Source organism: Pteropus medius, unplaced genomic scaffold (genome assembly GCF_902729225.1).
Source record: "Pteropus medius unplaced genomic scaffold, Ma_sr-lr_union100, whole genome shotgun sequence".
Taxonomy (NCBI): Eukaryota; Metazoa; Chordata; class Mammalia; order Chiroptera; family Pteropodidae; genus Pteropus; species Pteropus medius.
Window position 1 is genome coordinate 1,467,434 of NW_024355205.1, and position 126,623 is coordinate 1,594,056.

Genomic DNA, 126,623 nt, shown 5'->3' on the forward strand with positions numbered 1-126,623 from the left:
TTATTTGGATTCTGATTCTGACATGACAACTAGACAAAAAATTTACAAGACAATCAAAAATTTGAATACTGATCAGAATTACTGTGCTGTTTTCTAGTGTGCAAATAATGTTGTAGTTATACTTTTTAAAAAGGAAATTCTCTTTATTGTTTTAAAGATACATACTGATGTATTCACAGATGAAATAATATGACATCTGGGCTTTGTTTAAAATAATCCAATGGGGAGGGGAACAGATAAATGAAGCAAGATTGGCCACATGTTGATCATTGTTAAGGCTGGCTGATTGGCAAAATGGGATTTATTCTACCATTTTTTCTACTTTTGAATATGTTTAACAGTTTTTCCATAATGCAAAGATAAAAATAAAAACCATTAGCAAAGCTTTCTGTCACAACTTTCCCACAATTGTTTTCATGGATGTTTTGTTTCTCCCCCTGCCCATCCACCATGTATATCTGTTCCTCAACCAAATATTTATTCAACACTTACTAAGTGCTAGAAATAATCTTACCTTCAAGGAATGTACAATCTAGAGGTGGAGCCAAGTAAGTAATTCAGCTATTATAGCACTTGATGATAAATGCTGCAAAAGAGGATGCTAAGGGAATGCAGAGAAGGAGAAGCTACACATTCCTGTGTTCCTTATTCCCACGTCTTAATATTCTTTTGTAGTATATTAATCTATCCTGATTTTCTACTTTTTCTCTCCTAAGCAATAGATGTCCTTTCTCTAAGTGGCCCTGACTTACCCCATCTTATAACCCAGAGGTTTCCTATTGACTAGTCCATGACTCGATGAAAGTGAGACACTGAATTCTGCTTCCACTCTGTTCCACACAGGTCCTTTACTTCTCGGTGACTTATTCCAACAGCCCTAAATTCCTACAGCGAAATAGCAGAATATCAGTAATCCCGTTAAAAAATGGGCTAAGGGCTTGAATAGGCATTTTACCAAAGACATACAGATGGCCAACAGGTAGATAAAAAAAGTTCAGTATCACTCATCATCAAGGAACTGCAAATCAAAACCACCATGAGATATCACTTCACATCTGTCAGGAGATGGCCACTGCCAAAAATATCAGAAAATATCAAGTGCTGTCAAAGATATGAAGAAACTGGAACCCCTCCACACTGTTGGCAGGAATGCAAAATGGTGCGGCCATTATGGAAAACATCATGAAAGTTCCTCCAAGAATTAAAAATAATACTACAATAAGATCCGGCAATCCTTTTTCTGGGTATTTATCCAAAAGAACTGAAATCAAGATCTCAAAGTGGTATTAGAAGTTCAAGTTCATTGCAGCACTATTCATAATAACCAAGATGTGGAAACAACCTAAATGTCCCTCCATGGATGAATAGATAAATAAAATGTGGTATATATACATAATGGAACATTATTCAGCCATAAAAAAGAGAGCAAATCCTGCCATTTTCGACAGTATGAACAAACGTGGAGGATATTATGCTAAGTGAAATAAGCCAGTCACAGAAAGATACTACATGATTCCACTTACATGAAATAGCTAAAGTAGTCAGATTCATAGAATCAAAATGGAATGGTGGTTGCCAGGGGAAGGTTGAGAGAGAAATGAGAGGTTACTAGTCAAGGGACATAAAGTTTCAGTTAAGCAACGTGAATAAACTCTAAAGATCTGCTTAACAACACTGAACCTATAGTCAATAAGGGACCATACACTTCAAACTTTGTTAAGAGGGTAAATCTCGTGTCAAGTGTTCTTACTACAATTTTTTAAATGGGTTATTTTATTACTTAAAAAAAAAAAACTGTCAACACAAAATTGAGGTATAGCGATACAGGAAAAAGAACAAGCGGGGAAAAACCTAGCTTATTGTTTAATACCCAAATCAGTTTAATAGGTTTTGACATAAGTAAGAGAAGTGGTATACATCAATCTTTAAAAATTTTTAAACATTGTTGTGATCACATTTAACCAAAACATTTTTAAAGGTTTGTTTATTATTTTAGATCTGAGTCGGTTGTTTTGTAGTTGTCATATTGCTGTTACTTTATTTCTGTCACCTTCCCTGTAGTATGGGAGTAACTCAAAAGAGGTTTATTTGGCAGATTCAGACAGACAACAGAGAACTCTACTAAATCACCTGTTGGGGCTACCAGGGACACTGCTGAGTCACTGTCATCACCACCTATGGGCAATTTTACCTTTTAAGGTTATTTTCTTTAAAAAAAAAAAATGCAATGGCAACACTGTGGTAGTTTGACATTTGATAAATATATTCTTTGATAACAACATCTAGAGGTAAACCCCCAAATTGGGCAAGAATCATTTTTGGTTAAACCAATCCCAGCTTTCTCTAATGAGTAGACTCTGGGATCTTGAGTAAATCACTTGGAGAAATTACTTAACCTTTCTGTATCATGGCTTTTCCATCTGAGAAATTAAGATTCTGAACTTGATGGCTAAAGACCTTCCTTGTTCCAACATTACAGGGACCCAAGATTAGGAGCAGATATTCTATATGCATTGGGGCATTAGCAGCAATTCAAAAGACAACTGGGAGGGTTTACATCCTAACAAAGCAAAGTACTAGTAACACTTATTTTCTCACTACTCAATGTTCACTAAACCTTGCTAAATTTTCTTCTTAGGATCTGGCACAGAGAAAAGCAGCCCACCTACATTAACTGTTATTAATGTAAATTAGTTCTAAGAAAATCAAATTGCTATACAACAATATTAAAATATATGCTGATGATCAGAGGATGGCACTTAGAAGTCAAAAAAGATCTGGGTTTAAATCGCAACTCCACCAGTCACTAACTATATTGATCATGTTATTTAAAATGTCTGAGCCTATCTCTTGATTTAATATGGACACAGTACTGACCTCACAGGGTTGTTAGAAGGGTTAAGTAAAAATAACAGATTGAATGTACCTGGATAAACAAATATTAGTTCCTTCTCCCTTATTCATGGACATTAAACTCTTCTAGGTATCCTTGATATCCACCCCATTTCTGGTTTCAGCCTGAATTTCCATTCATAGAACACCCTTGCTTGCCCTGTGTTATTAACAAACTCTCCCCTTGACTAAACTTTAGTCAGGCTCCTCTGAGACCTCAATCTTGGCCTATAAGAACTGCAACTTTCAACACAATCAAATTTCATCCATCTTCCACACTAAGAAACAGAAACATACACCAGCATAGTTTCTATTAGCCAAAGGCTGTGTTCCTAGAATGATGACCCAGCTCCCTAAAATGCCTGCCTGAGAAAGCTCAGTGCTGCCAGAAGAATTTACTGTTGTTCCAGCCAAAACCTGACTATAGACCACTGATCACCCTTTTCTTAGACCATTTACTTTTAAAACTTTACAATTACAAATCCTTTCCCTGCCCCTTTGAGACGTAAATCTTCTACCAATTAGGTTCTCCAAGAGGACCCAGAAGTTACCTCTTCAAAATACAAACATCCAGGGAGCACTCTCTCCTATCTCCCAGTTCTTGTGGGAGAGTAAGAGCATAATTCCAGAGGGCACCTTGCTCCAATTTGCAAAAGTACTTCCTATCCTAAATATATGAGAAGTTTGTTTCTCCTCCAGGTAAGTGCCAATGAAAAAACAGAGAATGCCTAACCACAAAGACAAACTTCCCTTAAGGACCATTAGTACTCTCCCTTTAGCACACCCGAGGATCTAAAAGGCCTTCTGCCTTTTGTTTCAGTGGTGTCGAGCTCAGTTTACACTTAAGTATCTCTCCTCTACTGCAGTAGTACTGAATAGAATCTGACTTGCCATTTTTAAATGTCTGGTGTAAAATTTTTCTTTAATATTATTCACTTAGCCAACATTTATTGAATACCTCCCATGTACCAGCTACCAGATCTCTAACAATGAGCAAGATGCTGTCACTTTCCTCACAGAACTCAAAATCTAACAGAGACAGGCATATATACAAAATATAGCAGTCATATGGCAGTGAGATAAGTGCTGGTGGTACATAGTTCTACTGGTATCTCAATATTCATTTGTCTTGTAATATAACTTATTTACTGTAAAAAGTCCTATTTCTATGTCTGTCTAAAAAAAAAAAAATCCAAACCATGGACTGCAACTGCAAGCTAAAACAAGCTCCATGGGCCTAATAATGATGCCTTACATTGTGTGGCATTTTCTAATTTTATCAAGGGTTCTGATATATATCTGTTATTTGATATTCATTCTTATTTGGATGAATGAAATTATATAGTGCTTTGTAATTTAAAAACAACTTTCACTATTTGGACATCTATGAGGTAGCCATTAGTGTCCCCTATGTGCAATTAAATATTCATAATTCTATTTATTAATGCTTATCTTGTATCTATTCTACCAAATGAAAATTTCAGAAAAAGACAAAGAACAGAAAAGTTTCCTTTCATATGTTCTTAGAAAGACACTGATGTTCCTCTTTTCACTTTTCAGTTTACTATAAATATTCATAAACTTACTATCTTGAACAACAACCAAAAATTTTATTTTAAAATGTTATAGACTCAACTTTTGAGCTTAAATCAATTCAAAATCAATGCGTATCAAAAACACACAAAGTCATTAGAGTTCATCATGATATTGGTTGTTTACCACAATGGTATATAGAAAAACAGCATCAAACATATTTAGGTTAACAATTTAGAGATAACAATTTTAAAATTTCTTTGACAGTGCATCAGGATAACACTGGTATATCAAAGTAGATCAGTATGATTTCTGTGGATCTAATAATTGAAGACTTAATTTTTTTAGAGCAGTTTAAGAATAACAGAAAAACTGATAGAAAGGTACAGAGATTTGTCATTTCTTTCCACTTCTTCTCCCCCTGTACTTTCTGTACTTCCCTACACATGCATAGCCCCCTACATTATCATCACTCACTAGAGTGGTACACTTGTTACAATTGATGAACATTACCTTATTAATTTTTTTGAACATTACCTTAATAATTTTTAAAAGCTATTTTTAAGACTGATTTTTGCTTCCTGTACTATAATGAAAGTATTAAATCCTAAAGAAATTAGCATAAAAAATTAAGCATTCTGTGAAATTTCACTAAAAAACTAAGAAAATAATTTCACATTAATGAATTGTTAAATATTTGTGATTTTTCTAATAATAAATGCCAATAAAGTTGTTCTTATTCTATAAATTACAATTAAAGATCTACACTAAAGTCATTATCAAATTTTTATAAAATTGCCTTATATATTTAATTGATTTCATTATAAGAAATAATAAAGAACTAAGTGGTTCAAAAAAAAGTATTCAAAAGATCAATAATATAACACTGCAGATCAGTTTATTCTTTTATACAAAAGTCTCTTAGTTACCAATACACACTGAGTAGAATTTCTCTAGTTCAAATTTTTCAGAATAAATTTTTAACTTTTCTGTCCAGTCATTACATCTTGAAGAATCCTTGATTATTCTAAGAAAAGGCCATAATTTAGAGGAAAAAAAAATTGCACTATCACACATATCTTTGTCAATTCAGGTCACATAAAGTAATGACACTAAAGAATGCTTTTGGGGTTCCACTCTCATAAAGAGTGAAATTTGTATCAGACCAACCCTTCCATGAAGAAAAGTTGGATACAATTTATAATAGCAAAAAATTGTTCAAAGCCTTAGACAGCAATCAAGGCAACCAAGACTAGAGAGACCAAGACCCAGGAGAAAAGGGAAAATGTACTGTAGTGAGCCTGACATTCTCGGCCACCTTGCTCGTCAAAGCATTTGCCAATTTCTGTGCTTACTCAAGGCAAGAGGCCAAGAAGAAAGCAGCAGCTCAAATTTTGGCTCACTGCACTATGTGCTCAAAAACTGGAGTTCAAGTTTACCAAAGCAGGAAGGATTGAAAGAGCCAAGAACCCAAAGAGCAGAGGAGTAGAGAAGCAAGACCAATATCCTACATAACAATTCTCTTCAAAATTCCTAAGTGGTATAACACCAGAAGCCAGGAAATCAAAGAGAAAGCGGCATATATGAGGTTAAAATATTAGGCAGAGCTTTTCGTAGGTTTGTAGAGCTGAGAAAAAAGAAAGTGGAGTTCAGACTCTCCAAAGAGGAAGGTCCCAGAAAACAGCTGAGTTGAGATCTCTCAAAGGCCATGCCCTAGGAATAAAGAAAAACCGAAAGTAAAATATTTCTCAAAAAGAATGAAAGTCAGAATCAAATTTTTTCAATCCTTGACTGAATCAAAATAGGCTACCCTTAGTTTGTCTTCCAGAGGAAAATTAAGTGGACTCTAAGGAAAGATAACATCGTTTAGAGCATCTACAATTTTTCGAATACACTGTCTGATATTCCATTAAAAAAACAAAAACAAAAACAAAAACCCACCTCACTCATGCTAGGGGACAAGACTAAATGACTAAAATCCAGGGAGGAGGGGTGAGAGATGGACAAGAGAAAGTGAACCACTGGTATTCAAATACTGAAGTTATTAGACATGAACATTAAAAGAACTATGATTAATATGTTCAAGGAAACAGATGACAAGTGAAAAATTTTACCAGAGAACTGGAATCTGTTTTAAAAAGGAAAATGTAAAAATCAAATAAAGATTGAAAATCTCAAAAATACAATAACTGGAACAGATTTACTTCAGTATGATGGAGTGAGGAGACTGGCAAATCTTCCCATAAAACAATTATAGAACTGGTCAAAACTGTCCAAATCAATTAATTCAGCACTTTGAAAATTACAGAATACAAGAAATTGAGAAGCATAGACTCGTGAAAATGACTGAATTTGGAGTGGGATTAATGTAAGTACTGTAGCACTATTGCCTGGGGCTTCTCCCATCAACCCTATGCCTTCCCTTCAGCATGGTAGGTCAACCAGGGCATAACCAACTGTGAGAAATAGCAGTTTCATTGCCACTGTCAAGGAAGCTCATTTGATATGAAACATTGTTTAAAGTGGTCATCTCAGTTACAGGTTAATATGGAGAGACAGAAGCTCCACTAGCCTAAGACAGCAATTCTGTTTAGGGGAGCCATAGACTGGCAGACTAGCCCGATATGTTGTTCCAGAAGGTAAGACAGAAAAAAGAGGTTTGAAAAATAGTCTGAGTTGACCAAAAGCTGAGCCCATATATACTAGAGACTAGAGTTTATCACACATACACATTCATGGCCAACAGAGCCTGAATACATGCATAGAGAATATGAAAGAGTGCCCAGTGGAAGTTAAAACAGGGGCAGACTTGAAAACACCCTGAACTTTGAATGAACTCCCCAGTCCAAATACAGATCCACCTATAGAGATTGAAAGCTTTACTGGCTTGAGATATTTGAGCGCAAGTTCTGACTAACCTTTAGCTGAATCTTCAGCTATACAGACATAGGAAAGATCCTGGGAGCCAGGTTTAAAAATTAAAAGATTAGAAAAAGAACTAAGCAGATATAACAGCTACACATTATGGGGAGACAGACTTCACAAATTGAAGCCTGTTAAGTTACTAATCACAAAATAAGTAAATAAGTAAGCAAACAACCACTACCAGTCTTGGGGAAAATAAATCATAATCTCCAGTTGCTATTAATGATATATTATCCAAAATGTCCAGTATTCGACAACAATGAAAAAACTAAGATATGCAAAGAAACAAGAGAAGGTGACCCATACTCAGGAAAAAAACAGCAGTCAATAATTAGGGTCTCTGAGTGACCCCATATGTTAGATTTAACAAAGACCTCAGGCTGTTATTACAACTACATTTACAAAATTTTTATAATAGGTTGAAAGAATTTTTTAAAAGTATGGTAACAATGACTCAACCAATAGAGAATCTTAATAAAGAGATTATTTTGAAAGAACCAAACAGAAACTTGAGACTTGAAAATTACAATAACTGAAATGAAAAACGCAACAGAGGCTCAATAGTACATTTGAGATGGAAAAAAAAAGAATCAGTAATGTTAAAATAAAGATATATTATCCAATCTGAAGAACAGAGAGCAAAACATTTAAAGAAAAATAGACAGAGTTCTAGAAACCCATGGGCCAATATTAAGTATACTAATATACGTGTAATGAGAAATGAATAGGAGATAAAGAAAAAGGCAGAAAAAATATGTGAAGATATACTAGTCAAAAAATTCTCAAATTTAATGTAAAAAAATAATCTACAAATCTAAAAGTTTAATGAACCCAACCAAAGTAAGATAAACACACAAAGACACATCACAATCTGTTGACAGACAAAAAGAAAAATAAAATCTTGAAAATAGCAAGAGAAAAACCAATCATCACATACCAAGAAAAAATGAGATTAACGACTGACTTCCCAACAGAGACAATGGAGGCCAGAAGTTGGTGGATGACATACTCACAAAGTGTTGGGGGAAAAAAACTGTCAACCAACTGAGCAAAACTTCAAAAATGAAGGTGGAAAAAGATATTCCCAGATAAATGAAGACTGGGGGAATTTGTTCCTAGCATACAAGCCTTACACGAAACACTAAAGGAAGTTCTTTGAACTAAAAAGAATGGCATCAGACATTAAATTGAATTAACAAGAAGAAATGAAAATGTTCCAAATGCTAAATATGTAGGTAAATACAAAATATTCTACAAATATATTTTTCTAACTTCTTTAAAACACATAAAATTGTATAAAGCAATAATTATAACATTGTTGGGTTTGAAATATTTAGAGATGCAATTGTTTAGTTTTTAATATATAGAGAGATGTGATATATACAACAAGAACTTAAAGGAAGGGGGAGTGTAAGAAGATTATATTTCACTGAAATTAAGTTACTATTAATCTGAAATACACTACTATAAATTAAGACACGTAATCCCTAAAGCAACCACTACTAAAGTAACAACAAAACAAGCATATTTAAAAATCAAAAAACAAATTTAAAAAAAAACTATTAAAAACCAGTTAACACAAAAGAAGGAAGTCAAGGAGGAAGAGAGATATAAAATATGAGATATATAGAACACACAGCAAATGGGCAGATATAAAACCATATCAATAATTATATTAAATGTGAACGGACTAAACATTTCATTCAAAAACCAGAGACTGTCTGATTGGATTTTTAAAAAGCACAGCTGAATTAGGTGTTATCTATAAGAGTCACACCTCAGGTTCTGACATACAAATAGACTGGAAGTCAAAGTAGAGGAAAAGTTATATCATGTTAACAGTAAACATAAGTGAGCTGAAATGGCTATATTAACATTAAATAAAACAGACTAACACAAGAAATATTACTAGAGACAAAAAGAAATGTCATAATGATAAACCTGTTAATAAATCAGGAAGATATAACAATTATAAATGTATATACAAATAATAAAAAGCAAAATCTAGAGTTATGAGAGGAGAAACAGATCAGTCAACAATAACAGTTGCTGATTTCAATAACCTACTCTCAATAATTGGTACAATATCTAGACCAAATATCAGCAATGACAGCAAACACTTAAATAAAACTATCAACCAATTTGACCTAACTGATATTAGTAAACTCTACTCAATGACTTTAGAATAAACAGTCTTTTCAAGCACACATGGAAGAGGAAATATTATAAACAATTATCTCCACAAATTAGACAATTCAGATGAAACTGATAAATTCTCCCAAAAAACAGACCCAAACTGCCAAAACAGACTCAACAAGGGGAAAAAATTGAATTGGTAAGTAAAAACTATCCCGTAAAGAAAAGCCCAAACCCAGATGGCTTCACTGGTGAATTCTATTAAAAATTTAAAGAACAAATAAAGCCAACTCTTCATAATCTCTTTCAGAAAATAAAGAAAAAACACTTGTCAACCCATTCCATGAGGCTAGAATTGCCTTAGTTCGAAAGCCGAGTAAAGGTATCACAAGAATACTACAAAGCAATGCTCTTCATGAATATAAACACAAAAATCCTCTTAAAATGTTCTAGCAGACTGAATTCAGTAATACAGGAAAACGATTATACAGCTGGAACAAGTGAGATTTAACTCTGGAAAACAAGGTTGGTTTAAAATTCAAAAATCAATAAATGTAATAAACTATATTAGTAAACATGATATTAATAGAAATAAAATTGATAAATGTTAATGAAAGGGGAAAACACAGGATCATCTCCATACATACAGAAAAATATTTAACAAAATCCAATACCCACTGATAATTTTTTAAAACTAAGTATTGAAAGGGTCTTTCTCAACCTAACAAAAGGGCATTAATGGAAGGAAAACTACAGCTAACATTATACATAATGCCGAAAGTCTGAATGCTTTTACCTCCAAATACAAGGACAAAGCAAGGGTGATTGTATTTGCCACAAAAAAATGCAAGGTTGTCCAGTTTTGCTACTTTTATCCAACCTTGCAGTGGAAGTTCTGGCTACTACAAAAAGAAGAAAGAAAGAAAAGAAAAAAGGAAGGAAACAGGGAAGAAAAGAATTTAGGAAGAAGGGAAAGAGAAAAGAAAGGTATCTAGATTCAAAAGGAAGAAACAGAACTTTAGAACTTTTCATTGGCAGAAACTGTATGTAGAATATAATATGGACTCCACAAACAACTCCTAGAACTAATAAATGAATTTAACAAGATTGCAAGACACAGGAACGAACACAAGAATCAACTGTATTACTTCATATCAGCTATAAACTAGCTAATATGCTACATACAAGCAACAATTTGAAGATAAAATTAACAAAGCAATTCCATTCATAATAGTATCAAAGAATAATGGGGCAGGTAGGGAAAATGAGTAAAGAGAGTCAAAAGGTGTAAACTACCAGTTATAAATAAGTCCTAGGGATGTAATATACAGCATGGCAACTATAGTTAATAAATCTGTATTGCATATTTGAAAGTCACTAAGAGAGTAGATCTTAAAAGTTCTCATCACAAAAAACATAATTCTGTAACTATGCATGGTGACAAATGTTAACTAGACTTACTGTGGTGATCATTTCACAATGTATACAAATATCAAATCATTATGCTGTATATCTGAAACTAAAATAATGTTGTATGCTAACTATACCTCACTAAAAAAAGATATTTAAGAATAAGCGTAACAAAATCAGTGCAAGATTTACACACTGAAAACCACAAAATATTACTAAAGGAAATTAAAGATCTAAATAATTGGAGACATTTCATATTCATGAATTGGAAGGCTCGATGTTGCTAAAATGATAATCCTCCCCAAATTGAGCTGTAAATTCAACACAATCTCTATCAAAATCACAACAGACTTCTTTCTGTAGAAATTGGCAAAATTACTTTAACATTGATAAGAGAATGTGTAGGACTTAGAATAACCAAAACAATTTTATAAAACAAGAACAAAATTGGAAGATTTACACTATTTTATTTTTTCAAAATTTAAAATAAAGCATAATAGAAAGTAAGGGTGGATAGATAGAAGACAGTCAGTCAGGCAGGCAAGTAGGCAGGCAGACAGACAGATAGATGGACAGATAGGTCAGGCAAACAACTGAAAGTCCAGAAATAAAGCCTTACATTTATGGCCAATTGATTTTTGACAAGGATGATAATTTAATGAGAAAACTATAGTCTCTTCAGCAAAAGTTCTGGTGATTGAATACCCATATGTAACTAAATAGATAAATAAACAGACTTTCATCGCACACCATATACAAAATTAATTCAAAATGGATCCTAGATCTAAATGTAATAGTGAAAATTATAAATTATAGGAAAAAATCACTATATTTTATGAAAATATAGGAAATCTCAGACTACATAACAAGTTCTTAGGTACAACAACAAAAGCATACCATAGAAAACTATATTAATAAATTGAACTTCATCAAAATTTAAATCTTTTGCACTTCAAAAGAAGATTTAAATTTTCTAGACACTATCTAGAAAAATTTAAATCTTTTGCACTTCAAAAGAAGATTTAAATTTTCTAGACACTATCTAGAAAACGAAAATACTAGTCACAGATTTGCATCTGACAAAGAGCCTGTATCCATAATACATAAATTACTCTTACAAATCAATAAGATAACCCAATTAAAAATGTGCAAGAGAAGCAAATAGACATTTCACCAAGAAAAATATGTGGTTAATAAGCACATAAAAAGGTGTTCATCAGCATTAAGTATTAGGAAAATGCAAATGAAATCATAAATTCAACTCTACATACACACTAGAATGGCTGTAATCAATAATTGAACAGTATGTGAAGAAACTGAAACCTTCATACATTGCTGGTGAGAATATAAAATGTTACAGCCAATTCGGAAAACAGTTTGGTAGTTTCTTTCTTAAAACTTTAAACATACATCCACCACATGACCCAGAAATCTTACTCCACTTCTCTTACCTAAAAAAACGAAAATATATGTATACAAGACTTACAAGAATTGTCATGGCACCATTATTCATAGTAGCCAATAACTGGAAACAATCCAAATTTCCATTAAGTAATGAACAGATAAAGAAACAGATATATATCTATACAATATAATACTATTCAGCAATAAAAATGAACAAAATGTATGCCACAATATGGACAATGTATGCCACAATATGGACAAGCCTTGTAAACTTCAAAAATATTATGCTGAGTGAAAGAAGCCAGATAAAAAGACTACATGTTGCATGATTCAATTTATATTATATGAGTAGAAAAGGCAAATTTATAGAAACAGTGGTTGCATGGGATTAGAGATGGAAAGAGATTGCGAATGGCCTCAAGAGAATCTTGGGGGTAGATAAATGTTCTAAAATTGGATTGTGGTAATGGTTACACAACTCTATAAATGTAACTAATATCATCAAAATGTATACTTACAATGGGTGAATCTTATGGCACGTAAATTATACCTCAATAAAGCTGCAACAAAATAGAAACTCAACAGACACTTTAAAGGCAGATTAAATACTAAGAGAGCATTAATGCACTTAAAGATAGATCATTAGACAATTTCAAACTAAAGCAAAGAGAAAAAAAAGATAATGGGATATACAAAGATTCTAGTCAAAATGATGGGATAGGTAAACATTGTGCTTGCCTCTTCCCATGACCACATTAAAGTACAAGTAAAATATAAAACAGTCAACCTGGAGAACCATCTGAAGACTAGATGAATAGAAGTCTTATAACTAAGGATATAAAGAAGAAGCCACCTTGAGACTGGTAGGAGGGGCACAGATACAAAACAGGCTGGCCCCGCACCCATGTGTGGTGGTTAAGCATCTGAAGGAATATCTCAGCTGCAGAGTACCCTCCTGAATAGTGAGGGGTCCCAGCCCCATGTGGACTGACAGCCTGGAGCACCAGCACCTGGAAGAGTAGCTCGTACAACAGCTGGCTATGAAAATCAGCTGGAATTCTGATCTGTCCAGGTGAGATGGAAGGTGGCTGAAAACCCGAGCATCCTCTTAAAGGGCCTGTGCACAAACTCCCTCACTCTCAGGCACTCATCCTGGGTTTCGGTAAAAAGAGAGAAGCTAGGGAGGTGCCAGAGACATAGAGAGAGAGACTGAGTTGTGTGGCTTCACAGTGAAGTCTGAAGAGAAAGCTGCCATTGTCCCTGTGGTTGGGCCCTACTCCAATGGAGCTGGGCAAATGTCATCTTGCCTGTGTCAAGCCCTCACCCCACAAAGCCAAATCTGAATTTTCGTTGGCCTCGTGACTCACACTCACTCCACCCTGGTGGCTCCATGGGATTCTACCCCACCAAACTTGTGCACTACCAGAGGCTTTTTCACAGGTGGCAGACAGTCGTTGTTACCCCACGCTGCGGTTTTTCACGAAAACGAAATAGAGTCTAAAACAAGACAAGACAGTACAAAAGATCAGTGAAACCAAGAGCTGGTTCTTTGAAAAGATAAAATTTAATAATCTTTAACCAGATTCATCAAGAGAAAAAGAGAGGACCCAAATAAATAAAATCAGAAATGAAAGATAGTGACAACTGACACCACAGAAATACAAAGGACTATAAGAAAATACTACAAGCAATTATATGCCAACAAATTCGGCAATCTGGAAAAAATGGATAAATTCCTGGGAACACAATCTTCCTAGACTGAATCAAGAAGAAACAAGAAATCTGAACCGACTGATTACTACTAATGAAATCGAATCAGTAATCAAAAAGCTTCCCGCAAACAAAAATCCTGGACTGGATGGCTTCCCGGGTGAATTTTACCAAACACTCAAAGAAGAATTAACACATATCTCTCTCAAATCATTCCAAAAAATTCAAGAGAATGGAAGGCTCCCAATCTCATTTTATAAGGCCACCATCACCATGATTCTAAAGCCAGACAAAGACATTACAAAAAAAGGAAAACTATAGGCCAATATCCCTGATGAACATAAATGCAAAAATCTTCAACAAAATATTAGCAAGTTGAATTCAGCAATACATTTAAAAAATCATACACCATGATCAAGTGGGATCTATTCCTGGGATGCAAGGTTGGTTCAATATCTGCAAATCAATTAACACAATATACCACATAAACAAAACAAAAAATAAAAATCATATGATCATATCAGTAGATGCGGAAAAAGCATTTGACAAAATCCAACACTGATTTATGATAAAAACTCTCAGCAAAGTGGGAATAGAGGGGACATACCTCAACATAATAAATGCCATATGTGACAAACCCACAGCTAACATCATACGCAACTGGAAAAAGCTAAAAGTGTTTTCCTTAAGATAGGAACAACACAGGATGTCATCTTTCACCTCTTCTATTCAACATGGTATTGAAAGTCCTAGCCACAGCAATCAGACAAGAAAAAGAAAGAAAAAGCATCCAAATTGGAAAGGAAGAAGTAAAACTGTCATTATTTGTAGATGACATGATGCTATATAGAAAGAACCCTAAAGATTCCACCAAAAAACTATTACAACTGATAAATGAATTCAGTAAAATATCAGGATATAAAATTAATATGCAGAAATCAGTTGTATTTTTATATACCAAAAATAAACTATCAGAAAGAGAAATTAATAAAAGTAATCCCATTTACGATCACATCAAAAAAATATAAACTACCTAGGAATAAATTTAATCAAAGAAGGAAAAGACCTGTACTCAGGAAATTATAAGACATTGAAGAAAGAAACTGAAGAAGACACAAAAAAATGGAAGCATATACAGTATTCATGGATAGGAAGAATTAACACTGTTAAGATGTCCATACCACCAAAAGCAATCTATATATTCAAGGAAATCCCTATCAAAATACCAATGGCATTTTTCACAGAACTCAAACAAATAATCCTAAAATTTATAGAGCCACGGAAGTCCCAAAATAGCCACAGCAATCTTGAGAAAAAAGAGTAAAGTTGGAGATATCACAATACCTGATATCAAGCTAGTACAAAGGTATGGTAATCAAAACAGAATGGTAGTGACATAAAAAAGGACACATAGATCAGTGGAACAGAATAGAGAGCCCAGAAATAAACCCACGCCTTATGGTCAATTAATCTCTGACAAAGGAGAAAAGAATAGACAATAGGGTAAAGACAATCTATTCAATAAGTGGTGTTGGAAAAACTGGACAGATATATGCAAAAAAATAAAACTAGACAACCTTCTTACACTACATACAAAAATAAACTCAAAATGGATTAAAGACTTATATGTAAGACCCAAAACCATAACAGTAAGTTCTCTGACATTGCTCTTAGTAATATATTTTTGATGTGCATGTAGCCTTGGCAAGGGAAACAAAAGAAAAAAATAAACAAATGAGACTACATCAAACTAAAAAGATTTTGCACAGCAAAGGAAACCATCAGGAGACAAAAAGATAGACTCCTGAATGGGAGAAGATATTTGCCAGTGATTCGTGTGATAAAGGCTAATACCCAAAATTTATAAAGAAGTCGCACAACTCAACACCAAAAAAAAAAATAACAATCCAATTAAAAAAATGAGCAGAGGACTTGAATTGACATTTATCCAAAGAAGATATACAGATGGCCAATAAACATATGAAAAGATGCTCAATGTCACTAGTCATCAGAGAAATGTATATTAAAACCATCACTTTGCACCTGTCAGAATGGTCATCATCAATAAATCAACAAACAAGTGTTGGCGAGGATGTGGAGAATAGCGAACCCTTGTGCATTACTGGTGGGATTGCAAATTGGTGCAGCCACTATGGAAAACAGGTATAAAATTCTTTTAAAAATTAAAAATAGAACTACCACATGACCCAGCAATTCTACTTCTGGATATTTATCTGAAGAAATCCAAAACACTAATTTGAAAAGATATATGCACCCCGACATTCACTGAAGCATTATTTACAATAGCTCAGATATAGAAGCAACCTAAGTGCCCACCAAGAGACAACTAGATAAAGAAGTTGTGGTACATATACACAATGGAATATTACTCGCCTACAAAAAAGAATGAAATCTTACCATTTGTGACAACATGGATGGACCTGGAAGGTATTATGCTGAGCAAAATTAATCAGATAGAGAAAGATAAAGACCGTATGATCTCACAAATACGTAGAATCTAAGGAACAAAATAAACAAACAAAAACAGATGCATGGATTCAGGGAATAAGTTGATGGTTGCCAGATAGAAAGGGGGCTGTGGGCAGGATGAAAGAGATGAAGGGAATAAGGAGTACAAAAGGGCAGTTACAAAATATTCATAGGGATGTAAAGTAAAGCATAGGAAATATAGTTAATAATATGGTAATTACTAGTACCCAGGTGGGTACTAGACTAGTCAAGGAGATGACTTCATAAATATATAAATGTCTAACCACTATGTTGTACACCTGAAACTAATATAATACTGAATGTCAACTGTAAATGAAAAATCAGAAAAGGAAGGTTAAGGGGAATAAGAGGTTCAAATTTCCAGGTATAAAACAAATAAGTCATGGGAATATGGTGTGCAGTATAGGGAATATAATCAATATTATTGTGATAGCACTGTAAGGTGTCAGATGATTGCTAGACTTATGGCGATCGCTTCTTTAGGTGTATAAATGTTGAATAACTATGGTGCACACGTGAACCTAATACAAAATTGAATGTTAGCTATATTTTAATAAAAAGCTTTTTAAAAACAAATAAGCCTCAGCAAACTACAAAGGAAAACGAAAATACAGAAAAGAGTTTGAGTCAAATAAGACATAGTGAAAAAGTCTAACATATACATAAAATTATACTTTCAAAAGATGAGAGAGACTAAATCAGAAGAAGTAATACCTGACGTAATAATTGCCAAGAATATGTTAAAACTGATTCAAGAATCTCTATGATCCCCAAGCAGGATAAATTGTAAGGAAAATATACCTGGGCACATTATAATAGAACTCCTCAATATCAAAGACAAAGAAAAACAATTTTTTAAGCAGAGAATAATAGCATATTATCTTCAAAGGACCAACAATGAGACTGAGAGCTGTTTTTTTAAAGAAAAATAAATTACAGAGTACGATGAAATTACATCTTAAAAGACACTAACAACCTAGAATTCTACATGTAGCAAAAATGCACTTCGAGAATTAAGGAAAAAAAAGAAAGAAAATTTCAAACAAACAAAAATACAAAGAAATACTAAAGGGAGTACTTCCAACACAAGGAAAATAACCCCACAGGGAAACACAGACTTACATGAAGGAATGAAGAGAAAGGCTAAATATAAATAAATACTAACTGTGTAAGACAGCAATAATAATACATTATGTGGTTTACTCATATGTGAAGTTAAAATAACAGCAACAGTACAAAAAGCAGCAGGGACTTTTACAGAGTTAAACTATTCTCAGAATCAAGTGTTGTGAGGAAAATAAAGTACTAATTTAAAATAAATTCATAAATGAAGGATGGATGTTGTAGGATAATGGCTAAAAGAAGAAAATTGAATGTTAAATACTTGATTCATAAAAAAAAAAGGCAAGAAAAGAAGGGGAATGAAGAACATATGGAATAATTAGAAACAAATAGTAAAATGGTACATTTAAATCCAGTGTATTATCAATTACTTTAACTGATTAATTACTTTAACTGTAAATGAACCATTAGATGCTCCAAAGATTATCAGGTGAAATAAAGAAGCAAAACCCAACTATATGCTGTTTATAAAAGTAACGACTCAAAAATAAGAGCCCAAGAAGTTAAAATATAGAAAAAGATATACCATACAAACATGAACCAAAGGAAAACTTGTATATACTAATATCAGATAAGTAGACTATAAGCCAAGAACCACTATTAGCACTAAAGAGAGGCATTTAATAATAAATTATTATTAAATAATTTACTTATCAGTTTTCAAAAAAATAGATTAATAAGAGACATTTAAAAATTTATTGTCACAGTGAGAAATTTAGCTTATTTTTCTCCATAACTGACAGAACAAGTAGACAATCTATAGATAGAAGTTTGATCAATACAATTAATAAATTTTATCCAATATACATTTAAAGAACACTGCACCAATAACTTCAGAATATACTGTGTAGCCTATTCAAGTATATTCGTATCATTTACCAAAAGTGATCATATTTGGGCCATAAAAAAAAATCTCAGAAATATCAAAAGACTAAAATCTTAACAACATGTTTGTTTGATAATAACAATTTAAGCTAGAAGTCATTACATTAAAAAAATCATTACAATATCCCAAATAATTGAAAATTAAGCAGTAAGTGTTTAATAACCTATAGGTCAAAGAAAAAAGTATGATAGCCTTTTTAAAATATCTTGAGTAGAAAAACTAAGATATGGCATCAAAACTTATAGGATGCTATTAAAACCATGGCTTAAAGGAAAATGTAGAACTTGTATATATTAAAAATCAAAAATCTAAGTACCATTCTCACAAAGTTAGAAAAAGAACAACTAATTAAAGCCAAAAAGTATTAGGAATAGAAAATAAACCAAGAGCAGAAATTAATGAATTAGAAAATAAAAAGCATACGATAGCAAAAAAAAAAGGTCAAAATAGACTCAGTGAAAGAATAATAAATTTGATAAACCCCAGGCAAGACTGAACAAGCAAACCAGAAAAGCACAAATCATCAACACCAGGAATGAAAAAGGGGACACTACTCATATCCTACAAACCCTAAAAAGAAGTTGAGGATCTCATTATCAACTTTTACTTGTAAATTTGAACATTTAGATGAAATAACCAAATTCCTTGAAAAACGCAACATAACAGAATTGATACAAGAAGAAATGGAAAGTCTCAATAGGTCTATACTTAATATAATTGTAGCCATAATTAAAAACTTTCCTACAAAGAAAACTCTTGATGAATTTTCTATCAAATGTTTAAGGAAGAACTAATACCAATCTCTCCTAGAGAGTTGAACAAAAAAGGAGAACACTTCCCAAGTGGTTTTATAAGACCAACATATCCTTAATACCAAAACAAGGCAAGTTCATTACACAAAAAAGAAAATTAGGAGCTAATCTCTTCCGTAAACATAGACATAAAATTCTTAAACAAAATTATCAAATTGAACTCAACAAAACACAAAAATGTTAGCATATCTGTTTGACTTATAATAGTAATACAAGACTGCTTTAACATTTTTTAAAATGTAATTACCACACTGACAAAATAAAGGATAAACAAATCATATGATAATTCCAACAGATGCCAAAAAGTATTTGATAGAACTCAACACATGTTCATGATTAAAATGCCTATCAAATTAGAAATAAGAGAATTTTTTTAACCAGACACAAAGGTTCCAGTAACACACTTAAGTAAGTAAATGGCATACTTTAAATATTGAAAGCTTTCCCCTTGAAACTGGGAATGAGAATGAGACGAACACATGCTATCATCATTACTATTCAAAATCATAACTGAGGTCCTAATTAGTGCAATGAGGCAATAAAAAAATATATGAAAGGTATAAGAATTGAACAAGAAAAATTAAAACTCTATCACATAAAATGATTATGCACATAGAAAATCTAAAAGTTTCTAGGACTAAACTATTAAAATTAAGAAGTAAATGCAGCAAAATCCTTGCAATCAAAGTCAATACACCAAAATCTATTGCATTTCTATACACAGGCAACAAAAAAATTAGAAGATAAAACTTTAAAAGATGTAATTTGCAATAATAACAAAAAGAATCAACCTAATGAAAATGCGAGAATGCTACAGAGGGAACTTGAACACTACTTAGAAAAACTAAAGACAATCTAATTAGATAGAAGCTATATTATGTTCATTGATTAGAAGACTTAATATTGTAAAGATGTCAATTTTCCCAAATTGGTCTACAAATTCAATGCAATCTCAATCAAAATCTCCGCCAGTTTGTGTGTGTGTGTGTAGAAATTAATAAGGTGATTCTACAATTTATATGGAAATGCTAAACACTAAGGAAATGTTAAGAAGAAAAACAAAATTGAAAGACTTACATTACCTGATATCAGGACTACATACATTTAAGGCATTTTATTAGACAAATAACCCAAAAGGAACATAATACAGAATCCAGAAACAGATTCACAAAAATACAATGACTTGAGTTATGAAAAAAGGTGCCATTGCAATTCAGTGGAGAAAAGATAATCTTTACAACAAGTAATGCTGGGTCAACAGAATATTTAAATAGATAAAAATCATCTTGATCTCTCTCTCACATGACACAACAAAATTCACTTCCAAGAAGGTTACAGATCTAAGTGTAAAATGTAAAACAATAAGACTTTTGTTAACACAGGAGAATATCTTCATGACTCCTGAGGCAAGCAAAAATTTCTTAAACAAGACAAACAGCACTAACCTAAAGAAGAGATTTATAAATTGAAATTCGTTCAAATTAAAAATTTCTATTCATCAAGGAAACAACATTACAAGATTAAAATGCAAGCCATAGCATAAGAAGATACCTGCAATGCATGTATCTAACAAAGAACTTGAATCTAGAAAATATAAAGAACTCCATAAAAACCAATAAGAACAAGGTTTTTTTAATGGGCAAAAGACTTCAACCAGCATCTCACAGAAAAGGCCTTTCAAATGGCCAATAAAACATATAAAAATTGCTCAATCTCACTTATTAGGAAAGTATAAATAAAAACCACAATGAGGTATTACTTTTCATTTACCACTATGACTGCCAATACCAAATGTGAGCAAGAATGAGGAGGAACTAGAACTTTCCTACACTGACGCTGGGAATGTAAAGTGGTACAGCCACTGGTCAATTGCTTGACAGTATCAAAGGTAAATCACACACACAACTAATCACCTATTCCACTCCTAGGTATACACTCAACAGAAATGCTCACATATATATAAGAATGTTCAGGGCAGCACTATTTGTAATAGAGAATAACTAGAAATGACCTAATGTCTATGAACTGTAAATGGATTTTAAAAAATGTGGTATATACAATAATGAAATAGCAAGATGTGGAGGAAGAAAAAACAAACCATTACTACACCCAGCAGCATGGATAAATGTCACAAAGAAATGGTTAGTGACCTAAAAAAATACACATTGTATGATTCCATTTGTTTAAAGTTTTAAAATAGGCAAACTAATAGTGATAAAATTCAGACTAGTAGTCACCTTTTGGGCACAGGTAATGACTGAAAGAAGGCAACAGACGAACACTGGGGCAATGATAATATTTTATTTTTCGATATTATAAAATATATTTTATTTTTATTTTTTAGTTACACAGGTTGGCTTACTTTGTGAAACCGCATATGTATACATAATACGTACAACATAAAACAGATAGAAGAATGTTGTGATTTGTTAAAGCCTACACAAAGCAACCAGATTTTCTAGAACCCAAATCTGATCCCTCCCTGCTGAAAATATTTTAATGTCTTCGTAATAGGGCCTCTGCCTTCCTTACCAGCAACATCTATTCCCATTCCCTCCTCCTCCCCAACCATACATCCCTACCCCAACTCTACCTACTCTCCAAATGCCACATTATCTATACAATAGATTCTGGGCTTTTAGTATGCAAATTTCCCTCTTCCTAGCTCTTTTACCTACTCTCTCACCACTCTAACCAGTCCTATATCTCCCCCTTGCCTGGGACATCATTCAGTGTAGGCATTAATCATTCCCAAACCTGGTTTGGACACCTCTCCTACATGCTTCCACATGCATCATGTGCCCCTCATATCACACTCTAGTGTAATGACCAGTCACTCCACTGTCAGCTCCAGGAGAGTGTTCACCTTCAGGTCATCAGTGCCTTGCACACAATGAGTATTTAATAAGTACTTACTGAATAAATAAAGTAATATTGAAATGCATTTACCTAAAAAATTTCCTCCTTTCTACAATGCAAGATTTTTACATGGGCTGTCTAAATTCTCTCTTTTTCTAAGCTGCTTTCTCTAGCAGAAAAATCAATCATTTATAGACCAATTGACCATGATCTAGAGGTTAATTATCAAGCCATTTAAGTTTACTGCAGACCAAAGAATAATTGAATCTCAGACCTGATACAATTTTGAGTTCTAAAATGCTTTAAGCCCCTCCTAATTATGTGTTCCACTATTGGGGTAAAATTGTTTAAAGGTTTCAAACTCTTCCATCACCGTCTATAAAGACAGGAAAAGGGAAAACATTAAATTTGTTATGTTGCTTGTTCCATGCCAAAACTGTATAAATCAATATCATGGTCTATCTCAAATACCCCTTATAGTAAGTGAGGTCTATCTTAAATGAATCACAGATGTCTTTTTTAAATTAAATGTTTTAAACCATCTTTTGCACATATTCAATGTAAGCTATGCTAACTTTTCTACCCATACATTACCATGATTAAGATATCATAACAATCTTAACAGTTTTAGCAACATCATACAGTTATAATTTACATGCTATCCTTTTTGAATATCAAGTGTTCTCATAGATTCCCCACGAAAATACCTTTCATTTATTAATATATAGCTTGTAGCAGTTCCACTGTCAAAATGAGCTTGGAGCACTTACAACTTGAACTAAAATATTTGAATAAAGACCTTGATATTATGACTTTATGAAATATTTCCTGCTAGCTATAATAATTTATTTGGCCATCATAGATGCATCTACCTTCTATGTGTGATATGAGGGAAACTGAATTGTGATGAAATCAACATAGAGTTATATCTTATTCATTGTTTCTCAAAATTCTTATCTAGTCACTCAAGTACTAGGTAACTGAGTGCCCATATGGTGCCAGGCTCTGGAATAACCCTTCGGAATAGAACTTTAAGCAAAAGAAAAGCCTTTGTCTCTGCCCTCAAGGAGTTTACAGTCCATCCATCTGTCGCTCATCCTCACACCACCCCTGCCAGGTGATGGCATTATTCCCCCTTTTACAATTCAGTGTCTATAGACTCCTGGTCTCTGGCTTATACATGTGCCATTTGTTATACCTGTGTAGATGTACTCCATAAATGAATATATTGTCTTATAAAACCAAAAAACTCATGAGCTAAGTACAGGATTGACATCTTCAGAGCTATACATATAAGAGCTTTAACAAAAAGAGTTGTTTGCCCTGCTCTGTAAAACATCATACCATCATCATTTGTCAGTATGAAGAACTTCCTACTTTAACCTAACAGATTCATTTGTTCCTAACATTCTCCTATTATTCAATCTCTATCCAGAGGTTGAACTAAATCTAATTACTTTTCACCTACAGACAGATACCAGTTGCAAGAACATGCACTTTAATTCTCATGCATCTTACTCCAAGAAGACTGCCATCACTTATGAGGGAACTAAATGACAAAAACACCTTTAAATCAACACAAATCAATTCCCACTGCTAGAAAAGTTTATGTCCAAGATGGTTATACCGTATTTCCATATAAAAATGTAATACTACTATCCATTTTTATTATAATCTCCCCAAGATAATAATATTGTAAAGTTAATAAGAAACAATAAATATACATGAGCTGATATTACCTCATTTAACCCTTTAACCCTCCAGATGACTCATCATGACAGATATCATTAGTATCTCATTTTGTAATGAGGTAAGTGAAGCTTGTTAGGGAAGTTAGGAATGTGCTCTAGGTCACATGGCTTACTAAGTGGCAAAGCCAGAATTCCAATCCACATGTGACTACTAGGAGGAAACCCATGCTCCTTACATCCATTCAATGTGTGCACAGTGAACCAGCAAGGCAGACTACATACTAATCAATAACTCTCAATTTCATTTCCATCTTTTAGTACCTAAGAGCTGATTTAATAACCTTCAATAAGTCTGTTCATTTTTTAGGAGACATGGACCTCAAAAAAAAAAGTTCACATGACACATGCACGTTAAATACTACAAAGAGTAATAATTTTTTTAATTCATAGTCTGGGAATGGGGATGTATTTTGTATTTTCTATACTCCTGTTCATATTTCAATGATTAAGAGATCATTAAAAAGCTTTGCTAAAGCACAACTTTGTAACTCTTCTCCCCAGCAAATATATTTACTTCAGTTACAAAAATATATAAATCAGAGAGCTATTGCACTTACTTGATTTTGCAGCCTCTCGCTCTTGAGACACCATGATTTTTACAGTGCTTATTATTATCATTAGTACTTGAATATGTGCAAGCAAACTGCTAATCCAGGCTTATAAAGGAGTAGGTTTCAGGTATTTTCCTTTTATTTCTTAGCCTTATAATTTCACATAAGAAATGCTATATCATTCTAATTAGCAAAGGTTCAAAATTATCTTCCAATGATTTATGTACATTTTTACAAAGCCTTGAGAAGAGAAGGGAACTATATAGTACCTTTTTTTAAGACTTCAACAAAACTATTAAAATATGTAGGTATTATTAAAAGCCTTCATCCAATTGAAAAAGTCTCTGCCATGGAAATTCTCATGTCTCAGTGATTATAGATGTTTCAAATTTTACCAAATAAATAATTCTGATCTGTTTACCAGAGTAGAGGATGGCATTTCTATGCTCTTCTCTGAGACCATTTAATGAGCTACAGAGACAACCACTTGACAACACTAAGCAGGCTGAGGCTTGACTACAGAAACCTGAAATTCTTTTATAATATTCTGGAGTTTTCTGAAGACTGATCTTCTGTGCTGGAAAAAGTTTTCACATAAAATTCTTTTATTAATGCCAGAAATATTTATTGAGCACTTACTATATTCCTGGCATTGTTCTAGAAGCTGAGAATAGTAAAAAAAAAAAAAAAAAAAAATAGAGCCTCTGTCTTGATGGATTTTTTACAAGAGGAAGACAGACAAATGTACACTTTTTATTTGTTTACATGACGTGCCAAGTGATAACAGTGCTATGGAAAAGAAGAGGTAAGAGGGGTAGAGAATACAGGAGACAAAAACATTACAATTGTTTATAGAGTGCTTAGGGAAGGCCACTCTGATAACATTTCAAGTACAGATCTGAAAGAAACAAAGGAGTGAACTTACAAATATTTGGAGAAACAGCAGTCCCAGCAAAGGGGACAGCATTGCTAAGGTCCAGAGGCCAGAGTAGGCTAGGTACGTTCAGAGAACACAGCAAGGCTGGAGTGAATGAGCAAAGGGGAGATGGAGTAGAGGCTAGCAGGGGCCAGAGCATGTAAGCCTTGTCGGCCTCTAAATTGGCTCTGTTATTTATTCTGAGCGAGGAGGAAACCAGAGCAGGGGGGTTTAGTTTTCTTTTGGTATCGGAGTCTTCTGAGCAGGGAAGTGATTTAAAGTACAAAAGGATTGTTCTTGCTGCTACATAGGAAATAAGACAGTATTCTGCCCTATGAGGGCAGAGGCTGGGAGACCGGTTAGAAGGTATCTTCAATAAAGCAAAAGGGAAACGGTAGTAGATTGTACTACAGTGGGAGAAACGGTCAAATTCGAAAGCAGAGTAAACAAATCTGCTAATAGACTCGATTTAAAGTATGAAGGGGAGTAAAGGGAAAAGTCAAGTTGTAAAGATGTCAAGTCCAAAGTTATGGCCAAAGCTCCTGAAAGAATGAAGATGCCATTTACTAAACTGGAAAAACTGTAGGAGAAGCAGATCAGAAGAGTTATTGGTACAGGGAATCAGGAGCTCATTTCTGGATATGTTGAGTTTGAAGTGCCTATTTAGACCATAAAGTGGAAATGTCGAGTGGATGTATAAATGGAAATTAAAAGAAGGAAAGTGGAAATATAACGTGGATGTATGAATGGAAATTAAAATATGAATTTGAAATATGAAAATATGAATTTGAGACTCAACAGAGGTAAATATATTAAAGCTATGAGACAAGATGAGCTATCTAGGAAATGGGGGTAGACCAAAAAAAAACAAAACAAAAGGAAAGAATCCAATCTGGACTTGAAGGCAATGAAATGTTTAGAGAGATCTACAGAAACCATCAAAGTACACTAAGCAGAAAAGCCAGTGAGATGGGCAGAGAATCAACAAAGAGAAGTGTCCTGAAGGCTACATGTTCTGGATTATTGTTCAGCAAATGTTCACTCCCCTACCCTTCCCAATTGCGGATGGAGTGTGCTTCCCTGCCCATTGATGTTAGGTCTGGCTATGTGAATTTCTTTGGCCAATGAAAATATTAGTTAGTGGGCAAGATGAAAAAAAAAAAAAGGCCTTCAGTATGCTTACGCAGCTTGACTTTACCCTTGGACACTAATAATGTGCCACAACAAGAGCATGCCCTGGGGAGCCCCTTAAACATAAGGCCCAAAACAAATACATGAATTACAGATCTAAACCCAATCCACAGCCTGGAGCAGGGCCACCCGACTCAGCCCATCCTAGATCAGCCTAAAATGCTGATAGGAGACGCATAAACAAAAGATTAAATGTGCGCTACTAAATTTTAGGGTGGTTTGTAATGCAGCATTACTAAAGCAACGACTAATGTAGACACCAAGTGAAGAAAGTCTTAAAAGAAGAAGGGACTGATCGACTGTCAAATGTCACTGATAGGTTGGGAAAGAGGAAGATTGAGAACTGATCTTGGATTTCCCAAGGTCATTCTAAAGCACCTTCGGCAGAGTAATTGGTATGAAGGCCTAACTGATAAATTCAAGAATGAGAGGGCAGAAATAGAATAATGTAAACACCTCTTTCAGGAAGTTTTGCTATAAAGGAAAGCAAAAAAATGGTGTAGAAGCTGAAGGAAAATGTAGGGGATAAGGAAGTATTCTGCTGTGTTTGTTTTTTTATAAAAATGTGCTTAAATTAATAGTTTGTAATATTATTACAGTATATAAACTAATGAAATGATGCAATAATGGGGAAAATTAACAATAGCAAAAGACCATTATCCATGAGTAGGAAAGAGGGGAAAATACACAATGCACAAGAAGAAAAGATGACTGCAGAGAGGAGCTCAGTCACTTTGGGTCCCATGAGAGATGGCAGTGTGTATGGGTTCAGAAGGAGGTGAGGCTGAAGATCTGGTGGTAGAAGCCTGTGGAAGTTCTCTAGAAACAAGGTCACCTGCAGAGGCTAAGGAGGGAGGAGGGGGTACAGGTTTGAGGTGAGAAAAGAGAAAAAATGGTTGTCTCAGCTAGCAGAATAATCAGCAGACTAGGGAAAAGGAAGAGGATTGCCAGACAGCACCTGAGCTCACACATAGATTATATTTAACGTTTTAGCATTCCCATCTAAATGGCAAACTACTTATGATGAAACAGAGTTGGCATAAGCTTACCCCTAAGGTACCCCTTTGAAACTACTACTGCTGTTTATAAAATCTGTAAACAAACAAAATTTTAATTGTCACAGAAACTACTCAAAAAACTGGAATATTTTAATTTAATGAAATAACATTAAAATGCCTGTCAAGCCAATCGTATGTCATTAAAATTAATGTGAGCTGGAGAAATGAAGAATCCAACTGAGTGAAAGAAGCTATCTGAAACAGTAGTGGGGTGCAACCTAACGCTGATCGAATAATTAGGCGAGAAATAAATCCAAACCCAGAGTCTTGGACTGCATTATCCAATACGGGAGCAACTGAGCACTTGAAATGCAGCTAGTGCAACTAAAGGACTAAAATTTTAATTTTATTTAATTTTTATTAATTTTAATTTAGAAACTAAAGAAATGTAAAATATTTTTCCATCAAATACAACTTGACCATTTTGGCAGGACTACATTTTATTGTAACTGCTGAAAATCTAGGATCCAAATTGAGATATTCTGTAAGTGTAAATACATACCAGATTTCAAAAATTTCATGTAAAAAAAATTTTTAATGTCAAAGATCTCATTAATAACTTTTATATTAATTACATGTTGTAATTATAATATTTTGGATATGTTGGGTTAAATAAAATCTATTATTAAAATTAATCACTTTTTGCTTTTTTAATATGGCTACCCAAAACTTAAAATCACATATTGAACAGCATTGGTCTAAGGATTAAAATACCAATACCGTCTAAAAAGCATGGTTTGGAGTCACTTGTTGTCATGGTGACTATAAAAGAAGGCCAAGTCTATCCATCAATGTCACAGGAAGAATTATCCAGGATGTATGCAGCTCAGGTGCAGTATCTAAGCCTTAAATCTCTGATCAATAAGAAAACATATTTTAATGAAAAATGGTCAAGCAATAACTTGAAATCAATATGGAATAGTATGATAACTAAAGTTCACCTGAAATGGTACTTCCAGCTTACCTGAGATAATAAACTTCCTTCTAGTGGGTAAGGGACTTTTCAATCTAGAGAAGGTCTAGTATTAAATACAGAGATAATGAATAAAATCAGATTTGTTAATACTTTTTAGAAAAGCTTAGAAATATGTTTTATATTAATTGAAGCAGCTTATGAATAATTTTGTTTTTAATGTTTAAAAGAATCTGACATAAACTGACAGATTAGCCTTCTGATTCTAGTTTAAAATGGGTGATAAATTTAGACATATGACTTATTTAGATTGAAATGTTCAAGAGGATTTGGCTACATCTATAAAATATTAATTTTATAAGGGATGGAATAGTCAAAGGAACTTTAAGTATTTGGAAAGGTTTTATCATTTGGGTCATAAATTTGCCCAATAAGCATCTGATTTGTTTAAACAGAAAAACAAATACATTAAATTTATATATGCAATTAAAAGTATTTAAGGGTTTAAATTTAGTTAAGTTTATAAATGAGGCTGATGGTTAAAGGAACTGAATCTGTTCAATTTGAACTAAAGTTTCATCAAAGTAAAAGTAATTGTTCACATTTGCTAGATTTATAAACAGAATAATAAGTTGAACTTAATGGCCTAAAAAAATCAGATTTTTATTTTTACCTGTAAAAAATATAAAATATTAGTTGTCTTTCTGTACACAAAACTTTCTCTTAATAGCTAATAATTAAGTAGTTATTAATTTGTTTAATCCTTAAAACAACCCAGAGAAGTAAGTAATATTAATTCTCCCCATTTTACAGGTAATGAAATAAAGGCAAAAACACGATGAAGTAGCGGCCCAGTGTCATACAGCAAGAAGGTAGCAGAGCCGGGATTCGACTCCAGGCTGTCTGGCTTCAGGATTGATGCTCTTAACCACAATGCTTTATTGACTTTCATATTGCCTTTGAATATGAAAAAAAGCTCACACTGACAAAAATAGTAACTAGCTATTCATAAAAGTGAGCTTTTAGATGCTAAGATTTTAACTAAAAGTCTCGGTTCCCCTTTTTTCTCAGTAGCTATCAAGAAAGGAATTCCAGGAAAAACTGATGATGTACAGAGGACCGAAATGAGAACAGTTTTCAAGGCTTCTAACTTCATCCTGACCCCAGACTCCAGACCTCTAGCATCCTAAGACAAGCAACTCTCCTGTAGTAACAAAGACTCTCAGAGCAGTCCAGTCTAAAGCATATGACATTCATTGAGTCACTTTTCATTTCATTTCTTTTCATCCTATATCATCTCTATGGTCCTTTTCTGTGTTAATTCCCAATTCAGGGCACGACAAAAAATTAAACAAAATAAATAGGAGAGAGAAGATAAGTTCATTTAATATTGTTTTTAATTCTAAAAAAAAAAAATAGATTTGAAGGAAAGAGTTCTCTCCCTCTTTCACCCCCAAGATCCCACCCGGAATCTGCAGCAATCAGTGTAAAGAAAAATTTGTTTTTCTTAGTTACCTCCTGAGAACCATATCCCCCATCTAAGTCGATCACACCTATCATTCTGAATCTGCCCCACCAGGTAGTCCTCAACTGCCATTCTAAATTTTTAAAGCATACATAATCAGAAAGCATCTTCACTGCAGCAGGAAGGCATTCTTTGTCTGCCAGCAATTAACAAAGCAATTATAGTCAACTTCAGATTCTGATTTATCAAGTTTTAAATTTACCGACTCTGTGCAACCTTGCGTAAGGTATTTATGAACATTTTATAGATGAGGAAACAAGAGTTATTGTGAAGATCAAAAGGTAGTTTGCTTAGCATACTTAAAGTACCTGATACCAAGTAAGTGCTCAACAAATGGTAGCTATTACAATATCTATTATTTAAAGAACCTGCAGAACTATGCTTCATTACTTGTTTTTATGGACACCTGTCTCTTATTCAATCTTACTTTTCATATAATTTAAATAAGAAAGGCTCCTTAAATTAAAATGCTTAATGACCCTTCTATGGAGACAGAACATGTGTTTAGAAGGAAGGCGAGAAAGGATGAAAGTAATATTTAGTATTATAATACTTTATAATACTAAAAGTATTATAAAGACAAATGTAAGTGATTTTCGAAGATCCACTTTTTGCTGTCTTTAAGTAGAATAATCAAAAGCTTATTCATAACTAGTATAAAATTAAGCTAGATAGTGTTTTTATGCTTTTTTATATATAACCTTTTAAGACAGGAACATCAGGAATCAAAATAACTGAAAACGGAATTTTGGTATTTGATTTCTGATGTATTTAAAATAACTATAAGCTCAAATTAATTTTATAGTGCCCTAAAAATACATTTTGAAACTTAGATAACTAAAGTAATATTACTACAAGAAAATTAAGTCCATTTCCTAAAGCCCTAAAATTGACTTTCTTAAGCTTCTCAATATTGGTTTTGGAACTAGATTAAAATAATAATTTTATATCACATAAAAAAATCTTTTAAGGATTAAATTAAGAAAAGCATACTTGTATCTACTTTATCTTTGGAAATGAGTAAGATATATAGTTCTTGTACTTGAGAAGCTGACGGTCCAGCACAAAAAACAGATATACGTATTTTCAAACAACATGCTAAATTTTTTTTAAGGTATACATAGAGTTCTCTTGGAAGAGAGGAACAAAGGAGTATCAGTTAGTCCTTAGGAAAGGTTAGCTAGCTATGAAAAGAATGGGTGACCTAGAACGATAACCCACATAAGGCAATGAAAAATAGAGAAACTTTTAGAAGATATATTTACATGTATGTAGTGAGGCTTACACCATAGAAAATACATATTTTTAATATATGAATACAAAATAAGTGAAAGAAGTATCTTCAGAAAGTATTTTTCTGTAAATTAGCCTATTCTAGCTTCCCCATACAGAAAATACTTGAACATGTCACAATATGCTATGAAGAAATGCTTCTTGTTTTATGACTTTAGTTTTGTTTCCTTTTATTAAAATAAGAAAAAAAGCCCAAGAGCCATAACAACTAGTGCTTTTATTTCTACTCTTAAAATAGATCAGTGAATTGAAAAGTAAAGCTTGCTACATTCCTTGACATTAAGGAGCCGGGATTCTGGTATATTTTGTGTACCTTTAGGTTAATATAACAGAAAAATCACATCAGTTTCCTCCTTAAATTTGGAGAGCATAATAGTACTTAATTCATAGGGTCCTTATGAGGTTTAAATAAGTTAATATTTGAGAAGTATTCAGAATAGTGCCTGGCCTATAGGAAGCATTAGTAAGGGTTTGATTGGTTGATAGAAAAAAGATAGAACTGCAATCATACTAAACAGAGTCTGAGGAAACCATGAATAACAAGAAGAAATGTCAGATAAGACCAAACCTTTCACTATAGATTTACAATTCAAAAGTTTGAGTATGCCCAACACGTCACGTAGTGCCATGTCTCCCTTGAATGACTATAATTATAAGAGAGGGAAGATGGTTTATAATGGATTAATACTCAGAAACACAATTTCTCATTTAAATATATCAAATGTGTTACACAAACACATAATTTTATTTTATAGTTCCATTACTGTCTTGATTATCTAACTGACCTATCTGACCGATTAGATTACACAATGTACCCACATGGAAAACTTTTATTCTTAGACCCTAATTTGTGGTTTATAATATTCAAAGTGCACTTTTACCATAACTCAAGGGAGTCACTTTTTAGTTAGTCAGCAGAAAAGGTGGGGACAAGCAAGCCGACCCAGCATCTCTGTTGTAGGAGTGGTCAGCCCCTGGAAACCATGTCAACTAGTCTTGGGGTGACTGCTCAGGATTCTGGAACATAAGGTGTTAAAGAGATTATTAGTGCTATCAGAGTCTCTTTTCCTCTCCTCCCCTTCACCACCAAGCCCTGCAGGCTCTCAGTATATATTAATCTCTCTTCTTTAACATTTTTTTTAACTCATTGAAGCCTCCACCACTAGGTCTTTGGCTTTCATTTCCACTGATTATAAGGTAAAGAAGCAGAGATCTAGTTCAAGACACTAAAGACAATGAGCAAACCAATCACCTAACAGGATCCCAAATTTTCCTAACCACCATACAACGAATGTCCAAAATATGATATTAAATATTATAACGTATGTGTATTTTTAATACACATCATTATAAACAATTTCTAATATTCTTCTAGTTGAATAATAAATTAACCAATCATGTTTTTAAAGCCCTGGGAATATAAGACTAGTTTAAAAACATTAAGGAATTAACTGGTAACTTTTTCCCATAAGAAAGGAAAGGCTGAAAACTAGGTCAAAAGAGACTATTTGGGTATCACACATAATGAGTTATACTTAAAGCAAATAATCATAATAGTTGGAAGACAAGTAATTCTTTATCCATAAGAGCTCAGATGACTTGCATCAAACAATATGGAATACACAGAAGGTAACACTTGATGTTTATCTGATGTCCAAAACTACAGTATATGATTGCTACAAATAAGTAGCACATAAGATAATCAATCAGTGACCTCAAACTATATTTATAACATTCCAATTATGTGCCAGACAATGTAAATGTATGTATTTTTCCCAAGCACTTGTGGTTTCTAAAATGTCATCTTCATTTTAATTGAGAGCACAAAATATGAAACACATGCCCATAAAAGTTTTTTAACCTCCATCAATCACCATTAATAATCCATGTCACAAACCACCACTTCCTGTCACCACTGCCACGTGTCTTCCATGCCTTTTCTTAGCACAGTAGTTGTGATCAATACCCACTATGCACAGCAGGTCAGTTAACAATACCTTACATTTATAGCACTTTTCCCATGAGGTATTAGGGCTGGCTACATAATTCTTTCTAGCCACAAATACGAACCTAAGTGTTTTGATAATGAAGAAATCATTAAAATAAATTATCATCTTTCCCAAATGTGCTTTTATAAATGCTCATCACATTGTACTAGATGCTAAATTACCAACCAGTCATCATGTTATCACAGTGCAACTAGAAATTGCAAGAGAACGTTGACCTAGAAACCAATAAAGGCTTCAGTGGCCTTATGCTGCCCATGCAGGCAGATATGGTTACAAACAACTGACTTTCAATGGTAGAAGTATAATGTTAATCCTAACTTAAACAAGAACATTTCTTGATTCATTTTCTATCTTTGGACATTGTTCTTCAGGTAGAACAATAGCTGTGGTTATGATTATAGACCATATTTTACAACTTATACCAAAAATGGGGACCAGTTTTACTTCATAAAATTAAGATTCTTAAGCCTAGAAATGCAGATGTCTCATACTACCGTGAATCAGTGAGAGTGACGAATGGAATTTTACACCTGAGGATGTTATGTGCTGTTCCTTAACTTCCACCAGGTGGCTACGCTTAACCATGGACATAAACCACCCACCCGTTCCATTTATATTTCCTAAAAAGATACTGAGGATATCACACTATTTTTTGCTTTCATTATCTAGTTATGCACATACCTCAGAACGCTAGCAACATACATAAAAGTGCCAAATTATTGTTTTTCATTGCACTGGCAAAAGCTTCATTTTATGCTTCAGAGCTTGTGTAAATAAACCACTGCAACAAAGCAGTGCTCGCAATACATAACTGTTTGTTTCTAATGTTTACTGACTTTATTTATTTTTTATTTTTGGCAGAAAGCAATACAGCTTTAAACATGTCGACTACTGAATCTTGGGACTTGTGTGAGCTAACAGCAAAGGCAAAACATAAGTCCTTTTTGTGCTGAATTAACATTGGTTATTTCCATTCTTCAGAATACAAACTTAGGGTCACAACATAAATGTTCAAGCTAGAACTCATAGTGAGAAGTCCGTCTAGATGAAAAGCACGTCCAAAGTCCGTGCACTTAAATGTTGGATTTGCTAACAAATCTGAATAAAGCTGTACTCTTGGTACCTCAGAAGAACACAAAACATGTTTTAGTACAAAAAATAAAACTATATTTTGTGTCTATATAATATGCTTATGCTTCAATATCCTGAATGTCTTTCATGCTTAAATGAGGAAATACTTACTTTCTCTCTGAGTTATCTTCTCAAAACAGATCTACTTTACTTTAATCAATGTACCATTTCATTATCATCATTAAAGAGTATTTAGCAGAGCATCTACAAGTAAAATTCAGTTAAAAACAAACCCAATTGTGAAATAATCTGCAAACTGTTATTGCAACTTAGTCCTTTACTTTCCCTTACAATCTTCCAATGAAGTGAAATCTTAAAATCACTAGCAAATATGAACAGACTTAGAAACCTAGTAATCAGCAGGCTAACAGGTGTTGAAATCCCCAAAGAGAAGAAGAATATTAGGTAATCACTTTATGCCTGACACCTCAAGTACCTTTAATATTCATAATTCTAATCAACTTAGCTGAAATTCAAAATGATCCAGCCATTTGATCATTGATTTCTTTTCATGGAGTACCTTTTAGCAAAGATATTCTTTCCTGTATTCCATATAATGTTTACTAACTGACCGATTCCAGCTTACATATTACTTTACTAAATTGGGCATATTAGTTGACTCATATTCCAGTCATCAGTGTGACATCTCTCACCAATTAAAACAATCAACATTAACAAATATATTATTTCCTTCCAAACTGATCAGCTAGAGTTCTGAAAATGAATAGTTTTCTCTCTTTCACATTATTACATTTAAGATGATATTTAAGTAGCTACAAAACAGTCTTCACAATCATCTTTAATGCATTCTTTGTGTCTGCAACAAACTCAATATCACGAAATGATGTCAAGGCTGGGGGCCACTGAGAAAGGGAGGGACCCATAACTTGAGCAATTCCCCATCCAGTACCCATATGCCCTTGGCAACGACATCTTAACCCTCATCATACTCATAAACACATGCAGATACCGCCCAGCTACTTGCCTTCAGAGGTGCTTGCTATTGCTTCCTTACACATAAAAAAGCAAGACATTTTTCAGTACCTTAAAGCATGAACACAATACCTGCCAGAAACAGCAATGACATAGGTTCCAAGTATCTAATCTACAAAGTACAAATCCTGCTATTAACTCTGGTATTGCTGGATGGGAAACCCGGGCTACCGCCCGCATTTAGTTACAGGTGCAACTACACCTCCCAGAGATAACAGTCGTTATGTTCAAAATCCAAACGAACTTCAGAAGCACCTCAAAATGCTTTAGTCACAGGCATAGAAAAATTAGCTCACTTTTCAGAGATTGTAAAAAAAAAAAAGTCTGTGTGTTCCCTTTACAACCTTCCCATCCCGTCCTCAATGAGAAGAAATTATGAAAGTCTAAAGATAAATATTTTCATATTTCATATTTAGAAATATTTTTCTACACGCTTCGATAACGAGAGAGACAGAGACAGAGACAGTGAAACAGAGAAACAGTGAAGCAGATACTGTAGGTAGGTTCCACCCATCGCCTCTATAAAATCACATCTAACAAGCACACAGCCGGAGCTCCGAGCCCGGCGCCGCGCGGACCGTCGAGTGGCGCCAGGACCACGGCCCCGGCCGTTGTGTCCAGGAGGAAGCTCAGTCCGCCCGCCCGCCGCCGCTGGCCGCGAAGTTTGCGGCCGGGCCACCGCTGTGGTCCCCCGGGTTCAGCGCAGAGGTGGCCGGGCGGGAGGCTCTCCCGCGCGGGGGAGGCCATCTCCCAGCGGGGACGCGCCCCTCGGAGACTTGGGTGCAGCCGGGCCTGGCGCCCGCTCCCTGCAGCAGGCAGACCTCCAACCCCCGGAGCCCGCGGGACCCCACCCAGACAGCGGGCACGCTCGCCTTACCTGGCCGGCGGCGGCGGCAGGCGCGGGGCCGGGAGCCGCTCCGGCGGCCGCGAAGCCTGGGAGGGAGGGAGGCGCCCGCGGAGGAGGAGCTCGGGCTTGGAGCAAGCGAGCCGGCGGGCGGGAGGCTTTGTTTCCACTGCGCGGAACCGCCGACCCTGCGTCACCATGGCAACCGCTCGGGGCTGTTGGCCCAGTGGGGACCCCTGGGCACACAGGTTCCGGGACCCGCCGGGCCGCTCCCGCCGCTGGGACCCCCGCTCTTGTCCTCAGTAGTCCGGGTGCTCTGAGGGGCCAAGCACCCTCAAGGGCCACCATCGCCACAAACACACCCCTTTCTCAATCTCGCTCACCAAATCATTTGTCTCGCCCCAGCAAGAAGGAAAGAGGAACAAGAGAGGAGCGGCCCAAGGCCAATTCTTATTTCCATCCTGGTAGGCACCCCCTGCCCCTTGCTGTCTCTCACGGGACATTCCGAAAGCCCCCCAGCGCACCTTTCTTCTATGCAACTGAACCCTTAAAATGGAAATTCACTGAAGAGAGAAGAAAGAGAAGTGCAAACTGATAAAATGTTGAGCAACTGGTACTTGTCGCTCCCGTTGCCACTGCCGCAACGTGCACGGAGCTGCCAAGGAACACCGTACCTCCTTCTGCTCATCCTCCCTCTTTCACCAAGCTTCGCCTCGACTGGATCTGGTCTTTCTCCACTCAAATCCTATATCTGTCTTGGGGGGAGGGGGCTTTATTTTTTAATTGTAAACACGGGATACACTTGTAACCTCACAGGCTAAAACTCAACTTTCGGGCTGCATTGTGAATCTCAGCTGCTGCCACTATTCAGCTACTGGCTGTGACTGCTAAGCATCTGCCATGAACGCTGGCTTATTCTGTGCCAAGGACCAGCCATGCACTGCAGGCCATCTCGCTCCGGAGGAGAGAAGGACGAAGCTAACCTTGGCACATGCCAAGCATTCTCTCTCCTAAGGAAATTCTTGGAGAGGGAGGGAAAAGTACTAGCAGACCTACAGTAATGCTTCCTCTAAAGAACAGAGCTAGAGGACAGCTACCGTAGGGTGAATGAGTCATCACCCCATACTATGTCTTCTTGAAAGATCAGTTACTGAATCCAAAACCTACAGTGTCTTCATTTAGACCCCAGGGAGCATGGCGTTTATTTCCCTGCATTCCTGAATCATCAAAAGAATGTCAAAAACTTATTATAAAACTTCAGGGTAGCTGATGTTTTCTGTGTTTGCTACCTATCCAAGAAGCTGTAAAGGAGAACGATGTTATTACCAATTGCAGCCACACATATTAATTAATAAAAATATAAGATCCATTTTGTAGTGGAAAATAGAAACAGCTTGTTCCTCAGAAAGGATGGCTACTTTCCTGTAATGGGAACACTGGTAATTCCAGACGAAGTCAAGAGAGGTCTTTCCCACAGGCTGTTAAGCAGTTTGGCAATGTTTGTCAAAATTTTAAATGTACATACCTTTCACCTAGCTATCTCCAGTCTTAGAAATCTTTCAAGCAGAAATATACAAGCATGCGATCATAGAGGTACAAGGATGTACACTGCAGTTTTGTAACAGCGAAAATTTGAAACAACTTTTATGTCCATTAGCAATGATGTAGTTAAATAAATTTGGCACATTCAGGCCATATAATACTATGCAACCATTAAAAAGAATAAAATAAAACATAGAAAGATGTTGATTTCTTATTAAATAAAAAAGGGCTGCAGAACAATATGTATGGGGTGATCCCACTTCTGTTCAAAACAATTTCTACATAGGTGGATAGAAACATAGACACAGACATATAGATAAAGGTCTAGGAGTATACATACCTAATCGTTGACAGTGGTTATCTCTGAAACTAGCGTAAAAATTAAAGAGGCTCTAAACAATTCAGTATCGTTTGGTCTATTTGATTTTTCTTTTCAATTAAAATGAATTAGTAATTTTTTCCAATGAAGAATCAAAACAAAAATCCTTAATAAATGTGTGTCAACTGAATACACAACAGCAAGGAACTTGAGTTGACCATTCTTGCCCTCAGGTGCTGAAAGCTTGAAAAGTCCACATTGGGTCCACACTTAGTGAATTTCTTAGTAAACTGGTTCTGCATTATTCTGTGAGGTAAGTATTCTTGTATATATTCACTTTTCCTAAGGAAAGTTAGTTTTATATTAAGGTCTGCTCTATTCTAGCTCTTAGAGAAAATTACAAGACTGTAAGGAAATCGTCCTTCTAAAACTTGTCACCTTACCTGGCAGGGGATATCATTTAAACAGGTTAAGTGGCAGTTGTTAATCCAATTAGTTAAATTGGAAATGAAGGTACTAGAGCTGAGCAATTATTGTATGTATGTATGACTGGCCTTTCCTATTCCCACCATTTTTAAAATATGTAAAATAATGAATATACTTTTCTAAAAAGATCTCCAAGTCAGTAACCACTAGCTACATGTGGCTATTGAGCACTTAAAACAGGGCCAGTTCAAAGTGACATCTTCGGTAAGTAAAAAATGCATACCAGATTTCAAAGACTTAAAAGAATAGCCCCAAGAAGTATAATATCTCATTAATAATGTTTATATTGATTACATATTGAAATAATATTTTAATATATTGGGTTAAATAAAACATCAAAATCATGACATTTGTTGTTTTCTTTTTTCACTTTAATGTAGTTACTAGAAAAAAATCTTAATTCCATATGTGGCATATTGGACAGCTCTAGTTTAGAAATAGTGCTTATGCTAAAAAATCATTAAGTAATCCAAAGTCAGCTAATATTCTTAACTTTTAGTTAAAATATAATTACCTCATTTATGCTTCCCAATTCACAGATGTGCCATAATAGAGCAATTTATGTTAATTTCAATTTATTAAAAAAATGTTTTATACAAACATTCGCTCATTTGTTTATAATTTAGAAAAATTTTACCACAGATTCTAAAGTTAGATTACCTGGTCCTGAGTCCGAGCTCTACTGTTCATCAGCTACATGACCTGGGCAAGCAGTTTAATAATCTAGTCCTCAGTTTCCACATCTGTAAAATGAGGATTATAATGTTGCTTACCTCATTGAGTTGTAAGAATGAGGTCAATGAATTCATGAAAAACTCTAATTACAATGCCTGACCATATACAATGCTAAATCAATTTTGGCTATTATTACTACTATTATTCTCCTTTCTTATATCTGTCACTTATTCTGTTAACCTTCAATTCAGGTTAGTCTATATTTATAATATATCTTTCATCTTCCTTTAAATAAGCTAATTGGTTCTATGACTGAGCCATCAAAACTTAATTATCTTCACCCCTGAACTGATTTTAAAATTATTAACAAAATCGAAGAGATATTTTTATCTATTGTAAGTTAGCAAAATAAATGAAAAGTTCCAATCACCAGATCAGCATTCATAATAATTTTATTTTTTTATGTTAAAATTTCCAGGTTTAACAAAATGCAGCAAATATCTAAAGTGGTTTACATTCTGTTTATTATCATCAAGTCCCTAATGTGTAAAATAAATAGCTATCCCTACTCAAGCATTTGTATAAAAAATTTCTTGGTGTATAATTTGGAATTTGTCTACCAAACCCTTATGTTTTCTCAATTATAAATCATAATAATAGCTAATATTTATTACACTCTGTATCCAAAGCCACATGGTTATTTAGTAGCAGAAATATTAGACTCTTAACCACTACACACTAAGAAACTAAGAAATATCTTTAAATTATTCGAGAGCTTGAGTTCAAATTTGTTTTATTCCATTAAGCCATGAGATTTGGAACAGGCGGAAAATAAAGGAAAACGTCAATGTTTTCTCATTACAACCTCATTAGGCAAAAACTCCATCAACCCTTGCCTTCAAGTCATGTTCTGACATTGTTTAATGAGGTGATATCAACCCACTCAAAACGCATAAAAAAAAAAATACTATTGTTGTCTATATCTTAAAATTAGTTTTTTTCATGGATAATTTAAATTTTTGATTGGAAAAACCCAGCTCTAGCCATTCAGAAGATTTGAAAAAGGAAAACAAACACCCTGCCGAATCTATAGAAACTGAAAATTCAGAACTCACCAATTCCTCTCCTCCCAATAGCCCCCTTTAGGGCACCAGGTAAATCTTCTGTAAAAGGCAAGCGTTGACTGTCCTATCCCTGAAAGTAGAGAAAAATGCACTCCTTCATACACTGCTCATAAGCGGTATGGACATCCTGGCTCAAAGGAAGCATATTAGTCCCTGGGACCAAAAAACCAGTAGCCATTCAGGAAAGTTTAAATCATATTTGTTTCAAAAGCCACAAAAGATGCCCAGTTAACATGCTGAATTCCTTCATCATAGTTAATCTCTTAGAGAAATAAAAGATCCAGTCAAATGACAAGAATTTTGCCTAACTTGAAATGAGCTCTGTGTATAATGTGTTGTTGACAACGGACTATGAACTACCCTAATGGTTTAGCAGTAAAGAAATAAAACAGGCATCCAGCTTTCTTATCAATGTCAAACAATTCCATAATTGCTTATTAAACTAAAGGAAACTAACTTCTCACTGTGATTTATTCCACAAAGATAAGATGAATTTTGAAATTACCTTGCTACTTAACCAAGTATTGTGAAAAAATATTGTCAGTGATTGGTAGTGGTGATGTATTTCACCACTGAGCTATCTGACATATCAATCAGTATCAGTGTGAGAAACGTTGTGCTAATTAGAGAAATGTATCCTCTAGGAATCCTGAAGAATACCGCCAAAAGTAGATGGGATTAGAAGATCTAATTCATCATTTTTTATCCTCTTGTGTTTATTATGCAGCCCATTTAAAAATATATACATATTATTTGTCAGTAGGGAAAATGGCAGGGAACAGAGTTAAAGAAACAAATACATCACAGTTCTTTGGCAAAAGGTCTCTATGGACAGGTCCAGCATGATACCTCAGCCAAAAGTATAATTTGATATTGATCAGATCACAGTAAACTTTTGATGTGCTTTAATCTGATTTAAATAAATTTTATTTTAAATAAATGAACTTTTGTCTGTGTTCAAAAGAGTTGCATTTGGAAAGTGAGTGTAAAGATGTTGCTTCCTTTTCCTTAGTCATTAAATAGAGGCTCACATCTCTTTCCAGGGCTCCCTGGCATCAGACCTTCTCCACACGCACAGCATATCTCCTTTCAGTGACAAAAATGTGTCAGACTATGAACTAGATCTAATGCCATCTGTTTAAAATTCATCGTTTATTTATTTGTTGATTCCTGACACAGCTGCAAATGAACCCTTAGTGGAATGGAAATAATTTGTTTCTAGTTTCCTCATCTATAAAATGAGGTTATTGAAGTCTGCCCTTATCCCCAGGAAAGGATTTCATAAGTTTGAATTAGATTTTTCAGTAAAGCTCATTGAACAAAGGTTCTTTGTGACTCTGATGCTATAATATTACCGGAGTAAGAGACTAGAAGAGGTATCAAAGGGGAACTATGTGTTCTACACTTCATTATAATAGTAAAACTATTTTAAAGGCTCTCTTTGTGACTAGATCTTTTGAACATTATAAACGAAGAATTCTATACCATCAAAGGCAAGCCAAGGGTGTTGTGACCAGATAGGCTCTTCATGGATGAGGTACACAATGTGTCAAAGGAAAGATGCAAGGCAACGTGTCCACTGACGCTTCACCATCACTTTGAGAGCACACCTTGCTCTGCAAGGTACACACGGATCACAGGAAATACTCAGATGTGGGCTTGTTAACTATAGCCAGATGTGGCAAGTTTAGGCAGGAGTGGAGATCTGGAACAAGCTCTGCTCAAGTGGGGTGGGGAGTACTCTAGGCAAAGGGCAGGGTAGAGTTGCCCGATAAAACACAGGATGTGTAATATTTGGGACATACAGATTTTAAAACTTATTATTCTTGTCTTTATTTAGAATTCAGATTTAACTGGGCCACCTCTATTTTTATTTGCTAAATCAGGCAACCCTAGGCAGAGAGCACAAGGAGGATTTCAAAGGGTGCAGGTGCAGCTCCTAGGAAGAACCTATTCTAGTGGGTGAACAATATCTGTAGTCAACATGATCCTAATTGATGGCTAATAATGGTAGTATAGGTCAGTAGTCAATGAAGGAAGTGGGGGAAGGTGTGGGGAAGCTTGGGGAAAGGAAGAGCACAGTTATTAAAACTCAGCATAAGATCAATGTGACACTAACAAGAGCAAACCAATACTGAGTCCCAAAACATTTAGCTAGAGGGGTGGTTCCCAGTGTTGCTGCCTCCATAGCATTCACAAAAACAAGCCTTCCAATCACTAATATCTCACTTTATATTTCCCCAGAGGTGTTTCAGATTTCCCAACAAGGAGGTAGGGGCTGAAAAAATCCACCCCAAAGCTTCTGGCATGCATCACCAACATGAATGAGTCTATCCTCCCAGTTAGCAATTTTTTGAAGAGCGCTCTTTTTTATGGTCAATGGATTTGAAGTGAGCAAGATGAAAACAGTGAGTACACTAATTTAACAGATGAGAGGTGATTTTGAGTTGGACCGGATAGGTAATAGCTGTGGAGATGAAGAAAAGCGAAAAGATTAAAAAGGCATTTTGGAGGAAGAATGGAGAAGGCTTAGTCAGGGGTTTCCTCCAGGACACAAAAGAAAGGAAAGTGCCAGCAATGCCTCCCAGGCTTTTGGCGGCCATGAAGGATTCTGTGTTAAGGAAGAAGAGGTGGGCCAATTAGATTATCTCTCCTGAAAGAAGAAACTGAGACCAGATGGTGGAAGCGGATATAGCTGAGATGTCATAATACACGGCTGAAGGTAACTGCCGTGCTAATCTCAAGGCAGGAGGAAGACAAGCAATAATAGTAAAGAGAAAAATACAGACAAGAGTTCCATGGCCCCAAAAGGCCTAAAGGGCAACCTCACAAGCTATCTTTTTGTTCTTTGAACATATCAACTGCATTTCTGTCTGAGTCCTCTGCCTTTCCATTTTCTAACATGGAATATGCCCCCCCCACTTATCTCTTTTATGTGTTTCATCTATCTACCCAAATCTCACTGGCTCAAAGAGAACTTTCCTGACCACCCAATCTGAAATAGCACCCAGTTTCTCACTACTACATTATGCTCTTTTATTGTTTTCAAAACATCATCTTCTAAAATCGTCATTCATTTACAAGTCTATTGGCCACTACACTATCCTCTAGAATGCAAGGTCCCAGACTGTAAGAACTTGCCTGTCTCTTTCATGCTGAATAGCACCTGGTGCAGTGGGCCCTCGGTAAACACCAAGTGAATGGGGTTCTGGTGGATGGTTTCCCAGTTTCAGGTTCTAGTTCACAGGAAGTGACCACAGCTTTGTTTTCTGCCCTTGGATACTATCAAATATAGTCATGTCCTTATAATAACCTTTCCTTTTCCTTGATCTCATTTTAGTGGAGTCTTTTCCTTACCAGCAAAAGCGCTACCCCAGAACACACTTAGGATCTAAATCAACAGAGGGAATTGATGAAATCTAGGGACTATGTCAACCCTTAATAAGGGGAAGAGCCACAGTTTTTTAAAAAATTAGAACAAATATATTAAGAGAAGAAAAAGTCCACTAAGTAAGATACTAGCCTACTACCTGTTAATGAACATTAGCCAATTCAAAGATTTTATTCTTTTTTCTTTTAATTTATTTTTTTATAGTGACATTGGTTAATGAAATCTGCTAAGTTTCAGCTGAACATTTTAATAGTAAGGCATATATATGTTTACATTGTGTGTTCACCTCCCATAGTTAGATTTCTTTCTATCACCACATATTTGACCCCTTTTACCCCATCTATATCCTCCCTTCCCCCTTACTCTCTGGTAATCACTGGTCTATTGTCCATGTCCATGAGTCTCTGTTGTTTGTCCTGTTCATTTGTTGCTTTTAGGTTTATATACCACATATAAGTGATATCATGTGATTTTCAACTTTTTCTGTCTGGCTTATTTCACTTAGTATGATTATCTCGAGGTCCATCCATGTCGCAAATGGCAGTATTTCATCTCTACTTATGGCTGAATAATATTCCATTGTATATATGTACTACAGCTTCTTTAGTCAATCATCTATCGTAGGACACTTCGATTGCTTCCATGTCCTGAATAATGCTGCTATGAACATTGGTGTGCAAATATCTTTTCAGATATGAGTGTTCAAGTCTTTGGGGTAAATACCCAGTAGAGGGATTGCTGGATCATATGGAGATCAATTCTTAATTTTTTGAGGAACCTCCATACTGTTTTCCATAGCGGCTCTACCAATTTGCAGTCCCACCAGCAATATACGAGTTCCTTTTTCTCCGCATCCTCTCCAACATTTGTTATTACTTGTCCTGTTGATTATAGTAGCTATTCTAACAGATGTGACATGGTATCTCATTGTGGTTTTGATTTGCATTTCCCTAATAACAAATGAGGTTGAGCATCTTTTCAAATATTTGTTGGCCATTTGTATGTCCTCTAGGGAGAAGTATCTGTTCAGGTCCTCCGCCTATTTTTTGATTGGATCATTTGTTTTTTTATTGTTATTGAGTTGTATGAGTTCTTTGTATATCTTGGATATTAGGCCCTTATCAGAGGTGTTGCTTACAAATATATTTTCCCATTCAGATAGTCATCTCTTTACCTTGTTGACAATTTCTTTTGCTGTGCAGAAGCTTTTTAGTTTGATATAGTCTCATTCATTTATTTTAGCTTTTACTTCCCTTGCCTTTGAGGTCAGAGTCATAAAATCCTCTCTAAGTCCAAGGTCCTTGAGTTTAGTCCCTATGTTTTCTTCTATGCATTTTATTGTTTCAGGTCTTATATTCAGGTCCTTAATCCATTTTGAGTTCATTTTGGTGTGTGGTGATAGATGACAGTCTAGTTTCCTTCTTTTGCAGGTGGCTTTCCAGTTTTCACAACGCCATTTATTGAAGAGGCTTTCCTTTCTCCACTGAATGTTTTTGGCTTTTTTGTCAAAAATTATTTGCCCATATAAACATGGGTTTACTTCTAGACTCTCAATTCTGTTCCACTGGTCTGTGTGTCTGTTTTTCTGCTAATACCATGCTATTTTGATTATTGTCGCTTTGTAGTATAATTTGAAGTCAGTCATAGTGATGACTCCAGCCTCACTCTTTTTTCTCAGGATGACTTTGGCAATTCGGGGTCTCAAAGATTTTATTCTTTTGTGTTGCCTCTCTTTCATGCTCAATCTCTGAGCTAGGCCAGAGAACTAGAGATGAAGAAGGGGCAGCCCCATCCACAAGCGAAGGCAGTCTGAAAAGGACAGATAAGGGTGACAGTTGATGGCAACACAGGTGGTGAGTGCTCTGTGCCAAACTGCAGATCATGCTTCAGGCCCTGAAGGGCACCAAGAAGGTAATTCTCCCAATGACTCTTGAGATAACAAAGGAAGGGAGGTCATCCCAGGTAGAAGAAACAACAGATGCAAGGCACTGAGTTGCTGAGCCATCAGCATATCTATTTCTGAGGGCTCGATTCAGCATGGCCAGGATTCAGGGTGTTTACAGACTAGTGGCAGGAAATTGAATTGGGGCAGTAGCAAGGACCACAACTGAATGAACCAATGTAAGAAAAAGTCATTTTCTTTAGTAAAATTAAAGCCCAAGATAGTAAAATCTAGCCCTGGAAAAAATGCTTTCCTGGTGAATAGAATCTCACAGAGTCTAACTGTTCCCTCCCAGATTTTCTCACCCACTGATTACTCTCAATATCTAAAGCCTCAGGGGACTCTTGTCCTTTGAGCTGAGGAGCTGGGACTTTATCCGCTAGGCAACCCCCCCACATACACACACACACACACTCCCCCGCTCACACACACACCCTTTCTTGAATGCTCTTCGACATTCTCTATGACACTGCCTTAGCAAGAGCTTAGCAAATATTAAAGTTGAATGTGATTAATAATAAAGTGTATTGGAAGTTAAGAGGTCTGCTGGTTCTAGTCCAGGTTCCCATGAATGGATATCCAGTGTCGCCAAGACCAGTGCCATTCATTGTTGGCCTCATCAGTGACAGCTTGCTGGAGAAAGATAGCAAGCCAGAAATCCTCCAAAGCTGCCTGTTGTGTAAGCTAATGAAGATTGTAGAATCACAAGGGGCTTTAGTTAACTCATTTAACAGGAAAGACATTCATTAGAAGTCTTGATTTTAATGAAAACAGGACCTGTAGGCTGGGAGGCTACTCTGTCCCTGTAGAAACTCGCATTAGAGATGAAAGCCTGGGGAAACAGTTCCTCTGCATTCTGGCCATTTGCCACTTTCTATTAACCCTATGTTTATATTTAAGTTTTAAACCCATCTTCTCGCTCACTTTCATTTTAATGACCCTAGTAAGAACTTTACCATATTTTATCTGAAGTATCACAATAGCTTTTTAACTGGCTATGTAGTTTTCAGTCTCCCCTCAACCTGTAGTCATCTCACTGTTTGTGGCCCCATCTTCCTAAAGCCCAGCTTCAAACACGCCATGCCCTGCTCCTGAACACTCTGTAACTCCCCATTGCCTCTAGAATGACAATCTTTCCCAACTCCTTTGCTCTCTGTGATCTGGCACTAATTTACATTCCTCCTCATAATGCTTACTACATTGTCTTCACAACATAGTTAAATGAAAATATAGTGTCCTTCTGTAGTGATAGGTTTATTCTACTTGGAATGTCCTTTTCCTCAATTCTTCCCACATTCAAATATTACCCTTCCCTCAAAACTCACTTCGAATGCCCATACTTTCATGAAGCAATCTTTCATCCTGTTGGTGAGGTGGAATCTCTCCCACCTGGTACTTCCCATAGCACTTGACCTTATATCTCTCTTGTAGAACTTACTACCTTACATTTTGTGTTGGAGTGGTATTTGCATATATCAGGAATGAAACCTCCTAAACCGCAAAGTTTGATGTCTTATCTTTGAATCCCACGTAGCCTCTAGCATGGCATCTTCCCTCCTAACATGGTTTCTTGCCCTTTATTGGCAGTTTGTTTGCTGAATTAATTAGTTAAGTATTTCATCCCACGTAGAGCTCCAGGCCCAGATGTAACTTCCATCAGGGTCATTGCTGTGGCATTTTGTTTAGCTATCAAATGAGAGTGCACATCAAAGATTTGTTTTGTCTTTCTGTTTTGTGTGGAAAGTGATGGTTGTTTGGGGTTTGGGGTGAAGGCAAACTGAAGAGGTGCCAATTTGTAAAATGTGGCCTGGAAATTAATTCATCCCATTGCTCTGAAGGCTCTCTTATTGGCACAATATCACAGCTTTGGAGTTGCAATCTGAGCTTCCTTTCCTACATCCCTAATTACTCGTGTGGGCTTCTTTTGTTGGAGGTTTTTTCCATTCTTGGACTTTTGCCCTGCTTAACAGCCCTGAACATCCCGGCACTAGAGACACATTTGTTTCATCAGCTTTTACTCCAAAAGGATTTTATAGGATCAATTTGTTTAAGCAAAGTTTTAATTTGGTTTTGTTTTCTCTTTAGGGACTTTATTTGTAAAGCTGGAATGTGTGTGCACAAAATCAGATGATTAAAGTGAATGAAATGCCAGAAAGAAGAAAGATAGCTCAGCCTCAGGGGACACTGAGACAAACTAACGGCGTATATCCCAGATGGTTTTCACATTTATAGTAGCGAAATGTTAAATTATTAAAATATCTGTGTCTTAGTCCATTTGGGCTGCTATTTAAAAATACCATATACTGGGTAGCCTAAACAACAAACATTTACTCCTCACAATTATGGAGGCTGGAAGTCCAAGCCTAAAGGTGTAGTAGATTCGTCTTGGTGAGGACTCACTTTCTAGTTCATCTTTTTCTATGACTTCACATGGTAGAAGGCAAAGGGATTGCTCTGGGGTCTCTTTAACAAGAACTCTAATTCCATTCATGAGATCTCCAGCTTCATGACCTCAGCACCTCCCAAAGGCTGATACCATCACCTTGGGCATTAGATTTCAATATATGGATTTGGGGAGGACACAAACATTCAGACCATAGCAATTTACACTGGATAGGATGCTTTCAACTACAAGAAAGGGAATAACTGACTAAAAGTAGTCACAGGTCATTTCACACGCACATGAACGCGCGCACCCACCCACACACACACACACAAAGGTGTCTAGAGGAAGGCAATTCCTGCAGCTCAGACTATCCAGCCAAGGATGGGTTCTTGCTATGTCTCTGTTCTCCTCATCCAGTAAGTTCACTGTAGTCCCTCTTATAATTACCAAATGACTGGCATAGCTGTAAACTTCATGTTTTCACACAACTACATCCAAATAGGAAGAAATGGGATGTAACAAAAGGCCTTTCTCATCATGCTTCTCCCTTTAATCAAGGAGGAGCATTTTTCCCAGAATTCCTCAGCAGCTTAAATCTTAGTGAACTCATCTCTGGGCCAATCATTGTCAAAGGGAAATCTAAAACCATGATTGGCATAGGCCTATCACATCATTCCCTAGAGCTGGGCACATTGCCAAATAAAAAAAGAAGTGGGGTTCTGAGAGGAAGGAAAAGGGGAAATGGTTGTTGGGCAGATAACCCACTGTACCTGCCAAGCACTATATGCCCCTCTCCACCTAGTTTAATACTGAGAAGGTACTCAATAGGAAGTTAAACAGTACTGACAGGAGTGAACCAAAGACCTTCCATATACAGGCATAGCCTGTTTTAGCAAGCTTCGCTCTATTGTGCTTCACAGATGTTACATTTCTTTTACAGCTCGAAGATAAGACCCTCCATCACCAAAAAAGATTATGACTTGCTTTATTGCAATACTTGCCTTATTGCAGTGGTCTGGAACCGAACCTGTAATATCTCTAAGGTATGCCTGTAGAATAATAATAATAATAATAATAATAATAATAATTTATTATTGTCATCATCCAAAAAAGTGATGATGAAGGGCTGAATCTAAAAGACCAAGACCTACGTGATTTAAGCTGTTGCTTGTTTTTTTGTACTGGATGTTTGTCCTGGATGTCTTCCAGTTACTGGAAACATTTCTCTCTTACATTTATTTAAATTAAGCTGAAAAACTGTCACTATTTATTCTTTTCATGTTGGTTTCTAAATTAAATAGTGGCTTATGTGTAATTACTGGGCCTGGAGGCTTATCCTGACTTGTGGGAAAATTCCTCTCAATCTGTCCATCACCATGAGCTTTCATTCAAACTGAGTCACCCAGTCTTTATCAATTCCTGCTCGCCTGTCTACAGCTGTCATTTATCTTTTATCACTGCTTCACAGGAAGGCAGTGTATATGCTTCCTTATATCCTTACTTTTTGTTGTTGTTCTTTCTCACCTCAAATTTATTTTATTTACTTTTGCATGGGTTGCTCATCCCCTCGTGTCTTGCATTTACATGTTCACCACTATGTTCTTTGATCATGCTGCAAAGTAACGTTGCCCACGGATATGTAAATTCCCCCTAGGGAAACTTTCAGAGTTACAAATCAAATGTAAGACTCCACATATCACAGTGTTCTTTGAAGCTGTGTTTCATATTGAGCCATTCAAGAGACAGCAGAGGGAATGAACAGAGTAATTGAGCAATTCAAGAAGGATGACTAAAATGCCAGAGAACGGAAAGATAGTTCAGCCTCAGAAAACAAAACGAAACAAAAAACTCAGAGAACCTTGGGTTAAAATGAGTGCCAATATTGTAGAGAGGCAGAAGGAACACAAAAGTTGTTGAATGTCTGTTACAGAATGTTGATTTAGGTATATAAGAGGACGATGCACGAAAGAAGACTATGAGGAGGAACAATAATAGAGGATTTGATCGCATGATAATTCCAAAGGCTTTCTGTGGTACTCTATGACTTTAAGTCACTTGAACAGAATCTCAAGGTTTGTTCCTTCTTTCCCATCTTTCTCCATTGCCTGCTGCTATCCACCCATTTCCTCACTAGATTTAACAGTGAAGCAAAAGTAGAATATGGAATACCTAATAGTTTCTCATATAAAAAATAATCGCTCTAACTTCAGACAAGATCTTCCTGCAAATTTAGTTCCCTTGAAATCTTCTGAAAAGACGTAATAAAAAATGAAACGGGCACTATTTCATGGACACTTTTGCATATTATTTCACTTCACCTCTCAAAAATTCCCAAATCCCCAAGCAATTTTATTTCCTGCTCCTTCACTTTCTTCTTTTTAACACTCCCTCACCGCCATCTATGCATTCTGACCTGCCTCTTCTCCCAGATTCAAAAATAATAATAACGAAGTTTAAGAAAAAGCTGTCTTCCTGAGTATAGCAATGCCTCAGACTTTGTCTTCCCTAACCCATTCACACCTGTGTGAAATCTTTTGTAATGCACATGGAAGTAATCTGTAAGTACTGACTGAGAAGGTCAAAGTCTTGCCACCTTTCAAGAAGGAGCCTCCTTGAACTAGTCAAAGCAGTTTAAACCAGATTTGTAGACTTGAACAGGTTAATTCACTTCCATTTCCTCATTGATCAAATACGATTCATAACCTCTAATTTACAGAGCTCTTGTGAGTAGTAAATGAGATGCTGTATATAAAGTATTTGGTATAATACTCGACAAATAAGCACAGAATAAAAAGCATAATATATGCCTTTTTTGTATATATAGATACCCATTTATACCTTATTTAAATTATTCTGTCTAAAGTCATCTGCAGGTTGACTTCCCAAACTCATGGGGCCCGTGGTACACATGAGGACTCAGACAGGGGCTGCCACAGAATTCAATTTACTAGGAAGTTGGGAAATGAGAGAGTGACTCCGACTCCCGATCTACACGTACCAAATGGACAAGGCTGAATTATCAGAGGAATTTGCATTTCATAACACTCAAGTTGAATGAGTTGAGGCAAAAGGCAGAAAAAAACTGGACAATCCAGGGAATCCCCAAGCCACAAGCCCTCCCTGCTCGGCCTTGACCCTCCCTGCCGGCTTTGACCATTCCTTTAATGCTGCTGGGGTTCTCTTAAGCCTCAGAAGGACAATCAAACAAAACAAAGTCCTCCTGCTCTGAAGAGAAGAGTCTCATCTTAGACAACAAACTGAAGCATCCTCCAGAGATGTAATTTGTCATCTTCCACATTCTTCCCTTCACTACTGTTTTATAGCATATGGGCCTGACAAGGACTGGCTAGAGGCCTAATGATTTATCAGAGTGGTCACTTGCTGCCATCTATGGGTAGAACATTAAAAGTGACCTACGGGAAATGAAAATTTCTCAGATCCACTACTTCTTCACATTTAAACGTAATTCTACGGAAAGCACCGAATAATTTTTCTTGAATTTCATTGATCTTCCTAATATGCATAAATATGAGAAAGAAGATTTAGGATGTCTAGCAATCCTACAATAAATATCATCAAATCTGCCTGAGACCAATGATTCACAGATTATGCTACTGGTTTGAAAAATAAATTGATTCTGATTTGTCTAGCCGACCACAGCCTTTGACTGAGAGAAAGTTAAAAATCAGAGATCAGATTAGATTAAGGGATCTCTTAAATAACAAAAAATGTAATTGTTCTAACTAAAAATAAGCTCATCAAAACTTACAGCAAAAGTTCATTTGTCGTGGTTACCATGGAATTAGGATCTTCACAAATAGAACATTTAACCAGTTCTGCCTTCAAACACATCCTTGAAAAGGATAGAAAATGTAATCTCTTATTCACCAAAGCACAGTAACAAAAAAGTTGTTTTGACGTATCTGGTCTGCCAATTTTAGGCAAATTAAAAAGTCTGGAGTTGTCAAAGTATAGTACAGTAAAATGAGAAATAACAACTTTAGTTAGGAAGATGGGGTTAGACACACTTGTGCACATGATTCTTAAAATATTCATTATTTTCTGGTTGATATGCCTATCTCCTAACTAGATTGAGATTGTTAAAAGCAAAAATAGTATTTTATTTATCCTTGTATATACTCCAAAGCTAGTACAGTGCCTGAAGTTTGGACAATTCATATTTGTGAATTAAAAAGTCAACAAAAATTTATTTTGCACCTATTATGTACCAATCACTGTTCTAGGTGCTTATTCTAGGCACTGTTACAGGAAGGAAGGAAGGAAGGAAGGAAGGAAGGAAGGAGGAGGAGGGAAGGAAGGGAGAAGGAAGGAAGGAAGGAAGGAAGAAGGAAGGAAGGAAGGAAGGAAGGAAGGAAGGAAGGAAGGAAGGAATTATAGTGTGTGTTGAAATTATGTGTTAACTTTAGCAATGCAGGCATAATTTAAGGCAGGAGAAAGAGAATCTTGTTGAGTGGATAAGTTCAGACAAGTTTTTTTGGTTTGGCTAATAAGTTTGCTATGGTGTAGCCTTAATTACTAACAAGATGAAATGCATAAAGGCTAAATTTTGGTGGGGGTATGTTGATTAAATCCAAGTAGATCAATTGATTATCTCCAGCTGAGAAAAGTAATATCACCATCTATTTTATTTCTACCTACACCCCTACTACTTAGAACAGTTCTTGGCACATAGGGCTCAATAAATATCTGTGAATGAATATTAATATTCAATATTAATATCATATCCTCCTAATAGAGGCCTTGTCTGGCATACTTACGAAAATGAGACCTTCAGAGAGGTGAACCGATCCTCCCAAGGTCGTTTAAAAAGAAACTATTTGAATTCCAACTGGTATCCAAATGCTTGATTTTTGAGGTCCCAAGGTTAGTCATTAGGCAAGACCATGTTATACTGCTTGGATCTCAGATTTTAGTCTAATTGACACGAACAAATAAATACACACAAAGAAACCAGTAGAGTAAATCCACAGCCTCTTCACCTGCCTTTGCCACAGAACCTCTTGTCTGAGGCTATCTGAAGAGTTCTGTGATGATCTCTGAATTACGTAACCTAACCATCCAAATGAGATTGCTCTTCCATCTGTTAAGGGCCATCAGAGCCCTTATGCAATGAATTTCAATTTAAGGAGCTTTATGTCCCATCTGGGCAAGAAAATTCGTTCCTATATAAGAGGAAAAGATCATTGTGATTTTAATCTAGTTTTAATGGAAATGACGAAATTCAAATTTTAAAATTTAAATGATGTTTAAATATCGTATGTTTCAGCTCACTGAGAATGATCTTGCTAACAATTATTTTTAAAGTCACATTTTCACAGCAGTAAATTTTCATTAATAATAAAAGACATATACAAGAACTTTCATTGCAGCATTGTTTGTAAGAGAATACTTGAAACTCACCCAAATGTCTATTGAAGGAGATAAGATAAAGAAATTGTGTTAATTTCACACCATGCAGCTACTAAAAAGAATGAAGTAGATCTACATGTGCCAATGTGACAAGATATATAACGTCTACCAATAAATGAAAAAGACAAAATGCAAAGAGCTATGCATGTTTCTAAAACTAATAATAACAGCAATAAATGTCAGTATATGCATATCAAAAAATCCAGAAGAATATACAACAAACTGTAGACAGTAATTACTCTATGAAATAGCATTATGGAGTAATTTCATTTTCAACATTATTCATCTCTGCATCATGTAAAATGTTCACAATCATCACATTAATTTTTTAAATGCTTCTATTTTATTTTAAATATAAATACGTATAATAATAAATTTAAAATTAATAAACTGAAAGTTTAAAATGACAGTTTATATATAGATTGAATATATCCTTTTAGAGAATTACTCTGTGCCACAAGCTTTGCAATTGTTTATATTCTTTAGTCCAATAGTCTTTAATACAGAAACTTTTATTCATAAAAAGATTTATTACAATCCTACTGTAACAGCAGAAAATTGGAAACAGCCCAAGTGGTTATCAGAGGAATAGTTAAATAAATTTCTATTCTCAATAAAATATTATATGACCATTTAATAAGAAGTGTTAAGGAGAATATAAAATAACATGAAGCACTTATGTTATAATGTTAAGGGTCAATGGCAAAATATAAATTTATACACTTGAATGTATGAATAAGATCTTACTGGAAAATAAAAGAGAAAGAAATTTACCAGAACTAAGAATGATGTTGTTTAGATGGTGGCACTCTCATTTATTTTCTTCCTAATACATTTTCATATTTTCCAATTTTCTAACTAACCATTTACTATATTTATAATAGAAAATAATACAATAATGGAAAATAATATTCCTTCACTGCCCTTGAAGAGATATTAAAGATAGTATCATTCTTATGGGGTATAAGTTTATTCACATTTTTTCTTTCTCTTGACCCTGGAGTTCATTTTAAGGAAAAGCAAGTTCTAATCCTTCGCAGCTCCTAACTTTCCCAGTGCTGTGGAGCAAACCACCAACCTCTTCACTCGATAGCTGTAAAATGAGACTATTTCATTAGGTTAAATGAGAAACTGAATAACTTATAAAAAATGAAATGCCCATAAAAGGAGATCTAGTTTTCTAATGATTAAGCTCAACATCATCAGTGAACAACTAGTGATTTGCTGGAGGGACCTACAGTCCTACAGCAGAGCTGAGTTCCAGTCACAATTGAAATACTTACCTAATGAATATGTTTTCTGACAATTATTTAATCTCTCTATTTTTTTAATTTTTCACTTGTAAAATAACTGTATTGAACTAGAATCTGAATTTTTGACCTAGAATTTTTCTAAAATAAAGGGAGTGGGAAGTACCTACTGTGTGCCAGGAACATGTCATTGTATTATTACATATTATTACCTTTAATTGACATATAAAGAAATGAGTATGTAAAGAGGGCAAGTAGTCACTGAGCTAGGAGTCAGTCCCAAGCTGTCTGATTCCTTCTCTTTAAGATTATGTAGGTTAGGGAAGTGAGACTTCAGAGGGCTGAACTATTTGCCCAAGATACACAGCATGTTAGCAAGCTAGAATCAGGTCCAGAACCCAGACTCTTGATGCTGGTCATATATTTATTTTACTTTTGTTTTTTTTCCTATTTTCCTATTTTTATAAAGTCAGATGCAGATTTGAGTTATTTATAGTCCTCAATTCATAGTTCATTATCATCAGTTATCAGTATTGCCCCTCCTTGTTCTATTTAATTTTTCCCTTTCATTTCCTGATTGTACTGTAATTTCTCTTCTGGGAATCTTTCTGCATCTGATATTGCAGTTCACTAATAATTTCTTCAACTATATACATTCTACTATGTATCCTATCTCTCGAGTTTGATAGTTTAACCTTTTTAAAAAATATATAAACACTATATACAATATATTCTTTTATATTTTCTTGTCCCTAAATCATGTTACGAATATCCTCTGTCTTTGATATTCTTTATTGTGCTTATTTTATTTGTTTATTTATTTTGAAAGACCCTGCCTCAGGTTTATCTCTATAAACATCACAGGAGGACACAAACCCCATGCGAACAGCAGCCCATGGGTCACACCAGTCCTTCCGTCTTTACATGGGCAGACAGGGGCCTCTACTCTGTAGCCTTCGTGGGAGCCTGGACACCTTTGGGAGCCTGTGCCTGAGCTGAAAGCGAGCTGCAGCCTCAGCCAGAGCCTTGGTTTCAGCTTTGGCCTGGGACTTTGGCCAGCAGAGCCTGAGACCCTTGGTGATGCGGGCATGAACACGTTTCCCAAAACTTGGGGTGAGAAATGTAAACAAGTCAATTGAGCTTGTGGCTGCTGCCTTTTGGGATCTTGGGCTTGACCTCCCTGGACATTGCAAAGGCCTTGAAATAGCCTCAGCACGTACACTCATAGCCTTAGCATTGTTGGCCTGTATCTTCTTCAGGCCCTTCTTATTGTTCTTCTTGGTAAAGCACATGTTCCTCAAGAACTTGGGGCCTGTGCCCTTAAGAGATTCGTATCTTTGTGATAGGAGTTTCTCTATGGAATATCTGTGCCATTTTCAGAACTAGTTGTGTGGGGTGTGGTTCTTGGACTTGGTCATGTCTCCATCAAAGCCCTTGGCTCCCCGCTGTTGTGCTGTTTTAAATCCCCGATCTATTTGATTATTCCAGATTTTCAAAGTGACATAATATTCAGGCTAGGATTAGTTGTGCTGCAGTAACAAGTAATCCTGGAAATTTCAGTGGCTAACACAAACAGAACTATTTCTCATTCACAGGCAACTTTCCTTGTTTTTCTCAAACTATGACCCAGGCTGCTTCCACATTGTACCTTCACCATTTTGGAGTTCTTCACTCTAAGTCGGGAGTTTCCAACTCCCAGGCCACAAACTGGAACCAGCCTGTAGCCTGTTAGGAACCAGGCCGCACAGCAGGAGGTGAGTGGTGGACAAGCGAGTGAAGCTTCATCTGTATTTGTAGCTGCTCCCCAGCGCTAACATCACCACCTCAGCTCCACCTCAGATCATCAGGCATTAGATTCTCATAGGAGCACCAGTCTCTGGTGCCAAAAAAGTTAGGGACTGCTGCTCGAAGTCACAAAAATAATAGCAAAAAAAAAAAAAAACCATAGAGAACTCATATCCCATTAGCCAGAACTAGTTACATGGCCTTAACCCAGCTGCAAGGAAGGCTGGAACATAAAAGATGAGCACATAGAAATTTGACGAGCACTAATTATCACCAATACAAGGACAGCTTGCTTAGTTTGTAGTCTTTCTTTCATTGTGTTGTACCCCTCAGATGTCTGTGAGCTTATTTTCTCCTGGAGAGAGGGGCCTAAGCCCAGCCCAAGGTGTCCTTCTTGCTAGATTTAAGAATAGGAAGAGTATATGGCACAGGGCACAGTAAAAAGTCCACTGTATTATAATCTGAATTTGACCACCAGCCCTGCACACACATGGTCCTGCCGCTTCGGTAAGATTTTCATTCTCTGCCCCAGGCATTGCTCTTCAAGATAACTTTTCCCAAGTGTAGTTACCTACTGCTCAGAGTATGGTGGAGAAGAAAGAGAGAAAGGAATGTTCAGTAATGGATCGATCAGCTGACTCCACTGCCTCCCTGATGTTATCCTTGCCCATGTCCACAGCACAAGACAGATACTGCTGTTTGTCCCACAAGGCCTTAGAGCAAGGGGAAAAAAGAGGTGTGCTCAAATAGTCCCAAACTGTTGAATGCAAACTTCCTCTGCCCAAATCCCCAGTTACTTCCCCCAGCAGGTCACAACTTCCCTTTCTTTTCCTGGGGGTTTCCTGATGTTTTCTTCTCAGATTAACATGCTGCTTTAACTTCTCCGGCATTCCCCAGGGTTAGGCTGGGGCAGGGACCAGGGTCTGGCCCAGGTCGCCTGACTTGTCAGACACAAGAGTCCAGAGCATTCCTATTGCAGCATTTCTAATGCCTTCTTGGAAATGGATAAGATCCCTAAGATAGTGAGCTTTTCCAGAGAACACTGGACTTCTCTATTATTCCATCTTGGAATAAGGGTACATGGTATCGGCACATAGCAAAGGCTCAAAATATATTGACTCGACTCAACTCAACTTGACTCGGCTCGACTTGGCTTGACTTGGCTTGGATTGAATATCTCATCCCCCTTCATGTGAAGAGGGAGCCACTTCTCTCAAAATATGTAGCCCTAATGTGTGGGGCCACCTCAAAGTGTACGTTATCATTCTTGCAAAAAGCCTGAACTCACACACCTTCTTTTCTCAAGTTGTTGTTCGTATCTGGACAGCACTTAGAAGGATGGGGTAGGAGGTCAGACATGAAGGTCATAGAGAGGCTAGATTTTCTAATTTGCACCCTGCCTGGAAGTTGACTGTTATGAGCATAATTAAACACCAGGAAGCAAACATATGAGATGTTGCTGTCAGCATTTTTTGTTATCAGAGAAAGATATGTATGATTTGTTTATGGTATGTGCCTAAAATATAATAAATTTAAACATGCCAATCCTAAAAGTATAACCAAAACTAAAGTTAAAAAGAAATCCTTATTTTTCCAACCACTTAACTGAAGCATGACATATCATCAGAAAATTAGAAAGACAAAATTACTTTTTTTCTCTGTCCAACATCCCCACTGTAACAGATGCTGTTGGTCTCTACTTCAAAATCATCCCCTGTCTGTTTGTCTTTTATGTACCTCAAACTATAGAGGATGAAAATCTCAGAAACTTGCTTTGCTCATCTCCATTACAGCTATGGTAGCTAAGCAACCCAATTCTGGCCAAAGGATTGTAAGAGCAATCTCCTCGAGGGAGCTAGGGTTATAAACCTGATAATGGGCCACTCATAAGAATAAAGACCTTTGCCACCCTGCCCTTCCTCCCCTTTCAGGATTTCCTACCTTCACGTGTAGTCATAATATCTGGAGATGCTGTATTATCTGGCAACCATGAAGCAGCACAGCTTATCATGAAAAAGAACCCAATTAGGACAGCAGAGCAGAATGATAGTAGAATATACTTTAAGAACATTGTTGAGCTGCTGCACCAAACCTGAAAATGCTTTAAAGCTTGAGCCACTGTTTGTTAATAGTATGTTACCTGCAGCCAAAAATATTCCTAACAATTAGTATGTCTTCTTTGGACAAATATCTGTTCTTGTCCTTTTCCCATTTTTTAATGGGATTACTTGGGGTTTTGCTATTGAGTTGTGTTAATTCCTTATGTATTATGGATATTAACCCCTCATCAGATATATGGTTCACAAATATTTTCTCCCATTCCATGGAGTGTTTTTTCATTTTTTTTTATTTTTCTTTATTGTGCAGAAGCTTTTTAGTTTGATGTAGTTCTATTTGTTTATGTTTGCTTTTGTTGTTTGTGCTTTTAGTGTCATATCCAAAAAATTGTAGCCAAGACTGATGTCAAGGAGCTTTTTCTTTACATTTTCTTCTCGGAGTTTTATAGTTTCAGGTCTTGCTTATAAGCCCTTAATTCATTTTGAGTTAATATGTGTTGGCGGTGTCAAATAGTGGCCCAATTTCATTCTTTTGCGTGTGAATATCCAGTTTTACCAACACCATTTAGTGAAGAGACTATCCTTTCCCAATAGAGTATTCTTGGCTCTTTTATCAAATATTAGTTGACTTTATATGCAGAAGTTTATTTCTGGGCTCTTGATTCTGTTCCATCGTTCTATGTGTCTGTTTTTATTCTAGAACTATACTGTTTTGAGTACTATAACTTTGTAGTATAGTTTGAAATCAGAAAGTGTGATTCTTCTAGCCTTGTCTTCTTTCTCAAAATTTCTTTTTGAGACTATTTGAGGTCTTTTGTGTTTCCGTGCAAATTGTTTTTTCTATATCTGAAAAATTTCTATGGAATTTTGATAGGGATTGCATTGAATCTATAGATGGTTTTGTTTCATTTCTTTTTCAGATAGTTTATTGTTGGTGTATAGAAGTGCTACTGATTTTATATGTTGATTTTCTATCCTACGACTTTACTGAATTTGTTTATTACTTTTAACAGTTTTATGGTGGAATCTTTAAAGTATTATATATACAGTCATCCCTCAATATACACAGGGTATTCATTCTAGGACCTCTTGCAGATATCAAAATCCATGGATACTTAAGTTCCTTATATAAAATGGTGTAGTATCTGCATATATTCCTCCCATATACTTTAAATGGTCTCTACATTACCTATAATACTTAGTGCAATGTAAATAATTATATACTGTATTATTTAGGGAAAAAAATGACAAGAAAAAAACTATACATGTTCAATACAGATGCAACCATTGTAAGCCTACATAGTACATATCAGCAAAAATGTAACTTTTTTTGAATATTTTTGATATGTGGTTGGATGAATCCTTGGATATAGAACACATGGGTATGGAGGGCTGACTGTATAAGATCATTTCGTTACCAGAGACAATTTTACTTTTTCTTTCTGATTTGGATGACTTTGATTTCTTGTTATTGCCTGATAGCTCTGGCTAGGATTTCCAGTATTATGTTGAATAAGAGTGGTGAGAGTGGGCATCCTTGTCTTGCTTTTCATCTTAGAGAAAAAACGTTCAAACTTTCACCATTAATTATAATGCTGACTGTGATTTGTCATATATGGCCTTTATTATGTTAAAGCATGTTCTTGCTATACTTAATTTGTCGAGAGTTTTTATCATGATATTAAATTTTGTCAAATACTTTTTCTGTATCTATTGAAATAATTATATGATTTTCATCTTTCATTCTATTAATGTGATGTATCGTATTTATTGATTTGCATGCATTGAAACATCTCTGAATCCCAGGGATAAATCCCACTTGATAATAGTGTAGGATCCTTTTAATGTGCTATTGAATTTGGTTTGCTAGTATTTTGTTTAAATGTTTTCATATATATCCATTAGGGATTTTTACCCATAGTTTTCTTTCTTTGTAGTGTCCTTACTAGATTTGGTATCAGGTTAATGCTGGCCCCATAAAATAAGTTTGAGAGTGTGCACTCCTCTTCAATTTTTTGAAGAGTTTTAGAAGAATTGGTGTTAATTCTTTTTTAAATGTTTGGTGGAATTCACCAGTGAAACCATCAGGTCCTGGGCTTTTTTTGTTGAGAAGAAGATAGCTCCATTAGTTAGATACTAGTAGATTATGTGATTCAGATTACTTTAATGCTAGTAATTGTTATATTTTCACAAGTTTTTAACTTTAATAAGTATACTTAGGCTGAAGTCATAACTTACCAGTTTGTTAATCTACAATTGAATTTATAATTTAAATGACCACAAGACTATACAAATTCCTGACACATTGAATATAGGACCAGCTATGATTAACTCATGCCTCATTACAGAATAGCTGACAGCCCTCTAAGAACCAAATAATCACCTGAAGGGAAAGCAAGGGAGGGCAAGTGCTAGAGATGACAGAGGCATCTATGACTACCCAAACAAACACTGGATCCATAGCCCACCTGGGAACATGATAAAAATTTTAATTTTTTTCAAACTTATTGATTATTACCTCCTTCTCATACTCTTCAGGGAAATCCTAAGAGAGGGGGATAAATGTACATTTTGAATTAATTAAACTATTTCCTAAGTACCCTGAGCTATTCTGCTATCTACAATGCAAGTACTAGTCAAACATAATCCCTCTTGTCTTGAAAATGTTGCCAAGTAACCTGAGATTTCAAAACCCGGGACCTAAAAACATACCAATAGCAATGTATGTGTGCAATGGAAAATATTTGTATTTTTGTTTGGTTACTAGGTCTGTAGTTAAAGAGTCAACAAAACAGCCAGCCTGTTGGAAAAGAAGCTCTAAAGTTAAAACAGGTTCTACCTATTTTTAGCATGTAATAACTTCAAAATGAACCTAAAGAAATAGAAAATGAGTTTATAAAATGGGTCAGAGTGGTTGAAACTTCATCTGATGTTCTCTGTTCTTTGTTCTTTGTTGTACCATTCTTCGGATTGGCAGTATCACATTGTTTTTTATAAATGATGCTTAACTTCAGAGGATAAGTTCTTCAACCACACTTACTCTGAGTAATGCTGAAGCAGAGATGAGAATATGCAGTGTATGCAGATGAAATAATACAGAAATCCAGGCTTCTATTTGTCAACCGGTCCTCCATTCCCGCCTGAAATTCCATCATCATAAATTCCTTTACATAATCAGCAATTTAATTCATTCATCCACCAAATCATCATCATCATCATCATCATCATCATCATCATCATCATCTATCTCTGTCAGCCACAATGCTATGCACTAGCAATACAATAATGAGCATGCTAGACATGGTTCCTGCCCTCTTGAATACAGACAAAAAAATAATTATGATAATGTGGTAAGGATAACAATATAGGATGAGCAGTATATCATGGAAGTGCAGGTGTGGGGCACTTAATTAGAGCTGGGTGTTCACAGAGGGTTTCTGGACAAGTAGGAGATATTAGGCTGAGAGGGGGAAGGAATAATCTAGGAATAAAGAACAGCATGTGCAAAGCTAAGGAACTGAGAACTGATGGAATATTAAGTAACAGAAGGGTGGAACATAGGGTGAGAGGGGCCAAAGTAGTAAGAGAGGAAGCCGAGGGACTATAGAATGACTGTGCCAACCCCAGGAGTTTGCACCTTACCTAAAATAAAGAGCTATGGTGAAGCATTAAAGAGTCTAAAGCAAAGGAATAAAATGAAATTTTTTTTTCAGAGAATCATCTGACTGTAGAATGGATTAGATGTTAAGATGGACAATGGATTAGATGGACAATGGATTGCAGATGGAAAATAGATTAGAGAGGATGAGTGATAAAGCAAAGAGACCATCCCAGCACTCTTGCAGTAAATCAGTTGAGGAAGTATGGCAGCCTCTCATGGGGGAAATTGCTGTGAGGGCATAGAGAACCCTTTCAATTTAAGCCACAAGTGAGAGGTAGAAGTCAAGAAAACTTTGTGATTTACTGACCATCATTGGCAAAGCAAAGGGAAGAATCACTTGGAAAACTAGGTGGATGGTGGTACTCTTCCCAGAGAAAGGATTAAAGCACAAAGTAAATTATCACCCCATTAACTGCCATCATCACATTCGAACTTTGCCCATTATATATATGTAAGTGTTTGCAAATATGTCACCCAATGAGATATAATTACCTTGAGAACAGGGATATAATTCACATTTCTGTTCTTCGGGCACAACACCTCCCACTGATTGATATATGCTACTAGAAAAAACATAGACTATGAGGTCAAGCAGACCTGGGTTCAAATTCCAACACCACAAATCATTAACTGTGTGAGTTTAGGGCAAGTGGTTTTATTTCTCTGAACCTCAATTTCTTCGTCTGTGAAATAGAGAGACTAACACCGATTTTGCTGGGTTGCAGCGGGGATTAGTGATTATTAGGGATTAGTGTACATGCTAAACCTAGCCTATGTATTCATTTATTCATTCATTCATTCACTCACTTTTAAGCACCTGTTATGTGCCAGGTACTGTTCTAGGCTTGAGGATTCAGAAAGTACTTTTCAGTAGGAGGGAGATAGACAATAAACATTTAACCTATAAACAAGATATTTTCAGATAGTGATAAGTACTATCAAGACAACAAAACAGGAAGAGATAATAAAAAGTGTGCATCAGAATAGAGAATGCTTCTTTAGATAAGATCATCATGGAAGGCTGCTCTGACCAAGGTACATTTAACTGACACTGAATGACAAGCAGGAGAAAGAGCGTTCCCAGTTAGGGGAAATAGCAAGTGCAAAGGCCCTGAGGTTCACACTCACTAATTATTAGCCCCTTCTTCTTCTCTTTCCCTTACTGAAGTGAATTAAATAACTCAATTTGCTACAAATTCAATTTCTATAGCAATGGGCCCTATACCTTCAGCTATTTACATTTCGTGGCAGCAATTCTCAGACTTGCCTGGACCCTATTCCCTGAAGATTCTAATTTAGCATGAGGTAGGCCTAGACTTGTACCTTTTTAATAACTCTACATCTGATTCCAAAATTTGAGAAGCACTGTTACACATAGGACTGTGAGCCCCAATTTAAAAATGTACTGTGTTTCTTATAAAATGTCTTTCTTGGAGTTTGAGGTTTGATTTTTTTTGTTTGTTTGTTTGTTTCCTTCACAGTTCTCCAGACAAATTCAGAGTAAGATAAGGACTTACTCAATTATGAAGCGTACTAACTTCACTCCAAACTAGGAGAAGAAATGTGGCCATGTTTTTGGCACCTTTTAGTTGGAGATGAATGTTAATATTTTGAAGAAATTCCAAAGAGCAATTAAGAAGAGAAAAGAACTAACAAAATTATAAAACTCTTAAGCATTGTTTCCAAAAGCTGAACATACTCTGCTCTATAATGTTAGGGAGAAAAATGAAGTGTCCACAGGGGGACTTATAAATGCCAAAAATAAAGCTCTAGAGGAAAAAAGTGTTTCATTTACCAAGTATAAATTTCTCGTTTTAAGTGGCTAAGTTACAAATGAAGGAATGCAATTTATAAAATAGAAACATAATTATTGTGTTAAGGAACCTACTCATACATTATTTTGTGAAATAGATGTGTTTTTGAAAAGATATACTTATTCACTCCAAAACAGAGCAGAAGAGACCAAGATTGAGGGAGGGCCAAAATAGAAGGAAAAGAGAGAGGAAAGAGGAAGAGGAGGTCCTAAGCTAGGGAAATGCACTGCCAACTTCTTAAGGAAATGAAATGCCACCTTCCTAAGGATCAGCAGGCAGGTAGCTGGGCTGGACTAGAAGGATTCTTATTAGCAGCTCCTTGAAAAATAAAGTTGATGGCAGCAGTAAGAGTGGTAAAGTGAAAAAGAAGGGGCAGGAATGGCAGCAGTAGTGCCGGGTCACATGGAGTTAGCCGATAGAGAAAGCCTCCAGAGCAGAGTCATGTGATGGTTGGCAGCAGTGACTACAGAAGGACAGGGAGGCAGTGTAGTCAATCTCCACAGTGACCTGAGCATCAAGGGCCAGGTGGTTCTAGGAAGGAGAGGCAGTCATGAAGCATCCCAAAGATTCACACGCCCACAGCCAACACGTGCACGTGCACACACATCCCCCGTGCTCACACAAATACCCCATATATACATATACCCACACATTCACACACACGCCCTCCACGTTCACACACACGCATACTCATACATACACACATGCACGCGCGCACACACACACACACACACACAGACGCACATATGCCCACATTCAGCCAGAAGGAGGAATTTTAAGGAGTTGCTAGCCAGAAAAAAAGGTTGGACTGCTCAGACCTCAAATTCATCGTTTGTCACTGTTTTCTGTAACTACTATAAATATTCAAGTGGAAGGCCAAGGAAACATTTGTTACTATATAAACTATACTTTAAGGGAGAAAATAGTGACCCAATCAGAAATGCATTCTCTCAATTTTAATTCATCTCTAACTAGCAAGAATCCTGAACCTTTCTTTGTCTTTTAAAGTCTCTCCCACAACAAGCCAAACCACAGCCTCTCCCTAACAGAGAATAAATATACTGCTATTTGTACTAGGAGTTCCTTCTGTGGCTGTGATTAAGGGAGCATATTAGCCAGGGCTGGAATTACCCTATGAATCAGAACCAGTCTACAAATTAGGAAGTCAATCTGTAATAACTGGTTAATAGAAAAAGTTTAAAAAACAATACATTTTTATTTTATCACTAAATCTTTCTGTTAAGATCTTTTTTATGATGTAAATAACACTGTCACTCCCAGAAATATCTATTGAGGGACTCTATGTATTATTTCCTGGGAATCTCTGGAGCTTACAGTCTATGGGGGTGGGAGAGTAGGGAGGAGGGCAACAAAAAATCAAATGGATAAGAAAATTTTACAATATGTCAGATGGTGGTAAATTCTATGAAAAAAAAAATGTTAGGATCTAGACAACCCCCTCAGCTCGTCCTCTGTGGTGATTTTGCATCTTCTTGAGATATGTCTTTAGAAATTCCTTCAGTGAAGATCTGTTGTTGATAAACATTCAGTATTTATGTACCAAAATTGTCTACATTTCAGCCTTCATCTTGAAGAACAGTTTTGCTGAATATATAATTTTAGGTTGAAAATTACTTTCCTTCAACACTTTATTGTTTCCTTCTCTTCTAGTTTCGGTTTTGCTCTTGGCACTTCTACTACCCATCTGATTTTGTTCTTTGTTACATAATAATTGTTTCCTCTCTACCTACTTTAAGAATTTTACATTGTCTTTGATGTTTTGAAATTTTTATTACCATATGTCTAGTTGTAGATTTCCTTTATCATTCCCAGAAAGTTGTCTTTTCAATAAACCACCTTTTAATGTTACTATTCTTTAGTGTTTCTTCATTTTGTTATTGTTATCTCCTTATCTACATCCTTTAAGTTTTAATGTTTAATATTATCATTCTATTTTTAATATTTTTAAATTTTAATTGTGTTTTCTTTTTCAATCCATGAAGTACTTAAAAATGTGTTTTTAAATTTTTTAAATACATGGGATTTTTAGTTTTCTTGTTGATTTCTAACTTGATTTCACTGTCAGAAAATGTGACCATTGAAATTTGTTAAAATTGTCTTAATGGCCCATTTGTGGTCAATTTTTGTACATGTTCCATGTGTTCTTGTAAAAATTACACATTTCCCAATATTTTGGGCGCAAAGGTTTGTACTGTGTCATATTACAATAGTGTTAGCAATATTTTTGAAATCTTCCATGTCCTTATAGAATAATTATCTTTTGATCTTCAATAATTGAAAGTGTCAAAATATCTCACTATGAAGATAGATTTGTCTGTTTCTTCGAATTTTTTTTCCTTTGTGTATTAAAGATGTATAAAGTACACACAAGTATTCTTATTTCTTTCTGATAAATTTAACGCTTATCTTCATAAAATGACCTTCTTTGTATCCGGTAATGCTTTCTACCTTAAGGTATAGTTTTTCTGGTTGTTACTATAGGTATACCTTGTGTTAGTCCTGGAGTCCAGCCTACGAGTATTGATTACACAATAATCGCTGTTCAACAGTGGTCCTCAAACCAACTTTTTAAGGATTCTAGTATTCTCAGCTCAATCAAAACAAATGTGGAGAGGTTTTATCCTTCTCAGTAACTGATAATGACTGCTTTGTGGAACTGTGCCCACTTTCCTCCTCCATGCCCTAGAAGGGGCGGGGGAAGAATTTGAAACACTTAGTGATTAAGTGTTTCAGAACCTCAGGTAATTTCAGTCCAGGTGAGTAAACTGTACTTTCATCCGGCCTTGAACATCTGTCATTTGGGGTCACTGTTCAGGTGGAGCCCCTCTCTCATAGCTGCAGGCTGCCCACTCCTGCCCTCACCTGCACCTCACCTGCATTGTACCTCACCTGGACTCACGTTCTTTCCTACAGGTGCCAGCCATTTGTGACCAGCAGTGCTGCTGGCTTTGTTGTGTGAGCCGTGGGTGGCATTTACTCCCTTTTTCCAAAGCAAAGGGTTTCGCCTGTCTGAACATGTCTAAGTCAATGAGATATATTGACTTAGGTTTTGCAGTAAAGAAAAGGTTTATTAGAGAATACCAGTCCCAAAGACAAAGGTGAGCTATCTCCCTCAAAAATCTGGCTTCCCCAGTGTCTCGAGGGGATAGATTACATAGGGAAAAATCATCAGTTGTGGAAGCTAAGGAAATTGGGAGTTGTGAGTGTTACTGATTGGACCAGGCTGGGGTAATTAATTATCAAATTTGGTTCTAGAATCAGCCATGGTGCCATCCCCTCTGGTCTCGTGGTCAGTGGGGCTGCTCTGCCTGGATAGGCCTGGGGCTGAAACACGTATAAATCCAAGACATTATCTTTAGTGTAACCAAAACATAATGTCCTCCTGATCAATAGACCTGAGGCTTCATTCTTAAAAGATTTGGCACTGACCACAACCTTATGTCCTAAGGTTTAATGATTAAGAGAGTAGGCATACAAAGGTGGAAGGATAAAGGCAGAAAAAAGACAATTGAGTCACAATGCCATTATCCAGGCAAAACTAGCTTCAACCAAAGAAAATGCTGTTAGTGAAATCTGGGTGCAGTTGCATTCCATGGACTACAGAGGGGCGGGATCCTGTAGGGTGATTTGGGTGTTCTTGCTAGTGCCTGAATCTGGTAGAGATCCTGGTGGACACAAAATGCCAGAATTCCCACGGAAATGGCTGCTTCTCTGAGACAACCAGGAGGTAACAATATTCACCCCGCCCTGCCCTTGATGTGCCTCAGCCTGTCGCCAAGTTCCTCCCCACCCATACAGCATGCCTCAATTCTCTTGGGGGCCCCAACTTCTAGAGGGGGTGATCATTAACTCCTTACGTGAGATGGGACAGACAGATGAAAGCTCCCCTCTTCACAGGAAGGGCAGAGAGAAGGAATAATTACCAACTCACTAATTTTGTTCTCCAAAACAAAAGAAAAGCCACCTGCTCGCTTCCACCATGCTGTATCTCTTGCCTTCTCTCTCTCTCTCTCTCTCTCTCTCTCTCTCTCTCTCACACACACCACCACACACACACACACAGACACACACACACACACACACACACACACACAGAAGAAAAGAAGACAAACTGGTTTTTCCTCCATTTCTTTGTCTCACCAAGAGGCACGGTGTTGGTTTGCTCTGGCTACCACAACATAGTACCACAGACCAGAGGACCTAAACAGCAGAAATTTATGTTCTCACAATTCTGGACGCTGGAAGTACCAGATCAAGGTGTCAATAAGGTTGGTTTCTTCTGAGGCCTCTCTCTTTGGCCTACAGGTGTCTGTCTTCTCCTTGTGTCCACTCAAGCTTCTTCCTCCGTGCACAAGTTCCTCTTAGGTTGCTGCCACAGCAAACACATCATATCCCTCTGTTGCCTATATTCAAGCCCTACCATTCACAAATATTGGTGTGAAGCTTCATCTGAACAGCTCCAAATGGATGCCAAAAAACTTGTTTACAGTGGTTGTCAGTAATACAAAATGTGGGGATTAGGGGGAAAACAAACCTTTCCCTTACAACAGAAATTCCACTCATGCAAAGAGAGTAAGCCATAAATATAGACAGGAGGTTAAAAAGTGCCTGGATTCATGCCCACCAGTAGCAAAGAAAAAAATGAAAGCAAAAGCCAATGAAGCTTGAGCTGGCTGAGCCCCAAGACCTCAGCCAGAGTAACACTGCCTCATTGGACAGTTTTCTTTCACTGCCTTTTGTGCCTCATTGGACAGTTTTCTTTCACTGCCTTACGTAAGGCTCTCTGGTAAGCATTAATGAGAATAAGAAGTGGAGTTTTCCGGGATGCATTTCACCAAAGTAAAACTCAGCAACTTTAACTGCCCCAAGAGCCATTCCTCCTGAGTACTTCACTACTTTTCGCTTCTTGTTAAACTCCTGGATCAAAACAGAAGTATGAGCTTCCTTTTATACCTATCACAGCACCATAACTTAACAGGATTTGTTTTCCCTTTATCCTGAGTGAGTCTATTAAAGCACGATAAATGGCTGTGAAGAGCCCATTTTCTGTGATCCCAATTAACTTCTGCATGGTGATGCATTTTCTAGCTCAATATATCTTGTACTCTGTTTCTTTAACCACTGCCAAGAGCTGCTAGCGTCCTTTACCCAGAGGCTCTCCCAGGCAACTGATCCCAATTAACTGGAATCCTCACATCTTTGATCGGTTAAAAGGAAAGGAATGCCTCACACCCATTAGGATGGCTACTATCAAAAACACAGAAAATAACAAGTGTTCGTAGCAAAATTGGAAACTTTGTACTTTGTTGGTGGGAATGTAAAATGGTACGGTCACTATGGAAGACGATGTGGCAGTTTCTCAAAAAATTAAAAATAGAACTGCCAGATGATCTAGCAATTCCACTTTTGGGTACATACCCAAAAGAATTTAAAGCAGGACCTCAAAGAGATATTTGTACATCTATATTCATAACAGCATTATTTGCAATAGCCAGAAGGTAAAAGCAACACAAGTGTCCAGCAACATATGAGTTGATTAGCAAATATTATATATATATGTGTGTGTGTGTATATATGTATATATAGTGAAATATTATTAGCCCTAAAAAGAAAGGAAATTCTGACATATGCTAATACATGGATAAACCTCAAAGATATTATACTGAGTGGAATAAGTCGGTCACAAAAGGACAGTTGCCTAGATATCTAGAGTAGTCGAATTTATACAGACAGAAAGTAGAATGGTGGTTCCTAGGGGCTGGAAGGAAGGAGGAATGGGGAGCTATTATTTAATGGTTATAGAGTTTCAATTTTGCAAGATGAAAAAGAGCTCTAAATAGGGATGGTGATTGTTGCAAAACAATGTGAATATACTTAATATCACTGAATCATACACTTAAAAATGGTTAAGATGGTAAATTTTATATTATGTGTATTGGTAATACAATTTTTAAAAATCCATAAATAAAGATATCAATTTAAAACTAGAATATTTTTTAAAAGAGGAGGAATGAAAAATGAGAGTTACGAATGGGATAGGGGCCAGGAGAGATGGTAGTATCTGTTAGGCATGTTACTTGGCAATTTTTAAAAGTTGAAAGTCAAATGATTTTTTTTAGCATGCAACAAATTATCACCATCAAAATGGTTGTGTCAAAATATCGATCACCTCTTACATAGTTCTGTAGCAAGAATATCACCCATATATGGCTCTCCTAGAAGCATTGGAATAAAAGCAACTCTGTAGACACCTTGATCTTGGACTTCTAGCCTCCAAAACTGTAAGGAAATACATTTCTATTGTTTAAGCCACCCAATCTGTGGTACTTTGTTATGGCAGCTCTAGCAAATGAATACATACCCCTTCCTCAATGACCTTTAAGAGTTACCCAACTTTTCAGCAGAGGGTTAGTTTGGTGCCCTAAGCAAAGTCTTCTTACTAGTCTGTAGCTGTGCACAGTTATGGCCACTAGATTGCCATCAGGCATATGGGGACTATCTGTTGGCACTGCTCCCTTAAGAACTTTAGGACCTGACTATTCCATCCATGTCTTTCCTGTCACTTAACACCATGTCACAATGCAAGCCCCTATGGCCACATTACCTCTTCAAGTGGAAGCAGCTTATGGTCCTTCATCTCTGTATTCCCAAGTAGTGGAGAAACCACCAGGTGAGTGGAAAGCAAGAAATTCTTAACTTTCTTCTCTTTTTCTTAACCTAAAACTTCAAAGTTATGGCTTTTAGGTATTTGTTTTTCTTCCTGATTTTAAATTTGTTTTTATTTCTTTCTTGTTTTCCTCGTTTGGGAGCAGAGACTGCTGTTTCTCAAAAATTTTTGTATTAATTTTGTATCCTCTTGAATCACCACTGAGTTCATGCATTTTCTAAGAAATGTAGTAAAAATTTAAAAAAACATACATATACATACACATGTACATGTATATATATATATATATATATACACATATATATGTCTCTTGTAGCATCTCTGTTTTTTTAGTACACACATTACCATAAATATTACCTTCTCCAAAACCCACTTACATTTCAATTCTTTTATATCCAACTAGATGAGGTGTGCTTATACTGCTGATCAAAACAGGCTCAGTTTTCAGAAGAACTCATACTGTGATGATGGTTTTTTTTTTTAGAAACTGTATGTTTCATGTTAGCTCCTTATTTTTTAATGGGATTAAATTTTAATGATATTTTTTTAAAAAAATATAATATACTAGTTGTTTCCTGTAGTGCAGTATCATTGTGACCCAAAAAAGTTTATACAATTTATATTTTGCTCAGTGGTTCTGCATCAGCCTAGGGATGGGTAAAGAAATTCGCACAATAAGAATGTGTGAGCATGTTTATATTTGTGAGGGTATATGTAGGTACTACTAGTGTAGGTTCAGTACTAGGACAGGTATTTTTTTAAAGATATTTCTAAGTTTTAAGAAAAGCTATAAATAGAGGCAAATAATGTTTGTGTTGAAAGATACTTAGATACTATCTTATCCTATTTTATAGGTGGGGAAGCTCAGGCCCAGAGAGATTAAGCAATGTGCTCAAGGCATCTCATAACAGTAATGGTAAAATTGGGAACAAAATCCACTAATTCTGAATACAAGTCCAGTGATTCTTCATTTATACCACATAATAAAATATTTCAAATAAAATAAAGGAGCCCATTACTTAAATGACATGATGGCAATAATAGTATTTATTGGATACTTGCTTTGTGCTCTAAATCCTTTACCTACTCAATTTCATTTAGTTTGCAGAGCCTTGAGATAAATACTGTTATCTTTCCAATGTTGCAGATGGGAAGACTGAAACACGGAAGCATAGGGTAACCTATCCAGAGTCACAAGACTAGTAAGTGATAGAGCCAGGTCTCAAATTCAGGCAGTCTGGCTGTAGAACTCAAGAGTTTTTACCCTTATGCTCAAGTGAAAAGTTATTACATAATTCCTCAGTTTTATAAAGGCATATTCTTTTTATGTATAATCAAAGTCATTGTCCTTGAGAGTACAAAAAAGAGTTTTAAAGTATCTTTTCTATTTTCACAGGAAATTATGGCACTTCTGTTGCTTCCTTGGAAAAGGCCAGCGCTGAACTGCCACAACAGATGGTGCCTTTTCTCACTGCCAGTGCTGTGGCGGTGATTCTGGCCAGTCATACCCTCCATCTGGAAAACGGGCTGGTCCTCTTTCTTCTTTCTTCCCATAGAGTCCAAAATTCCTGACGTTCATTTGAAGAAATGCTTCATTTAACAGAGATGTAATGTATGATGCCTACAGAGGATATCTCACAGAGATCTCCTTTGATGAGCACCAGATAAAGCAGTCAGATTTGAAAGGAAATGTGTTTTCCAGGCTCAGTGATATCAAATAATTATAGTTATGTGACTACTTTATGTCCACATGGATTATACTCTCTTTAAAGTTCTTTATATTTGAAATAGAAAAGACAAATATCTCTGGACTATATTATAAACCTGTTGATTAAGGAAAGAAAAGCACAAGCAAAGTAAAATCTATTCTTTTTCTAACCATATTACAAGGCCACTAAAAGTAGGTAATTACGTTACTGATAGTAGAAATGGTAATAATAATCATAAATAAGTTTTTGAATATATATAAAAAGAAAAAGGTCACCTACATCCAAAAGAAATGACCGTTTCCCAACTCAATACAGAATAAAGAAGATTCTATACTAAAGAAGATTCCTTAGTTTAAGAAACACAATACTGTAGCACTTAAAGGCACAAAATGAGGCTTCATTATAGTTTTCGATGCGAATTTCCTGGTGAATGAAATTCCTCACCTTCTTACACAACAATATAGTCATAAAAATTAAGTGAAAATTTATCTAACGATTTGCTTTAAAAAACTGACAGGTGGGCAACACAGTTACTTTAAAGTATTTGTGTATTATTTAACATAACATTGAGTGACAAATGTGAACCATATCATTGTTAATTACAGCTGTAATCTAACCTTATTAAATCCCAGGAACTCACATAATCCATTTTCAGGAATTATATATTCAAAAGAAAAAGTTCAACAAACAAAAGTAATTGAAAACAATTTCAGGTGTTATTTTTAGTTTAAAGAACAATAAAGTGATTCCATTTCTTCTCCTTTCTAATCCTTTCAAATTCCGAAACTGTATTCATGCCTCTCATCTTCTCACTCTTAGTTCTCCCATGAATATCTACCAAACACCTTTCCTTTCTTCCTTCTCTTTCCTCCTTCTTTCTTTGCCTAGAAGTTCCTGCCTCCTGGTCAAACCCTACTTCCCAACAAGTTCTTTGGTAAATAATATTCTTCTTTCATTAGAATTTTCAGTTGAATAAAATTCTTCACTTCCTTACACAAGAACATAATAATAAAAAATTAACACTTCTGAAATTAAAAAAAAAAACTGTTTAGTGAGCAATACAACTATAGTACTTAAAGTGTATTTTCTTTATAACATTGAGTAATAAATGTGAAAAAAGTGAAAAGTATGTGTAAGAAAAGTGTTCCTAATGATAGAATAATAGTAAAATAGAAAAATAAAAACTTTTTTTTTATAACCAAAAGCTAAATATAATCAACTATTGAATTTGCTCAGTGGTATTTTGCTTGTACAGCTAGGCACTTATAATAAAAGAAATACCTTTACCCTAAAATGTCCAAAGAAAAAACAACTTTTTAAAATTGTTATTCTGTAACTCTCTAACTCCTAAATCTTCCTTTTCTCACTAAAACAATTGTAATATGTGGGATTTAATCCTCCTCTATTTCCCATCTTACAACCATGTAAAACAGAGGTAATGGGGATATCAACTTGCTACTTTTGGGGACTATTAGACATGAGTGGTCATTCAGTCTGATATTTTTGGAAATATATTACTCCTCCACAATAAATCTGGATTTTAAAATGACAGTGGTTGTGATCACCCTATGAAGTAAATTTTTGTACACTGGGACCCATCCGGGTGTTTCTTTCTCCCTAAATGAACCTTTCACGCCTTATCATTTCTCTTTTCAAACTTCTAAAACCTCCCTCCCAGATCCTCACTCTCTGAAATAAATGACCTTGCTTCCCATTTCACTGAGAAATAGAAGAATCAGAGAACTTCCTCTTACTCCCATCAGAAGTACCAATTTACCTGAGTCACAAGTCTGCCCTCTGGTTCTCTCCCATTGTTGTAAATGAACTTCAGAGGTTAACCATTCCTTCTGCATGCCAGGGGGATCCTCTCTCCTCCCCAAGAATATTGATCCAGCATTTGTCCCATCTCACTCTTGCAGCTGCCATTTGTTCCACTCTAGAGGATCTTTCTAATCAACAGCCAAACACACTGTAATTACTCACATTAAAAACAATTGTTTTTAAGCTTCTCTTGATCCCACATACCCCTCCAGCTTCCATCTCATTTCTCTTTATAGTAGAATTCTTTGAAAGTGTTCTGCAAATTCTGGTCATGATGGTGGAGTAGGTAAATGCTGTGTTTGCCCCCTGTCATGACCACATCAAAATTACTACTGAAGTACAGAACAACCATCATTGAAATTCACCTGATCTAGATGAACAGAAGTCCTATAACTGAAGACATACAGAAGGGGCTACCTCAAGACTAGTAGGAGGGGTAGAGATGCAAAACAGGTTGGTCCCACACCCACGTGTGGCAATTGAAAATTGAGAGAGATATCTTGACTGCAGAGCAAGGGGTCCCAGCCCCTCGCTGAGCTCCCCAACTCAGGGTTCCAGTGCAGAGAAAAGAAGTCCCCACAATCTGGATGTGAAAATCACTGGAGATTGTGGCTGAGTGGGGCAGAGGGCTGTGGGGGTCCCAAGAATTCCTCTTGGAGAAACCATCCATGTGTGAACTTATTCACTGATATATTCACTCACTCTGGGCTCCAGGGCTGGGGCAGCAGCTCAAAGGGTGCCAGGGACATACAAGGAAGAACTGAATTGTCTGGTTTCAGGGCAAGAAATGTAGGATTAGCTTTCTCCCAGGCAGAAGTGCTGACAGAGGCCATTGTTCCTATGCTGGGCCCTCCCCCAACCCAGTTTGCAGACACAGGTGATATCTGAGTCTCCATAAATCTGGCTAACACCGGTTGCCCTGCCCTGGTGATTCCCTGCCCCACCCAACTTGTGGGCCCACCCAAGCCATTTCCAGTGGCATTTCCATTCAAATGGCCTGGCCTGGCTCACATTGCAGACTTCCCTAAAATCTCTCAAAGGTTCACAAAACCCACATAAGCAGCATCTGGCCTCAGTGTGCCCGTACCTCTTGCTGAACAGCCTCAAGCCTGACACTAGCAACAGCCTGTTCCAGTTTGAGGCTTGTTCTCTCAAGACAACTCCAAGCCCAATGTGAGTGGTGGCCATCTGCAGATTGCTTGGTGGCTCATGCCAAGTGGCCCCAGGCAGGGCACAGGCTGTGTCTGAACTTGGCTTGTGGTGAGGCCCCTCCCAGCAGGCCCCGAGCTTTGGCATGCCCAGTGGCCGGCTTTGGACTGAGCTGTCCACATCTAAAGACACAACCAAAGGGCAGACTGGGTAGTCCCCACACAATGGCTCCTCCACTATAGTCATTAGTCAGTCCTCACAACCATTCAGCCCATGGGTCAATCCCTCCCACTGACATACAAAGAGCAACCAAGGCTCAGCTACAACAGGAGGCACACACAACCCATACAAGGGACACACCTTGAGCACATGACTCAGGTAACCAAGGAAGACTGCTCCTCTGAGCCATTCTACTAAGACCAGGAGACATAGCAGCCCTAACTAATACATAGAAACAAACATAGAGATGCAGCCATAATGGGAAGACAAAGAAACATGTTTCAAATGATAGAAAAGAACAAAACTGCAGCAAAAGAACTAAACAAAATGGAGACAAGCGATCAACCAGATGCAGAGTTTAAAACATGAGTTATAAGGCTGCTCAATAAACTTAGGAGAAGAGTGGATGAACTCAGTGAGAATTTTAACAAAGAGATAGGAAACATAAAAATAGAGAGAGAAAACATAAAAAAAAGCCAGTCAGAAATGAAGAATACAATAACTGAAATAAAGAATATCTTAGGAGGAATCAACAGATTAGATGAAGCAGAGAATCAATTCAGTGATTTATAAGATAAGGTAGCAGAAAACACACAAACAGAATAGCAACAAGAAAAAAAATTTTTTTTAAATGAGGATAGTTTAAGGGTTCTCTGGGATAACATCAAGCATACCAACAGAAAACATCCCTAACCTGGTGAGGGAAAACAGATATACAAGCCCAGGAAGTATGGAGAGTCCCAAACAAGATGAAGCCAAAGAGGCCCATACCAAGACACATTTATAATTAAAATGTCAAAGGTTAAAAACAAAGAGAGTATCTTAAAAACAGCAAGAGAAAAGCAATTACTTACCTACAAGGGAGCACCCATAAGACTGTCAACTGATTTCTCATCAAAAACTTTGCAGGCCAGAAGGGATTAGCAGGAAATATTCAAAGTAATGAAAAGCAAGGACCTACAACAAAGATTACTCTATCCAGCAAAGCTATCATTTAATATCAAAGGACACATAAAGAGTTTCCCAGACAAGAAAAAGTTAAAGGAATTCATTAACACCAAACCAGTATCACAAGAAATGTTAGATAGACTTCTTTAAGAAGGAAAAAAAAAAAAGATCAAAAATATGAATAATAAAATGGCAATACTACATATCTATCAACAATTACTTTAGATGTAAATGGATTAAATGCTCCAATCAAAAGATAGGGTGGCTGAATGGATACGAAAACTAGACCCTTACATATGCTACCTCTAAAAGACTCACCTCAGATCAAAAGACACACAGACTGAAAGTAAAGAAATGGAAAAAGATATTTCATGAAGATGGAAACAAAGAAACAAACAAACAAAAAACTGCAGTAGCAATACTTATATCACACAAAATAGACTTTAAAACAAAGGCTATAACAAGAGACAAAGGACCCATATCCCACTTCTGGGTATTTATCCAAAGAAACCCAAAACACTACTTTGAAGGGACATGTGCATCCAATATGTTTATTGTACCATTATTTACAATAGCCTAGATATGAAGGCAACCTGAGTGTCCATCAGTGGATGAATGGATAAAGAAGAGGTGGTACATATACACAACAGAATATTACTCAGCCACAAAAAAAGTGAAATCTTGCTATCTGCAATGACATGGATGGACCTAGAGGGTATTGTACTGAGGGGAGTAAGTTAGACAAAGACAAATGCCATATGATTTCACTTACAGGTATAATCTGAAGAACAAAATAAACAAACAAAATAGAAACAAACTCAGATACAGAGATCATTTTGAAGTTCCAGATGGAAAAAGGATTGGAAGGGTGGGGGAAGGGATTAAGAAATACAAATCGATAGTTACAAAACAGTCATGGGGATGTAAAGTATAGCATAAGGAATATAGTCAATAATATTATAATAGCTATGTATGGTGTCAGATTTATCAAGGCTATCACTTTTTAAGTTACATGAATCTGTAACCAGTATGTTGTACACCTGAAACTAGTATAATATTGTATGCCAACTGTAATTGAAAAACAAAACAAAATATTATCAAAAGAAAAAAAGAAAAGAAAATGTTACTATAATTGCTATTTCCAATCCTTCTCCTATTCTTTTGAAACCCACTCCAATCTGGCTTTCCTCTGCCCTTCCATCAAAAAAGAGTTCTTGTCAATCTCACTAATGACTTTCATGGTGCTAAAATCTATAGTTTATTTTCAGCCCTCATCTTACTTGGTCTATCCAGATATTTTGATCCAGTTGACCTCTCCTTCCTTGACACTTTCTAACCACTCCCTCCTGGTTCTTGATCCACCCCAGGGGTGGCTTCTTCTCAGTTTCCTTGGCTAGCTGGCATGCCCCAGAGCTCAGACTTCTTCTCTGTTGTGACCGAAATAACCAGGCCCAACTCGAGTGCTCTTAATCCAAGAGACAGTTTATTAGCCGGCAGCTGTCCTTGCAAAGGAGCAGCCCCAAGACGCAGGGGCACAAAGGTTTTAAGCCCTCGATCCCATCCCCCACATCCTTAATCTTTACACAAAAGACTATATCTCCTCCATTCATTAACTGATAACTTAAGAGGTGGGTAAGCAAGCAGGGGTACAGAAGCAGAAAGCGTCATTGTTAAAATATTTTGTACCTATAGGTAGTGATCCGGCCAGTAAATCCCTTTAGTTAATAAATTTTTAGCAGATAACTAACTAGAAGTGAGACATGGCGGTTAGCATGTACCATGTCTTATCCTTAACCTATTGTTTCTAAAGGTGAGGTCACTACATTCTCTATCTGCATTCATTCCCTTGGCCAACTCATATACATATAACATATTATTGAATTGTACACTTGAAACCTACTTGATTTTATTAACCAATGTCACCCCAATAATTTTAATTAAAAAAAGAAAGGCATGCAGACAGTCCAGGCCTTTCCCTTGAACACCAAACACAAATTCACCTACTTGCACAGCCACTCCACTTGAATTCATTATAAACTCAGTATTTCCAAAAACAAACTGCCCTCCCCAAACCTGCTCCTCTCATCATCAGCCCCATCCCGATAAAAAGCAACTCCAGCCTAGTTTTTCTAACCTTAGAGTCAACCTTGCCTTCTTTCTCTCTCTTACAGCATTCATCCAAACAAAACCAACAAATTTTGTTGCTCCTATCATCAAAATACAGCCCACATCTGACCATTTCTCAGTACATCTACTGTTACCTGACTGGTTCTAGACACCATCATCCCTTCCCTGGATAACTGCAGTACCCTCCAAGCTACTCTTCCTGTTTCCTACTACAATCTGTTCACTGCACAGTGGACAGGGAGTTATCTTTAAAGGTGGGTCAGATCATGTCATTCTTCTGCTCAAAGCCATCCATTGACTGACTTCCCCTCTCATTCAGATAAAAACTTAATTCTTTATAGAGGTCCAAAAGGGCCCCTCTAATCTCATCTTCTCCTAACTCTTCCCCTTTCATCTGTTCAATTCACACTGGCCTCCTTAACTGATCCTCACACAAACCAAGCGCACCCTTACCTCAGGGCCTTTGCACTTACTGTTCTCTCAACTTGGAATTCTCTTCTGACTGTTTACTAGATTCTTTCCAACATTGACTTTAGGGCTGTGCTCAAAAGTTACCTCATAGGTGTGGCTTTCCCTGATTGTTTTATATAAAATAGCAAACCTCTTCCCCACCTTCCAGCATTATCTATTCCTTTCGCTCTTCCTTATTTTCCTCTACAACATCTGTCATCATGTTTTATTTAGTTGTCTCTAGCCTCTCTGTCTCAATTAGAATATAAGATCCATGAAGGCAGAAACATTGTCTATTTTGTTTGTTTTCAATCATTAAGATATAGAATAGCTCTTGACTGACTGACGGATAATTAGTTGTCCAAAGAATGTACAAATGAATGAATGAATGAATGAATGGAACATTTTTGCTATTATGTTTTCCTCATAGAGAAAAATTTTAATTGCTCTAAACCAATAAAAATATGAACCACGGGGAAGTATAACATGATTGGTATAATACAATTTTTGGAGAAAAATTTTTGAGAAACTAATGAAAGTCATTTAAAGCTGTCCAGAAATTGATTGGCTATAAAAATGGTACAATAAAATACACAGCAATGAAAAATAACAAATTAGAACACGATTGACCTGAAAATTTGTCCACGATATGTTTAGTGAAAAAAATTAAACTACCAAGTAACAAGATTGGCATCATTCTATTTGCTTTGAAGTTTCAATGACTACATTAAATAAATATATGGATTTTGACCATAGAGAGCATAACTTCAAAAGAGCAGAAGTAGGAAATCTCAAACCTAAATTATAAACCCCTCTGTTACTTACCTTATTGAAGTAAGCATTTATTATTTTCATAACTTTTTTTAACCCAAAAAGATTTTTTAAAGTATTAATGGGGAAAAGTGTTTGAGCACAAAGCTTTTAATGAAATACAATGTGGGCATTACACGACTTTGGGGTTTATAACATAGTGAAGTCTTAAAATGCAAAATTAAATGATCAAATGCTTGAGCCAAACTTAGGGAAATATGTACTGACCTCACCTTTAGAAACAATAGGTTAAGGATAAGACATGGTACATGCTAACCGCCATGTCTCACTTCTAGTTAGTTATCTGCTAAAAATTTATTAACTAAAGGGATTTACTGGCCGGATCACTGCCTATAGGTACAAAATATTTTAACAATGACGCTTTCTGCTTCTGTACCCCTGCTTGCTTACCCACCTCTTAGTTATCAGTTAATGAATGGAGGAGATACAGTCTTTTGTGTAAAGATTAAGGATGTGGGGGATGGGATCGAGGGCTTAAAACCTTTGTGCCCCTGCGTCTTGGGGCTGCTTCTTTGCAAGGACAGCCGCCGGCTAATAAATTGTCTCTTGGACTAGAGCACTCGAGTTGGCCTGGTTATTTCGGTCACAACAAATAATTAACTAGATATATTAAAGAATTTCCATATTTTTCTTTCATTATTTATGTAACTCAAAATATTTTTAAGTAGTTCAATTAAGTTTAGTATACAAATACATCCAAATTGAAAGAAAAACCAATTCTTTTTGAAGAAGGAAATAAACAGATTATCAAGGAACCATTTCTTAATTTTGTTCTATGGAGGATGGGTCAACTGCTGGAATTATATTAGTTTGGGGACTCTGTCAGTTTGAGTGATCTGGAACTTTCAATGTGTCATAGACAGTGTGACAGCATACACTACTGTAGTGGCTGAAAAATGACTACTTGAGATTTATTACTTGTAGGAAATTACTGTTTGACTATCGCCATGGGAACAAAAGGCTTTTGATCATAGGGACATAGCATTCTGATAACAAGCTTTCTGCTTCTGTACTCCCTGCTTACACACCCCGACCTATAGGTTGACAGGTAGTGAATAGGAGAAAAATAGACCTTTGTGTCAGACAGAATGAAGAATGGGATTTGGGGCTTAAAAACCCTGTACCTCTACATTTCGGGGCTGCTTAATTTTGGGTCTGCGTACCCCTGGCAGACCCAGCTGGCCGAATAAAGAGTGTGATTCCTATGACTCACTGATTCCTGGTGGTCCATGTGTCTTTCAGTGGCTGGCGGGATCTCAGGGAGTGGCCCTGGGATCTAAGACCAGACCGGCCTCCAAAGTGGTTGCTGTCCCTGTTACGGATTCAAAGGGGTGGCCACCCTGAGATGTTCCAGGGCCCTTGAATGCTGTGATGGGTCAGTACAATCATCAAGGACGCAACCTTTAGGACACGCTCTTTGTTCCTGGCCCCGATGGGAATCTGGAATTTCTAAGGCCTCGGTGTCTGGATAAAAGGTACCTTCCTGTTTCTGTTGACCGGTCAGTGGGGGTCCGTGGAGAGACTGGACGTAATCATATCTCCTAGACCGTGGCCAGGCCGCGGGACGCCGCCTCCTATGCCCTGTTGTCAGGTTTTATTTATTGTCTCTGGTCTTGTCTAGGTCGTAGGTGGCGGACTTCTCTGGGTCCACCTACACCCCGGTAATTGTTCTTGTTTGAGTGTTTGATTGTTTTTATCGGAGTGTCTGTTTTGTGTTTTCTGCGCAAGCGATGAGAGGAAGCCTGAGTTCACAGAAGACACCCTTGGGTTATCTCCTGCGACATTTCAGAGAAGGGTTTGTAGAGGGAGCTGATTATGGCATAAAGTTTTCTCCAGGCAGACTAAGAACATTGTGTGAAGTCGAGCGGCCGTCTTTTGGTGTAAACTGGCCTCCAGAGGGCTCCTTTGACAAGGGTTTGGTGAGGAATGTTTGGAAGATTGTCACAGGAGACCCGGGACACCCCGATCAGTTTCCCTACATTGATCAATAGTTAAATCTTGTTCAGAATCCCCCTCCTTGGCTCCGCCGGTGTGCTCTCTCCCTAAGGATGCAAATTTTAGTTGTGGGTACCCCTAAACATGCAGCAACTGAAACTCCAAAGCAGCCCAGTCCTTCAGTCCTCCAATCTCCACCGGAGAACAATGACCTTCCCCCACCCTGTAATCCAGAACAATAGAGGCCCAAAAGCACTGCCTCGTCTCCCCGGACGCGAGCAGGTAACCCTTATGGGCCTCCTGCTCCGACTATGGGCGAGGCACCGGCCGATACCACTACCCCGGCCATTCTTCCCTTGCGAGAAGCACCACTCCAGGGGCATCACACAGACAGGCCCTTTATGGTTTACGTGCCTTTCTCAACTAGTGACCTGTACAACTGGAAGGCACAGAATCCGCCTTTCTCTGAGAAGCCCCAAGTGTTAATGGGACTCTTAGAGAATGTCTTTCAGACTCACCGCCCCACCTGGGACGATTGCCAACAGCTCTTTTAGTTACCCTCTTCACTGTGGAAGAATGTGGGTGCATACGGGCGGAAGCGCAAAAGATAGCTGCGGGAGGGAGGAGGATTGAGGAAACAGGGGAACAGATTGAGGAGGAATTTCCCTCCACCCGCCCAGACTGGGGACACAATTCTCAGGCAGGGAGAACGGCATTAGATCGGTATCACCAGATTCTAATTGGGGGAATTAGGAATCAGCCAACTAACCTTTCTAAGGTAACTGAAGTTATACAGGGACCTCAGGAATCCCCCGGAGTGTTTCTTGAACGGCTACAGGAGGCATACCAGGTATACACTCCCATTGATCCTGAGGCCCCTGAGAACCAGCGGGCAATTAATGTAGCCTTTGCTACTCAGGCAGACCCTGATATCTGGTGTAAATTGCAGAAATTAGAAGGTTTTGCAGGGATGAACTTGTCCCAACTTGTTGAAATAGCCCAGAAGGTGTTTAACAACAGGGAGGCACCAGATGACCCCAAACATATGGCTGAAATAATGGTAGCAGCTATGCAGGAGGAGAGATCAGGGAAGACTAGGGCAAGACAAGGGAGATCAGAAAGAGGCCCACGTAAGGGTTATACATCCCTAGGGAAAAATCATGCCTACTGCAAGAAGGAGGGCCATTGGTAGAATGAATGTCCTGAAAGAAATGTGAAAGACCAAGAAAACCGCAAGACTAAAGTCTTCGTCACTGAGGAAGAGGACTGACGGGGCCGGGGCTCCTACACACTAAGCCCCCAGGAGCCCAGGGTTGCCTTAAGAATTGGGGGCAAAACTGTTAACTTCCTGGTGGATACAGGGGCTACCCACTCAGTGTTACTTGACCCGGGGGATCAATCTCCAAACGAAAGACCGCCGTCCAACGGGCTACAGGTAAAATACGAGAATATCCATACACCACTGAAAGGACTATAGATCTGGAGTGAGGAATAGTGACCCATTCTTTCCTCATAATTCCAGAAGGTCCAGCTCCACTTCTTGGTAGAGGCCTACTCCAAAAGCTACAGGCTACTGTTACATTCGGAGATAGTACAACTCAGATGTCCATGTCTGCCCCGTCAACTATCTTAATTACCTGTCCTCTATCCGAAGAGTACCTCCTCTATGAGAAGGAAGAAAATGTAGACCCGTCCACGGGGACATTACTAGACAGACTCCTGGTAGAATATCCAGGGGTATGGGCTGAAAACAATGCCCCAGGTTTGGCTAAGCACCAAGTCCCGGTAGTAGTGAGTTTAACTGCTACTGCGACCCCTGTCCGGGTTAAGCAATACCCGATTGCCCAAGATGCCAAAATTGGTATAAGGAAACATATCCAGCGGCTGTGGGAAGCGGGGATTCTCGTGCCGTGCCAATTGCCGTGGAACACTCCCTTGCTCCCAGTCCAGAAGCCTGGTACTCAGGACTACCGGCCAGTACAAGACTTAAGAGAAGTGAACAAGAGAGCTGAAACCATCCACCTGACTGTACCCAACCCGTACACTCTCTTAAGCTTGTTACCTCCTGAGAGAACTGTTTATACCATACTAGATTTAAAGGATGCTTTCTTCAGCATTCCCTTAGCCCCTAGCAGCCAGCCTATCTTTGCCTTTGAGTGGACAGACCCAGAGGGGAGATTCTTGGGCCAACTAACCTAGAAGCGTTTACCACAAGGATTCGAAAATTTTCCTACCCTATTTGATGAGGCCCTAAGTGCAGATCTTCGACCTTTCCATCAGCGTAATCTTGACTGTACATTACTCCAGTATGCTGATGATTTATTATTAGCAGCTGAAACCAAGAAAATCTGTCTCGCGTCAACCAGGGACCTGCTCGGCACCCTAGAGGCATACAGGTACCAGGTCTCGGCTAAGAAGGCCCAGCTATGCACCCAGTCGGTGGCCTACCTCGGGTATACACTCGAAGGAGGAAAACGGACTCTATCCCGGCACAGGATTGAAGCCATTCTTCAGATTCCAGTACCCACCACTAAGAGACAGGTAAGAGAATTCCTCGGGGTGGCAGGCTATTGCAGACTTTAGATTCCTGGGTTCGCAGAAATTGCAAAGCCCCTGTACTCAGCAACAGGAGGAAATCAGCCCCTCAATTGGATAGAGACAGAGCAGAAGGCCTTTGACCTTCTCAAGCAGGCACGCATATCAGCCCCAGCCCTTGCTCTTCCAGACATCACCAAGGGATTTCATCTTTTTGTAAGTGAGACCAAGGTAATCGCCAAAGGGGTCCTAACCCAAACACTAGGCCCGTGGCGCCAACCAGTGGCCTATCTATCAAAGAGACTAGACACAGTGGCCTCTGGATGGCCACCCTGCCTATGAGCCATAGCGGCGACAGCTCTCCTAGTCAAAGAAGCTGACAAACTCACCCTCGGGCAAAGTCTAAACATTACTGCCCCTCATGCAGTAGAAGCCCTTCTCCACAGTAGCCCAGAACGATGGATGACTAATTCCAGAATCACTCAATACCAGGCTCTCCTCCTCGACCAGCCAAGGATCAGCTTCTCCAAAGCCACTATCTTCAACCCAGCCAGCCTGTTGCCAGACCCAGACCCCCAGACCCCCATTCATAATTGCATAGATTTCACTGATGCTGTGTGTTCCTCGCGGCCAGACCTCAAAGACTCCCCTCTGCCTGAGGCCGATGAAGTTCTGTTCCTGGACGGGAGCAGCTTCACGCAGGAAGGAAGAAGGTACGCGAGGGCAGCAGTTGTTACTCTAACTGGCACTATCTAGTCACAGGCTTTTCTCCATGGGACTTCTGCTCAAAAGGCCTAACTCATCGCCCTCGCTGAGGCACTAAAATGGGGAAAAGACAAGGCAGTCACAATATACACTGATAGCCAATATGCCTTTGCCACTGCACATGTACATGGAGCCATCTATAAGGAAAGAGGGCTTCTGACTTCAGCTGGGAAGGACGTCAAGAACAAGGAGAAGATCTTAGCCTTACTCGAAGCCATATGGATGCCTAAGGCTCTGGCTATTGTTCATTGTAAAGGGCATCAAAAAGGGAATAGTCCTGAGGCTGAGGGAAACCGACAAGCCGATGCAGAGGCAAGAACAGCGGCCACAAGGCCAGTGGGGCCCCCACCACATCTACTGACTGTTGTCCCTTACCCAGAACTGCCTCCATCTCCGACCTATACGGCGGAAGCGGACATATATTTTCAGGACAAAGGAGCCACTGGGACCCAACAGGAGTGGTGGACGACCCCAGATGGAAAAATCAGGCTCTCACGGGCCCTGGGAAGGACTCTCCTCCACCATTAATTACACCAGACCACACACCTACGGTGAACTAAGATGCTCCAAGCTTTAGACCCCTACTTCACTTGTTAGAAGGAAGAAGAACTGCAGAGGAGATTGCCTCACAATGCCCGGCTTGTGCTCAAGTTAATCCAAAGAAGGGGAAAATCGAAAAACCTAGGCATAGGGAAAGAGGAACTTATCCGGGGGACCACTGGGAGGTCAATTTCACTGAGGTAACCCCGACTGTGGGGGGGCTACAAATATTTACTTGTTTTTATAGACACCTTTTCAGGATGGGTAGAGGCCTTCCCCACCAGGAAAGAAACTGCCTTAGTAGTTACTAAGAAACTACTACAAGAAATCCTTCCTCGATTTGGTCTCCCTGGAACTATAGGGTCGGATAACAGACCAACCTTCGTAGCAAAGGTGTCACAGAAATTAGCTAACTACCTAAATTTGCGATAGAAACTCCACTGTGCCTACCAGCCCCAAAGTTCGGGTCAAGTAGAGTGAATGAATCAGACCCTAAAAGAGACATTAGCCAAGTTAGGATTAGAAACTAATGGGACCTGGATAGAACTTCTCCCCTTTGCTCTTCTCCGAGCCAGGTGTACTCCATATATTAATGGATTCACCCCATTTGAGATTTTCTTTGGAAAACCCCCTCCTTTAGTACCTAGAATAAAAGATGAGAAAAAGGCAGAGTTACGTAACCTTGTCTTACTTAAGTCTTTACAGGCCCTTCAAAGTGTACAGGAGGAGATTTGGTCCTGGGTTCATGCTGCCCACTCAACTCCGGAGGACAGACTTCCTCATCAGTTTCAGCCTGGGGACTCTGTGTGGATCCAGAAGTTCACTTCCAAAGGACTAGAACCCAAGTGGAAAGGACCCTTCACTGTCTACCTGACGACGCCCACCGCAGTTAAAGTAGACGGCATCTCATCGTGGATCCATCACTCCCACATGAAGGCAGCACGAGAATGGACAGCTCAGGAAGATGGACCCTTAAGACAAAGACTCAAGCGTACACAGGTCTAATCCTTCGTTTCTTCCTTTTTTCCTCTTTGGTCCAGGCATACAGAAACATATCCCAGCCTACGGTGTGGGAACTTATAGTAACCGAAACCGGTGAGACTGTCGCCCAGAACATCACCAGCCACAGTACTCCAGAGATCCAAGTGGACCTAAGCCGGCTTGCCAGAGACCCCCTCACCATTGTGACGGCTAGACACCAACTTGGATCGGAATCTTTCATAGGTAGAGCTTTCGTAGGGGGTGGAGCATACTTAGGCTACAAAGGGAACCTGGCTGTGGCATATTATCGGCTGAGAAAAACCTCTTAGGAATAGGGCTCTATATTTGTCCTCAAGGAATATCTGGCAGCGTGAGGAATAGGGCACTCAACTGTGAGGGAAAAGGCCAATTTTCTTGTGCTAACTGGGGTTGTGAAACTATCTCTACTATAGATAATTATAAAAAACAGAATGATAATCATATTGGGTTAATAAGAGGACCAAGCCCTTCTACATGCTCTCTTGGGTCCTGCAATCCCCTCATAATCACCATCAAAACCAGTAGCCTTGGGGGACAACACTATTGGCTCACGGGACAGACCTGGGGTATCAGATTGTATAAAACTGGATATGATTCAGGATTATATTTTACTATACAGGTTAAGGACCCTCCCAGAAAAGCTCACCCTATAGAGCCCAACAAACCACTTCTAATTCCAGGACTACCCCAAAGTCTTACAGGAGTTTCCCGGGCAACCCCGACTCCGGCTCTAGCCTCTTCAGGTAGTAGCCTAACAGCTATTAAACCCCAGGCATTTGACCAGCCACAACCAGAACCCGAAGGAGAATTAATAACTATGTTAACAACAATACACAAGGTCTTAAATAAGACCTCCCCAGACATAGGGCAAGATTGTTGGTTGTGCCTAAACCCAAAACCCCCTTATTATTTCGGGGTAGGAACTCCCCTAAACCTGACTAAGCTCAGCAGCGCACATGACTGTGAATGGGAAACTCCTCGACTCACCTTGGGAGACATACAAGGAAAAGGAACTTGCCTGATTTCAAAGAATTATTCCAAGCTGTTGGCACAGTCGCCTTACTTAGATCACTGTAATCATACTATCGAAGAATCTACCTCAGGGAGTAAATACTATAAGGCTCCAAATAATACTTGGTTAGCATGCGATAGTGGGCTCACTCACTGTGCTGCAGCTGTTCTTTTCAACTCAGGTGAGGCTAATATTTGTATCCTAGTCTTTGTGCTCCCCCAAGTGTCCCTTTACAATAGGCTGGAAGGCAGACTCCACTTCTTCCATCAGGACAGGTTACAGAAACAGGCCGTACCAGTCTTAGTATCCCTTCTTGTAGGACTCGGAATAGCGGGCTCAGCGGTGGTAGGTACTACTGCTCTCATCAAGGGAGAACATGAACTACGTGAAACTGGAATACAGATAGATAAGGATATCAAGACCTTAAAAGACACCATCAGCAGGCTAGAACTTCAAGACAATTCACTAGCAGAAGTAGTCCTCCAAAATAGAAGAGGTTTAAATTTATTATTCTTAGAACAAGATGAGTTACGTATGGCTCTCGGTGAAACCTGTTGCTTCTATGCTAATAACTCTGGAGTAATTAGAGAAAGCTTATAACTAGTAGAGAAATTTGGATGCCAGGGAAAAACAGAGACTAGAATCAAATAACTGGTTTCATAGGATGTTCAATTGGTCACCATGGCTAACAACTCTTCTATTTGCTGTAGCTGGACCTTTAATCATCCTCCTTCTTTTGTTAACTTTTGGCCCATGTTTCCTTAATTTCTTGTTTACATATATAAGGAAAAGAATTAATTGAATAAGACTTTTAGTATTACAGATTAGAGGCTATGAGCAAATTCCGCATGAAGAATCAAAGATTTGATTTTTGCTAAGGCCAGTGGGGAATGTGGTGGCTGAAAAATGACTACTTGAGATTTATTACTTGTAGGAAATTACTGCTTGACTATCGCCATGGGAACAAAAGGCTTTTGATCATAGGGACATAACATTCTGATAACAAGCTTTCTGCTTCTGTACTCCCCGCTTGCACACCCCGACCTATAGGTTGACAGGTAGTGAATAGGAGAAAAATAGACCTTTGTGTCAGACAGAATGAAGAATGGGATTTGGGGCTTAAAAACCCTGTACCTCTATATTTCGGGGCTGCTTAATTTTGGATCTGTGTACCCCTGGCTTGGATCGGAATCTTTCATAGATTCCGATGGCTGAATAAAGAGTGTGATTCCTATGACTTACTGATTCCTGGTGGTCCGTGCGTCTTTCCGTGGCTGGCGGCTACAGCACTACCTGGTTCAGAATCTCAATTTCTTTAGCAACAAGGCAGTAAGAAAATACCAGAACTATCTAATAATTATTTTGACATTGTTTAAAATACATGATTTTTTTCCCTACAGTTTCAATCTTGAGATTTGCTTCAAATTTCCATTCCAAACAAATCAAATACTGTATTAAGGAAATTAAATTCTGAACAAATCGGTGATCTCTTTATATAACATATAATATAAATATTTATAATTGTATGTATATTATTATACATATAAATACAATACTGTATATAATTTTTATATATAAATATTTCTATAACATTTGTATATTATAAATTTTATAATATAAAATTATAAAACTGAGTTTTTCAAACTATGGAAAAAGTGAGTTTATACAGTGTTAAAAATATCTTTGAATTAAGAAAAGGTAATAAAAGTTCTTTGGCTGTTTGATTAGCTATAACACTAAAATTTTTATTATTATTATTTACAATACTACAAGGGATAAATAACACGTCTATACAAAGACTTATACAAAAATGTTCATAACATCTTTATTCATGATAATCAAAAATGAGAAACAAACGAAATGTCATCAATAATAGAATGGATGACTAAATTGTGGAATACTACTCAACAGTAAAAAAGAACTAATCCTAGATTTTTTAAAAAGGAACTAATTCATTATACAATATGGATGAATCTCACAATATTATAATGAAGACAGACACAAGGCAGGAGGAAGTCAAACCCAAGGCAATCCTTATTGTATGAAACCATTTACATGAAGTTGAAGAACAGACAAAACTAATCTGTGGTGATTGAAATCAGAAAATGGTTGGTTCTTGGGAGAGTGTGGATTATCTAAAATACTGGAAAGGAGTACAAAGGAACTTTTGTGGACTAATGAAAATGTTCTCTTTTGGGTGGTGTTTACATGCATGTATACAATTGTTAAAAGTCATCAAGTTGAAGTAAGATCTGCGGATTTTATTATATGCAAATTATACCTCAATTTTAAAAAAATTACGAAGGGCCATCATTAAATTAAATTTGTGCCATAGTTTATTTAACCATTCCTCTAATGTTGGACATTAGTCTTTTCCACTTTTTCACAATCATAAATTATAATACAACAAATATCCTTGTGCACATATTAGGTTGAACCATATGAAATTACCAATCTTATATTTCTGACCTATAAAAGTGGCAAGTTCATATATTCCGACCTAATAGATTTTTAATATTTCAGATTATTCCCTTAGGTTAAATTTGCAGAGTCGGGTGACTTGTGCAAAATTTATGAACATAAAAGACCGTTGATATATATTGCTGAATTACTTTCCCTACCAGTTCTATAAATGTATAATTTATACTAACCTCTTATGAAAATTTCTACTTGCACCTTATTTTTAATTCTTAAAAATTTAATTTCGATAGCCACTTACATCTCTTCCACAACTATCTTCTATCTTATCAGCACTTTGTAGCTCTCATGGCTCACAACACATTCTTCTTTCATCTTGTATGTGTACATGCATGGGTGTATAAGAAACTCCTGGAAGACAAGAACAATTTCATTTTTCTTTATCTACTAGCCTGGTACCTTGTGCATTTCATTCATTCATTCATTCATTCATTCAAGGACCATCTATCGAATTCACACAATGGACTGGTAATTGAGACAGGTGCAATAGGTACACAAAACGTTCACTGAACCGAACACTAGTTTCAGATATCCTTTTATTGTACTAATAGGTCTCATTTAACATTTCATGACCCACGTTTTAAATTTCTAGATTGAGACTTTCTCATTTCTATGGTGCACTAATCCGCGGAAGAAAAAAAACTTTGAAAGTTCAGCCTTTAAATATATTGACTACGTACGCGCCGTTCCCTCGGCCCTGCTAATAATTTCTTCAAATGCACTGGAGTGTCATACATGTACCCACCGGAGCACACATACTGGGGACTGAACCGGGATGCAGGTAAAATGTAGGGCAGCCTGGTGGAGCAGAGTCTTTACACCGAGATCTTAAAGGCGCCAGGAGCTGGCGAGTAAGAGCAGAAGCCGCCGGCGGTGACCATAATAACACCAGTGTAATGAATATGCAAATTGCGGCAGCAAGGGCTCATTACAACTCCGGGCGAGCCCGCAACTCCCTGCCGATAGCGCCTTTGCCTACTGAGCAGGGCGCGGGCTCGCGCGAGGCGGGACTCAACTCTCTCGCGGAGCCTGAGACCAGCCCCGCCCCGCGCCTTCTCGCGCCCAGGGCCCCGCCCGCCGGGCAGGAAAGGGCGGGCTCGGGGCGGCCGCGCACCCTAGCTCCTGCCTTCGGATTCCGGCCGGGGCCGCGCGTGACGGGCGCCGGGGGCGAGCGCCATGAGCGCGCGCCTGGGCCGGTGACAGCCTCCGGGATGAACTGTGGCTTCGTCCCCAGTGGGAGGCCGAAGCGCCCGACGGACCGCCGCCGGCTTCTGCTCTTACTCGCCAGCTCCTGCAGAAGCCTGAGTGGCTGCGGTGTCCTGGCGCGCCGCTGCCGGACCGCGCTCCCCGGAGGTCTGGGGGTGCTGAGCCCCCGCGCTCCCGAAGCCCTCAGCAGCGCGTCACGCGCCTCCGCGGTGCTCCTCCTGGTGCTCGTGCCCTCCCCGCGCCTGGCCGCCGCAGCCCCGCGTCGGCCTCTCGGAGACTGGGAGCGCTCGCGCCGGGAGGCCTCGGTCCCCCGCGGCGGCGCGCGGAGGTGCCAGCCGGGCCTCGCCCCGGGCGTCGCTCGTGCCACAGGCGCCCTCCACCTGTGCCATGGGCGGGTGGCCGCCCTCGCTTACTCGAGGAGAGGTAGGGCTGGGCTGGCGGAGGAGAGGGGCTCGCCTCGCAGGGCTGCGGCGGTGGGGCGGGGAAGGGCTTTGGCTCTGATCTTCCCTGGGGGAAGGCTAGGAGACCTGAGGTCACCAGGCTGCTGGGGCGTGGGGACGAAGGTCTGTCAGGCCGCGCCCTTCTGGTCCGCGGTAGCCTGGGTTTCTCTAGGTAAAAAGATCTGAATTACTCAGAATCCCGGGCGCAAGGGTTTTGGCGCAAAATTGGAACGGGATGCGGAGAGGGCCGTGAGTTCCGTGGCAGCAAGCTGATGCACGCCCATGTGCAAAGCTACCGCGTGGGCGCTCGCGGACAGGATGCTGTTTTGTCCTGTACTCAGCTTGTCGTGACTCGGGTGAGTGGTGTGCAGGAGACTTGCAAGTTTGAGAAGCTGAGCTGTGGGAGATGCAGAGATTATTTTACAATTTAATTTTAAACTCTAATGGATTTGTTAATTCATTAATTAAGCACTAGCGCCTATTCAGTGCCTCGCACTTTCCTAAATACTTGAGATCTATCATTCAAAATATATTCCTTCTTGGAGCTTAATTCTAGCAGAGGAGATGATATACATATATATTTAAATGGAGATATAATTTACGTGTACATATACAAGTTACATATGCATACATAATATATATGCATAATCTGATAAATATACCGTTGGAAAAAATAGAGATGGTAAGGGTTAGAAAGTGAGGTGGGCCTCCAGTTATTAATTTAGCATCATCATTTCATTGAGAAGGTGATATTTGACTGAAGACTTGAAGGGGAGTCACTGACCTGCACAAGGTTAAGGAAGTCTAAACAGACTCAGTTGACTAGATCACAGATTGTTCATTTTAAAAAGTCACTTGGGGTAATGTTTATTAATTAGCAAACTTGGCAAAAAATATTACTTTAGGTAGTCTATACTTTTCTATCAGTAGCCATCAGTAACCACTCTGGTAGATTCCGCGCCCCCGCCCCTCCAACAGAAACAACTGGTGAATGTTGGCTGCATCTAAAGTTTAAGAATACCTTTGGCTGGGGGAAAAACAGATTGGTAGAGCAACAAAGTGAAGGAAGATTTTCATACAGAGGATAGGAAATGAATAGTGAGTGAGCTCTGTCAGTACCCCGCAGTAGTTATGGGTTAGAGATGGCTTTGAACTTTATTTCTGTATTTTTCCTTTTGGTGCTCTTTTTTTTTTTTGGACAAGATAGTAGAAACTGTAATTTATTTTCCTCTCACACCCGGGAATTATGGGGCAAGGGGAAGAGTGTTCTTTCTCTTTAGTTTTCCGACATTGTATCAGCAAGGTGGTAGTGTTGGATTAGTCTCAAATGATGTCATTTTTCGCAGAGTGTGGATGGATTCATAAATATGAGAACCACAGCCAGGACAGCTAAGGAAGCATGTATGTTCATTAATCATCAGCAAAGGAGAGTTTTGTTCCTTTGTCTTCAGCCTACTACTTTGTTTGACACTCAAGGTTCTCAGTAGGGCTACTTAGGCTTAAGAGTGTTATGAAAAGGAAATTTGTACTTGGTTCCCTCTGTTCAAGTCTAACTTTGAGCTTCTTTTGTTATGTATGTGGTTTTAATATCCTTTTGGTTTGCTGAGGGCCCCCCAAAGGAGAATTACACATTATACTTTAACATAGCTCAGTTTACTAGCTTCTTGGTTTTTAGTGGGAATTCATAATTCTTGGGCCTCATTTTGTTGTTACAATAAAGGAGGAAAAGTGAGTCAGGTGTTCTAAATGTCAGAGTATTGCTTTGTCCTCAGCCATTGGCCTGCTGACAGAAGGCAAGCTGTCATTCACCTTCAGGAGTTGAAGAGCCAAGTGGGAAGTGACCAGCCCTTTTCTCTTCTTTTCAGTTAGCAATATTCTTTTGAAATAAGCTTGCAATTGAAATAAATTTCAGTCATTTTTGGAAATGAAAAAAAAAAAAACCTGCAGTATCTAAATTGGAATTAATTCTTGCTTAGAAAGTAGTCATGATACTTTGTTTTGTGTGTGTATGAAGAAGATGTTTTAAATCACATGCATGATTATTTTGTTATTAAAAACAAGGAATTTGGAACTAGAATAATCCCGTCACTCTTCACAAGCCAGTTCTAGATTCAAATGTTTTCAAGCTCCCTAACCCATAGCACAGTCCAGCACAGTTCTAAGATGGGCAGGGTGGCCAGTAGAGAACCCCTTGAGAAGTGCATTCATTCACTCACCCACCACTGTTTCTAAAGCTAGGTTTGTTTTGTGTCAGGCAGACATTCAGGGTCTCTTCAAATGGAAGACAATTTTTGTCCCAGGACTAGAGAGAAAGGAATACTCATTTAAGTGAAAAAGGAAGACCATAGGTAAAGAGCATCACTTGTTCCTGTGATTTTTGCGAGCATGAAATAAGATATGTCTCCCTTAGCACAGTATCTGGCTCCCAATAATTGGTGATACTCTTATTATTTTTGCCATTGTTAACTCCCTGGCCCTGTCCTCACACGTGGTGGACACTCAGCTGCCGTGCCTGGACATCATGACTCTGCCCCCAGGTCATTAGTGGCTGGGCTCAGTGGGGGCCTCTCAAAGATCAAGAAATATATATATATTTATATATATATTTATATATATATATATATATATTTATTTCAGTTTGCAGCATGCCAACCCTCTGCTAGATGCTAACAATACAAAAAGGAAAAAAGAACTAAGACTGGATGCTCTTGAGGATCTTAGACTAATAGATGATGCAGATATGGAAATAATATAAGTGCTATAGAGCTATTTGTACAGGGCTACATGTACCGAGAACACATAAGAGAGCAATAAAGGCCACTCTCTGACCTGGGTAGAGTTAACAGAGAGAACTATAAATTTTATAAGCATAACCAGAACATAAAGGGTGCTTAGTAAATTCTCAAATTAAATGGAGAGGGGTAAAAAGGATGTTTTCAATTTACCAGTTGAAAAAGTGGGGCAAGCCAAGCTTAAGGTACCGTGGCATGAAAGTTCAGGAAATGGAATAGCTTAGGTGGCTAGAAAGAAAGCTGAAAGGATAAGTGTGGTCTAAATTAAAACAGGCTTTGTATGCCTTGCCAAGGACCTCAAAGTATAGGCTAGTGGTTCTTTGAATCTAAGAGCCCTCTTTTAACTATTAAACACACACCGATGAAATGTGAATAGAATATAATAGTAGTTGCATTTTAGATTTTGCCTGTCTACAGTGTGTGGTACAGAATGATTATTGGATCTCTTGCAATTATCTTGATACTAACTGTGATCACAGCAACCCTACTCTTTCAAAGTACCAGTAAGTTGGGAACCAGTGCTGTAAACTAACAGAGAAGAATCTGATCTGTGACATCCTGTCCATGTCACATTTTTGCTTACTTGCAGTTTCTTTTCAAGTGTTTAGGGGTAAAGGATTGAGAATAGGAGTTAATTAGCTGAAGTATCTTTCTGGTTATTTAGGAGACCTACTGAGAAAACCTTTGAACTTTGAGTTAGTAGATGACTGTTATCTCTTCTACAACACCCGCCATCATTGAAAAGTAAGGACAAATATGTAGCAAGATTTTCATACAGCTATGTTAATTGCATTTAAATGAAATTTTCTTATTTTATATTGTTCCTCTCTTTTTTTTTCCTTTGTTGTCAAAATGTCTTTATAGTATGGTTGTAATAGTAAAGAACTGTTATGTTGAAATGTCCTTTCTTAACAAAATTACAAATTGGCACTGCAATCGTTCTGTATTTTTTTAAAACTATTTTTGTAGTTCATAAAATACAAAGCCAGGAAACCATTACTATGTCACCTCCTTCAAAGGAGCACTTGAAATCAGTTTCTAAAATGGGTGGCATCTGTGCTTAAGTGCACAGAAATTCATAAAAATGGTTATATACAAATTTTTAGAACATATCTTTTTTGCAAAGACATCACAAGGAAAGAAAACTACAGATCAATCTCTCTTATGAATAAGGACACAAAAATCCTCAACAAAATACTAGCAAAACAAATCTTATAGTATATAAAAAGGAGTATATTATACACCATGACCAGATGGGATTTTGTCCCAGAACACCAGGCTCATTTAACATCTGAGTATCAATTTATGTAATGTACCGTATTAACAAAATAAAGGAGAGAAACCATGTGATCATCTCAAAAGACTAAAGGTATTTGACAAAATTCAGTGTCCTTTAATTATTAAAAAAAAAACACTTGACAAATTAGGAATAGAAGGGAACTGCTTCACCTGATAAAGGGCATCTGTGAATAACTCACTGCCAACATCATGCTTAATGGCAAGAAACAGAATACTTTCCCTCTCAAGTCAAGAGCAAGGATATCTGCTCTCATCATTCCATTCAACATTATACTAGAAGTCCTAGCCATAGCAGTTAGACAAGAAAATGAAAAGGCATCCAGATTGCTGAAATTTATAAAGCGATCCTAAAATTCATGTGGAAATGCAAGCAACTCAGAAGAGACAAAAACAATTTTGAAAAAGAACAAAATTAGGACTCATTTCCTGATGTCAAAACTTACAACGAAGTAATCAAGAAAATGTGACACTGGCATTAGGACAGAACATATAGATCAATGGAATAGAATGGAGCACCCAGAAATAAACCCTTACATTTATAGTCAGTCGATTTTGACAACAGTCATAAGACAATTTAAGGGAGAAACTAGTGCTGGGACAACTAGACATCTACATCATCTAAAAGAATGAAGTTGAACCTCCATCTCACACCATATACAAAAATTAACTCAAATGGATCGACAACCTAAATGTAAGAGTTAAAACTAAAATTATTAAAAGAAAACATAGGTGTAAATCTTTGCGTACTCTGAGTTAGCCAATGGTTTCTTAGCTATGGGACCAAAAGCACAAGGAACAAAAGAAAAAAAATAAATTGGGGTTCATTAAAATTAAAAACTTCTGTGCTTCAAAAGACAGTATGAAAAAGTAAAAGGCAACTCAGAATGGGAGAGAATATTTAAAATCATATATATGGTAAGGAACTCATATCTAAAATATATAAAGAACTCTTACAACTCAGCAACAAAAAGATAATCCAATTTTTTTTAAATAGGCAAAGGGTCTGAATACTTTTTTCTCCAAAGATAAACAAATGTCCAATAAGCACATGGAAAGATGTTCAAAATCATTAGCCATCAGAGAAATGCAAATCAAAACAACGATGAGATACAACTTTACACCTACTAAGACGATTATAATAAAAAAGATGATAACAAGTGTTGAAGATGTGGAGATTTTGGAATGTTCATGCCCTGCTCTTGGGAATGTAAAATGGTACAGCCACTTTGGAAAGCAGTCTGACATAACCTCATAAGGTTAAACATGAAGTTACTATATGGTACAGCAGTTCCACTCCTAAATCTGTACCCAAGAAAACTGAAAACATGTCTATGCAAAAATTTATACACAAATGTTCATAGTAGCATTATTCATAATAGCCAAAAAGTAGAAACAGAGGTGTTCTTCAACCGATGAATAGGTAAAAAAATATTGATATATTTATACAGTGGAATAGTATTTGGCAGTAAAAAGAAATAAGGTACTGACTGATACATACTACAAGGTATATGTAAACACCACACTAGGTGAAAGAAACCAGTTACAGAATACATGTGCCATACAATTCTGTTCATATGAAGTATCCAGAGTAGGCAAATCCATAGAGACAGATTGATCAGTGGTTGCTACCTGAGAGTGGGGGAATAGGGAGATTGGGCATAATAGCTAAAGGTACAGGGTTTCTTTTGGGGCTGTTGGCAGTGTTCTAAAGTTCATTGCAGAGGTGCTTACACAACTCTATAATAAAAACAAATTACATACTTGAAATTGGTGAGTTCTATGAGATGCGAATTGTAGCTCAATAAAGCTGTCATGGAAAAAAAATAATTAAGTTTCCAGGTATGCCTGATTACTTCATGTTGCTGAGTCGCTTTTGTTTACGATTAGATCCTATTTTAAACCCTACTATTCTTTCTCTTTTAGAGCTAAGCCTCTCTGCTGGATACCTGCAGCTGGGGCGCAAATGCCAAGATTTCACCTCTTCTGCAAGTAGAAAGCTCTACTTTGATACCCATGCCTTAGTGTGTTTACTCGAAGAAAATGGTAATCCTCTCTCAATGGTCACTCAGTGCCATAGAAAAACACTATAACTTATGACTTCTCACAATTTCATCTAACTTCTCATATTTCTCTTTGACTTAAGTCCTCATTTGTTGAAGGACATTTTTGCTTCATAGTACAATTGAGATTTTTCTCATATATTTTGCCCGAGTAAAGTGTACTCTTATAACAACATCACTCTGGAAATATGTTATAGATAAAAATTTAGATACAAGTCAGCAAAACTCAGGAGTGGTTTCTGTGCCAACTGTCTGAAGCACAAAAATGATGGTTTTATTACTATGCATCTTATGTGCTTTTAAAATTTTTATGAAATTAAATGACTGAGCAGCAATTACCGATAATATCAATTTATCATGTTCTTTTAAAAAAATATTCAGACTAACATTTTCCCTTATTGCTGTTGAGTTAATTAATATATAAGATTGCTCTGACATTTATTGAAAGTACACTTAGTATATAGATAACATTCTCATATTTAGTCTAATCTGGACAGATAAACTGATTATAATTCTCTATACGGTAACACATATGTTCCCCAAATCAGATTCTTGAATATCACAGATTATGCCTTTGAAATAAGCATATCCATTTTTTACTTCATTGTATAGTATTTATCCAGTTGTGCATATTCATATCTGAAGAGCCACCCTCTGTAAATGTACTTCACATCACCAAGTCAAGGTGATAGAGTGAATTCTGTGCTTATGTGGGGGAGTTAGGAGTTCTGGGTTCAAGCTATGCCAGGATCCAGCTGCAGAGCCTAGAGAGACCTTTTATACTCAGTTTCCATTTCCTCACTGGTAGCTGGGCAAAATAATTCTAAAGAGCCTTTTGAGTATTAAATGAGATAATACTTGAATGTACTTTGGAAAAACTCAAATGCTCTATAATAATTTTTATAACTTTTCTTCTCAAAACTTTTGTTGGTCAAAGAGAAAAGCGAAAGTGAGAAGAGGGGGACATCTAAAATTATCTTCATAAGCAGAAGTCTTCCTGCTTTCTTTTTTTTTTTTTTTTTTTTTTTTTTTGTTGGACCTTTTGTGTTTGTATTCAAAGTAACCAAAAGTAAAAAGATATTGGAGATAATGGGGGCATTTTAACATATACTAGGTGTTGATGATATCAAGGGAGCATCATTATATTTGTTAAATGTGACTGTGGCAAGGTAACTGCAGAAGACTCAAAATGGCCACCAAAGCTTCCTCCCAATGAGAGGTGGAGTTCATTTCCCCTCCCCCACTTTAAAATTTTATGTATTTATTTTTTTATTTTGACAAATAAAACTTGTATATGTTTAAAATGTGCTTCCTGCTTTTCTTGATTTCAACCCTTGACCCATGAATATTTGCATGTTTCAAGACCAGTGATTTGAGGGCCTCACTGAAGTAAGTGTAGGGTGAGAAGGCACCAAGATGAATGATAGACATCTTAGTTGTATGGGTTAGGATAAGTCCAGGAAGGACCCTTCGAGGAATACTCCATCCTTTATCCTTTTTTTCTCCAGAGTTAATGTCTCCTGATTAACAAAACTTCCTCTGTCTGTAATCTCACTAACACTGATTGTGTCTTGTCCTCTCATTCCTGCAAAAAATTAATTCGTATCTGGTAACCCAGTAGGTTTTCAGGCTTAACTTCTGTTTTTTCTTATCCCTGTCACCTCCCACAGGTGGTTATAAATTATAAGGCTTTGGAGGTTATTATCAGCATACATTCTCTTCCACTCTCTGTTTTTCCTTTCTTCATAATTGCCAGACCTCATCATGTTTCACTACAAACTCTTAAAGTTTTAAAAATTGTGAAAGACATGTTTATTTTCAAAAAATTAGGAAGACAGAAAAGAAATAAGAAAAACTATTCAGAATCCCAATACCCACATCTAAACATTTTGGTGGGTAACCTTTTGGGTGATTTTTCTAGATATGCATGACCCACACATTGAAAATTAAAGGATTTTGAATGAAGTGAAGAGAGTAAGTCTTTGGAGGTCTTTATGTCTCCTTTAAATCTGTGGGTTGTTTTTTTAATTTTAGTCCCATGCTTAATCTCATTCAGATTGTATCAGTCATAACTTTATTCAAATAAATATGCCATTAATTACAAGAATCAGTAGATTCTTCTGAAGTTCTTATAGATGGATGTATTTAATAGAAGGAATTACTTTTCAGGGACTTGGTTTTAAGTGTTTTATTACAATACCCAATGTGAACTAGAAGTTGCTATCTAAGTTATTAAAAACAGTAATATTGTTGAGTTGAATCTTTATGTAATTCAATAGTTAACGATTTGTCTTATTTGTGCTAGATATAAAACAATTGAGCTTTCCTACTTACGTAAATTGTTTTTGCTAATATATATATTTTTAAATTAAGGAAGTCACATCTATTGTAGAAAATTTAGACAATACAGAAGAAAACAAAAATTACATAGAATCTTTGTTAAATTATAAAAGCAACAAATTATAATTTTAAGTCTTTTTTTTTTTTTCACTTGACCTTTCATTGCAGGCATCCCCTATGTTATTAGACCACTGAGAGCATGATTTTTGGCAGCTAGGAAAGACATTAGAAGGACATTAGCCCATCTCCTCACTTTACATGAGGAAGCAGACTCAGATTTGTCATACTTGTCCAGAGTGACAGACAGATAATAGCCTGTGACTGTAGTCTCCTCACTCTCCTACCACACTAGGCTTTCTTCCTGCTTCTGAATGTGTAAGTTTGCATTTTCTCCCATACTATGGAGAATTTTTTTTTTTTGGATAACTAGAGTCTCCTGAGTATGATTTTCTTTGTGTGTTTACTTAGGGTTTACTACTCAACAAGCAGAAATCATTGTATCTGCACTGGTCAAGATCACAGAGGCCAACATGGATATCATCTACAAAGACATGGTCACGAAGGTGCAACAGGTTGGCTTTGTCAGGGCGCTGTAGCAAATTTAAAGTCTAAAGGGAGGGTATTATTTGTAATATATGTTTCTGGATAATATTTTATTGAAAGGCATATAGTAATTTTAACCATAGTTGAAAGGCAGATGATTACAGTGGCATAAAAAATATTTATTCAGAGCTATTTAGTGAACTCTCATGGAATCATTATGCCTCAAAACTCACTGTGCTTGAAAACTGACTATTCCCTTCTATCACACTTTAATAAATGGAGATGTGGCCAGAATTATAGCAGTGTGTTTTGAGTCCTTAGACTGCCACTTTTTTAACTATGATTCACTTGATGATGATGCTGGACTTGAGTTTTTCTTCTTTTCCTTTCTGATTTTGGCAAAGAGGATGGCCTTGCCGAACCTCTTTTCCTGTGTCCACATTCTTTTAGTTTCTCCATAGGATGATGCCAGGAAGAGACCATAGGAGGTAGACTTTCTAGACTAGATTGGGTTATATGTTTTGTTTTTTCTTTTCCTAGGAGATCACTCTTCAGCAAATAATGTCTCAGATTGCCAGTGTGAAAAAAGATATGATTATTTTGGAGAAGAGTGAATTTTCAGCCCTCAGAGCACAAAATGAGGTAAAACTAAGCAGCCGCTCATAAAATGTTTTATATTCAGACATTGAGATATAATATATGTACAGAGAAGTGCACAAGTAAGTGTACATCTCAATGAATTTTCACAAAGTGTGCACTACTGGTCAGATCAAGAAGTAAAACATTAGCAGTACCCCAGAAGTCCTGCTTATGCCCACTTTTAGTTACTCCTCCCACAGAGGGGACCACTCTCTTGGCTTATATCACCATTGACTAGTTTTGCCTATTCTAGAACTTCAGCTGATGGCATCATACAGTGTGTCTTGCAGCAATAGACCATTCTTTTTCATTATAGAATTATATCAATATCCCACATTATTCTACTGTAATGTATATTAGAATTGTTTCCAGTTTTTGGTTATTATAAATAAATGTGCTATAAAATATTCCTTAGTTTCGTAAAGTGTGGCATATGGGATCATTTAAGTGCTGTCTTTGCATCTTCCTTTTGTTTTCAGTCCTATTGAAGTCCCATAAAGGAAGTTCATTTATTACCTGTTAGTCTTGAAAGAAACTTTCTACCAAAGATTCCTTCTTTTGCTAGAAAAAGATAAAGTTTGAAACTCTCAGAGTTGTCCTTGAAGTCAGCTGTTAGTTAAAAGAAAAATTAAAAGAGGTGTTAAAGAAAGCAAGGCCTCTGAAGGCAAACAAGTTAAAAAAAAAATTAAACGATCTTGGCAAAACAATCACTTCTGCTACTGAGACTATTTAATGTTACATTCTGAATGTAGCCACCTTCGTGTTGCATGAAGGACAACTTGAAGAATTTGTGTATAAATATATGTTCTAGTATTTGCGTATTACCAAATTTTATATTTTTCTTCTAACCTTCTAAACATATCCTTGACTTGTTTCTTTTTAATGTTTTTTAGAAAGTAAAGCTTGAACTACATCGGTTAAAACAACAAGTAATGGTAAGATCCTCATTCCTGTTTGCTTGCTTGTTTACAGTTATGTAACCTTAGTAAAAATATGTCAGAAATACTTTATATGTTCTTAAAAACTTAATTCTATGTTAAATATTCGTGTAATACATCTCAAAAGTACACACTGGAAGATTTAGCTAAGAACATAGCCAGTAAATAAGTTACTGATTTTTGTAACCAAATTGATTAAGAAAATTGTATTCTAGGGGGAATTAAGTCATTTTTAAATGAAAAATGTTCTAAAGTAGAACATTTGGAACCCTTAGATTCTCTTAGAAGTGACTGTAGAGGATTACATGTGATCCTTAAATGAATTAAAATGCTTACTGTGCCAGTTAATTTTTTTTAAGTAGAAAAGACATTGATATTAAGAAAAGATTTTAATGTGTCATAAAGAAGGCCATAGGCTATGGTCATGCTACCCTGAACAAGCCCTATCCTGTCTCATCTCGGAAGCTAAGCAGAGTCGGGCCTGATTAGTACTTGGATGGGAGACCACCTAGGAAGACCAGGTGCTGTAGGCGTAAACATTTTTTAAAAAAGGGATTGTAAGCTGACAAGGTCCTTGCAGTCTATGAGGTAAACCAAGGGTTGCCTCACCTAAAAAAAAAATAAGGCTTTATTTAAATAAAAATGTAATATTTTACTTCTTTGAGTCCATCTCTGCTTTCCAAAGTTGTCCAAGGAATAGTTCTAATTATAAATTCCACTAGGAGATTATCTTGGGAATCTTGAGGTTAAAAGCAACAATAACTCACTCTGGGCTAATTTAAGCATAAAAAGGATTGTTTGTATATATAACTGGGAAGTCTCAAGACAAGCCTGACTCCAGATGTGGCTTGGCCAGAGTCCTCTGACGTCACTAGTCCCCATCTCCATTTCTCTGTGAGCCCCTGTCCTACTCTGCCCTGCTCTGAGCTAGCCCTTCAGGGTAGAAGCACTGGAGGGTACAGCTTTCCCAGACTTCACATCCTTAGAGCGTTTGGATTTCTTACTTTGGATTTCTTTCTTTTTTTTTTGTCATTTGCCCTCCTACTAGGATGAAGTGATGAAAGTCCGAACAGATACCAAATTAGACTTCAATCTAGAAAAGAGCAGAGTAAAAGAATTGGTATGTTTATTAAAAATAGAGTATGAGTAATTTCTTTGCAAGATGGAATGCTTGGTCTAAGTTTCTATACAGTTCATAAGTACTGTAAAATATTTACCTGTATATCATTGTTAGACAGTTTTTTCTTTATTTTAATTATATTTTAAATTAGGACAAGTTTGTTGCTTTCAAAAGTAACATTAAAATTAAAATCTTGGTCAAATCAAGTTGAATTTTTTTCTTTGTTTCAGAGATACTAAATTATGTGTCAGATATTGATAAAGAAATTATACTCAGTCTTGATCTATTTAATACTGACTTAAACTTCCACAGGTCCTGATTTTATACAAGTTGAGTTGATTATCTGACTTAAATAATATTAAATTATTAATTTTAAATAGTATTAGATTCTATACCAAAATTCAAGATGAAAAAATTATTTCCATATTGCCTTTTTTTAAATGGAGAAATCTTAATGACTATATGGCATTGTTTTGAAATCCATGTTCTAAAGGATTCTTTAAGTTATGTTAACGTGAAATTTTTAATCACGAAAAGTAGTGCTGTAAGTTTGTTACCAAAAAGATACCACAAATGTAGGTTGTAAATGATTAAACTGAAGGAGATACATATCTCCACAATGACTTGTGGGATCATGCACAGGACCTAAGAAAACTGGAAATACAGCTCTGCTGCCCTTGCTTGCTTTACCAAAGAAAATACATATAAATACAAATTTTATCCCTCAGAGCTTTCACAGTAACACTTCTTTTTTTTAATTGAGATGTAATTGACATGTATTAGTTTCAAGTGTATAACGTGATTTGATGTTTGTATATATTGCAAAATGATCATCACAATATGTCCAGTTAACATCCATCATAGTTATAAATTTTTTTCCTTATGACAAGAACTTTTAAGATTTACTCTCTTAGCAACTTTCTAATATACCATACGATATTGTTAACTATAGTTGCCATGCTGTATATTACATCCCCATGACTTAATTATTTTTTAACTGGAGGTTTGTGCCTTTCAACCCTCTTCAAGACTCATTTTACCCACCCTTTGTTTCTGGCAACCATCTTCACAGTATCTGTGAGCTTGAGTTTCTTTTTTTGTTTGTTCTTTTAGATTCCACATGTAAGTTAGCCCATACTGTATTTATCTCTTTGATTTATTTCACTTAGCATAATGCCCTCAAGGTTCATCCATGTTGTTCAAGCAGCAGGATTTTTTTTTTTTTTTTATGGCAGGATAATATTACTATATATATATATATATACACACACTCATGTTTCCTTGTTCATTCATCCATCAATGGACACTTAGGTTGCTTCCACATATTGGCTATTATAAATGCTGCTATGAACAGGGGGGTACAATAAGTTGTATGTTTTAATAAAGATATGTGTTGGGTAGCCTCTAGTTATTTTTAACCCATCTACTTGTTCTGGCTTTATTTGAATTTGATAACATTAGGTAGATACCTTTTTCATTCTTAGCATAATGAGAAATAGGGCATATAATACATTTTTCACTAACACAGAATTGGATACACATGCAGAAACTGAATACTCATAATTGTTCATTGTCTTCTCATTTTTACCCTTTTTTTTTTTTTTTTTTTTAACAGAAGTCCCTTTAACATTTCTTGTAATACTGATTTGTTGGTGATGAATTTCTTAAGCTTTTCCCTGTCTGGGAAGCTCTTTGTCTCACCTTCCATTTTAATTGAAAGCCTTGCTGGGTAGAGTATTCGTGGTTGTAGATTCTTGTTTTACATAACTTTGAATATTTCTTGCCAGTCCCTTCTGGCCTGCAGAGTTTCCATTGAAAAATCAGCAGACATTCTAATGAGGGTACCCTTGTAAGTAACTAGCTGCCTTTCTCTTGCTGCTTATAAGATTCTCTTTGTCTTTGACCTTTGGCATTTTAGTTATGATGTGTCTTGATATGGGTCTGTTTGAATGCCTCATTGTCTTTCACAATTTGCTTTTAACCAAAATGTGCTACAACAACAAATGAAGTTAATATTGAAACTCAAACAAGTACTCAACTATATTTTGGAACTGCCTATGGATTTCAAGATAGAAGTTGAGCTTCATTATACTAAATAATTGATTATGCCCATGCTATCTATCTTTCTAGTATTAAAACACTTTTCAATCATGAAGATTAAATCACTTAGTATCACTAAAATATTTAGTGATCACCAGCATATGACTCGTATATAGAAGAGGAGAACTCTTGATTACCTTTGTCCTTATGGGTTGTATAATTAGCAAAAATTCTGAATTCACTTAATTTAGGAAGATGCCTGTAATTAACCAACCTGGGAAGAAATATACTGAGGATACTGGGAAATACAAATGTGAGGATGGATTAAAGCCAATGAATTTGTGATTTACTAACCTATCTGAGTTGTTCTTGGTAATGCTAAACTTAGATTACTCCAAGGTGCAGGAAAGTAGTATATTATTATGAAGCTAGCATGTATTTAATATGCATTGATGAAGATGAATTATTTGACCCCCTCATTCCCTTAATAAAATTATAGTGTCAATTACATTAAGTGGAGTGACATTTACAGCCAGTTTCAAAAGTAATATGGCCTATAAACTTCTTTTCATAAAGATGGAGCCACACTGAACTTATTTTTAAAATCGTGATAATGTCAAGACTTACACTTTCTTTCTCTTGTAGCTAAGTTAATAGTAACTTACTGAAGGCCAGAGTTTAAAGGAGTGCAGAAAATCCAGTTCTACCCTGCCCTCTGGTGGTGATATGATGCATAGCTCTCCTTATCTGATACCCTGACATTTAAATCTGGAAATGAGTATTCTTTAGTTCTAGTGACTAGTCTTTAGTTTGAAGTTTGGGGGTTTTTTCTTCTTCTTCTTCTTTTTTTTTTTTTAAATTTTCAAGTAATGTTGTTTTTATACTCTATCCACCTGGTAGACTTGGGAAATTTTTATAAATAGAAAGTTTGTAGATACTTCAAAAGCGTTAATTATTTTCCCCTATAACAATATACAGTGAAGAATTTTTCATTCTTCACTTAAAGTATAGATTTGCATTTGTTCAATTAAATCCTAATGCCCACAACTAAGGAGGTATATCTGATTTTGGTCTCAATGTCAGCAAAATTACACTAAATCTTTGCACAGACATTCACAGCCAAAGGCAAGATATCGTTTTACTTTTGGGTAGAATTTGTCAGTTCCTTCAGTAACACTGGGCTGTGACAGTACCCACGTGGGTTTGTTTGTTTTTAATGAAAACCAAAATATGATAGCTTAGCGTATGTCTTGTATCTTTATATTCACATTGTGTTTTATAATCACAAAGCAACATCTGTGTCACATATAATATCCTTCCTATCTTTTGTCTAAGCCTCAAATAGTGACCAGTTTTGTCTATAGTTATGCTGGGATAGCTCCTAAATTGAATTATTCCCTACTTTTTTCAACTCTCTCAAAGCCAACTAGCGTATGACTCAGCATCCGTCTAAATTGGTCCCAGAGAATGCTATTATATTAGTGAGAGGGACCTAGAGACATCACAGTGAAGAGATGAAAAGAGAAAAACATAGCAGAGAGGTGAAGGATGACAAAAAGGAATCCAGATACTGGAGCGATAAATGAATATAAATAAGAAACCTCAAGAAACACATCTAAAGGAGAGGGTCAAGTAGGCTACTTTAACCTGGAGGTGATTTCTAGTGTTACATATTCTTGGAAATAGCGAGGCTAGAATATGTTAAGGCACTAGAGAAGGAGGAGACAGAGAAAGGAATAAATCAGCATCTGACCTATGTGACATGTTTGTTTCAGTATTCTTTAAACGAAAGGAAGCTGCTGGAAATGAGGACAGAAATGGTGGCATTGGTAAGAAATGAGTCTGGCTTTTCTTGGTCATTTTATTCATCTCCGCTTCATCCCATGCATGATTATTGTTGTTTGTAATGATGTGTCATAGGAAAATATATGCAGGTTTAATGTCATAGGTTTTTTTTAAAATGCAGTAAAAATACACATAAAAATTACCATTTTAACCATTTTCGAGTATACAGTGACATTAAGTATATTCACATTATTACGCAACCATCACCGCTGTCTGTTCTCAGAACTCTTTTCGTCTTTCAGAACTGAAACTCCCCTCGTTAAACACTGACTCCCCATTTCCTTCTCCCCACAGCCCCTGCCAACCACCATTCTGCTTTCTGTCTCTGCATTTCACTAGTACTCTAGGTATCTCATATAAGTGGACTCATACAGCATTTGCCTTGTTGTAACTGGCTTATTTCACTTAGCATATTGTCCTCAGGGTTCATCCATGTTGTAGCATGTGTCAGAATTTCCTTCCTTTTTTAAGGCTAAATAATAATTCCATTGTATGGCTGTACCACATTTTGATTATCCTGTCTATGGATACTTGGGTTGCTTCCACCTTGTGGCTGTTGTGAAGAATGCTACTATGAACATGAGTGTTCAAATATCTGTTGGAGTCCCTGTTTTCAACAATTTTCAGTATATATCCAGAAGTAGAGTCATAGAATTTTTTTTAATTTTTTGTATTTTTAGCTTTTATGGCATGCATTACTTCTATTACCTGGGACCTCTGAAACCTGTAAGAGACTTCCATGAGAGAACCCTGAATATTCCTCTGAAATATTCCTCTGAAATACTTTTCAGAGGAATATTCCTCTGAAATACTTTTCTTCTCATCCAGGCACCTATTTCCTTATTAATTACCTGAATCATTAGCCATAAAGAACTACTTATTTGCCCTAGAATTTATAGTGAAGCATTTTCAGTGTTTTTTTGCCTTAATGAAATATGATAACCACTTTATAACAGCCAAACTCACCACCTTTGGGGGTTAAACTGTATTTTATTTGGGAAAGAACACAAATAGGCCTTTGGTATGGCCAAGCCTCATAATAATAAAACACTCGTGTTTGAATTATAAAAGAAGACAACTTTTAAAAGTGTGAATAGAAATAGTGTCAAAGCAAGCACTATTGCTTTTAGATTATCCAAAATTCCATTAATTTATTAAAGCAATTTTTGTATGCCTTTCATTAAGAGGAATTTAGAAGGATGCAACATATTCATTGCCATTGAGAACAGAGTGGCTTCATAATGTTAACCTTGTGGAGCAATCAATCTATAATGTACAAAAGCTTTTTTTACATAGCTTTTCACATTTGATTCTCTGAACAGTGTATGTGAAGGCAAGGCTAATAGTATTTTTTTCCCCTTTTCTCAAACAGAAGGAAACAGGCCTAGCTATCTTAAAGGCCCTAATCAATACAACATAGCATGAGAATAGTAGAACTAAAATCAGAGCCCATGTCTCCTTAATCCTACCCCACTTCCCCTCGACTGCACCCTGTTGGGAAGTTGCTCTCAGGACTGACAGAGCAGAGGGGATGGTATATCCCACGTGGTTTAATGCTGTGAATCTCTTTGTTTTGAAAGCATGCCCAGCAAGATCGGGCGGTCACCCAGACAGACAGGAAGATAGACACTGAGGTTGCTGGTCTCAAAACTATGCTCGAGTCGCACAAGCTTGATAATATTAAATATTTAGCAGGTAAGCTATTTTGTATCTAAGTAATTAAAACAAGCTAAAAATAAAATTTATAAAATAAGTCAGTGACAAATATTGCATTTCATTGATTCTAACATTTTTTCATATTTTAATATCTCTGAAATTGGAAGACATAACTTCCAGTAGATGGAATGTCATACTACAATTGGCATGTTTTTCTTTCTTAGTAGTAAATAAGGAGTAATTTTGCTTTGGTAATTTTTGATCCAAAAGAGGAATAAAGATACATGTACAAAAAAATTACTTAGCCATTATTTTAACTCAAATTTAACATTTTGGGTTGATCAATATTTTAAAGTTACAATAGTATTTAGAAGTAAAATTTTGCTCATAAAATTAAAGAGCAGGTCCCTTATACAGTACATATACTTTGTGACCACAGAATTTTTGTGATTCTAAACTTTATTGAAAAGTCTTCTTAAATATTGGATACATTTGTACTTTGAAGATGATGATTTCAAGCGTGGGGTTTATTTTAATGGGCACGTTTCATGGAATGTGGCACATCGGTGAGCAAGCAAAGTTTCTTGTTTTGTTTCCTTTTGGCAGATAGGCAGATAAGTCTATCTTAATAAAAAGTAGTTCCTTCAAGTAACTGTTAATATAACTAATACTATGCTCACTTTTTTTTTTTCTTACAGGGTCTGTATTTACGTGTCTAACAGTAGCTCTGGGATTTTATCGCCTGTGGATATAATAAAGTTTCTATTTAAAGAGCTCTCTATTGTTCTGCCTAAAGAATACAAAAATGTTGTGCTTTTTTTTTCCCCTTGTTTTAAATTTTAACCCTGATTTTTTAATGCTTATTATTTATTTTATGCAAATTATGGACATGTAACCAAGACAGAAGTCAGAAATTTCATAATTGCTCTTTTATTTTTTCTGTTTAGTTGACTTTATAATACTGAGTGGGAGTGGACAAAGCATGGAAGACCACTCAGCTGGATCAGTAAACTTGGTCTAACTGTGGCACATTCCAACAGTAAATATTTGTATAACTCTCTACAATTTTAAATATTTTGTCACATGGAGAATTTGGGGTCTCCATTTAAAAGGAACATTGGTTTTACTAAGTGCTGAAGAATCATTGAAACTAAACCTAGAGCACCAAATCCTCCTTACCTGCTGACCCAGTGCCTAACGTCAGCCAGCCAGTCACTGTGTTAGAGTGTTGTTTCAGCTCTAGTTGGTTGATATGTTAATGACATAGCTGTACTTTATGTCAAAAGGAGACTTTTTAAAAAATTTCCATCGTCTTAGTAAGTTACTGTCATGGTTATTTTTCATGTGCCTTCCAGCTAGAAAATCTTGTTGCTTAATGAAGTGTAATTGTAATGAGGACTCTTGTACCTCTAGATTTCTCTTCCTCCCTCACAGTTTGAGAGCCATAATAATACTCCACTTGTGGCACTGCCTTTCTAGAAGACTTGCTAATTCTAAGCATGGATATCTGTGGGACAGGGTCTACTTCTTTCTGGTCTTCTTTTTCTACAAGGGAGGCAGTCTTTTTTCCTTCTGTAGCAGTATCTAGATATTTAGATAGTACATGTACTTTTTAGAAAAGCTTTTAATGAATATGCCTTTGCCTATTACAGTCTCAGATCATAGACTTTCAAAATTAGAGAACTGTCATGCCAAGTATGTGAATTTAGGTTGATTCCTTTGGTCATTAAAAACATTCTCATGCCTACCTTACCTCTATATATTTAAAACAAATTAATTCCTAGATACAACTGGGGTTGTTTTGAGGAAGCACATTCTCATCTTATTTGGATGGCACATGGGAGAAAATAAGCATTTTAGAAACGATGACCCTTTCTATCTTTCTCCACATGCATGCATGTATATATAACCTGGTACAGTGTGAAACCACCGATCAAACTGGCACAAGACCTGATGCTACTGTTCCAACCACACTGCCAAAAAAGTTACCTTTTGTCCTTTGGATGTCATTTTTAAACTTTGGAAAGTATAAGTCATTACCTTTTTTAAAAATATTGATGTAACACAGATTCTGAACTCCAAATAAGTATTAAAATTAAGTACTTTTGCATTACTGGTATCAGTTTCAAACAGAATAATAATTTAATCTTTTTCAGTTGGATCCAAAATTAACTGCCTCATCAAATATTTTATTGATACATTCTTCCCCTTTCAGAGAAAGATCCCCAGAAAACAATGCATATTTAGCAATTGCCTTACATTTTAAAGGCTTAAGTAAATGACATTCAGACCCGTTCAGACTACACTTGCAACTACTTAATGTAGATATAGCTTTGGTTAGTACGAGTTTGGAGAAAGGGGCCAGAGAGCAGGCACTCCTCCAAAATAAAGAATCCCCAAGAGGAGAAAGTACTGTAAATTATGTCTCAAAGCAGACACCGATGTACAGGCAAAAACAATCAAGTGACCTTACATCCCAATAAGATATTTTTAACATTCAGTGGGGTGACATTCTTTCATCTGCCAAAAGTATTTGAAATGACATTCCTACTGGTGATCGTGGGCTGCATCAGTCCGTCACTTAATTTGGGCCATTGAATTTGCTGTAGAGGTGTTTGCAGCACAGAACAGCCTTTTTACCCTCCTCTGCCTTGGGAACAATGAACTCTCCTGATGGAGTGGATTGTGTGCATATATAGAGGTCAGGAGGGTTCGGGACCTGTTCCCTTTATTTAGTCAAATGTATTCTATTCAAAAAGCATATGAGCCAAAAACACAAGTGTCCCCTATCCATTGCTGGCTCAGAGGTCTGTGAACGGCATCAGTGTACTGTGACTGAATACAATATAACTTCTTCAGCTAGCGTGGCTAGAAGGATTCAAGTCACTTTAGGAAATTAGGCATTAGCACTCAGAAGGGGGAAGATGCCTGGAAAAACTTCCCAGGAAACCTATGTGTAGCACATGGGAAAATGAACCATAGCTAGGTCCTGAAGACATTCCCCTCTGGGAAACTACCTTAGGTACAAATGCCTAAAATGGAACATCAAATGGACAGAAACTTTATATTTCCTTTTCATGCACTAATCGCTCCATTCTTTAGGGTTCCTCTGCATTCTTTCTTCTCTTCCCTCCCCTGCCCTTTACTTCTTTCCTGCTCCGTTAATAAGCAAAACCTGTTTGTGTATACAGTTCTTTATAGGAAACACAAATTTTGGTTTCTTTGCTGGTCTTATTATTACTCGGCTGGTTTCCTAGCTTAATATCTAACAAAATTAAATCTGAGTGTATTCATTTTTTCCCTTAAGTATGCCAAGTACCTCGAGCAGTCACAAGTTCAAGAAGAAAGACTTGACTCAAACCAGACATCTTGCTGGAATTGGTCTCTGAACACTGAAAACCAAAATCCTGAGCCACAGTGAACGTGACCCTGCCTGGGTTGTCGGGTTCAGCTTGTGCTTTTCCTTCCGTAGCCCCACTTGGTGACATGATCATGTGTTGGTCTCCTCCTTGCCAGCCTCTCTGCCTGTTAATTAACTGTGTCAACATTAGCAAGCATTTCTCTTCCCCCACCCTAATATGCTGTGTTCTAAGAATTTTGGCATTATTTCTGAACAAATATATAGATGGCACTATAAAACTCATGTCTAGTAAACTTTGGCTTTAATATATGTTTATCAAATTTGTTGTGATTTTTCTGACACTAAAGCAAAAATATGTTAACCATAAATAATTTATTCTTTATGTATATAAAATGTTTGAGAATGTTTAGCCTTTTATTGGAATTTTATTTGGAAAATGTCTTTCTACATATTTATAATTATATTCTTCCAATTATAACCTAGATTGTTTCTTAATTCATTACTTATACAAATATTCAGTTACACTATACTATATAGAGAGTAGGTATAACATTTTTGTTATCTAAAATAAAATATTCTTTGTGACTAATACACTTTCTGTTTGTTTAAATTGAGTGTGAAAACTAAAACAACTTCTGCCTACACTGTATTTCAACTGTTATTCCCTCCAATTGTATATAACACTGGTGTATTATAACAATCTAGTATCTAAAAATTTGAATTTACTTAGAAGATAAAATTGAAAGTAATTTTTTGATTTTCAAAATAAATTTGTTTTTCAAAATAATTAGCATGCTCATGTGATATACTTTACTTGTTTGAGGGGAAATGAGGTTTATACACAAGTTTTTAGAAATAGCTAAGGACTTAGGTTGCAAGTGATAGAAACACAAATCAAGTTAGCTTAAACAAAAAGAAAGAAATCTGCTTTTCTTGGCTGACATGCTCAAAGTTCAGAAAGAACTAAACTAAAACATCATCAGAACTCCTCTCCCAGACTAACTTCACGTGTGGAGGGCTGGAAACACCCAGCACATGCCCTACAACTTAGCGATTGGAGAGTTCCACTTCGGAAAAGCCTGGAAGGAAGTATCTGAAGCAAATAGCTAAGATAGCAGCCAGTAGAAAGATCCCGAGAGGGATGCTGTTGTTCTGTACATCGTTGCATGATTCTTCCCTGAGGACCTGTGAGCAAATGAGCTCTTCTGGAGTTAGCCTGCACAGGCTGATCTTTGGTGCGATAAACATCTGCTCAGCAAAGCAAAGGAACATCTTGAGAAAGTGGATAAATAAAAGCCCAGAAATTAAATTTATGTACATTTCACTCTCTTCAAGCAGAAATCTACCAAAATCAGAGGCCAATAAGCTAACTAGATTTGCAAGTGAGCCATCAGTTTCTAAAAGGCCCTAACTGATTTGCCAACTCAGCTTTTTGTGTTTAAAATGGTGTGCCATGGATGCTTTCAATGTCAGGCATCAGTGCACGTCGTCTCACCTTGATCCTGCTCTCAACCTATGTGGTGTGTGAACACATTAAAAACCTTTTCTCTGCTTTGGGACTTTGATTTCTTTAGAAATAAGAACATTTCTAGAAACTTTCAGTAATCTACCTCTGGCGTTCCACAGCACAGCTTTGCCATTCGTTGTTTGGCCAGTCATGTCTCTACCTTAATTCCGCAGATTCCACTCGAGGATCACAGACTGTAGGACCCTGGGGACGGATCTTATTGTCCACTGTCACCCACAAGGGTCTGAGCATCGATATCCGTAAATAGAAAGCAATTAGCTTGATCTTCTAGTATATATCATAAATATTCAGATAACTATTTTTAAGCCAACACTCTAAGTCAGCAGTCCCCAACCTTTTTGGCTCTAGGGACCTGTGCTCTCCTATGAGAATCTAATGCCTGACAATCTGAGGTGGAGCTGAGGCAGTGATGCTAGCACTGGGGAGCGGCTGCAAATACAGATGAAGCTTCACTCTCTTGCCCATCGCTCACCTCCTGCTGTGCAGCCCAGTTCCTAACAGGCCATGGACTGATACCAGTAATGATACCAGTATGTAGCCCGGGGATTGAAGACCCCTGCTCTAAGGAATAAGAAGCTGAAGTATGTGGGCATCTTACAAGGTCCTTTTTGGTTTAATCCGTTTTTATTTTATTATTTTTGAACTTTCAAGTCAGCTTAATATTAAGCCCAGGAAGCTGCACTCAGTTTCAGCTTAGTGTGTCACTTAAGTTACTGTCTTCAGATGTTTTTTTAAACTTTCCTCCTCTAGATCCAACAACACCCATTCTCCCAGGAGAAGAGAAACAAACAGTTGCTTAGTGGCATCTTATCCCTTCCTGAAAGTCAGTGTCTGCCTAACACAGAAGTATCTTTTACTATTTCTCTTTAATTCTACAGTAGTTTATGGTTTGGATGAACCTTGCAGCATCCCAAGCGATGCTGTAACAGGCAGTGTCTTTCTCAAGAATTGCTATCTGTGAAAACCTCAGTGGTAAGACTTTGTGGGGAAAAGATGGAAGCTGGGAGATCAACATAGTCAGTGGACCCATGAGAGCATTTACGATTTTTTTTTTTCACATTTGTATCATTTTGATGTTTTCAACTGCTAGTAACATAAAACGAACAGTGATTTATGCCTGATGACTTTTATTACTTACTTGAGTAGAAATAGGCGATCCTCAGGGTTGGGTCAGCAGCTCAATGTTGCTTTCAAGGACTCAACTCTTTTCAACTTTGCATTCTTACCTTGTGTTAGCTTTCACCTTAAACCTTGGTCGCAAATCTGATCATAATTTTGCTGCCACAGCTCCAAGCACCTCATCCTCACAGGTCAGCATCCAAAGCAAACAGGGTGTAAAAGGGCTCTTCTCGTGTGTTTCCTTTTGATCAGGGAGAAAGCTCTTCCCCTTCCCATAGAAATCCCCTTATGTCTCATAGGTCACATAGCTACCTGTGGCAAGACAAGTTGCAAAAAGGAATATTTAGCTTTTTCAACCCCTCTAGTAAGCAGTGGTCAAGGAAGAAGGAGGCTAGAAATGGTTGTTGGATTTGCATTCAACAGCGTTGGTTACAATGTTCATGAAAATAAAACAGGCCACACAGCTTTAAGTTATCATCTATTAGTGGCTAGAAACAATTCAGAATGCCCTTTCCTTTTATTTCTAATAGTGTGGGTAATTTTATTTTATTCTGTGTCACGTAATATTTTTACCAGCTCTCCAAAGAAATCTTCAATTCTTTTTTTTCTTTTACAAACTACTTTCCAGGATTCTACCATTGTCCTGGATTAACTTGCATGCTTGAAGGGAAAAGAGTTTGTTAATTAACAAACTCACCTACACACATGGGTACTTCTCAGCTTTGCCATATTATTTGAGCAAAACAACAGCATATCCCAGGTACCACTCCTTCCCCTCAAAGCAGTAAGGTAGCCTTCCCACAGATACTCTACCCCTCAGGTTTATTTTTGCCTCAGTTTCCTTAAGCTGTATGGCAAAGCATGTCTCTTGCACCCCATCTCTCTCTTTCTCTCTTCCCAGTGTCCTGTTTTCCTCTGTGTTAACTATCTCCTACAAGAATAACTCAGAGCTTATATCCTTGATCTGAAGTTCACATGGTTGCAAGAAGTGTAAAAAGTAAGTCTACATTTGGTAGAATTCGAGGTTGGGTAGGGATGACTGGGTGTACTCAGTGGCCCTGGGGCTTGTCAGGAGGTTGTGGACCTAAAAAGCATCATGTTCTCTACCGAACAATATGTTCTTTGTGGGACACTAAATTACTGATGTATCCAATCCCTTCATGGGACCTAGAACAGGTGTACCTGCTGAAAATCTGCTTATGATGCATGTACGCAATTAAATCACAAGATCAGGTGCTCATGAAAACAAAAAGCTGTTGAACCAAGCATGGTCGGTCAGTTCTGAGTTTTCTCCGTTAATATTGCTGTGAATGCCATGGCCTGGTTATGAGCACCAGCAAGTGCTATTAGACAAATAGTAGCAAGTCTCCAAAGTTTAAAAAAACTAAGGGAAAAAGCTTAAGATGGAGAAAACTCTATTAATGTCCTACTGCCAACTAATAAAATCGTGATTGTTTTGTTTTAGCAGCAATATCTTGGTCTGGTTATTAAACACTAGTTTTTATAGGCAGATAATTTCACAGCCACTAATATGATGAGACAGGAGCCTAGGGTTCAGCTGCCAACCTTGCCACTTTATACCATTTAACCTTGCCAAGTCTTAGTTCCCTCATTTCTAAAATAGTAACAATAATAATAATGATGATCATGGAAATAAGTATAGTACATTTGTTTACTGTATTCCAGACAAAATTCTAAAGTCTTTTCACGTTCATTGAATCCGCATCATGACCCTATGACGTAAGTACTATACTGACCTCTATTTTACAAATGAGGAAATCAAGACAGAGAGAGTTGAAATAACTTGCCCAAAAGCACCCAGTGGCTAAGTGGTGACTCCAGATTCAAACCCAAGCATTCTGACTCCCAGGAATAGAGACCTTATCCAATTGATAGCACTTGGTAAGGATCAAATGAGGTCAAATACGTGAAAATTTTTTTGTAAACTATAAAACCATACATGTGTAGGAAACAATATAGTCTACATGCCATAACTGAAATCACTAGTAATTACTGGTAATATTACTTACACCACCACCACCCAAACAAGTAAATTTCCCTTAGTATGATCCCTAGCAACCACTCCAGAGTACCAAGACAGACAAATTTACTGAGAAAGATGTAATATCCTAGCAAAGGAACATAGTCTTTTGTGTAGCTAGGGTACAGATTGTAGTAGGCATTGAAGGAATAAGATAACCTCCAGGAAATCAGCATATGCTCTCAAATGTTATACCATACCAGCCCTTCATATAAATCCCAGGGTGATTGTGAATGTTCAGAATTTTATTTGGAGGTCTTTATATAAAGGGATTGATGTTGACATGGAGACCACTGTCTAAGCCTCAGATTCATCCAAAGTTTAGGCCTTAAGTAATTCCTGACTGTTTAGTTCGATGCTCTTCTTTTTGTGATGCTATAATTAACTAGGATAGCTCACTCTTAATCAACCAAGCCGACCATCTATAAAACTACATGAAAAAATAAAACAAATTTCAGCTCCTTTTCAAAAGTTCCCCGAAAAGCTGGGCTGCCAAATCCTGACCAGGCCCTTGGGAACATTCACATTCTGTTTTATTTGTGTAATAAATAAACCTTTCTTGCCTGATCAGCTTTCCATGGAAACCGCGTGTCTCCAACTCTTAAACAAATCAGGACTTCAGATCTCAAAGAGGTGGGAGGAAGAATGGGCTCGCTTTGCAGGGCACACCATGCTTTTCACCTTATCTTCTTGTGTGCTAAAAACATTACACACACACACACACACACACACACACACACACACCCCTTTCACCAGAGTAGGTAAATCCATAGGGACAGAAAGTGGATTGATAGTTGCTTAGGGCTGGGAGGTGAAGGAAATGGAGAGCGAGTGCCAAAAGGACAAAGTTTCTTTTTGGAATGATGAAAATATTCTAAAAATCAATTATGGTGATACTTGCACGACTCTGAATAGACTGAGAACCACTGAATGGTACGCTTTAAATAGGTAAATTGTATGTTGAACTAGATTTCAATAAAGCTGGGTTTTGGGGTTTTTTATGTCTATTCTACACCTCCAATTTACAGATGAGGAACCAAAGCTAGAGCATCGTGCACTTGGCTGCATGGATCATACAGCTCATTACTGGAAGCCCAGACTAGGCCCTGAGTGGGCCAACGGCTCCTTTGGCTCCGCCTCTCCGTACACCACATAACTCCTGAATAGTCTCCTGGGACGATGCTTTGGTTGCTGTTAAATCCTAAATCATTTTTTATTAGGGCTCAGTGATAGCTTAATGAAATAATCCAGTCATAATCCCTATATTTAAAATCTATTATGAGAGACAGAGCCAACTCCTGGTCAGCACAGGGAAAGAAACTGAACTCATCCATGTATGAGTTTGTCTCCCCAGTGGCATGGTAGGTGACCCCAGGCAGGGTCAGGACTCACTCATCTCTCATCCCCAGTGGCCAGTATGGTGCTTATTGCAGCCAAGGGGACAGAGCCTTCCATCTTGACTGTAGGATCTCCTCTAGGGAATGAGTCATCATGGGGGCACTATAATAGGCAGGAAGGTCCAGAGGTTAGCCATCCAGGGAACCCAGACCATTCCACTCCACTCCACTCCACAGAAAAGTCCTCTGACAGAACCTCAGCCATTCCCTCTCCCCCGTCCCCAGCTCCAGACCGATGCAGGCTAATGTGCCTCAGAATTCCCCAATTGTGACCATCTTCCTAGACTTCCAGTATCATCTGAGATATGCCTGTCCTCTGCTTTTTCTGTCCCAGATTCAGTCCCTCTCAGACTGTTGCATCCAGGAGGTCACTAAGAGAAGGTGTGTGGGATGGTGGAAAGGCCCTAGTCTGAGAAGCAGGAGGCTGGAGCATGCTGGTTGGGCATCAAAGAATATCTCTGAGTTTTAGTTTCCTTGTCTATAAAATAAGGAGGTGAACCAGTTTGTTTTATCATACTTTTTAGACCTATAACTCTCATTCTAAAGCACTTTGGTCTTGGAACTGAGGGCAAATAGTGCCCCCAATGGCCAGTACTCATGGAACAGCAAAAATTATGGAAGAGGCTTTCCATTAAAGAATATTTGTGACAGTCATTAAAAATAATATAGATTAATAAAAAAGAGAACCTATTTTTTCTTAAATCTGACTCATTCTCTTAAACCCAATATTTCCCTGAATTGCCATCATTTTTTTTTTATCAAAACTTCACTCCTCCAGGAAGCCATCTGGATCAATCCCATTCTTCTCTATGTCCCTATTAACGTGCTGTGGTGTGTTAGGAGCGTGACCTCCAGAGCTAGGCTGCTTTGGTTTAGATCCTGTGTGACCTTGGGCAAATGACTTAACTTCTCAGTGCTTCAGTTTCCTCATCAGTAAAATAGAGACAATAACAGTACCTGTGTCATAGAGTCATTATGAGGGTTATATTAGTTTATAGACATAAAAGTCCAGTGCCTGGAAACAATTTTGCAAGTGTTATCTTATTACCTTGAGCATGTTAGTTTCCACTTAGTGATGTTCTTTGTAGTTGTTTCTAAACATCATTGGAAGGACCACCCCTAAGCGGTGTCCTTTCCCAGTGCTGAAATAGTGCTCTGTACATGGCAAAGTCTTTGATAAATGCTTACATGTTTCCCAGAGCAATGTGTTTCAAAGTGGGAGAAAGTACTTCATCTGAATTTTTATCAAGATAATCTGCCCTTATTTTAAACTCTAGGTGGGTGTTGGAGAGAATAGTTGTCACCTTCTTATTTGCCTTCCGAAACCTAGTTTCATGTTTTCCCTGAAAGTGTCCTTTTAGCTGTAGCCACCCTGGTACCTCAGGACTGCCCTGTACCGAGCTTCCGATTACAGGTTAAAATTAGCCACATCAACCTGTGAGGGGAGACCAGAGGAGGCAGGAGTGAGGTGAGAGTGGATATAACAGACCTATAATGGATACAGCGGAATGGTGGAATACAGGCAAGAGCCCCTCGACTGTTGGCATCCACTGAGGAGGCACAGAGCCTAGGGATCCCCAGGGTCATAAAAATCCTGAATTCATGTAGTAGCATGTGTCTCTTATGTGAGGTCTGCTGCTACATTTTAGCTGCGTTGACAACTGGAATCTTCCAGGTTGTTCCTTTTGTGATTACAAACTGTCTTTGGAGTTGCACGGTGTGGGTGGATGCAGTTTATAGAATTACTTGGACCAAACAGCCTACTCCTGAAAGGAACACTTGCTTTACACTCTTCCAGTGTCATTTTTGCAAAACAACGCTTTGCAGATATGTCAATCTGTTTGGGGAAAGGAGAGGAGAAAGGACATCATTCAATTTAAAGACATGAAGAAATACTGGAGCATAAGTCGGCACTGAATAGAATTCAGCAGGAATTATCTGTCTTTTATGCATCCTTCCTCCTCTCTGTGGACCTTCTCCTCATTCCATGATATCTCTTCTTCTGTCAAATGCCCACTGCCTTCATGTATTCTCAGTACCCTAACCCACCAAAAATAAATACAAGACCCTTTACTTTCAGGAAAGGAGCAAATCTCACCCTTTTACAACTTTATTATGAAGGTGGGCTTTGACAACAAAGAGACCCAGGTTCCAATACTACTTCTTCTGCTTCTAAGTTGTCTGAACTACTGTGAATTACCTCCTACGTAAAATACAAGTCATAGTGCTCATCATACCTGGATATGCGCTTTCAGCAGCAAGTAACTAAAAAGCCAACTCAAGTGGGTTTAACCAATAAAGAAATGTATTGACCCACATAATCCAAAATTCACAGGTGGTGCAATCTGATTGAACCATGCTGTCAGGGGTCCAGGTTCTTCCTGCATCTCTGCCTTCCATCCTCAGTGTCAGCTGCATCTTAAGGTTCTTTTCACAGTCAGATTGGCTGCTAGCAGGACGGAAAGGACCATTCCCTCCACCACAAACTAATGACTGACACAGGGGAATGCTATGTGCTAATTGGCTTAGACCTGGGTTCTTAAACTAATTACTAGCAAAGTAGGGACAGGATGCCATGGTTGGTATATAGGCCAGTAGTTCTCAGACTTGAGCATGCATCACAATTACCTGAAGAACTTATTAATATACAGATCATTGGGCCTCAGTGCCAGAGTTTATGATTCAGTAGGTCTAGAGAGGAGCCTGAGAATTTGCCTTTCTAACAAGTTCTGAGGTGACACTGATGCTGCTGGACCATACTTTGAGAACTACTAGCATAGACTAATCAGGGGTACCTCTAGAGTCAATTCCCCAAATTACACAGTAAGGAAGGGGTGAGATAGATGTTGGAGAGTTAACTGCGATGTTCAAAACCTTGCAGAGTAAATGCGGAGATTGTTTCAGTAATCTATTGCTGTGCCACAAACACTTCAGAACTTAGCGGCTTAAAGCAACAATTCATTACTTTTTTTAATGGTTCTATGGTTGACTAGGAAAATATGGGCAATTTTTCCCTTAGGGCCTCACATACAGTTGTGGTCAGACTTTGGCTTAGGCCAGAGTCAATCAGGTTGCATTGAGCTGGATGTCCAAGATGGCTTCTTCTTTATTTACATGTTTGGTACCTGTTATGGGAAGGCTGGAATCACTGAGGGCTGGCCAGGCATCTCTTTCTCCACACATACAATCCATCCACATAGCTCACTTGCGTTTCCTCACAGTGTGATGGTTTCAGGAGAATTAGATATACTATATGACAATTGACTTTCCCCAGAGTGACCATCTAAGAGACATAAAATACAAGTCATAGTGCTCATCATACCTGGCAAGGGTCATTGAGGAGCTGCCTTGGGGACCAGCTACCACAGGGATTAAAGGAGGTCATTCATGTAAAGTCCTAAGTATGAAGGTAAGTATTTACCATAAGTAAATGCTCAGGAAATGAGCATTGTCATTTTTGCTGTTCTTTTCAGGGGAGTTTGCTTATTATACTTTATCTGTTTTTAAGGAATTTAAGGCTAGAAAAGATTTTTTAGTCACTAGCCAGAAGGTGAGGCAATATTTTTTTGGAGGTGGATCTTTCTACTATCCCCAAACCATACTTACAAGTAACTATTTCCTTAACCAGGAGTAAGACTTGCACTCCCAAGTACACCCACTATTCAATGAAAATGCTCCTTTTCTATTGGCTTCTACATGGTTCCTACATTACAATGTTGGTTTTTGAAGAGAGAATTCTTTTACTCAGGCTCCTGTAGATTGGCTGATTTTACTAATAATTATGACAGCTCTTTAATTCTGTATCTACTTAGGCAAAAGTTAGTCCTCCAATATCCTCATTCACATTTCAGTTATGGAAAGTCTCTGTAACAACTTCCCAAGTTACTCTGTATCACTTCCATTCAGCCACCTCTACTCTGAAGACTAATAGAGTTTCCCAACTTAAACAACACTATGCATCACTTAGTTTCAGAATGGCCTCGTAGATAGGTCGATTTTTCTTATTTCTACCAAATGCGTATATATGTATCTTAGCTTTATACTTACTGGTTTTTTTCCTTTTGCTTTAGAGTGTGAGAGTAAGTTGGGTTTTTAGTTAACTGCATGATCAAGAGAAACTTGAGGGGCTTTCAGTTTCTGTGTGTTGAGGGTGGGGGAGGAGCAGGTGCAATCTATGAGAATCCACTGGCTCAGAGGGAAAAAGCAAGGAGAGCTTAAGGACTAGAGTATTTTGTCTGTCAGATACAGTAACCATGTAGCCCTGCCAAGCTCTGATGTGTTTAGACTTGAGTTTCAAGGGAAAGATTGCACAAAAGCAAGTTCCTGGGATTTGTTCTGTGGTCTGAGTAGGCTAGGGTGTTCTCACTGGGCTGTTTCTGTGTATATAGCTGTCTGGAACCATCTGAGAACCCACTAACCACTGCGGTTTACTGTAATATATCTTCTAGTCACTCCCCGTTGCATCATTTCCCCTCCATTTTGTGCTTAAGAGAATGACTGTGTATGCACATGTGCGTGTTCATGTGCGTGTGTGTGCTATGTGTGTTCCAAAGTTATGTTGCCATGGAGAGTTGTTTGGAAAAGGCATCTTAAGGACCACTTCAGCTGAACTTATAAAAATGCATTTCAAAAATCAAAATTCCTCTTCTACACATAGACTTTGTCTAGAAGGACACACAAAAAAATTGGTTAACAGTAGTTGCCTCTGGGGAAGAGAACTGGGGGGGTCAGTGAACCAAGGAAGATTTACTCTTCACTGCATACAGTTTAATTTTTAATTTTTACCATGAGCATGTAATGCTTTTTAAAAATTAAACCTGGGTTTTATATGCCAAGGCTTCTCTTGGAAAACATTTGCTGGCTCATATATCCCTGTTGACTCCTGCACTCAGCTTCCCAGGAGGAAGTCGGGAACCTCTGAACAATCTTGGGCTAAATATGAAGAAGGAATCTGACTGCCTCCTCGGATACTATCCACTGCAATGGATAAAGTAGGTTGAGGGGATACTATGTCTGTCAGATTCAATAGTAATCCATAATAACTTTAAACACATTCTTCCCGACAGTATTGCAGAGAAAACGCAGCTGGTGGTGAACATAGCAGTCGTTGACTGCAGAAACTCAGCATATACATGATAACTCAAGTTGCCTGTCAAGCCAACATGAAATAGCTCATTCAGGTTGGACAGGGAAGCTCCGTACCTGGTCACATGGAGGAATATTATCATTTTCATAATGTGTCTACACAGGTTTTGATTCCTGAAGAGATGATGGCTCAGTCTTCAGAAATCGTGGTGATCTTATCATATATTCTTATGCTCTCTTTGCTGAGCTGATGACCCACTTTCAAACCAAGAGTACAGACTACAAAGGAATGTCCCAACAGCACTTCTTTTTCCATCTTTACTATACTGCGAGTCCATTAAGATAAAAAGCGTCAACACATTGCCTCTCATTGACAATGGGTATTCATTGTAGACTAACTGGATTATACTGGACAGAGTTCTAGTCATTGGAAATCGTTAGCCAACTCAAGAGGGAGGAAAACAAAATGAAAAAGCAAAATATCGCCCATCACAAAAATAACTCTAGAATTGTGCAATCTGCCAAGATTGGTTATTTGTGTTGAATTTGCTTTCAGCACTGTTAAATATACCACACCCTACCACTAAAGCGATTACTCCCTTCCTTGGAACAGCGTAATAATGGGAACCAGAAAAGCCTCTGTGAATTTGGCAAAGTTTAGTATAACTGTTTCTGTTAAATCTGGCAAAGGTGAGGATGGGAGAGGGAAATTTGTCTATTCATTATGCATTAATGTTATCTGTTCATTCAAGGCTACCTTTTGGGGTAAAGCCATACTTTCCTATGAACGAGAGAATGCCTGGACATAGTATACTTGGCTGACAATATAATTTTGCTGCACAGGTTATGGTTGTATTGTTTCAATACGTGTGAAATTATCATGAAACTGCATGTAATGCTGAATATTTTCCCATGAGAAATAGTCTATTTTGCATATAGAGCTACCGAGTCCCAACGTTTCCTGCTAAGGACATTATGTTATTTCATTGAACACAATAGGGCAGATGTTTCAGAGGATTTCAGTATAGTCGGAAGAAATTTGCCGACTATCAGCTATGTGCCAGACACTGTCATACATCTTCATGTGTTGTTGATAGCCTCTCTGAGAGGCTGACATCATTGATTGTACTTTCTAAGAGAGGAAGCTAGAGTATAGGTAAGTGAGTGACGTGCACAAGAGTGCCCCCCAGTAAGTGGAAGAGAAGGAATGCACACCCAAGCTCTTCTGGCCCTAATGAAAACTTCTTTCCCTACATCAGTGACACAGCCTTTAAATACCCTCTTTGATGCTGAAAATCAAGATATGGCTTATAGTTTGTATATGGACAGGGAGGGGACCAGATCATGGGTGGAACATTGATGAGAATAAGGACTTGGATTGGGCGGGGGAGCGGGGGGTCCTATAACTAACAATACAATGCCATATGGAGAGTGAGAGGTGGGATTCCTGCTAATATAATAGCAGGCATATAGGGACTTTGCTATAGGGGCAGGATTGCAATCTCTAGAAAGACTGAGGAGGAAGAAACAAGGCAGAAAACCCTTATGCATAGAGGATAGAAACCATAAAGGCATTGAGTCAGAATCAAAGGGTTCAAAAGGTCAAAATAGAAACCTACAGGTGGGACTTTTGTCACACGGAATATAACAATGGCCAATGACTAGAATCAGGTCAGAGCGAGACCAGCACTAGCCTAGCCTAACTTGTTGCTGAGTCTCTACTATGTATCAGGCACAATTCTAGTTGCCACGGAAATAGCAGTGAACAAAATTAATGAAGTCCTACCCAATGGATCTAGAGAGTAGTAACAGAAAATTAAACAAACAAACAAAAAAAAAAACAAGGAAATACATATCAAATGGTGATAATACTATAGACAACAATTCAACTGATTAAGGGAGATAGTAATGTTGGTGATAATGGTGCCTGCTATTTTACATAAGGTAGTCAAGAAGGGCACTCTGGGACATTTGAGCAGAGACTGAAAAAAGTGAGGAAGTGAGCTATGTGAATATCTGGGAGAATAGCCTTATAAGCAGAAGGAACAGCAATTGCAAAAGCCCTGAGGCAAAGGGTACTCGGGGCATTGGAGAAAAAGCAAAGAAATCAGTTTCCCAGGTCAGGTTCCCCAGGAAGTAGTTTCTGAGGTGCTGATCAGACACAAGATGTGTATTAGGGCATACTCTTGGGATCAACCTGTGGAAGGGTTTGGAGGGGAAAGAAGCAAGACTGGGCAGAAGACAATGAGCTGTGATACAGTCCCAACAAATGCCTCAGACAACTGAAGGGGAGTTCTGAAGACAGGATGACCCTTCGAAGCTGTTCCGCATTAGGGGTAGGGGCCTGGGCCCTTAAACCTGCATGTCATTCAGTTGTGGCTGCCATGGGAAGAGGCAGGATGAAATGTTGGGAGAGACAACTCTCCTCAGCTGAGGTCACCCTCAGTACCTGAAGGCTGTCAGCCAGCAGCACTCCCAGCATTACGTCTTCAATTCCTGAAGGGCGAGCTGGGCAGCACCTCCCACCACCTACTGCATGCTGGTGTGATTGAAGCAGAGTGACAGGAAATGGGCTCAGAGAGGTATCCAGGGGCCAGCCCATGCATATCCTTGTAGGCAAAGAAAGAGCGGAGATAGAGAATACATAAAATGGAGTCAATTTAACCAAGCTGCTAAAATTATTAACATTATAAAAGTTGAGGCATGAGGA

At 37.4% G+C, this 126,623-nt stretch overlaps 1 protein-coding gene and 3 pseudogenes across 3 annotated transcripts; 3 read left to right on the plus strand and 1 right to left on the minus strand.

Annotated features, from left to right (window-relative positions):
- Positions 1-55,862: 55,862 nt before the first annotated feature.
- On the minus strand, positions 55,863-56,338 carry LOC120598753 (60S ribosomal protein L29-like; annotated as a pseudogene).
- A 12,982-nt stretch (positions 56,339-69,320) lies between these two features.
- On the plus strand, positions 69,321-86,959 carry LOC120598814 (uncharacterized; annotated as a pseudogene).
- A 4,394-nt stretch (positions 86,960-91,353) lies between these two features.
- On the plus strand, positions 91,354-113,332 carry MCUR1 (mitochondrial calcium uniporter regulator 1). Of its 3 annotated transcripts, none has more exons than XM_039857362.1 (9): positions 91,354-92,093; positions 98,125-98,244; positions 101,070-101,173; positions 101,685-101,786; positions 102,677-102,718; positions 103,770-103,841; positions 107,657-107,710; positions 109,307-109,421; positions 110,081-113,332. In XM_039857362.1, exons 1-9 carry the CDS (start codon positions 91,361-91,363, stop codon positions 110,134-110,136), a joined length of 1,398 nt encoding a protein of 465 aa, XP_039713296.1. In that variant the 5' UTR covers positions 91,354-91,360; the 3' UTR covers positions 110,137-113,332. The 3 variants fall into 3 exon arrangements, with proteins under 3 accessions (XP_039713296.1, XP_039713297.1, XP_039713298.1); XM_039857363.1 differs by having other exon boundaries at positions 101,070-101,164; positions 110,081-110,157; XM_039857364.1 differs by lacking the exon at positions 107,657-107,710.
- LOC120599160 (uncharacterized) lies at positions 103,136-103,254 on the plus strand (annotated as a pseudogene).
- Positions 113,333-126,623: the final 13,291 nt, after the last annotated feature.

Excerpts from the sequence above, each read along its gene's own strand:
- MCUR1 (XM_039857362.1), top strand. The coding sequence starts at position 91,361 with ATGAATATGCAAATTGCGGCAGCAAGGGCTCATTACAACTCCGGGCGA. Across the intron at positions 98,245-101,069 it reads GTGTTTACTCGAAGAAAATG|GGTTTACTACTCAACAAGCA; the intron begins GTAATCCTCTCT and ends GTGTTTACTTAG. Across the intron at positions 102,719-103,769 it reads GGTTAAAACAACAAGTAATG|GATGAAGTGATGAAAGTCCG; the intron begins GTAAGATCCTCA and ends CCCTCCTACTAG.